General features: G+C 40.9%; 1 non-coding gene across 1 annotated transcript; it reads left to right on the top strand.

The window, feature by feature from the left end:
• The first annotated feature begins 125,161 nt into the window (after positions 1-125,161).
• LOC122117944 lies at positions 125,162-125,266 on the top strand. Its single transcript, XR_006149261.1, has one exon. It is a non-coding gene; the product is annotated as a U6 spliceosomal RNA (small nuclear RNA).
• Positions 125,267-144,179: the final 18,913 nt, after the last annotated feature.

Genomic DNA, 144,179 nt, shown 5'->3' with positions numbered 1-144,179 from the left:
AATCAATGATAAAATTAATAAGCTTTCATCTCAAGATTTACCTGGGAGCCAGAGCCAGAGGCATGAAGGAAAAGGGGACATTGTGGGAGAAGAAAATAAGGGAGTTTTAAGGAAATACCCCCCACAGTCTCCTGAAGTTTTTAAGCCTTAATTGAAAATCAAGGAGTCTAGTTACAGAATTGTCATTTGTATAAATTTTAGATTTAGCATGTCATATTCTCCATATTCACACTGAGCTTTTAAGTGGAATTGCATTAAATCTGTAGATTTAAAAAGAATGGACATTTTAGCAATATTGCATGGTATTATTTATACTTCTATTTAGGCCTTTGATTTCTCTCAGCAATATTTTGTGAATTTCTGTGTATAGAATGTGAACCTATTGTTTTGTGAAATGTCACCCTAAACTGTAGGGTTTATTGGTATTATAAATACTATTATTTTTAAGTGTTTCATTTTATTCTATTTCTACATTATAGAAGCACTACTGATGTTCTTATTTGCAACAATATTTGGTGACTTCATTAAAGCCGTGAGTTCAAATAACCAAGAGATTATTTTATTTTAATTTTATGACTTATGATTTTCTACATAATTGTGTTAGTTATGAATAAGGACAGTTTTACTTCTTGCCCAAACTATATGCTCTTTATTTCTTTCCTTGCCTATTTTAGTGGACAGGGCTTCCAGTACAATATTGAACAAAAGTGATAAAAGCTGATACCCTGTCTTAGGGGAGATATTATTGGCCATTAAGTCTTGTACAAGTATCTCCCTTTATTCAGTGTAACAAGTTTTGTTTTCTGGGAGAGAGTGAAGGAAGGGGTGACAGTTACTTAAGTAACTGTAACCCCTCTGTACATCATCTTTATAATAACGATAAGAAATTTAGAAGTTTTATTTTAGTTTTATCAGATTAAAAAATAGTATATTTAAACATGGAATTTTGTCAAATATTTTATGTATCTGTTGAGATTATCTTGCATTTTTCTTTTAATATCTCTTTGTGCAATAAATTATATTCATTGACTTCTTGAAAACTACGTTTACCTAGGGTTCCTGAGATAAACTCCACTTAGTCACAACTTAGTAGCCCATTTATGGAATTCAATTGGCTACTATTTGGTTAAAAATTATTGCCTCACAGGCCGAAATTTTCTTAATAGAGACCCAGAAACACAACAAATCAAAGAAAGGTTGGACAAATGGGATTGCATGAAATTGCAGAGCATCTACATGGCAAAGGACATAGCTAAGCAAGATCAATAGAAAGCCCACGGATTGGGAGATCTTCACTAGCCATACAACAGACAAGGGTCTCATATCTAAAATATACCTAGAACTCAAAAAATTAAATCCCCCAACAACAAATCTTCAAAGAAACAACTGCCCAATAAATAAGTGGGCTAAAGACTTAAAGAGAAACTTCTCTGAAGAGGAAAGAAGGATGGCCAATAGACACATGAAGAAATGCTCAACCTCCCTAACCATAAAAGAAATGTAAATCAAAACATTGAGATTCCACCTCACCCCAGTTAGAATGGCTATAATCAAGAACTCTAATAACAACAGATGCTGGAGGGGATGTGGACAGAAGGGAACCTTACTGCATTGTTGGTGGGAATGTAAACTTGTTCAACCACTTTGGAAAGCAGTATGGAGGTTCCTCAAAAGACTCCACATAGAGCTCCCCTATGACCCAGCAATCCCACTTTTGGGCATTTACCCTAATGTTTACAAACAAGACCACACTAAAGCTACCAGCACGACTATGTTTATTGCAGCACTATTTACCATAGCTAAGATATGGAACCAACCCAGATGCCCCTCAGTAGATGAATGGATGAAGAAAATGTGGTATATATACACAATGGAATTCTATGCCTCCATCAGAAAGAATGACATTTCCCCATTTGTTAGGAAATGGAAAGACTTGGAAAAAATTATATTAAGTGAAGTAAGCCAGGCCCAAAGAAACATAGGTCCCATGGTTTCCCTTATTTGCAATTACTAGTGTATGTCTGAGTCAAGCAGAAAAGTTAAGATAAGTTGATGTTAGGGAAATGAACCCTAAGATATGTATTCAAATGTTTTTTCTTTCATGCGGTTGTTTCTAACACATTTATAAGATGATTGTTTTGTTGCTTTGTATGTCCCTCCCCCACGGTATAACCCCTGCTTTCACTCTATTTGATGTTGGTATAATTAGTGGAAGGGAAGGGATAAAAACAAATTGTTTAAATAGGGATACAGGTGGACCTATTGCAACAATGAGCTGTACAAGTCCTTATGTCGAAAACCAACTTTACAACTTTGGTGTGGGGTAGGGGAGGAGGTCTGGGTGGGGAGTGTGGGGGGAGGATGAGAAGGGATGGGAAGGGGAAACAAAGGAGGAGGCTACAATGCTTGATAAGAAATGTACTCATTATCTTGCCCATGTAATTGTAACCCCTCTGTACAGTATTTTCACAATAAAAAAAAAGAATTGTTGCCTTCTCTCTTCCTAAGGGTTATTTTTCTACAAGTTTCTGTTTTTATAATATCTCTTATCATGTTTGCTATACAGCTTGATGTTGACCTCAAAAATGTGTCATGATATATACGATTTTATTACCTGAATGAACTAACCTTTTGGTTTTATTGACTTTCTGAGTGAATTGATATTCCTAATCTCCTTTATTAATTCTTTATTTTGCGCACTACTTTTACTAGCTTCTTCAGATTTGATACTTTGATTATTGATTTGAGAACTTTCTTGACTTCAAATACAAATATTGAATGCTACTTGTTTCTTCCTAGAAAGGGGTTGGCAAATACTTTTCTGAAAAGAGTTAGATAATAAGTACCTGGGCTTTGCAGGCCATAAATGGTCCCTGTAAAATAGTTGTTATTGTTTTCTCTTTTAACACTTCTCTCATTCCCATTCTTCTTCTCTTCCTCCTTGTCTACAACCTTTAGAACAGTTAAAAGTATATTTAGCTTGAGTACCATATCACCACAGTTTGTTGACCTCTGTACCACACAAATATTGAAATACTGTGTTTTTATTTGCATTTAATACAAAATAATCTCCCATTATTGGTGTGTGTGTGGGCGGGGGGACACTTGCCTGTGCATCAGAATTGGAGCTCAAACTCAGGGCCATGAGCTCTTGCTTGGCTTTTTCTAAGACTAGAATACCTTACCAATAGAGACACCCCTCCATTTCTAGCTTTCTGCTAGTTAATTGAAGTTAAGAGTCACACCGTGGGGTTGGAAAGGTGGCTCAGTGGTAGAGTGCTTGCCTTGCATGCATGAGGCCCTGGGTTTGATTCCTCAGTACCACATAAGCAGAAAAAGCCAGAAGTGGGGTTATGGCTCAAGTGGTAGAGTGCTAGCCTTGAGCTGAAGAGCTGAGGGATGGCGCCCAGGCTCAGAGTTCAGGCCCCACGACCAACAGCAACAACAACAAAAAATCATACAGAGTTACCTGTGCAGGTATCTTTGAATCTCCATCTCCTGAGTAGCTAGAATTACATGAGACACCAACCAGCACCCAGCTTCTTGTTATTCTTGGTAGTTCCTCTTTGGCTTATTAATTTCCAAATAGTTGAAAAGTAAGCAAACATTTTTATATTACTTAACTAGTTGAGTTTCATTTTGTGACAGAACATCCTTGGTATGATTTCACTTTTAAAAATTATATTAAGGTTTGTTTTACAGCCAAGAATGTGTTCTATCTTGTTTGTAATTGAAAAGAATGTACATTCTGCACTTTTTGGGAGGGATGTTCTATATAAAAATGTCAGTCTGATGAGGCCAGTTGCTACCATTGCTCAAATCTCTAGTTCCTTACAGATATTTTGCCTTCTATCCATTGCTGAGTGAAGGATATTGAAGTTCCTCACTATAATTGCAGGTTTGGATTTGTCCTTTTATCTTTTCAGTTCTATTACATTTTCTCCTATTTTAAAACTATAGTGATAGATACTAATTTAGAATCCTTAGGTCTTTTTCATGAATTGATATTTTAAATCACTATTTAGGATTTCTCTTTATTCTTGGCAATGTTCCCTGTTTGAACAACAATTTTTGTTGTTATAACCCTTCTGCTTTCTGCTGATGAGGCTCTGCATGCTCTACCATCCCCTGCTTTAGTTCCGTTCTTTCTGTGGTTCTGGGCTTCAAATGGGCATCATACACCAATTTCTTGATTTTTGTACATATTACAATTTCTGATTTTGACCAGAGCATTTCCATGACTTTTATTTTGCCAATGGAATACTTCATTCTTTTATTAAAAAATGTTTGTTATCATACAGGTGATGTACAGAGGGGCTCCAGTTATGTACGTCAGGTAAAGAGTACCTTTCTTTTGTACCTTTTCTCTCCCAGTTTTTTCCCTCCCATATAATGATATAATTCATTTTCAATATAGTATCCAGTGAGTACTACTGCTGCATTTGTTTACCTTTTGTCTATTTCTGTAATTTTCATTACAACCCCAAAGACATATAAATGAACAATCCAAACAAAAAGAAAAGATAACAGCAAAAATGAAAAAAACCCTCTTGTTTCCTTTTCCTAGAGTTCATTTGATAAATATTATTTTGTATAATCAGATGTACCTAAGCATCATGCTTTTCTATTCCTGTCCTAAGAGTATCCTTCTTTGGTCTCACTGGGTGTGAATACCTACAGACTTGTGAAATTTATTATGTCCTGGTATATTTTAGATCTAGCTTGTGCATATGAGAGAAAACATGTGCTGTTTGTTTCTCTGTGCTTGGTTTACCTCACTTAACATGATTTGTTCTAGCTCCAATGATATTCTTTCTAATGGCTGTGTAAATTCTCATTGTGTATAGGTACCACATTTTTTGGATCCACTCATCTATTGTAGGGCATCTGGGCTGTTTCTACAACTTGGCTATTGTGAGTAGTGCAGCAATGAATATGGATGTGCAAGTGTACTTCATTCTTTTTAAAATTATTTTTTCTCTTGTCTTTTTGTGGATTAGTTGAGATTTTAAATAAATATTTCTTTTATTTTACTGTCTAGTTCTTGGATATATTTGTCTGTGGTCGTTTCAGTATTTAAAATATGCATTTTTGAATTAGTATAATTTATCTTCAAATAATAAAGGAGTACATGTATTCTATAATCCATTTATAATGCTATATTTAGATTTTTCTCGGCTGTACCTTTTGTAGTTGTCACCAATTTTCAATTCTACATGTGTATAAACCTCATACTATATTATGAGTTTTGCTTTTAATAAAGTCAGTAATGTAATGAAACTAATATCCTTGAATTAAAATCAGTTATTTAAGCATACTAAAAATGAAAATAAAACCCACTTTTAAAAATATTTACCACTTCTCAATTATATTGTGGATATCTCAGTTTTCACTGGCCATTTGTTTTTTTCTGCTTAAAATACTCTTTCTTATAGAAATGTTGGCAATAAATTTTCTCTAGCTTTTTTACTTTTTTGTTTGTTTCCGTTTTGAAGGGTTTTTCTGCCTTGGCTGACAGGTCTTTCTTGTTTATTCACTTTCTTTTTTTTCAATACCTTAAATGTGTCTTCTTGTTTGTATAAGACAAGAAATCAATTGTTCTTATATTTGTTCTTTTATTTTTCTCTGACTACTTTTTAGTCTTTCTCATGACTGGTTTATAACTATTAGATTATCACATACTTTGGCTATTTTTCTGTTTCTTCTGCGTGGGTCCAAATGAGTATGCTGCATATGTGGATATACAGATTTTGTCAGATTTGGACAGTGGATGAAATTTGATGAATTTCTGCTTAATGTGGAAATTTCAACTGTGATTTCTTTAAATAGCTTTCCTTTTGTTCAGTTTTTGCCTTATCATCTGGTTTACAATCATATGTATTTATGCCACTTGATCATTTCTCATAATTTATTGATAATTCATTTCTCATAATTCAGTTAATTTCCTTCCTTTCTTTCTTTCTTCCTTCCTTCCTTCCTTCCTTCCTTCCTTCCTTCCTTCCTTCCTTCCTTCCTTCCTTCCTTCCTTCCTTCCTTCCTTCCTTCCTACCTTCTTTCCTTCCTTCCCTATTTGGTAGTACTAGGATTCAACTTCACACTTGCTAGACAAGTGAATCAGTTCCTTTGCTTATTTTTCGGATAATAGTCTTATGCTTGTCTCAGCCAGCTTCTGACTATAATTCCTTACCTTTGCCTCTAGAGTATCTGGGATTACAAGCATATGCCAACTTGCCCAGACTATCTTTTATGAGATGGGGTTTTACTAAAGTTTTTCTCAGGTTAATGTCAAACTGTAACCCTCCTATCTCTACTTTCTGCTATGTTCTTTTTTGATGAGAATTTGTAAAATCCACATTATGATAATCAAATATATAATATATTATTAACTATAGTCATCGTGATGTTCATTTGCCCTCTTGAAATTGTTTTTCTGTCTAACTGAAAATTTGACCTATTTTATTAATTTTTGAATTGGATTTTAAGTAGTACAGAGGAGTTTTAATTTAATAAGTCAGATTATGAGTACAATGTATCTTGATTAATGTCACCCCTTCCACCAATCTCCTCATCTTTCCCAATCCATCCAAATCCTAAAGTTACATAGTTCAACATTTACATAATGTACATTGAATGTAACAAGTGTATTTGTCCACCCTTCCTCTTTCTATTTATTTTCCTTATCCGTGTGGCCCCTCAAAATTTCGATCTTTGATTGCTGCATCTAGAGCAGCAGGGTGCTCAGAAACTTAGAAGGGGAATGGATAAAAAAGTAACAAAGACAATCTCAAGAAATCAAATCTGGGAAGCCAGAGGCTCTTTATTAGACAGGAAAAAGCCCCTAATTCTCTTCCCAAGCAGTTTTTTTTTCCGGTCCTGGGACTTGGACCCTGGGATGGGCACTGTCCCTGAGCTTCTTTGTTCTCAAGGCTAGAGCTCTACCACTTGAGCCACTACCAGCTTTTGCTGTGATTAATTTGGTGTGGGTGGGGTAGGGGGGTGGGGAGGGAATTGGGAAGGGATGGTAAGGGGAAACAAAGGAGGAGGCAATAATGCTTGATAAATGTACTCATTACCTTGCTCATGTAATTGTAACCCCTCTGTATGGCATTTTCACAATAAAAAACAAATTAAAAAGAAAAAAAGAGTTTCATGGGCTTTCTTGCATGGGCTGGCTTCAAACTTTGATTCTCAGATCTCAGCCTCCTGAGTAGCTAAGAATACAGGTGCGAGCCACTTGTGCCCCGCTCCCAGGCAGTTCTTATTATCCAACGTAATGTAAGTAGGAAAGGCAGTGAATCTTGAATACAACTCATGAGGCTGAAATAAAGTTCTTACTCTAAAACAAGGCAGACATTTCCCTAGTGAAAACAACCACAAGCTGAGCATAACATTTCTTGAGCAACATACTTAAGCATAGCTATTTCCCCATCTTGATCTTTGTGCTGGCATTCTTGGCAATGTGACTATGCACTATGTGCCCTCAGCCTTGCTTAAGGAGAATAGCGACATTTGACCAACATTTATTTCCTCAAGTTCCTCACCTACTTTCCAGTTCTGGTAACCATTCTTTTACTTCCTTTCTAAAACTTAAACTTTTAAAAGTTCAACATAAAAGAAAGATCCTGTGGTATATTTTTCTGTGCCGTGATGAGTATACCTGGACTACTTGCCTAATTGGTACTACAGGATGGGATCTTGGATCCCTCATATTCAATTAGTGACTGGCTAATTGTTTTTTGTATCCTTTGATAACAGTGATTTCTCTGATTCACGGAGATGAGTGTGTGCCCAAAGATAGGCTAGGGTAGTTAGGAAGGGAGCCGGAGCTTGGGTGTCTGGAGGTTTCCTCATCCCTAGATGGTCTTTTTCTTTTTATTTAAGGAGGTCAATGAGTTTCCCTTCTCAGGACCTGTCTTTCATCTCATTTCCTGAAGACACATTGGCTGCTCATCTATCATCCTAACCACCTTGCTCTGCTCTGTTAATGTTTACAGCTTCTTAGGTGATATTTGTGTAGCCTCTACCTGTTCACCATGCTAACACCAGCATAACTGAGACAGAAATGATTTTACAAAGTCACCTGCTTGTCTGAAGCACCACTAGCTGTGTGGTCTGCCTACTACTTCTTGCTCCTCTAAGGTAATTTCATGGCAGCTCCCAAGTCCTTCTGTTTTCTTGTTGGCCACAGGTGTGTGTATGAAAGCATCACTTTTCTATATAGCCAGGGATGATACATGTTGAAACTCAGAGGAAGGAACTGAGGTCTTGAAAGGACCTCAGAAGAAGGACCTCAGGTGTAGAAATTAGCTGGGTGCTCGTGGCTCATACCTGTAATCCTAGCTACTCAGGAGGCTGAGATCTGAGGATTGTGGTTCAAAGCCAGCCCATGGAGGAAAGTCATGAGACTTTTAGCTCCACTGAAGCATCAGAAAACTGGAAGTGGTGCTGTGGCTCAAGTGGTAAAGTGCTTGCCTTGAGCTGAAGAGCTGAGGGACAGTGCCTAGGCCCAGAGTTCAAGCCCTGGGACTAAAAATAAATAAATGGAAAATAATTAAAGGAACTAGTACCAAAGTGGGCAAGGGAAGATGCTGTAAAACTGCAAACATGATAGCCAAAGAAAGGAGAAGCAGGAATGATGGGTAAAATATAGAAGATAAGCCAATGGGATGATGGGTGATTGCAAGGGACATGAGGAAGATGAATGAGGACCAAAGTCTGAGGTGAATCTCAGTTGCCTAGATCACTAAGGAAGCACAAATAACCCACATACAAAGTGCACCTTGTCCCCAAGTAACCATTATTCTGACCCTTCAGCCAATCCTTTCAGTCTTATTGATGTTTAACATCATTTCTGCCCAGTATTTGTTCCTTTCCCCAATCTATAGTCTCTTGCCTAACACTGAATAACCAAATATCCCCTATGTAGTTTTGTATGATATTTCCTAACTTCTAACACCCATGTCATTCAAGGTAAATGTCCTATTTTAAGTAAGGAAGGTTCCCCCATCTCTCACTCACTTGCTAAGATGATTCCCCATCCAAACCCTTTGAACAAAAAAGTCCAAACACCCACTAATAACCATCATCTAGGATTTTACCATACATAGTAGTGAGATTTTTCCTAAGAGACGTGGCTCTATTATGAGTCCAAATTATAGAAAAATGGAAAGATTGAAGTGAAACTCATCTTCCCAATCTGAAATTCGTTTTTTCTCCATATATAAAATATAATATTCTATTTTTATACAGCATTATATCATGACCATTCTGTCTTGTGTTACAACTTCGATGAAAAGTTTCATGAACGCAGAATATCTTGCCACAGCAGCTATTTAACTATTATTTTCTGTCAAAGTTTTGGTTCTAGCAAATACTTTCACGGGCATCTTTTACAACAAATTCTTACAAGACAAAAGGAAGATGGTCAAGTCTGGGCCTTTGAGTATAGCACTAAAACCTTCTGTAATTTTTGCCTGGGTTATCTCCAGAACGTTAAGAACATAACTTCTTCATGAATTGTGGTGCCACTATCTGAGTCTCCAAGGGAGAGTTGAGCTCATCTGATGAGTGGTAAATCAGTTTCTAATAAGAGGGGTTTGCGACATGAACATGCCTGGGGCAGAAATATGATATGAGGCTAGTTCATAAATTGGAGCCAGCCCTAAATATTCCTTGGTTTCAATCTAGCATGGAGGAGGTAGCTTGCTTTAAAATATGTTGACTATATTTTCTAATTAAACACTGAAAACTACTTTTTAATATATATTCAAAATGATAAAATAATTGCTAAATTATGCAGATTTTTATGGTGGGCCTGAAACAAGATGATTTTTTTAAATTGGCACCTTTGGCTGATTCGAAGATGTTAATCACAGGGACCCTAATAAGCCTATCAGACTTCTCTAATGTATTCAAATAAAATGAGCGAAATCATTAAATGTCCAAATATTGATTTAAAGTGCTCCAATTGGTAATGAAATTTGGCTCTCCACTTGAGACAGGGCATAGTGGCTATGCACTTTAATTTCAAGGAAACTGCTCAAGTGTGTGGAGAGATGAGAGAAAGGAGGAGAGAACGAGAGTGTGGTGACTTAAAGAGGCATCAGACATCAAGTGCTGGACTACAATGCACCGTTGTTTTGGAATTGATGGACATAGTTGAAAGGGGATTTTTTTTTAACCCAATAGAAAAGCATAAGGACCTTGGCTAAGACAGAGGACTGTATTGCTTTTCCAAAGAAACAAGGAGGATTGAGGATGTATCTCAGTGGTAGAATGCTTCCTTAGCATGATTGAGGCCCTGAGCTCATTCCAACATTACAAGAAACTGAACTTCAAAAGAAGACACAAAACAGAAAAGGCTGAAGAGAGGGGAACATGTTACATGAGCTCTAGTTACTTCTCCTTAAAAGTCAACATCATATGAAAGTCAGAAAGCATTTTGAGACAGGCAACTGTGGCTCACAGCTGTAATTCTAGCTGAAATCCTTGATACTCAGGAGGCTGAGATCTGAGGATTGAGGTTGGAAGCTATCTGGGGAAAGGAAGTTCATGAGACTCTTATCTGCATACATATACACATAAATACATAGATACATACATATATACACACACACACACACACACACACACACACACACACACACACACACACACACACACACACACAATCACCACCACCACCACCACCACCACAGAAGTGGAGCTGTGACTGGATTTGTAAAATACTAGCCTTAAGTGAAATAGGCAAGGGATAGTACCCCTCAAATGAAGTTCAAGCCCAGTGAATTCAAGGTCCAGTATTGACACAAGGCACAAAAGGGAAAGGGTGGGGGTGGGAGGGAGGGAGGGAGGGAAGGAAGGAAGGAACTTTTCCCACAGGGAAAGTTCCTGCAGACCTCTTGCCAAAACACCTGGATATTAATTTCTTAAGACTCTGACAACAATAACCTTCAAAGTCTGTAGCTTATAATATCCAGAATGTATTCTTTCATTGTTTTGGATAAGAGAAGTATAATGTCACAGGACATGCTCCCTCCAGGGCTTTATGAGAGAGAGAGAGAGAGAGAGAGAGAGAGAGAGCGCCCTTTCCTTGACCAGCATCTGATGGCTGCTGTCTTCTTAGGCTCCTGGATCATCACTCCAGTGTCAGCCTCTGCTTCTCCTCCATGTCTATGTCTACTCTACCATATATCTTGTAAACATGCTTATCACTGGATTTAGCATCCCCTTGGATAATCCAGAGTAATCTCAAGATCACTAATTATACCTACGGAGTCCATTTCCCCAAATGAGGCGATGTTCAGAGGTTCTGGGGAGCAGGATGAAGGCATATATTTTTAAGGGTCATCAGCCAAGTCACTGGAATGTGTTAGTTCTTCCTTTCACCTTATACGAACCCTTCAGGAACACTGCCGAGGGGATAAACTTGAGTCATCAAATATGTTTTAAAAATGACCAGGCACTGGTGGCTCATGCCTGGAATCCTAACTACTCAGGAGGTTGAGATCTGAGGTTTGTGGTTGGAAGCCAGCCAGAGCAGGAAAGTCTGTGAGACTTGTATCTGCAATTAACCACCAAAAGGTGGGAGTGAGACTGTAAGTGTAAGGCTCCAGTACAATCATTTTCTCTGCGCCTCTCTCTCTTTCTCTCTCATACAACACACACACACACACACACACACACACACACACACACACACACCCCTGCTAAGATAGGGAACAAACCCAAGTCAGTATCAAGTTCACATTCAGAGACAAGCAAGGGAGAGTTTCCTGCAGGTCTGGTGTGAAAGATGTGTCTGTGTAGCAGAAGAGAGTAAAGGGGGATACCTATAATGTGGGGTGTGGCGGAGGTTGTAGGTGTCATATACAGCTGATCCTAGCATGCTGTTACTGACTTGGGGCAAATCCTGAGGAGAAGGAGAAGGCATAAAAATGTCTCATCTGCAAAGGAATATAGTTTTAGATGCAGGAAGGAGCCTTCAAGAGAAGTAGAGAGACCAGATGTGAGAACCAGCTGTCTAGGATACCTGGACTAGAATGGTGGCACTGGGCCCTGACGAGATGGAAATGAGCTTTGTCACCACATAGAAGAACGTGGAATCAAGAGGACCAAGTAACAAATTGAATACATAGGATTCAAAATAGTCCCCAGGGTACCATCTATGCAAGTGTTCCTGGTACACACAGTGTGGCTGCAGGGCTCTGTGCAGGGCCAGGCATAGTTCCATCTTAATTTCTGTCCCTTTGGTTCTGTTCCAAATGTCACAGACCCTGACCTCAGGTCCTCTCACAGGCTGTCTCCCTCCTACGTGGACTATCTCTGGAACTGGACCTGGCCTGCCTCTGCTATGAACTTATCCCTGTCTTTGCCTCCTTGGAACAAGCCTTTCACCCAAATTAGTTCTGGGCTGTGTTAGCTCCTTGTCAACATTTATAGCCACATGGAATCCTCTTTCTACCTTACTTCTGTCTTAAGCTTGACAGCTGTTATCCAGAAATAGGATATAGAAATTAGAGGGCATATCAAAGCCAAATGAAGCTGGATCATGAGTAGAATGCTCTTCTGCCTTTTTTCTTAATCAAATGTTCAACAGGAACACTAAGAATAAGGAGAAGCCAGCCTCTGGACAGGCAGTTAGGGAAGGGTCACAGATACCTTGTGTGTGTGTGAATAGAAGATAGAAATTGGAGTAATGTCAGGAGGAGAGATCTGAGTACACAGAAGAGAGAAAGAAATAATTATGATGGAAAGCAAAGAGTCCAGAGAGTAGAAAGGTGCATTGTGTACTAGGTGAATGTAATGAAAACAAACAGCTGGGTTTTTATTCTAGTGACTTTGTTTATGCATTCAGAGATAAACAAAACACAACAGGAAAACAGTCATCTGCAAAGGAAAAAAAACAAACAATCTAATCTTGACATTTTCACTGAGAAAGGAAAAAGGGATAAAACTATTAAAATTTATTTTTAAAGTACTTCTACAGAGTGTAAGTGGGAGGAATAGAAGATTATAATATGCGCTAGAGATCTTCCACATAGCAATGCAAGCAAACATATTCTTGCATCTGAGGGGTAGATGACCCTAGGATGGGAGGGTTTGGGACTTTGTCAGTGCACTGGAGCGTCTAACTGGAAGAAGTATTTCAGACAGGGTATGGATCTTGATATGAAAAATGTGAGAATTAGAATGTCATAGAATAAGGTGACTAATTGTGAAATTAATCAACTAGGTAGGCATGGGTGTATTATGCAGAATACATTATACACCCGCATATGTAAGAGCTTACTTTTAGAAATATCCATAATAACAGTGACATCCAATGGTAGCCATATTGAAAGCAAGGTCATGTCCACCAAAGGAATGAGTGGGAAAATTGTATCATGTACTCAGTTCTCTATCTAACATAGGAAGGAAGCAAAGACTCTAGGATTTGTTTGTGTTTTCTCATCTTTTATTTCGTCATTTGTTAGCATCAGCGAGTTTACGAGAGAGTTTCATTTGGCCGTGTCCCTTTTGCATTCACTGTTCCATGACCAGACACACTCTCTTGTTCTCTCATGCCCTCTTTTATCCTCCAAAATGGATTTCAACAAGCCTCATTGTTCCCTTTTCACACATGTACATGAAGTTTTCTGTCTGTATTTACCCTCCTTCACCTTCTCCCCTCCCACTGGTGCCCACACCCCAACAGAACATGTTTTATCTTCCTAACCTCCACTTAAAAATATTGTTTATTATAAAGATGATGTACTGAGGAGTTACAATTCTTATGTCAGGTAATGAGTGCATTTCTTTTGGACAATGTCACCCCTTCCCTTGGGCTCCCCCCGCCCCGGCTTTTCCCTCCCATCTCTACCCATTTTCAACACAGTGTCCAGTGAGTAGCACTGCTGCATTTGTTCACCCTTCGTCCCTGCATGTCTGTGCTCTCCTTACTAACCTTTCTGGTAAAGAATGTGCTCATTGTTCAAAAGGGTTTCACCATACTCTCTCACACATCAAAGACAGTGCTTAATTCTCAATGCTGATGAAGTATTACACAGCTGTAACTAGGAGAAAGTTTTTTTCTTTCTTTTCTTTTCCTTTCTTCGCTCTCTCCCTCCCTCCCTCCCTTCCTCCCTTCCTCCCTCCCTCCCTCCCTCCCTCCCTCCCTCCCTCCCTTCCTCCCTTCCTCCCTTCCTCCCTTCCTCCCTTCCTCCCTCCCTCCCTCCCTCCCTCCCTTCCTTCCTCCCTTCCTCCCTCCCTTCCTTCCTTCCTTCCTTCCTTCCTTCCTTCCTTCCTTCCTTCCTTCCTTCCTTCCTTCCTTCCTTCCTTCCTTCCTTCCTTCCTTCCTTCCTTCCTTCCTTCTTTTTTGTGGTACTAGTGCTCTTCCACTTGAGCCATATATATATCCCATTTTTGCATTGGATATTTTTGAGATAGGGTCTCACTTTAAGCCTGGGTTGTGATCCTCCTGCTAATGCTTCCTTGTCTAACTAGGGATGCCTGGCTCCCCTTGAACCACCCACCATACCCACATACCCATTTCCCAAGTAGCTGTGAGTACGGGCTTGAAGATAGTTCAAAATCAAATAAAAGTAATATCTTTCTTTCAAATCAGTTAAGAATAAAAAGACATTTCTAGAAACACCATCATTGCTTCTCCAGACTGTGCCTTTATAGTGTGTTGTTCCTCTGCCTGGAGCCCCAGCAGCTACAATGTGCTCTGAGATGAATAACAAACCCAAGGATACAGGTTACAGGTGTATCATGCTCTGACAGAAACTTGAACTAGAAAAATGTGAAGACTGGCTGGCCTTCTTCCTACCTTGAGAAAAGCAATGACTATGTGCTTCTGACCATATAAAATCATATTTATTCAGATGAACTACAGGAAATGGAAACCAGAGGGTTTATTTTCTTCTTTGTTGCTATATTTTTCTTTTCATTTCCTTTTGTCTTGTTTGTTCAGTCTTTGGGAGGGTAAGGAGTAGGCACTGAAATGGAGGGACACGGGGTGAACAAATGCAGCAGTGGGACTCACTAGACACTATGCTGAAAATGAATTATACAACTCGTGGGTAGGGATGGGAGGGAACATCTGGGGGAGAGCAAGGGAAGGAGTGATGTTGTTCAAAAAGAAATTACAATTTATCTGACTTATGTAACTATAACTCTGCTGTACATCACCTTTACAATAAATAAACAATTAATAAGAAACTATTGGGTTATGGTACATTAGTGAGGCCAGCCCAAAGAAGGAAGAGATGGGCTTATACAGACGTGCAAAAATGGAGTTCTTTCTTTCTGAGAGAATGTAGAGGTTTCTTTTCCTTATGAAGATGATTAGTATACTACTACTAATGTTAATGTCCTTAAGCAAAAGATAAAAATAGCAGAGAAGCAAGAGAAATCAATATTATCACACTGGCAAAATGAAACACAATAGTTTTATTACCAGATAGAAATGGGAGTTGAAAATTTCTACTTTAAAAAAATAACAAGATAAACTAGGCATGGCGGCTCAAGTCTGTAATCCCAGGAGGTAGAAATTGGAGGGATCACAGTCAGCTGGTCAACTGGGCAACAAGTTGGTGAGGTGTATCCTCAAAATCATAAACTGGGAGTGGTAGTTCACTTCTGTAAACCCAGCTATACCAGTGGCAAAGGTGGAGGATCACAGTCAAAATCCCACCCCAGACAATAAGCAAGACCTTTTTGACAAATTACTAAAAGAAATAAAATAAAAATAACAAAAAGTTAAAAAAAAAGAATTTGAAGGGCATGACAAGTTGTACCGGATTCCAGTTTAATAAAGAACTGACATTTGAAACTAAACGATTCATAACTGATAAAACTGAAGAATGGGAGAATATGAGTGTGCGTAATGTTAAATATAAAACAAAACAATAGTGTTATCATGAATATTGGGAAAATATAATTCTTTCCAAACTGGCATTCAAAAGTTAAGAGCTGATGATTATACTGATGAAAGTTGCTCCTGTAGGCAACAAATATTAGAATGTTAAAATATTTTGAAATCTGAAAGTAAAGAGTAATGTTTGATAGCATGAACAAAAAAAAATCTCAGTGTTTTCCAGAATAAATATATAAGACATAATGAAGGAAGCAATTACAATAACTAATCAAGCTGAATCAATGCATATTAAATACATGTTTCTAACTTTGAAAACCCTAGACTGTGGGCCTTGGTGGCTCTCTCCTGTAATACTAACTACCCAGTAGGCTGAAATCTGGAGGATTGTAATTTGAGAGAATCTAGGCAGAAAAATGTGCTAGCCTCCATTTCCTGCATAAATAGTAGCAAGCATTGCTAGAGATACTCTACTGGTGCTCAAGTGGTAGAATGCTAGCTTAGGAAATGCAAGGCCCTGAGTTCAAACCCCAATACTGACAAAAATGCACATCTTTTTTTGAAGTGTCTATGGATAATTGGCAAAACACATTGTCTACTGAATATGAAATTAGACAATAGTACCTTCTATACCAAAAGTCCTCATGACATAATACAAAGGCAAGACCATAGTAAGTAAATCAGAATTATTGGGAAATTAGTAAAAGTAGAAATTACACAGGATAAAATCTCCAACAGTGTTGCAGTGGATCCTGGCTACTCAGGAGGCTGAGATCTGAGGATCATGGTTTGAAGCCAGCTTGGGCAGCAAAGTCCCCATGAGACTCTTATCTCCATTTAACTACTCAAAACCCAGACGTGGCACTGTGGCCAAGCAGTAGAGCTTTAGCCTTGAGTACAAGGCGACTCTTCTGTTCTTCTGAAAATGGAAAGCAATGACAAAAATAAAATCTTAATTCACAGATTAAAAAACAAACCACATATCAACTCTGCTTTAATTCTCTGGCCAGTCCTTTGTGTGTTCTTTCTCCTTCTCTAACATAGATGTTCTTTGTGGTATTTAGAAAAGCAATAACTTTGTGTAAGAACTCTATCTCTCAGACTGCCTAAAATTATGCTTATTACTAATAGAGTTGCAATAACTCAAAGAGATAATGGACCACAGCCCTTGGCACAAGGCCTGGTACACAGTAGGTCAGCACACTGCTGTGAAGGCCCTCATGTCTGCCCCTCTTTCCTTCACAGCCCAGTGGATCCACAGATGTCAACCCTGCTAGTGGCCCTTCATCTGCCATTTTGCTTTGTCTTCTCCAATCCTGTCATCAGCAGCAGCCACATCTCCTAACTGTCCTCCTTTCAGGGGCACTTCTCCTGCGGTCCTAAGGTCCCAACCACCTTCCTTAGTCTATCTTACTGGCAAGATGAAGATATAACTACTATGATTTCCATGTTGCTTTCATAAGGAGGGCAGGGATCAGAGTTGCCCTCTTGGTCTTGATTTTTCTTCTCACTTGCTTCTCCCTGAGGGGCTGAATTTTCTTTGGCACACGGAGAAGCAGGGCCCGTCATGTGTAGCAGAGTCTCCTTCACTTTCACTGTGTTTTCCCGGAACACAGAGATCACATTTTCTTTCCTCTGTTCATTAAGGTTAATTGCAAAACAGCCCTGGGATGTGTACATGGATGGAGCTGGGATAGGGTGAGGGGAAGAGTACACATGGGTTCTAACACTGCTTGTTAGACAAGGCAGTGGGATTCAGGACATACTGCTGGCCTCTATCTAACCACTTTCACCAAAAGCTGTGCCGGAAATGAAGTTGCCATGTTGATCTGCCACTGTATGATACCCACTCTCCCTTTATTTCAGATGCTGCCCTTCACTTGCTAGCCATGCACTCTACCCCTTGAGTTATGCTTTCAGCCCCTTTGTTTTTATTTTGTTTTGGAGATAGGATCTGGCTGCTCTCTGTTCCAGATCATCTTGTCTCTGCCTCCTGAGTAGCTGGGATTGTAGACATAGAGCACCCCACCTGGCACTGTTTAACTTTTGGATTATCAATTGGCTCAGAGCTAGATTTGAGGGAAGAAGCATCATTTCATAGGTCTCCTATGATCTCCAATTGACTCAAACAAGAGAACCCTTTTCTGTGAGCCTCCCTGTAAGGTTTTTCTAAGTATGAGTAGGCCATCCTGAATTCAAAGATGGAGACCATTGCTTCCTGGGGTTGTCACCCCCATTCTTTTGCTGTGGCTTATCAAGTTAGACCCAGGACCTCACTAGACTATTACTCTTTCCTCATATTCCCCCTAATTACCAAGTCTGATTAAATATTTTTTCCAAACATCTTTCATATTCTTTCTCCTTTCTCTGTCCCACTACAGTCCCTATACCTTCTCACTCCCCCAACAGGACCAGCTGCCCCATCTTTATTGCCTGCCCACCAATGAATTACACGAGTTTAGGAGAATACAGATTTTTAAAAATAAGTGTGATCATTGGTTTTGCATAGTAGCAATCCTCACAGGTGAGGACTGATCTCATTGTGGCTTTGGTTGGCATTGCAATCAAACAAGTTTTTATACATGGTGCTATTTGAATGCATATTTGAATCCTTTGTCCTATCCTCTTGAGTTGGGTTATGAGTATTTTGTGAGGTTTTTGTTGTTGTTGTTTGTTTTTTTTGTTTTGGTGATGGGCTTGAACTCTGGGCCTGGGCACTGTCCCTGAGCTCGTCAGCTCAAGGCAAGTGATCTACCACTTGAGTTAAGTGCCGCTTCCAGTTTTCTGGTGGTTAATTGGAGATAAGAGTCTCATGGCCTTTCCTGCCTGACTGGCTTTGAAACTTGATCCTCAGATCTCAGCCTCCTGAGTAGCTAGGATTACAGGCTTGAGCCACCAGCACCCAGCCAGCAGTTTTGGTCTTTGACTTGTAGGAATTCCTAATATGTTTTGGAAATGAAATCCTTCTAAAATGTATGTTTCAAATGTTTTCTCTCCCGTATTTAACTAACCTAGGATATCTTTCCTTTTTTTTTTGGTCTATTGTAGGATTTGAACTTGAGGCCTGGGTGCTGTCCCTAAGCTTTTTCACTCAAGGCTAGCACTCTACCACTTTGAGCCACAGCTCAACTTCAGGTTTTCTGGTGGTTCCTTGGAGATAAGAGTCTCATAGACTTTTTTTTTGGGGGGGGGTCTGGTTTTGGGGCCTGAACTCTGGGCTTGGGTGCTGTCCCTCAGCTCTTCAGCTCAAGGCTAGCTCTCTACCACTTGAGCCACAGCACCACTCCGGCTTTTTTCTTTTTGCTTATGTGGTGCTGAGGAATTGAACCCAGGGCCTCAGGCATGCAAAGCAAGCGCTCTACCACTGAGCCACCTTCCCAGCCCCTCTCATAGACTTTTCTGCCTAGATCAAACTGAAGTCATCAGATCTCAGCCTCCTGAGTATCTAGGATTACAGGTTGAGCCACCAGTGCCTGGTTGATAAATTTCCTTTCTGTTCACTAATGTCTATGTTATATAAAAATCAGTAAAGGGAAAAAGAGTAAACAAAACTAGACAGGCATTGGTGAAGATAGAGAGAGATGGGAGGCTTTGTAATTGCTGGTGATGGTGGGCGGTGCAGCTGCTGGGCAGGGCAGCAGGGGGCCTTGGGCTACTGGTGACCTAGCCACTCTGCCACTTGTCCTACACCCAAAAGACTTCACATCCGGGACTTGAATAGGAAGTTACATACCTATTGTATACAATACCATTACTTATAATACCCCCAAGAGATAGAAACAAATGTCCATCAGCAGATGAGTGAGTGAACAAAATGGAGATGGTACTTACGTCTTAGTCCATTTGGTCTTCTATGACAAAATACTCCAACTGGCTAATTACTGGACAAGAGAAATGCATTGCTTACAGCCCTAGAAGCAGGAAGCCAAAAATCAAGGAGGTAGTAGATATGGTATCTAGTGAGCACTTGCTCTGCTTCAAAAATAAAGTCTTTTTATTGAATCCTCACAGGATGAAAGGGTGAAATCCTCCTGCCACATTCTTGTCATCTTATCTTACCTTGCTATGTATGCCAGGATGACCCAGAACTTCCTGTGTAGCTCAGATTGATCCCAAACTCACCAATGTCCTGCCTCAGCTTCCTGAGTGCTGGGCTTACAGATGTGCACCACCCCTACTGTCTAATACAGTGCTATTTTCTATAAGCAAAATGCTATATATCACATGTCTAGAACTTACTCATCTTACATAACTGGGGTTTTACTCAGGTTTATTAAGACTCTGTTTTCCTGTCCCTCTAGCTCATGGAAATCACCATTCTACTCTCTTTTGTAAGTGAATTGGACTCATTTAGATGACTTACGTCCCTGAAATCATGAAACATTCTTCTTTACTATTTTATTGTACTCAGCATGACATACTCAAGGTTAATTCCTATCATCTTGTATTGTAGGCTTTTCTTCTCTAAGGCTGAATAATATTCCAGTGGGTATATATACACACCCTTACCAATTTGCTTATCAACTCATCCATTAGCCAAGATGAAGATTGTTTCCACCTTTTATCTATTTTGCATTATACCACTGTGACCAAGTGGGTCCAAATGTTTGTTAGCTTCCTGCTTTCATTTCTTTGGGACAAACACTTGAAATAGGAATTGGTGGATCATATATAGTTTTCACTACTTCTATTTTTATGGAAGCCACAGATTGCTTTCTACAGTAGTCTCATCTAAATAAATTTTTAATAATAGCCATGTTTAACAATTTGCTTACAGAATTCCTAAGGATGTTACAATGAGTTCCTCAGTCTAGGCAAGTCAGCCCTAGTACACAAGGATTCTGGGGTCTACTTCTTATCCTACAACTATCTGCTGGTACACTCGGACAGATTTTTCCTAAATCTTGACCACTGCCACTTCTTCTGAGACACCTTCATGACTCATTTCTAGTCCCCAAGGCTATCCATCCCCAGGATTCTAGGCTGGGGAAACTATTAGGGAAGAGCTGGGAAGAATTAAATCCTAAATGATCACCCAGTCCCAACTCTGAAAATTTGTTAGAGAAGCAAGACTTGAGGCTGAGATTCCAGACTTCAGGTCTTGACTGAGATTTGATGCTCATGTAGGGAAGCATTTAGGCCCTTCCTGGAGATGGAAGGTACTCTAGAAGTAATCTAGAGATTCCTTGACCTATGGTGGTCACATGGAAGATTTTCCAGCTATAGTGGAAAATTCCAGCTATCCTTGGGCACTGGGTGGAAGCGGAAGCTGGTCCTATCTTAGATCTCTCTCTGCCAATCAGTGGGGGCTCATGCTTTCATTAAGGAATGACAAAATGGAATGTGAGTTTGGGGCTTTCTCATTGGATAAACAGAATGGCTTACTGGAGGGCATCCCCATGGACTGGTAAAACATTTCACATGTGGTCATTAGTTTTCATCCTTCCAAATTTCTGCATGTTACACCTTTGTTAGAAGTCAACTGAACACATTGTGGGCCCAAATCTATCCAGATGTGAGAGGCCACCTCTGGAGATTTAGCTCCTTCTCTCTGTGGTCCTACTGGATTTTGTCCTCTTTCTGCACACTGCAGGGAGGTAACTTGCTTCTACCCTTTGTTCTACCTTCCCTCCACTGTCTGGTGCTTCCGCTACTGTCATTGTTAAGTGATGATGCTTATAGTTTTAAAATAAGTATTTTTCTGCTGCATTTTTCTGTTCCCTGCTTTATTTTCTAGTAAACTTTATTCTGTTCTCTATATTCTAATCAACAAAATTTTCTTTGGCACTACAGGAGTTTTGAACTCTGGGTCTAGTGCTTATTGGGCAAGAGCCCTACTACCTACCTCTTGAGTCATGACATCTGCCTTTTCTGATTTAGTTCTTGTTCAGATCAGACCTGTGCTTTTGCCTGGACAAGCCTCAGACCATAATTCTCCTCCCTATACTTATCACCTATCTAGGATTGCAGGCGAGAACCACCAAGCTCAGCTTGTTTGTTGAGATTGGGTCCAATTAACATTTCCCTCAGGTTGACCTCAATCCTTATCTCCAATCTCCAATCTTCTACCTCCCCTAGTAAACAGAGCCTTAAGTGTAAAGAGATGAGTATCCTTGTAAAGAGAAAAAGATAGGGGCAAATATATGTGTTGTCTTGCAGACTTAGAGATATCTTTTAAACTTGAGTATCTCAAGTCAGCTTATAGGTTTCCCAGTGACCTTGTGCAATGTTGTAAGCTGTGACAATGCCCTACTTAGTGTAGCTTGCTTCCTTCACCTTTGATATGATTTGCTTATCCTATATCAGTAGTTTTTTGTTTGTTTTTGGAATCTCTTAAAAAAAGTTACTATAGTCATCTAGACTTTGGTTTGAGAATTTCTAGCAGTCATTTTCTTATGTTGCTTTGAGGCTCTTTGTGTCTTCTCTTCATTTCTGCTGGGCTTCCTTCGATAACCAGCTTCTCTCCTTTCTCCCTCTCTTTTTCTACACACACACACACACACACACACACACACACACACACACCTCTTTTTGAGACTCATGAACTTACTTAAGAGTAAATGCCATAAATCCAATCAAACAATGCTCACTGAATAGCTACTGGGCCCTAGAAAGCATTGGCACACCAATGTCTCAGCAAAGCTTTCACGTGCAGATAAGGGCTCTGCGTTTATATCTCACCCCAATCTTTGCTCACCCTACCACTACTACCAAGGCCCACCCAGATCCCTGCTTGTTAGAACATCTAGATATTGGGTTAAATAGCTTAGACTTTCATGCTTTCAACAGTTAACGTTTAAAGTTAATTTTTTCCCACATAATAATTTAATATGTTCCAGCTAAACAATTCAATTATTCTTTATTCAATTCAATTAAAACATACCTGCCAGGTATATTATATAACATTCATTATATACATATGATCTAGGCAATGTGAAAAGGTAAGTCTAGGTCTGTTGACTAGTAGACTACAGGTAAAATATGAATGGTGTCAGTGATGTCCAGCAAGTGTTCCATTTCACATTGCATGCCTACATTTCCATAGTGTGGTTAGAGGGACATCCACGAACCAGGACATGTTTTACCAGTAAATCTTTGTGGGAAAAGGGGTGAGGGTGAAAATCTAGGTTAATATAGGTTAACAGTCACCCAAATGTAAATAGTATACTTTATGAAGTGGTCTTTATTGTTAGAGGGATGGGAACATAGTCTAGTGTCCAGCAGCCCACATCATGACAGTTTTTATAATTCAAAATATTAAGCACTTACAAAAAAATGCTTAAGTAGGGATTTTACTATCCTCCTTTGTTTTTCTTTGCTTTACTCTCCTACTTTAGAGTATTTTCATAAAAATCATACAAAGGACTATGAGGAAAGGCTGTGGTACCTGACCTTGTTGATATCAAAGCCCAGCAATGCACAGCCATCCCGTTTACAGATTATTACAGTGAATTGAGGGGGTAGTGAGGCTTCACCAAAGAGGTACATTTTGTTGTTGTTGTTGTTTTAAAAATAATTATACCAATTTTAAGAACATTCCCCATCTATCCCCTGACACAAACAAAACGTGGTGACACAATGGAAGAACTTTTTAAAGGAAAGTTAATGTTTTTATCTCCAGTTTACCAAGGAGGAAAATATGACCCAGATATATAAATAAATTGCTTATAGTTACAATATTATAAAATAGTAAATTCAAACCCAAGTTTGCCTAATTTTAAGGTGTACACTCTTGCAGGGCACTGGTGGCTCATACCTGTAATTCTAGCTGCTGAGAAACTGAGATCTGAGGGTTGAGGTTCAAAGCTAGCCCAGACAGACAAATCCAAGAGACGTTTTTTCTCTAATTAACCAGCAAAAAATTGGATGTGGAACTGTGGCTTAATGGTAGAGTGCCAGCCTTGAGGAAAAATGCCAAGGAAGAGTGTCAGGCCCTGAGTACAAGCCCTAGTACTGGCACACACACACACACACACACACACACACACACACACACACACACACACACACACACAAGAAAGTATGCACTCTTCATGCTTTTTCACAAGAAAAAAAAAATCACTTAGTGGAGAAGCCATGTAAGAGCATCAGCTGAAACAAACAGAAAATATTGTTCCTCCTTGCTAAAAGCCCTGCCAGAGGATGGCTCGGCACTGAACAGTTATCATCTGAGTTGAAGTTCACTGTTCTTAAGTTTGTATCACTGGAAAGTGGTAGCAGAAAGCACAGCCACACATTCAGCATTCAGCAAATATTCATTGATTTCCTATTGGCACACCAGGACGTGAAACCCAGTGAGAATTAAAAGCAGCCACTAGCACTGAGGTGCTGACCTGTGTCCTCTTCCATGGTAGGTCATGATCTACCCCTGCTAGGCGGCTCACATTCTCCAGGAGATGAATTATCATGATAAATGCCTCATCCTCCAGTCTTCCTCTAGCCATTGGCCATAGTTTTAAATTATAATGCATAGCTAATTGAAAGTGACCTTACACCAAGCTGTTTATCTCCTGGGTCAGGACCAACCACAAAGCTGATCATGGGCACATCTGAACATTTCCAAACCACCAGCTCCTCTCTTTCATGTTGTTTTTTTTTTTCCCTCTCTCTGTGTGTGTGTGTGTGTGTGTGTGTGTGAGTGTGTGTGGTGTGTGTTAATTTCAAATCCTTTCCCTGCATCAGTGAGCAGATGAGATCTTCAGCCAGCTTTCATCTTTCAAAAAAATGAATAGTGCAGAGAGAACATTATCAAATGAGCTGTTGAAGAAGTCAGTGAATATGTCATTGAGTGTGACTGCTCCCTGAATGAATTTAGATTTATCTCTGTTATCTTCCCACTCCCAATGCCCATGGCTCCCTTTCCCCCACCCCCCACCAGGCAGGCCCTCAGAACAGGCACTCACTGTCATGAATCTTGACCGACAGCTGTCTCTCTTGGCTTACAAGTCCAACAGGGGCCTCTGAGCATGTTCAGGAATTTGGTTTGTTAATATTATAAATGAGCTCATTGGACAGCCCTGTTAAACACCCCATGTGTCTTGCCTCTACAATGTCTTAGAAAATTCTATTTCTATTAGACAGACCTATGGTAGAGACAGGACTTCACTCTGGTCCTGACATTTTTCTGTCACATCTCATGGCTATCATAACACAACAACTAAAAGAATATCTATTTTTCCTATTTTGTTAAAATCAATGAATGCTAGTTCTTGCATCATCCATTCATTCATTTACCATATATTTATAGAACACATGTGTTTAGCACAGAGTACATATTGGTAATTAATAGAACATACAGTCCTTGCCCTTATGTTGCCTGTGCTTTAGCTTATGACTTATACCCAGAAGCAATTTCAATTGATTCCATCTTCTCAAAGGAATGGATTATAGAAACTAAGAATAAAGGGTTGGCTGAGCAGAATGTTATAACCAGATCTTTGAGGTCAGGCACACGATTTTTGCATCTGGAACAAGAACAGGATGATATAAACAGAAAAATCACAAAAACAAAGACTAGATTTTGGATTTAATAAGCTAAGAGCAATACAAAAATATCCAGTAAAGGCATTAGAAGGCAAAGGTGAGAAAAAAAGGAAAAGAAAAAGATGGAAAATAGGAGTGAAAGATAAAAGATTGAAGTGGGAGCCTAACACTGGATTACTATGAGTTTCAGAGAAAACAAAACAGAGGAAGAGAGAACTGATCAGTAAAACCATGTTGAAAGGGGTGACATTGATCAAGGTGCATTGTATTCATAAACTTCTTCAATGGCAGCTCCTTTGTACAACTACTTAGATATAATAAAAATATTAAAAAAAGAAAAATAGTATTAGGAAAGTTTCACAATGGGAAAATATTTTTCCAGAGTGCATAGAGTTGGAAAAAAGGTTGAAGAAAAGACTCACCTAGAGACATCTCATTGCAAAGTCTTGGGTTGAAGAATGGCAACCATTCTAAAAGCTACAGGGTGATGAGCGAAGAAGAGGAAGCCATGCAGTAGACGGGAAAACAGAAGGACAACAGGATTCTCACAGTAACACTGTTAGTTGCAGCAATTGCTTTGAGCTATCTGAAGAGAGATGATTTCCAACCTTGAATTCTTGCCTAGCAATCATGATCACATGAGACTTGAATGAAGATATTTTCAGACAAACAAGATCTCAAAAAAGTGTCTTGTGTCCTGTGTATTGTTTTTCAAGATGTTACAGCAAAAATTGTTTTGGTTGTTGTTTTGTTATTTGTTGTTGTATTTGTTATTTATGAAATGCAGACTAGAACAAGAAGAGATGATCTAAGACACAAAAGTTCCTACAGGAATTCTAGTATGCTGGCAATGATATGCCCCGGAAAGAGAGCTTGGAGAGCAGTGGACACAGATGGAAAAAGACCTGGAAGACTGAGTTGGGGGAGGAAGGAACACTAGGTGGGAAGTCTCCAAAATACAGATAAAACAGTACCTTTCATAACGTATAAGAGTCACTCCAAGAAGAGTTTGAGAATTTTATAAGGAGTCTGTGGAGAACGAGGACATTCAACAAATTATGGAAGTGTTTGCTAAGGAAGGAACTTCAGGTTAGTTCCAGGTTAGTGGCTCATCCCAGCTTATAATTTTATAAGGGAGGATGGGAGTTCTCTTTCATCCCCAGCCCTTATACATTTCAGAGTATTATTCTCAAATATAGATCTTTCAGGGAAATAGCAGGTCTTAGCAAGGTGTCAGGAAACAGTGGGGACAAAGTAACAGGGGGCCTCATTTATTTGCCAATTATTATATGCTAAGCGTTCCAGGCAATTTGGTAACCTCAGCTCCAAAGTTTCAATGTCCTGACAGGAAATGGAGCACACGGGACAAGATGACAATAATGACTTCAAAAGTGGGGTAGGAAGGAGAATGGCGTTCACATGGAGACCATTGCATTTTAATTAAGGTCTATGAGGTCAAGGAGAGATCCCAATGGAGATATAGAGGGAAAGAATAAGGGAGAGACAGAGACACAGGGATACAAAGACAGTAAGAGAGGTGGCAAAGAGATATATTATTGAGCAAGAGAAAACAAGGATTTCGTTAGCAATGCATTCAGTAGTATAAGAGATAAAAAGGAATATCCAATTAACACACCATATAATTGCTTGCAGACATTCTTTTTTATTTAAAGATGAAATAGCTAAGAGTTCTAATCAAAACTAGGGTCACAGCCTACATATTAAATGAAAGAAATTGATTGGGTTTTTATTATGCCCTGACTACTGCCAATGCGCCTGGATCACAGATTGCCATAAATTTATACTTATAAACTACTAATTGCCCAAGTCATAATGGTAACAATGGGATAATGAAATCATTCTGATCAAGCTGAAGCCAAATTCTGCTTGACAACACGGGGGGTTTGTGAAGGATTCAGGCAATAAGGAACCACACAGACAAATCTACAGTGCCCCTGCAAAATAAACACCAGCAGGAATATACCAAGACCTCGGAAGGTCCTGAGTTCTGCTCTAGAGGGCTTCCTTTCTAACAAATCATTCAAGGGGGGGGGGGCAGTTACATTTGTGATACAAGCACTTGTATCCTTTATTTGTCTTGAAAAACTAATGACTGACTTAATCACATTTGATTAAAGGAGATGCGTTGATGTAGTCATGTGTCTCTGATTGCATTAGGCTTGATTGAAAGTGGCAGAGAAAGTATGTAATAGTCTAACTGCCCCTATATCTTGTCACTGGGACTTGGCAGGGAGGACGTGGCAGAATCCTGGGGGAATCACTGTGGTGAACAATGTCATCTTTCAACTTGGGGAGGGGAGGAAAGGATCCCAGGAAGTAATCTTCAAAATAAAATCAGGGCTCTCACAACAGAGCTGATGCAGGACCCCAAACAAACCCTCAAACACTTCCAGTCTTAGATTAAAAAAAATCAATAAAAGGAAAGACAGAATGTACACACATAAAAATATTCCACAACTGTGTATATTGACATGCTGGGAAGGTTTTTTTTTTTTTTTTTTTTTAAGATTCTTTGGCATTTAATGTACAGAAGAAAACAAGTGGTTAGTTTTAGGAAGGAAACTGGGTGCTGGTGGCTCACATCTGTAATTCTAACTACTCAGGAAGCTGAGATCTGAGGAATGAAGTTCAAAAGCAATCCAGGCAGGGAAGTCTGTGATACTCTTATCTCCAACTAACTACCAAAAGAGTTGAAAGTAGAGCTGTGGCTCAAGTGATAAAGCACTAGCTTTGAGTAAAAGAAGCTCAGGGACCATGCTCAGGCCCTATGTTTAAGCCCATGACCAGCCCCAAAAGAAAAACAACTGGAAAAAAAAAGATTCAGGAATGAACGGGCAAACCCAATTTTAACAATATAACTTATTGAACAAGTATGCCTTTTTGTGAGAAAGATTTGCTTTGAGGAAAGAAGGAAGTGGATCCCTGGGTTTGCCAGGCAGTGCATATTGTGGATGGCAATTATTTCAAATTTGGACACAAGCACAACGAGCTTGTCCTCTGCCAATCATTCTTTGGCTATGTCCTTCCATCGCTTCGAGGTGTCCTTCACCCCCCATAGGATGAGCTATAAAGGTTCCTATGCTCTAGAAAGCAGTAGAAGCACCGGAAGGCTCATTAAAAATTGGATTTGGGGGTTTCCACTCCTAGTATCTTAGAGTCAGCAAGTGTGGTGTGGAGACTAAAATTTTACATTTCTAGCAAGTTCCTCCTGCTGGAGGTCCAAAGATTACGTTTTGAGAATGCTGTGCAATAGGAATTTCTCATTTGTTAATTAGATAATATTTCATACCTGCTCCAAATGTGTCAGGTTTTTTCTGATTGTTTACTAAGTAATATGTAAATGTCTCATTTCCAATCAATTTTTGTAAAGGCAGCAAGCAATAGAGATGGACAAGATAGACAGATGTGCTAGATAGATAACCCAATCTCTAAGCTTCCTAGTATTAATTCTTCATTCCCTGAATAACTTCTCTATATGTATATAATAAAATGAATGCACGTAATATATAGAAAAAATCAAGGTGTATAAGAAAGAACAAAGAAAACACAGTAATATTTCCTAGCCAATAAGAAAGTCTGGAAACATCTACATCCATGATTCATCATGTATGTATTATTTCCCCCATTCATTTGAGCTTTTCTGTATTGCTTGATTTTTTATGAAAAGATTTCAGCTATTTTCTCTGTGAGAAAAGTTGAAGAAATCATCCAGAACTTACTTGTGAACAGCAAACCTTTACTTTTCCTGATGTATGTGCAACTCACTAAGGTGAGCTTAGGTTTCTCTGTCTCTGCATCTTGCTTTCAGCTCTGTTCTGGCCCTGAATATCAGCACCAGTATGAACTCTGATGTCCCTTGGTTAGGCCATACCAGCCCTCTGGAATTACTTCCTGAGAAACTCTAGGTTTTCTGAGTTAGGAAAGAAGACCTATCTTGGATTCCCATATAGGCCATTGTAATACCCGTGTACCTGTATGCCTGGCCACACACCAGGGAAAAGGGGCTTTTGACAGTGTCATTGTCCAGTTTCACAGCCATTTAAGGTTTTTATACTTTTCAGCATCCTGATCTGTTGAACATCCATATAAATACTTAATGGCTGGGCTGACTAAAATTTAATTTGTGCAAAGCTGTGTTAAATAACTTTCTATTGCCATAGCAAAGACCTGAGAAAATCAGCTTACAAAGAGAAAAATTTGTTCTGTGGAGCTTTCATTCTTTGACAGGTTGGTCCTGCTGTTTGGGGCCTGTGGCAGCACAGTACATCACGGCTGGGGTGTATTGACAGAGCCAGCCTTTCAACTCGTGGCCAGAAAGCCAAGAGAGGAAAAGGAAAGGCTAGGGCCTCCATCCCACCATCCCATCCTGACACATGTCCTCTGTAGCCAAAAATCTTCCAATAAATCCCACGCTTCAAGGTTCTATCACTTCCCAATAAAGTCACTCAAAATTAAGTCTTTAGCACATAAGTCTTGGAGGTGGAGGTTGGAATCTAAGAGTGGAAGTATTCAGTAAGCTTCATTTCCCTGTACCACCCATTTTTCTCTTCTATATAATACAAACGTAACTTGTCAGTGCTACTGCTGTGTCCTGATATATTATTATTAAGTCTTCTTGAAGTGTGACTATTATGCTTGATTACAGTAACTTCACTACAGTAACTATTTGATTTTAGATTATATTCTTTTTCTCTTTTCTTTCCTTTGTTTTTCCTTTTGGTGCAGGCTTTGGGGCATGAACCCAGGGCCTGTGTGCTGTCCCTGAACTTTTTCTCTTTTTTCACTCTAAGCTAGTGCTCTACCTCTTGAGCCATGGCTCTATTTCCAGCTTTTTCATGGCTAATTGGAGATTAGAGTCTCACACATTTGCCTTGCCTGGACTGTCTTTGAACTGTGATCCTCAGTTCTCAGGTTCCGGAGTAGCTAGGATTATAGGTGTAAGCCACCAGTGTCCAACGGGATTCTCTTCTAATCAATTTCCCTTTCCTTGTGTTTCCATTACCCACTTGCTGAGCAGAAATTGTTGCATGGCCCTGACTAGTTCCTGTCCTCTGACAAACCCTCAATACTTCTCCCTCTTCACCCACTCAACCTTCCATGAGGAGATTTCCTTGACTTTCTCCCCACATTTTAATTTATTTATTCATTTATTTATTTTTGTTCAGCGTCCTCTTGAGTTCTAGCTGTCTCTGACTATATGAGTTTATGAAGCTGATAGGGGATGAATTAACATAAAAAGGAACTAAAAGAAAGTTGAGAATAAAATGTATGGAAGAAAGGAGGAGAGGTGGTCAGTGAGGAAAAAAAAATTGAGTGCGAGGAAAAAATGAGCGAAAAGAGACACAAAAAATCAGAACAACACACAGAAAGAAAGAAGAAAAAAGGGATGCTTTCACACCAGCAGAAGAGGCTCCAGGCAGCTGATCCACAGAGGAGATAGACATATATTTTTTTCTGAACAGCTATTTTTCACCCTCACTTACAATAAAGGCAGAGCCATAGTTAGAATTTTTAGTAGCTTCAAGCTAATTTAAACTTCATCGTTCTGTTTGACTAGCATTAAAATATCATATGGATTTTTCTCCAGCGGGTTTCTACATCACCACATAATTGGCACCTTCGATACCTGCTATTACTCTCTCTTGCACAATAGAGGTGGTCAGAAAGTTCAGAGCGAAAAAAATCCCCCTCTGCATCTACTTGATTTCACAACACAGAATGAATGTGAGACATGGATCTGGTTTTAAATAAATTATTAGCACCATATAATTTCTTGTCATATAATCGAGGGTACATTTCATGTGGGAAAAAAAGTGAGAAAATAATTTGCAAATAGATTTCAGCATGAAAACATGCAAGAAGAATACCTAAAACAGAACTTTTGGTGATGAAAAATGGTTTATAAAATATGTGTTTGCTTCCTCTTGTCATTTCTGCTTTTTCCTCTCCTTTTATCTTTAAGAAAAAAAAGTCACTTATGTTGTAAATAACTATGCGTTTACTCTAGTTATTATTACCACTCCTTTGAATTTAGGGACTCCATTGTATGTTTATCTCAGTACCACTTTGTTATTTGAGAACTGGAGATAATTCAGATTTAGGAAGATGGTTCAAGTTCACTTGGGCTAATGCTATGTCCAAAGCCAAATCCTCCTCCAGCTTCTCAGTGTTTGGTTATTCTGCAGTGTTTGGTTATCTAGTTCCAGTGACAGTCCACCAGACACTTAGTAAGAAAGCATCACTTGTAGTTTGTGGGCTGAGACATGGCCTAAAATTCTAGACCTACCACTTTGCTGGTGTGTAGTCATGAACAAGTCATTGGATCTCTGAGAGTACTGGATGCTTCATCTGTCCAGTGGAGATAACATCCTTGACCCATAGAAGAAGGATGATATTTCAAAGAACAAATGGCTTTGGGAGACATTGTATAACTTCTAGAATGCTTGACAAGAATGCCTTGCTTGTTTGACAAGATCCCTTGATCCCTAATCTGTCTGATAAGGGAGCAGAAATTTGTTCCCAGGCGACTTCTCTCCCTTGATTGTTGCTCTGTGCTTGGCAACTACACAGAACAAGGCTGGCCCTTCACTTAGTCCATGTGATAAACACTCTCCGGCAAGTATCAGTGTTTCTACAACTTTTCTCTGCCCTCACTGAGCAGCCCTAATGATAAATGCAGGAAGACCCTGGATAGTACAGATATGGTCAGGAACCAGCCAGAAAGGCATCATCTATAGATGTGTCTGGATTCAGAGCCTGATCTAAGGATTTGTTAGAACTTCTAGCCACACAAATATCTGCTTCTTTATCCTAAAATATTTCTCTTGAGTCCTCCAAGCATTTACTTATAATGAATTATGTAGCATACCTAAAAACAAACAACGAAGTTATACAGTGACTTTTTAAATGGTTTAATAAATACAGTATTAACCAATGTAGATAAATAAAACACTCATTCTTGTTCCTATCTCAAGAAAGAAAGAATTATCTGGAGGGAATGATCTAGAGAATGATTACCAACCCTTCAGAAGTTTTGTGGGAGGTCATGGCCTTCCAGCCATGACCCCTCTGAAGATGAAGCTTTTCCCCCAGCAGTGCACCCAGTGAGCAAACTTCACGTAGCTCTTCCCTCTGTGGATTGCTTTTCAAGATAGTTTTTCAGTTCTCCTTTGCTGGAGCTCATCTTCCTGTATCCAGCTCAACTAACTCCAATCCATAGGCTTCAGGTGCACTTTCTTTTTTTTTTCATATATATTTTTATTGTAAAACTACTGTACAGGGGAGTTATAGTTACATGAGTAGGGTAATGAGTACATTTCCTATCGAACATTGTTACCGCCTCCTTTGTTTTTCCCCTACCATCCCTTCCCTTCTTACCTCCCCAACTCCTCCCTCCCCACCCCCTACCCAAAATTGTAAAGTTCATTTTCAACATAGTGTCTTGTACATCTCACTGTTGCAATGAGTCAACCTGTGTCCTTATTTAAACATTTTATTATATCCCTTCCCCTCCCCAAGCCAGAGAAGTGTATATACAAGATACAGGGCACCGACATCAAATACAGTGAAAACAGGGGTTATAGCATGGAGGAGGAGCATACACAGAAACAAAAGAATCACATAGTACATTAAAAACAATAGCAAGCAAAAAAAAACACTTGTGTTTCTGTCTTGGGGTTCATTTCACTTAACATCATCTTATATGGTCATATGAACATAGCTTTTGACCTTTTCTGTTTGTTCTAGACATGTACTAGTAATTGAAAATAAGGAAAACCATGGGACCTATGTTTCTTTGGGCCTGGTTCACTTCACTTAGTAAAATTTTTTCCAAGAACGACATCGCCTCATTTGTTAGGAAATGGAAAGACTTGGCAAAAATTCAGGCACACTTTCTACATTTAGCAAGTTCAAGCATGTAGCTTTTCTACTTGAAATTCTTCCTGGGTCCTGATGACTTCCCAAATAAAGCAGAACATCACAATAGACATTTGATAGCCTTCAAGTGGCTATCTGATATCTGCTGAGATCCTCTCCCATTTTTTTTCCCACCTTGTTGGTTCCTGTCTGTTTTTCCTTGCCACTCGCTATATCAGAAAACTCTTCTTTCTTCTTTTCCCTTTGGAAAACTTCTTTCTTCTCATCACCTTATTTCAAGTGTCCCTTCAGCTGAATGATCTTCATGACTTCTGTAGATGTATCCGAATCTCCATGTCCTTGCTCCCACAGCCTTGACACAGACTGCTTTAGAACTCATTAATCCATTGCATGTAGTTTCTTCCTTACTGGACTTAAGTTCTCTGAGTACAAAGTATAATTTGTGCATTTTTCTTCCTGGGCCTGTTCCTTGTCTTGTCAGCTTGATTTCTGATTCCTAGACACCAGAAGCTTATATAATAGACTCGAACATTGAGACAATACGGCAAATGGGATTTTTATTTCTAGAATATGTGTCATGGTAGGCCCTGAGTTTGATGTGTTAGGTTCACATTGTCATTTGATTTTCTTCCAGTTTTTGAGGTAGGTATCTTTGGCTTTTACCTAAAAGACCACAGGTGTGGGAAAGTGACCTGATAAATGCCACAGAGTGAGTTGCTAGGAAACTTCGATGGACAATCCACAAAGTCTTATATTTCTGTCCTAGTGTCCCCTGGATTTTCTCCCTCTCTCTTGATTCCAGATTCTCCCTTTCTCCATTCTGCCTCTCCTCTAGACTTCTGTCAACTCTCCTTTTCTCTCATGCTTGCCCTCCCTTGTCTTCTCAATCTCTCTGCTAGTGTCCCTCCACCTCATTTCTTACCAGAGTCCTATTTCCCCTCTTCCTTTCTTTACCTTTAATTTTCTGGTTTACTTTTCATAGCCCAGTAGTATTTCCCCTAGGAAAATGCACTTTATCTTCTGCTAGGACTTCCTTGTTCCATGTTCAGTCTCCACAGCCTTCCTTCCATTTCTTTGGCTGTGGAGGAATTTCTAATCATCTGATGTTGCCCTTCAGCCTGATACCTATTCACAACATTCCTGAGGTCTTGATAGGTGGGCAGCTGTTTCACAAGGGTGAAAAATAGAACATGACTCATAAGTGCCTGTCACTATCTCCGCCCCCAGGTGCAGTATAAAGCAAAGGTTTCCACAGAACGCATGCTTGCCAACTTCCGAACATGAAAGAAAGTAACAGCTCCTTTTGGAACTCCTTTGCTTAAAAATACTTTTCTGAGAAAAGCTCAAAGTCCTACAGATAAAACATACCTGTTTCTTGATATTTGACATAAATGTTTGAGACCCATAAAATGACTATTTTTTGGGTGATGTGTTGATTATTTGATTGCAAACAATTTTGTTCATTTACCTGTTCATTAACATAAAATGATGAAAACTCTTGGAACATATTTTGCATAGATTTAAAACTTAAAGAATTTAATCAAAAGTAAATATAACCTTGGGAAATTAAGCAATTAAATATTAGGGAACTAAATACTAGACTAGATGTGATTAATAATTGAGGGATATATTTTTTTTCTTGTATCTCTTGTAGGAGAAGTCCTTAGTGATCAGAACCCAGTAATCAGAGGGAGGGACAGAAAGGGAAGAGCTGAGGCTATGGCTGAGAGACAGATGGTGGGGACAGTTGAACATCTCACAGAAGTGAGGCAAAACTCAGTTGCCTTGCAGTAAGCAAAGGGAACTTCAGAACTCTAGGAAAAGCAGAAATGGTTTTAACTCCAGACCTTGTTGCTCTGCTCCATGGGACTTTTGAGTTTCTTGTGGGCTAGCCTGGGTCAAATTTATATTTGTTACTTGCAAAATGTGTGCTGAGTGGATATTACCCAACATTTCTTGAATACTTCCTACATATTAGGCTAGTCTGATTGCTTTATTTATATTGCCTCTAAATTCCATGGCAGACCCATGAAATAGATACTTTTTATTTTTTATTAGCCAGTTCTGGGGCTTGAACTCAGGGCCTGGGCCCTGTCCCTGAGTGTCTTTGTGTCTAAGGCTAGTGCTCTACACTTGAGTCACAGTGCCACTTCCAGCTTCTTCTAAGTCGTTCTTTGGAGACAAGAGTCTCATAGATTTTCCTGTCCCAGCTGGCTTACAGCCACAATCCTCCTAAGTAGCAAGGAGTTCAGGCATGTGCCACTGGCACCCAGCTCAAATAGATACTTTAGTTATTGCCATTTTAAAAAGATGAAAGGGGCTGGGAAGGTGGCTCAGTGGTAGAGCGCTTGCCTTGCATGCATGAGGCCCTGGGTTCGATTCCTCAGCACCACATAAGCAAAAAGAAAAAAGCCGGAAGTGGGGCTGTGGCTCAAGTGGTAGAGGGCTGGCCTTGAGCTGAAGAGCTGAGGGACAGCGCCCAGGCCCAGAGTTCAGGCCCCATGACCAGACCCCCCCCCCAAAAAAAAAAAACCATAATAAAATAAAATAAAATAAAAAGATGAAAGGAAGGCAAGGAGAGTTCAAGTGATTTGTTCAAACCTACACAAGTAGTGGCCCAGATAGGATTTAAACCTTGGGAATTATTTAAATTCTCAGGTTTTGGAAAATACCAGGCCTCAGTTACCTAAATATAGAGTGTTCATGAACCATGAACTCTTTCTAGGTTTCTTGCTAGGAGAAAGCAAATAGATACTAGTATTAATGCTTTGGGGAAGGTACTCCTCTAGAGGCAATAACGTGTTTTGAGTAAGAAAAAAACACACTCAAGTTAACCTCATTTAATCCTTGCTATATGGCAAGCGATATCACTCCCAGTAAGATTTAAGAACTTTTTCTGGTCATAGAACTAGTAAACTGCTCTGTTGAATGACAACTCCTTTGTACAACTACCTAAAGAAAATAAGAATTTTTTTTTAAGCTAGAACAAAAAAGCTAGTAAACAAGAGTCAGAGGGTTTTTTTTTCCCTTAGTTACTCAAGTAACCCATAAGTGTTTGCAAACCTATAAACATACATGGATTTGCACAATCTCTCTTTCTTTCATATATTTACACGTATCTTTCTGTCTTTGTGTCTCTGCTCTCTTTTCTGTCTTTCTCTTTCTCTCTCTCTCTCTCTCTCTCACACACACACACACAAAAACACATTTGTATGACAGAATATTGCCAAATTGTGACATTTCCAGGCAAGTTTAAGGAGGAATTTATTGCATTTCCAACATGTATCAGTGGTAGTTTAACTGCATGAACTATGCCACATCACTAAATTTCCTTAATATTACCAGCATGAGGTTGCCTTACTATCTCCATTTTCCAGATGTAGAAAATGAGACTAGGAAACATATGACTTGTTTCCAATAACACAGCATTAAGATTCACACCTATGACAGAGTCTCCAAAAACCTCTGGGCTTTCTGCCATGATTTTGTTCATCTGTGTCATAAGATTCACAATATAGGGTTAAAATAAACATTCCAGGGCTCTACTCCTAAGAATTTTGGTCCATTAGTTCTGGACCAAGTCTTCAAAGCTCTATAGTTAACAAATATCCCAGGTAATTGTGAAGGGCAGTCAGGTTTTGCATCATGCTATTTTGCTAAGACCTATATGCCATGTAAGAAAAGGTCAAAAGTAGTGGAAACCTCTGGAAAGAAGTTGCTGAGTGCATCTGAGAAATCATGAAGAACATATGCATATCTTTTCCTTATTCAATAATGCAAAAATAATCAAGGTGAGTTTATTTTCAGTATTGGGGATTGAAGCAATGGCTTCGTGAAGGAAACGTAAACTATCTACTCCAGAAACCCACCCCAGATCACATGCATCTTAATCTCATGCAAGGGAAAGTATTTTTGTTTGTATTATTTTCTCATGTGTATGAGAGCCTAGAATGGTGTTGACTACAAAACCCAGTTGCTGGGAGTATATTTTACTTTTATTTTGTTCGGTTGATCATGAGGGCAAACTCTGGGCCTGGGTGCTGTCCTTCAGCTCTTCAGCTCAAGGCTAGTGCCCTACCACTTGAGCCACAGTGCCACTTCTGGCTTTTTTCTGCTTATGTGGTGCTGAGGAATTGAACCCAGGGCCTCATGCATGTGAGGCAAGCACACTACCACTGAGCCAACCTCCCAGCCCTGGGAGTATTTTTTAATGGATGAATAAAATTTATTTTGTTTTCTTGGCACAGAGATGAACATGAAAATAGATTGGGAAAAATAGATATATGTCTCTGATTCCATCTTTCCTCATTTCTGTGCTATATTTTTTAATGGTTAACGCCTGGTGCAGATGTTTCAATTCCACAATGTGCTGATCATTTTCACAGCTCTGTAAACTTTCCTCTGAAATCTTTAATGAAAGTTGGAGACATACCACAGTTCTGTTCAAATTTGGACTCCTCTGTTCCTTTGGTTCATTTCCTCCCAAATTCATGAATTCAGAAAGAGCTTGTCAACTCTCTGAATGAGACAACTGTGGCAAAACAAATTTATGAATCCAATCAGAAATGAACAGAAGTGATTCCACTGGCTTGATGGATGAGCCTCAACAAATCCCCGTCTCCCTCTGAAGCTGGGGTCTGGAGAAAGTTTGAAGAGAAGACATGAGAAATCTATTTGTGATGCAAGATGGATCCCGAGTGAATGGACCCAGCCGTAAGGAAAGCAGTAGTCTGTGTCCATTAACATTCCCAACATCTGCCCACTTTTTCAGCCACCTCCACCGCAGCCCGCTGACCACGATCTGTCACTAGATCCAGCGTTCAGATGCTCCACAGTTGAGTAGAGCACTGGCCACATGAGAGTCAGCGCAAGCTTATGCTTTAGAAAGGAAATGGAATTGGGCTGAGCAAAGATAGAGGGTGAGGCCATTGGTGGCTACTAGGTCACTAAAAGAATCTGCATTCCAGAGGATTGGATTCTATACTGTTAATACCTTATTCCCACACCCAGCATCCTTGAGATCAGAAATTGTATCGATGTGTGCCTGAGTTCATTTTACTCCATTCAAGCCTGTAGATTTTCCCATTCCTCACCTATGCCATTCAGCCCCAACAAGCATGAGGTCTAAATCCTCAGTATGAGAAGAGATCCCGAATACTACATTCCACACAAGGAAGTTCAGTTGCTCCAGGAAGTTAAATACATAAGGTATCTATTGGCAGTGGGTATGATGTGAAGCTAGAATTTTGCTTCCTTCAGAGCCTATTTCTCATTGTTCCTTGAAACTGTACAATGGTGGGTCCTTCCTTTCAGCTCCCCTTCCCAATTCTGTGTCTCCCTTACCTTAATTCAGATGCTCACATGACCCTTCCTGGTTAGTGTTGGAATCTTTGTTCTGCAATTACATGGAATCCTAGTGTTTGGTATTTCTTTTACCCTAATTATCTACCTTACAAATCCTATGTTCTCTCAAGCATCTAGCCTAACACTGCTCATGAGTTACATCTTTTCCCACCGTTGTACATTGTACATCTTTTCATGAGACTCCTGGAAGAAGAAAGGCGGAGACCCATTGAATCAGGATATAAGGGATAGTTATAGCACCCTTTGCAGATGTAGAAAGATTAATGAGGCATTTGCCTCAGGACTGCAGGGTTGCAGTCCCAGAAGGAAAGGCTCATAGCCATATTCCCTATATACCCAGTTCCTAGGGTAAACCTCACAAATCACTGCTGGCCCCTATCTTGGCCTGCTGGTATGATCTAGAGATAATGGAATCTCCTGGATTCTTGGTTCACAGCATGGATACTGAGGAAGTTTCCACAGAAGGAGAACTTCATCCAAGAAAGGAAGGAGAAGGTAGCTGCCTCTGACTTGGGTCTGCTCTGTGCTGACTCTATGCTCTCGCTACCTATGTTATTCCTAAGATCCCTGACAACATTTTCTGAGGTAGAAATGCAGACAGAGACTTAAGTGTCTTGCTTAAGGTCACACAGATTGTGAATCTTGACCTGTCAGACAGTAAGACTTCGTTTTTAACACAATCGGTCATATGCTGCTCTATATGGGAAGGGATCGTAGGAAAGAAAAGGAACAATGGAGAATTCTGAATTCTGAGTTCAAGGTCAATAAGTATATAGTTTCACGAGATCTGAGTCTCTGAATGTCAGGCAAAGGTCTTAAGCATCTCCTTGTATCTTGTCCTGAGTCTTTGTTTCTGGAAGACAATTGTCACATAAGCCTGCCTGGAACCACAGAAGGACACCTTATAATTACCTTTGGGACATTCATTGGAATGAGAAGGGTATTCTTCAATTGTTTTGTGGTGCAGAACAAATGCCTCATTAATCAGAAATACATCAACCTGAACCCAAGCACTAATAAGTGTGTGTGTGTGTGTGTGTGTGTGTGTGTGTGGACAGAGAAAGATGAGTTGGTGTCACCCAGGGTACAACAGCAAATAGCAACCATGTACTCGTTTTTCAAAGGAGCCGAGGAACTTGGACCTAAAAGATGGCCCTTCATTGTAGGGATGCAAAGCAAGACTAGACAAGATGGGGAAAGAGAGATGCAGATTGAGAGAAGGAAGGGGAGGAGGGAGAGGAGAAGGCTTCTGCAATCCTCCTCCCAGAATGTTGGGAAGGAAGAGAAAGACAGAATTTTGTCAATCACAATCCTGAAATGAATAAATGGAAACAACAGACATATGGCCTGGGGATTAGAGTTTCCTCCCAGAAGCAAAAATCCTGAATCCTAAATCCTAAATGTTGAGGCTCTTTGCTCCCAGCATGGGAGCAAACCCATTTAGATAGGAATACAGAAATGGACTAGAGTCCTCCTTCATGCAGTCATCAGTGAGAGTCTTATCTTTGAGCTAAAAAAGCAGGGGCGAAATGTGAACAGTAAGTTATCTCAAACTTGAATTGGAAATGCTGTCACTTGAAGTTAGTGGAAGAGAACCTTCAGCTGAGTGGAGACCAGTGCAGAGAAGCGGACAGGGTTTAGCACCATTAAGGTCATGACTTTTTTTTTTTTTTTTGAGAGACAGTACTTTCATCAGAATAGCCTTGGAAGGGAATCAAATATAGTTTGTCCTTGTTTCTCTGCAGTTCTTCTTTTTATCATTTTAAAATTATTATTATAAAGGTGATGGACAGAGAAGGTCACAGTTACTTAAGTCAGGTAATGAATACATTTCTTTTTGGACAATATCACCCCTTCCCTTGCTCTCTCCCAGTGTTTCCCTCCCATTCCCACCTACAAATTGTATGGTTCATTTCCAACATAGTGTCTACTATGTACCACTGCTGCATTTGTTTCTCTGCACTTTTTGACTGAAAGAAAATATATGTATTTAAGGTGTACAACATGGTGGTTTGATACACATACACAGAGTGAAATGACTACCACAGTTAGGAAAATCTACAGTTAAGCAGTTATTGATTCTAGAACATTTTTTCCTTCTTGTTTTCTTTCTAAATAAAATGCTGCATATGTTCCTGATACATTTCTCCCCTTTGCTTCTTTGAAGCTATTCCATAATGTCCTTCCTCAACACCCATGGAAACACTCCAATATCTTCTTAGAAAAGTAGCTCTTTCCTTTCATGGTCTGTCTCCCCCATTTGATCTCATCTTTCCTATTGTTTTCTCAAAATCTGTATCAGTCCCACAAACACACTCCGCTATTTCTTGTTCCTAAGTTATGTAAACAGACTTATAGACAAGGAAAGCAAGGCTCTGAGATGGTATTTCTCCAAGATTACAAGATGGCTAACAGGAAGGTAGAATGAGTTAGGGTTCCCTGATTTTCTATATCCTGGTTTCTTTCCCAGGAAGTCTTGGACGATTAGGTAGGATGAGGGGAAAGAAATGTCCATAACCGAGCTTTCTAATATGGTCATAAACTCTCCCATTGTTTCTTGTGCCTGTGATTTGTTCCCCTGCTAGCACAGGAAATGAAATGAACTCCTGAAATCAGCCCTTGCTCTAGACTTTGTGCCCCCATGTGATAGTTGTGCCCTGCCCCACTATATCTGCTCTGGCCCAGTGTATGGTGAAGTGCCTGTCTTGTGTAATGTGACTCTGACTGCATCTCAGACATTCTTTTTTGCCCAGCCCCTCCTTCAGCATGTTCTACTACACTGGTCCCTATTCCATGCTTCACACTTACCAATTACACCCCTGCCTTGGAGCCTTTGTACTTGTTTCCTCTCTCTGGAATGATTTAACTCACACGGATTGCTCCCTTCCTCCTTGAGGCCCGCACTCATAGGTGCCATCTTACCAGCCCACTGCTCTAGGAACCCTGGTAGAAATTGCTGTTTCTTACCATTCCTGTTTCTCCCAGGTCTGATCTGTTTCCCCTTTTCCCTCTATGGAAATTAAGTGTGTGTGATAGATTTCTTTTTTTATTGTCACTATTTGCTAGAACCTAAGTTCTTTCTTTAATTATTTATTGGTGTTAGAAAGGTGATGTACTGAAGGGTTACAGTTACTCATATCAGGCAGAGTACATTTCTTTTTTTAAGAGTACATTTCTTTTTAGACAATGTTACCCCTTCCCTTGTTCTCTTCCAGTTTTCCCTACCATCCCCACCCACAAGTTGTATAGCTCATTTTCAACATAGGCACATTAGAGTTAGACACCTAACACGTGACATATAGCCAAGAGTAAATATGGAAAGACTAGATGAATGAATGGGAATCATTTTTGCCATGTCACCAATAAGGAAATTGAGGCTGAAAGACATGAAGTCTTGAGACCTGTAGCCATCTATCAAGAGAACGCTGAGCCTGGATCAGAGCCCCACCTGCCAACTACAGAGCAGGTGCAGCCCTTCTACCTGCCAAGTTTAGAGCAATACCAGGGGAAGACAGGGCAAAGAATTGGGTCAGGCTGAAGTGAAGTGAGAAAGCAAGTTGAGAAGCTCCCATGAGACAAAGCTGAAGAGCCACTGTAACCGGTACCTAAAAGCTGGTTTTGTTTAAAAGCCATGGTCTCCTTATTGAGCCCATGAATTAACTAAGGGCAGGATAAAAGTTTGCCATCACAAACTCTATTTTGTCTCTATCTTCTTTACTCTGAGCCATTCACGTCTGGAGTTACTTTTTAGCCATCTTGGAATTCAGGGAAGACATGTGATGTTTAAACATCAGTGACAGGAGACAAAGCTACCCACTGGCAGCTAGAAGTGAGCCAAGACTAATCCAGACAATGAGCTATTGGACCACCAGAGGCCCCTAGCTATGACCACTGGAATACACCTGTGACTGGGATGTACATCTCCTGTCCCCAATTCTTCCTCCTCTATCTAAGCCTAAAGCAAATATCTATATGGGGAGAGATGGTTAAAATCCTCTGTGTCTCATCCTGTGTTATATCTATGCCATTGGATTAAATTTCCTTTCTCTGATATCCACCATGACTCTTCTCTTTATTTGATGTATTGAAGATATCATGTCTGAACTTGACATATGAAATCCAAGAATTTGGGCCTAGGACTCCAAACTTCTGTAACACTAAGAAGCAAGTCTTGCAACACATTCCTATCAATCATGCAGAGAGACAAATCTCAGGCAGCTTAGAAACACACAGTTTTCATACACAAGACCCAAATGACCAGCTAGGAGGTTATTAGGTATGTGAATTATATAATATCATCTACTTTGATTATTTAAATGTTAAGGTAAACGGGCTCACAGTGGCCTGTGTCCCTTTTTTATTCTCATCTTTTCCCAGTACCTGGATCCCTTTGAATAATTGAGAAAGCCAGCATCAAGCTGCTGGCCACCTCAACTGGGGGACCCATAGCCAGCATCCCCAAATCACCCTGGCAGGCCAAGGCTTAGGCTGCCAACTTGGTTTTGAGCATGCTGCCTGCCTCTGCCAGCCTCTGTCCCTGCCAAGACAATCAATGTGTCTTCCCCCCTCCCCCCCAGATGTGGGAAAATACAGGGAATTGGGAATCCTCATGAAGGAAATTGAGGTGTTTCTTCTGTGGTCAATCACAGAAGGTCTTTATTTGAATTCCTTACTTTTCACAAGTGCACGGAGTTGCTAGGATCATTTGTGTTTCTGGGGCATGTGGAGTGGGACAGCTGATGAGAAGAGCAGCGTTAGCTTTGACCCTGGAGAGCTGTGGAGGGCCTCCGCCATCTATGGTGAAAAGCCACCATGGTCAGGCCCTTGGCAAAAGAAAGATTGTGGTCATTTGGGTAGGGGTTGATGGAAGTGTGTTTGCTCTGACTGTGAAGGAAGTGTTTATGAAACTGACAAGAAATATAAACAAGAACTGAAGGGAAATGCAACTGCCGCTAAGTATGTTTCATATGCTAATTATACATGATGCCTATTTTCTTGTATTAAAGCATGTCCCCTCAGGAATTTATGCTAGCTGTTTGCCATGAGGACTTGAGAACTACTAGATGATATTTCTTTATAAAATAGGTTACAGGTTATGGAAGCATCCCTATATATTTACTCCTTCCTCCATTTATTTAATAAATATTTTCATGTATCCCTTTCCTGTGTTAGGCACTGTGAGAGATACTTGGGAGACAATCAGAATGGACCAGAGGAGGTCCCTGTCCCTGAAGGCTTCTCTTCTACTCTGGGGGAGCTCTGTTCTGGTTGGGCAGAGATGGTGAGAGTGCTAGTTTCAGAAACAGAGAAAGGGCACCTGAGAAAGCATGTTAAACACCAATTGCTATTTTCAATTTATGAGTGGGCAAGAATTTTATGCCCATTACCTGGTTTAATCCATAAAATCCCATGGGATTCAAATTAGTACTCGTGTTTTACAGCTAAGTCCTCTAAGGTACATTGGAGTTGTGTGACTTAGCCACATCACAGAGCTATTGAACCACAGCATGGATGTGGGCCCCAGCTGTGAAAGGCAGTGCCCTGTATCACACACTCCCCGATGCCTTTTTTGCAGCCCCTTTTTGCATTGTCTATTTTTGAAGTGAGGGTCTTGCTTTATACCAGGGCTGGTCCTAGACTGTGATCCCTCTACTTGTATTTCCTCATGTCACTGTGGATGACAGGTGTTTGCTCCTGCACCCACCCAACCATTGTGCTTCCCCGGCAGCTGTGATAACGGTGCCTAGCCATTGGTTGAGATGGAGTTGCTTGAAGTTCTTTTTACCTGAGTTGGAACCAAACCACAATCTACTGATCTCTGCCTCCCAAGTAACTAGGATTGCAGGCTTGAGCCAACACACCTGGCTTAGATGATAATTAAATAAACATATGGCTGACTGAACAAAGGTAGGTTAACAAATTTTTCTGTACTGGAGTTCTTCAGATCGGCGTCTCTGAGAACCGTGACAGAACAATTTGTGATGAACACATCAAACCTTGTTCGAAAGGCCTTGAACTACTTTGTCCTTGCTACAGCACAAGCAGCCAGCACAGGAGCTTGTGTACAGAGTGAAATTGCTTCCTTCATAGCAGAGATTAAGCACCTCCCACGTCCTGTTTCAAAGGCCTGAAATTCTGAATTAGGAGAGACATGAATTAATGAGTTCTTCCTATAACAAGAAAAACCTCTTTTAATAACTGGGAGTTAAACAGAGTTTGGATCCCTGCTGATCTTATTGGCAAAATTAAATAAAAGTGACATTCTGCTGGCCCAAGCAAATTAGCAGCCAGCCTGTGTAAAGGCTCAGTTAACCCGAGACATTGTGTGATGTATTACCCATTGTTTGACATACTTTCATAGGAGCAAGACGAAGTGTCCCATCCTTTAGACTCTGGTAATATGCCTCATTGTTAAATTCAATAGGAAAAGTGATTCATACTGTGGTATGATTGAAAAGAAAATTGAATCCTTTTGATGTTATAAATGTGTCTATTACTGCGTGTGCACACAAATTTTCCATGGAAATTATGGTGAAAGTAGTGATTCCCCTCGAAAAATGCATTAGTGTTGACACGTTCAATTTTATCTGCATCAGAATATAAATACCCTTTAACCATGGTCAAATTGTGCGGAATGTATATACCACATCTGCATAAGTCACTTGTCTATCTATCTATTGGGAGGAAGAAACACATTCAGTTCTGAGAGCTATCCTGGTTCCCCATTTGCTATTTTAGAAATATATACTATTAAAAGCATTGGGGCAGGATTTTTATGTGGGTCTTTCTCACTTAAAAACCGGTTTCATGAAGCAGAGGTCTGTAATTGCACATCCTGGTTACAGAAAGCAAGTTTGAAAGCTTGAGAGACCCAGTTGAGTTGTTTAAATGTCATGCTAGCATTGGTTACCATTATGCGCCAGGCACTGGCCAAGTGCCTTTCAATAAGAAAGTGGGTGATGTCAGGCATATGCTACTCAGCTCAGCGCTATGGCTTCAAATCTGTTTGCTTACAAGCTAGCCAGGAGAGTGAAATGCTTGTCATCTCTTGCTTACTTCCCATTAAGCCTGACCCTCTTTCTGCTCTGTTCCTCCCCGCCTCTACCTTTCCCTACATATGAAGTTGAGAGCACTTCTCATCTCTGGACTTCAGTCTTCCCTTCTGTAAGGCAGTGGCGATTCTCCATGTTCTTCAAAGTTTAACACTTGATACTGTGAATACGTGATGTTCACTTCTGCTCCTACCCCTACATCAGCCAGAATGTTAAAAAAACAAAAACAAAAACTGGCTTAGGAAAAAGAAAATGGAACTTTACCATCCCTCCAAACAACGATAGCCAGAGGGCAAAGCTGACCAGAGTCTTACCACCAAAGTGGGTCCCGCTCTGGCTCTTTCCCCTGAGTGCTGAGTCCATTTATAAATCTCTTGGTCTTCCCTTCTTTCAATGGCCGCGTGGCTGGAATTGTGCATATCCTTTGTACCGCAATGTTGGCACTCCACAAAACATATGATTGTGTTTATTATGAACAGTACTTTTCATTGGTCCACAAGTCAGTCCTTATCTTTGAACCAATTATGACAGCAGTCAGAGGCATTAGAGGCTTTGATTCACCACACCCACTCTGAGCATATGGGCTGACGGTAGAGGGTACATAATCACTCTATGAAAAGTTATGTTCCTATTATTAAAAGAAGACCATATGTATGCTATTAGGGATGGGGAGACCTTGCTGCTCTCATGTGTTTATGCAAGCAGACCTTATAGCCTGCAATAATTACTTTTTTTTCCAGTCAGAGGGGTGAGTGCTTGCTTATGCAAGGACTGGTTCTATGCATTCTTAGCATTGAAATAAACCTCTGCTATGAAACTGTCTTATTCTTTCTTTCCCTCTCCAACAAAGCCTTATTTCACAAATATTGGCAGAATTCACTTCTACTAAGGAGTCAGAGTGCGGAAAAGGAACCTGGGTCCAAGTAAGGGATCCAGAGGTCAGTAGAAGAGTTAGAGAGGGGAAAGCAGAAGCTAGCCGACAAAGATGGCAGACTAGCTGACTCTTCTAGGGGACATTGACCATTTCAAGCTGAGGCTATACTTGAGTCAGGCAAATTCTGTCCAGTTTCTGGAGAAACTAGAGAACCAAGATTTAGGACAGAGCATAGACTCCAAAGTGCAGGACCAAGTTGATGAGAGTCTAAGGAAGCAGTCTACCGCAACAAGATGGAGAAAAAGCAGAGTGCAGAGCAGGGCTCCACCTGTGTAAGAGATTGGAGAGAGAATCCAAGAGCTGCTGGCCTGGTCTTCACTATCAGACATCAGCCAAAATAGTTTTTTAGTCAATGCTTCCTGGGACCCAATGCTTCCAGGGCATAGAGACATGAATGGCCTGTCCATAAACCTCTGTTCACTCTCATTCCTGTCTTTCGCTTTTTATCTTCCTAACCTATTCCGTATCTTATAGGAGATTCCATAGCATGCCTTTCATTTCTGGTCCATGTCATCCTTGTTCTCAAAGAATTTTCCCAAAGAATTTGTTCTTTTTTAATCCTTACTTATATGGTCTGGCTATGTACTGGTATAACTTACCCTCCAGCTCTCTGTTCTGTTTTGCTTTGAGTAACTGACAAACCTCATATGGCTCCATCCTGAGTCACATGTTGGTACTTGCTTCTTGACCTTACATCTCCTCCCCATTGATCATTTGTGTCATCTGTGTAGGACAGAGCAGCAGGTACTGTGTAGAAGCCTAGCTGAACAGCTGGGTGAGTGCCATTTGTAACAAGACAGTCTGAAGCTACCAGAAGGCAGAATATATTGAGTTAGGAGCACCAAATAAACTGGCATAGATTTAAATTCTGTATCTGCTATGGCCACATCCTTTGCTATTTAATAACTACCTATCTAACAATTTCTAATTGAATCTCTGCACTGTACCATCCCTTGCTGAGGGCATTGGAGACAGAATGATGAGTTAAATAGCTCCACATGCATCTTCCCTATCAGAGTCACCTCCTGGGGATAGGACTCATGATTATTAATTAACCTCAGAAATATTAACCATACACACAGGTGAGTTGTACCTGGTTTCATATAATGGCTCTGCATTTTTCTAGAGAGTGTCATCATTTTCTGTGTTAGGGCAGTGGCCTTCACAAAGCCCAGTCTGTGTTGTGGCCGGGGTCCAATGAACCCCTCATTCTGACTAATGTCCCTTCATAGCAGCTTCCAAATGATTTTCAACAAGTGCTCTGGTTAGGTCCGTAGTGGACTGCCAGAGTAGAACAGTTGATAGAGTCACAAGCTCTCTGAGCTAGATAGAACACTCATTAAAGTTTACTTTAGCTGACTCCTGGTTCCATCTAAGCATTGTTGGCCGGGCTCTGCTCATGTACCTCCGACGTCAGAGAAATGATTCTACTTCAAAACACCTCACTCTGTGCTTGCAAACTGAACAGAGATTTGCTTCTCTCACGTTTCTAAGCATTGACCTTGGAAGGTCTTACTAGTGTCTTTCACTGATTCACTCAACAGAAAGCTATTGAGGGTCTATGTATCATGTGTCTGGGGAAAATTCCTGGTGAAACTACCCCCCCACACACTCACTCATACACAGGAGAAAGTGAAGAGAAATACCTATCATTATAGAAGGAATCTGGAGGATAAAGTTCCTAGCAGAAGAAAAAGAGCCAGTGTAAAGGTGCTGGGGTAGAACTCTGACTTACTACCACTGTATTAATAGCCTGGCCAAGGGGAAGAACAGACAAACATCTTCACAAAGATGCCAGGACCAGATTATAGAGGACTTCACACACTGTTCTAAGAACTTTGGCATTTACTGTTCAATATACCTCCTAAGTCTTGAAGGATCCTAATGTAGATACTCCTTCCCCCCTTCCCCCCCCCACCAAAAATAATTCTGGGTGCCCAATAAATTTCCATCTTCTTTTAAAGTATTGGTCTCAGGCCATAAGAGTGGATTTCTGCTTCCCCTTTCTAGTAATAGTTCTTATTTATCAGCCAGCACTGCGGGAACAATGACATCCTTGCCTGAGCTTGTAGCTCCTGGCTGAGGCTGGAATGGTAAGATGAAGGAGGCTAGGTAGAGTTTAGTGCTCAAGGTAACAGTTCTTTGGGTCCAAGTGTCAAATTTAAACCACGGCTCTGCCACTTACAATCTATCTATGTAGCACCCAGCAGCTATTTGTTTTCAAAGATTATCTGATTTACAGTGTGCCATAGGCTAGTGTATGCACATGTCCTGCACTACATCTTATTGTATGTAAACTTCCTTACTATATGCTACTGTATATAGCATACCTAGTTGTGTACTACCATCCTTAATAGTCACTGTTGCTGTACTGGTCATTTCTTGAAAGTTCTCTCCATCTGTGGTTGTAACACCATTCTCTATTGTTCCAAGAGTTTGTGGGATTTGTTTTCTGAGTCATGATACTACTTCACACTTGGACTACTAGCATTATTGGTCTGCTGGTGTTAGTCACCCCTTACCACTCTTGTTACATGATTCCCAAGAGCTGAGTTGGACCCTATTGATATTCAGTGTCACCCTGAGAGATGGCCAGTGTCATGGCATTTATGTGCGCATGAGGATTTACTTACCAGCCATTCTTTTGCGATGGAAACGACCAGAGAGTTTTCATTATGCTCATACACACAGCTCTCATCATCATGTTTTGCCTCTCATCACCATTGGCTCTCATCACCATTTCAACCCTTTGGACTTGGCTGGACCTAATGGGGCTGGTAGCCAGGCTTATACCAGAACCAGAGCACATTCCATCTTACTTAGAAAACAGTTTCCTTAGGCACATGCAAGTAGCAAAACTGTTCCCTGGACTTCCCCACACATATGTTGTCTTCAATCTACCTCCAAGAAATAAAAAAAATAAAACAACAGATCAGGATAGAAGACCTTCCCTAGGAAAAATTTCTTCATGGTGTTTCTCTGGCTCTCGTTCCTTTCTGTCTCTGCTTCTCTCCCCAGTGTATCATGTGAACATCGCCTTGTAAATTGTTCAGGATCCAAGTCTGGGTGGGATATTTACCCAAAGCGAATTATGGCTGGATGCATTCCTATGTCAACATGTGCCACACTCATTTCTTATAAAGTAGTTCATTATTCTGTGGGGCATAAATAGTATTACCAGATTGATATGATTAAAGCTAGTGAGTCATTAATTAGCATCTAATTAAAAGAGATGAGTTACATACCCATGTACAGTAGCTAATGTGATGTTTTCCTTGAAAAAGAAATGATTAAGTGTACAGCAATTGTGTTTTCAAAGAAACCACACCAACCATATGTGCGGTTCTCTGGGAATGCAGGAACCACGGCTGCCTTCGGGCATCAACAAGGGGAATTTATTCCCTCCCAAGGAAGTGGGTGCCAGCACCAGCTTGCTAGTCACAGGAAGCTGGCTTGCGCTTCGTGTGATTTCTAGAAATATCAACAGGGTAGCTATCAAGACAGTTTTCTGGGGCTTATGCTCAGTCTTCAATACGTCTTTTCCTGCTCAACATTCTTCTGTGATACCAACGCACATTGTCAATCATTCTTGCATACCTTACCTAATTTATTTTTCAAACAACTCATATATCTGCAGTTTGTAAGCCAGAAAACTAATCACCAAGAGAGGATTCAGTTAGAGCTAGCTTGATGGGTAAAGAATTTCTGAAGAAACAACAGGACACATTCCAGCCACCCAAGCCAGCCAGTGAAAACTGCTGCATCCTGACCTGGGTGTGTATAGGCTGCCTCCTCACTGTCTCTCTTCTTTGCCTTCACCTTTACTTTATCTTCAGCTTATTAGCTTGCCACAGTATTTACATTCGTGTGGGAACTCAGCTCACATCCAGCGGTGGAGGCTCCTCCCTCCCATCTTCTACCCATCTGCATCCTACGAAAACTTCTGTGTACAGGATGAGCTTGGGCTAAGTGGAAGTCCAACTGGAAGCAGTCACCTGCACCTAGCTCACCTCCCCTGTGCAGCCCATCTGGGAACTAGTACCCATCCATGTAGTCCTTGAGCTGCGTTTTACTGTTTGCATTTTTATGAGGTATCACTTCCCATTGTCCTACATGAAAATGACCGGGGAGGCAGCAAAGAGGTAACAATGGTTGTTTGTGCAAAGAAAAGGTGGAAATATTCAGGAAAATATCTTTATGTACAAAATATTCTTTATTCATGGATATACTTACATTTAGCTTATAATTTATTTTTAAATCCAGAGACTGCCAGACACAAGTAGCTCACGCCTGTAATCCTAGCTACTCAAGAGGCTGAGATCTGAGGATCATGATTCAAAGTCAGCTAGGTCAGGGAAGTCCATGAGACTCTTATCTCCAGTTAGTCACCTAAAAAAGCCAGTAGTGGAGCTTTAGCTTCAAGTGATAGAGTGCTAGACTTGAGCATAAAGTGCTCAGGGACAGTGCCCAGGCCCAGAGTTCAAATCCCAGCATCAGCAAAAATAAAAAATAACAATAAATAATAATGCAGAAACCAAAGAAACTTATTCTCAGTTAAGAAATCTAGAATATTTGCATAAAAAGTAAATACCAAATAGAATAAAAAATTAATCTCTTTTGTCTGTAGATAGCCTATTAATATCTTATACTTTTCTTGTACTCTGTTTTATCCAATTCTATGTTTATTTTATTAATTTAATTTTATTGCCAAGGTGATGTACAGAGGGGTTACAGTTACATACATAAGGTAGTGAGTACATTTCTTCTCAAATATTGTTACCCCTCCTCCATTTTTCTCCCACTTTCCCTCATTAGAAATCATGATATCATAAATAGTTTTTTTTGCTTAATATTTAGAAATACATGTCTCACATAGCACTGAAAGTTCTAACTGATGTCAGTTATAATTATGTCAGTATTTTGGCTGTAGGGAATAGTGCTACAATGAACATGGTTGTGCTGATGGTTTTACTATAGCCTTAGCCCACATGTCCCTTAAGGTAGCATTGGATTAAGAAAATATGATATATGTCCTGAATGGAATTTTACTCATCCATTAGAAAGAATAATATTATATCATTCATAAGGAAATGGAAAGATTTAGGAAAGTATTATGTTAAGTGAAGTAAGCCAGACCCAGAGAAACAAAGGTTGCATGGTTTCTTTCCTTACTGGTAGGTAGAATGTATCTCCACTGTAAGTAAACACGCTGGGTAGTATGCAAGCAGTTCCAAATGAATTAGCTGAATTATAATAGAGAGCTCAAATAGTACAACTTATTAGAATAAGTCAAAGCCCCCCAAAATAAGCAACAAGAAATGGGTACTTGCAAGAGAAGGGACAAAGGGAGATGGCTAGACAAGGAAGGGGGGTGGTGGCAGAATGTAGTCAGGAATTCATTGTATATACCACAAAAATAAGAAATGTAAGGGAAGGAAAGGGCACAAGGGGGTGAAATTGTTGAAAGAGGTGAAAGAGATCAAGACATATTACATTTATAAACTGCTTTGTTAAATGGTCACTCCCTTGTACAACTACTTAAAATAATTATTTAAAAAAATATGTCATAAAAATTATGTCATGAAATTCCACTGAAGGCATAGATATCTCATTCTCTATGGATGAATGGCATGTTTCTAATACTTCTGCACTCAGAGTATGGCTAAGATAAACATCTGCTTTGAATTTGGAAGTTTAAATTATTTAAATATTTTTTGTCACAACTGATACATTCATTCGTTTTTGTCCTGTTATGTTTATTATATGTGATCCTTCCTTTCTGTTTTCTTGATACCTTTCCCACTAATTTTTCTCTATGGTCATTTGAAGGTGTATCTCATGCTTTTGCTTTTTAGTTTTTGAATATTTTTATATCTCTAAGTACAAAAGAGTTTCCCTTCCACAAAGCAGTTTATGAATATAGTGTATCTGGATCAATGTCACCCATATAAACATTCTCACCCATCTCTCCAAACCCATCCCTTCTCTCACTTTTCTTGATCTTTTAGGTTATAAATCCAATGTATTTTAGGCTCTGTATTGAATTTTAGCCATTTAATAAAGCAGTTTATGTATACTGAAATTAAGAACTCAGCAAATGGATTCAATAGATAGAGAGTTGACATTGTACTGGACAATAAGATTAGAAGTTTTAATACAGAACATTTAAAACTTCACCATTAAGAGCTAACTTAAAAGGAAAACATTTCCCTTTTTTAGTATTTTGAGACAGTCTTGTTATGTAGTTGAAGCTGGCTTCAAACTTTGCTACTCCTTGTTTCAGCTGCTGGAGTAGTGGAGTTACAGGAGTGAATTATCACGCCCAGATGCATTATGAGTTTTGATTCTATATTTCAATTTGCCTTTATAAATACATTCCATTTCTCTAGACTAATTGTTATAGATTCTCAAAAGATATTCTTGGGCTGGGAAGGTGGCTCAGTGGTAGAGTGCTTGCCCTTGCATGCTTGAGGTACTGGGTTAGATTCCTGAAGTGGTGCTGTGGCTCAAGTGTTACAGCACTAGCCTTGAGCTAAAGAGCTGAGGGACAGCACACAGGCCCAGAGTTCAGGTCCCATGACCGACATACACACACACACACACACACACACACACACACACACACACACACACACACACACACACACACAAGGTATTCTTCACATGATTAAAAGAAATACCTTACTTTATGAATTTTGAAGCTAAATTTTTGTATCTTCATGGAGGAACTAGGTATTTTTGTATCTTCATGGAGGAACTAGGTATTTGTCATTAATTTTTTTCAAGTATATACTATCTTAAATTTTTCTTTAACTGATATTACTTGTTTTTAGAAGTATAAATGATATAGAATAAATGTATAGTTTACAAGTATTGCACTTCAATGAACTTTAACAAATTAATAACCATATGTAATCCATAACCTGCCAATATGACAAATAGTTTCATTCATTCATGGACCACCAGGGTCACATACAAAGTCAGCATTGCTTAAATTCTTTTACTCTGTTTGAGCAGTTTTATCTCTTTTAAAATTATATAAATGCATATTTATGTTTTTATACGTTGATTTACTTTTTTTTGACTTGCAGACATTTTATATACACTTTTGTGTCCTGCTTATATCATTTAGAGCAGTGTCTGTAAAAGTCATTTAAGTTGTTCCATGTATCAGAGATTAAATATACCTAATTTAAGCATTTACTGGTTGGTAGATAGTCTTTTCACATTTAATCTTATTATAAACAATAACAACCACTCCATGAATATTCTTGTACAAACATTTGTGTGAAGCAATTTCCCTTTTTTACTTTTGAGTAAATACCCAGGAGAAGAGCTATCTTCTAATAGATGCTTGTTCAATTTTATAAAAAACTGACAAACTGTTTTCCAGAAATATGTTAGTATGCTGGCTGGTCCCTATTCTCAAATTAAAAATATTTTATCTTGATTGAATATTTTTATTTTTTCTACAGCTGTTTAACTTACTATATAATTTTTCTTCTTTAATGATTCATGAATTTCCTTTAGTCTGTTATTATTTTGATGTCAAATGAACCTTACATTTCTAAAACAGATCCCACTTGGTTATATGTTATATTACTAATTTTATACATATTTTTCCTGGACTTTACTTACTAACATTTCATTCTGGGCTCTCTTTTCCTAATATTTTATTAAGTATCTTTGTTCATGAAATATTGTTTTATAATGTCCTTTCACTGATTTTGTTATTTGTTAAACTTATTCTGGCCTCATAAAATAATTAAGATTTTAACTTTCATTTATTTTCTGGAGAGGTGTAGAAGGGCTGGCATTATAGCTTAAATGTTTATTAGACTTTACTAGTGAAGTCGCTGGAGTCTGACTAATGTTCTCAATAACAAATTCAACTTATTCAACAGATATATAGCTATTCAGATAGTTTTGATTATTTGTATCATTTAAGGAACTTGTCTAATTCATCTGAAATGTCTAATACATCTAAGGCATTTGCAGTGCCTAACTGAGTGGTTTTATTTTTTTGTTTTGTTTTTTTGTTTTTTGATTTTGTCGGTCATGGGGCTCGAACTCTGGGCCTGGGAGCTGTCCCTCAGCTCTTCAGCTCAAGGCTAGCGCTCTACCACTTGAGCCACAGCACCACTTCCAGTTTTCTGAGTGGTTTATTGGAGATAAGAGTCTCACAGACTTTCCTGTCCCAGCTGGCTTTGAACTGTGATTCTCATATCTCAGCTTCCTGAGTAGCTAAGATTACAGGCGTGAGCCACCGCCACCCAGCTCAAATTGAGTTTTTTACATTCCATTTTTATTTCTTCTTTTTGTTTTAAAATATAACTGTTTTATTATTTGTTTGTTTTACTGGTTATGTTAGGTATTATTATTATAATCTACCATGAGTCAATATGTTGCTTGTCACATAATATACTTACCTGACAAGTATACCTTTCCCATTTATCCCTATCTTTTGTGCTATGATGATCATAATTTTATTATTATATGTTTTATTATTGCATAAATATAATTGCTTTTGCTTAAAACAGTTGATTCCCTTTTGGAAAAAAATTACAAAGAAAATCTCATGTTAACCTATGTCCTTACCATTTCTAGCATCCATTATTGCTTCATAGATTTGATTTTCCATCTGTTGCCATGTTCCTTCTATCTCAAAATAATATTTCTTGAAGAGCAGGACTCCTGGGGATGAATTCCCTCAGATTTTTGATCACTAGAAAGTATTCATTTTACCTTTATATAATTCTAGGCTAAGTTTTCCTATCAGCATTTTTGAGATGCATTTGTGTGTCTTTGCAGTTTACGTTGCAGTGAGCCAGTGCTCACACTTACGGTGTCACTGTATGCATTGTAAATTCGTGCATATTGCAAGCCATAGGCTGTCTTGAAACTTTGGTTGCTTTCATCGGCTTTGAAAGTTTTTAACCACTTCGTGGTCAAACATTTGATTCTTCCAAATTCTCTTTTCCCTCCTTAGAAGCTACCAATTCTATCACACCAGACCTTTTTAAAATTTCTCAACTTGAGCTGTTTCATTAATTTCCATTCCCATCTCCCTTTCTCTCTTGGCCTTTTACCATATATTCTATAGAACTCTTTTCCAATTCATGAATCCACTTGTGAAAGCAGTATATGAACAAACCACATTCAACCAATCACACTAAATTATTGGAGGGGGCTTACAAAGGCTGGAATCAAGGTTCCCTTGTTATATCTCAACTCCAATATTTTTATTTTCAGGGCCATAATCCTGATGGAATTTTCTTGGTATATCAATCTCAGCATTTACTTCCTTGTTTCGGGCACCCTTTGTGGGAGCAAAATTTCAGTAAATGCTCTGAAGTGAGTTAGACTTACTTCTCTGAGGCTGCTTCTGCTACTTTGGTAGTTTAGCCTACAAACTTGGTTCCTCTGAAAAGCTGGGGCTTTAATTTTTGCCACCCAGGTAAAAGAAACTGCTCTAGGCTTAGGCTACCACTTTCTGCTCAATGACTTTGTCCCACAACCTGACCTGGAAAATAGTCAAAGTAGAGAGAAGTACTGGGAACTATGAGGCCTCAGTGTGTTTCTATTCTCCCAGAGTCCTGTGCTCCTGGCTGCTTTGGTTGTTCTCTGCTGCCTTCAGGTGATTGAGTTCATTATTTTATTTCTATTCATGTTTTATAGTTATTCTTTGTAGCAAAGACTAATAGAAGGTGTTCTGTCATAGCCAAAGTCAAGAGTCCTTACTTTCATTTTTTAGAAAATAGATACTCGAGTTTATATTCTGAATGCATCCGTAATTAGTTACCATCCTGAATGACCATGGGCAAGGCATCTTTTCTTATCCTTATTTTTACCTGCTATCCCCAGTTTTAATTGGTATAATATGATAATTTTACCAGTTCATTATTACTAATTTTATAAATTAAGAATCTTCTCTTTCAAGAATTATTTATGATACTTTCATTTTGTTTTGTAACCATATTTACCACAGTTACTTAGAATAAATTATGTGCTTAAATGCTTTCAGTTGCTCATTACCAGTTCTTCCACACCATGACTTGGCTATTTATGAGTTTTAAATTTTGATTCATATTTTTTTTCAGCTAGCTGAAGTAGATCTGGAAGTTATTTTTCAGGAAGAATGCATGAGTCAGACACTTTGTGAGTCTTTGCAAAACTGATGGTATTAGTCTGTTGACTTCATATATGAACCATGCATTTGAAGTATTAAATTATTTACTTAGAAAAATTGAAGACGCTGGCCAAAGAAGTATGCTAGAAATGTAGCAATAGGCAAAATGTAAGCAAATATACAATTCTTGACACTCTGGTCAGAAACAAACATGAATAGATGTTTTCATAATTAATTGCCAATGATCATCATGACAAAAGAGAAAAGTGGAGCTCTGTTCTAACCAGTCAGGGGAATAAACAGATATTTTTTTTAATTATTGTGAAAATACTGTACAGAGGGGTTACAATTATATGGGCAAGATAATGAGTTCATTTCTTATCAAGCATTGTAGCCTCCTCCTTTGTTTCCCCTTCCCATCCCTTCCCAGCCACCCCCCCCCCGCCCACCCACCCAATCCTCCTCCCCCCTCTCCCCCCCCACCGAATCCTCCTCCCCCTGTCCTCCCCACCATAGTTGAAAAGTTTGTTTTCGACATAATGACTTGTACATCTCATTGTTGCAATGGGTCCACCTGTATCCCTATTTAAATGATTTGTTTTTTCCCTTCCCCTCCACAAATTATACCAACATCAAATACAGTGAAAGCAGGGTTATACCGTGGGGGAGGGATATACAAAGCAGCAAAGAAATAATTTTATAAATGTGTTAGAAACAATCGCATGAAAGAAAAAAAAACACTTGAATACATATCTTAGGGTTCATTTCCCTAACATCAACTTATCTAACCTTTTCTGCTTGACTCAGACATATACTAGTTATTGCAAATAAGGGAAACCATGGGACCTATGTTTCTTTGGGCCTGGCTTACTTCACTTAACAGAATTTTTTCCAAGTCTTTCTATTTCCTAACAAATGGGGAAATGTCATTCTTTCTGATGGAGGCATAGAATTCCATTGTGTATATATACCACATTTTCTTGATCCATTCATCTACTGAGGGGCATCTGGGTTGGTTCCATATCTTAGCTATGGTAAATAATGTTGCAATAAACATAGTCATGCTGGTAGCTTTAGTGTGGTCTTGTTTGTGAGCATTTGGGTAAATGCCCAAAAGTGGGATTGCTGGGTCATAGGGGAGCTCTATGTGGGTCTTTTGAGGAAACTCCATACTACTTTCCAAAATGGTTGAACAAGTTTACACTCCCACCAACAATGAAGTAAGGTTCCCTTCTGTCCACATCCCCTCCAGCATCGGTTGTTGTTAGAATTCTTGATTATAGCCATTCTAACTGGAGTTAGGTGGTATTTCAATATTATTTTGATTTGCATTTCTTTTATAGCTAAGGAGGTTGAGCATTTCTTCATGTGTCTATTGGCCATCCTTCTTTCCTCTTCAGAGAAGTTTCTCTTTAAGTCTTTAGCCCACTTATTTATTGGGCAGTTTTCTTTGAAGATTTGTTGTTGGGGGATTTAATTTTTTGAGTTCCAGGTATGTTTTAGATATGAGACCCTTGTCCGTTGTATGGCTAGTGAAGATCTTCTCCCAATCCATGGGCTTTCTATTGATCTTGCTAGCTATGTCTTTTGCCATGCAGATACTCTGCAATTTCATGCAATCCAATTTGTCCAATCTTTCTTTGATTTGTTGAGTTTCTGGGTCTCTATTAAGAAAATTTCGGCCTGTGCCAAGGAGACCTAGAGTTTCTCCTATTCCATCTTGTAATGTTTTCAAAATGTCTGCTTTGACTCTGAGGTCTTTGATCTATTTGGAGTTGATTCTGGTGCAGGGTGATATATAAGGATCTAGCTTTAGTTTTCTACAAGTAGTTAACCAGTTTTGCCAGCACTATTTACTGAAGAAGCTGTCTTTCTTCCATTCTATTTTTTTAGCTTCTTTATTGAAGATTATATGGCTATAGATCTGTAGGTCATGCCTGGGTTTTCAATTCTATTCCATTGGTCCTGAGGTCTGTTTTTGTGCCAGTACCAAGCTATTTTGATTACTATGGCTTTTTAGTAGAGTTTGAAATTTGGTATTGATATTCCTCCTGCACTATTCTTTCTGTTAAGGATTGTTTTTGCTATTCTGGGTCTGTTATTGTTCCATATGAATTTTTGGATTGCCTTTTCTATTTCCTTGAAGAATGAGCTTGGAATATTGGTAGGTATCGCATTGAATTTGTAGATAGCCTTGGGAAGAATTGCCAATTTCACAATGTTGATCCTTCCAATCCAAGAGCACGGGAGGTTTTTCCACTTTCTAAGTTCTGCTTTGATTTCCTTTTTCAGGTTTTTAAAGTTTTCATCATAGAGGTCCTTCACTTCTTTGGTTAAGTTAATTCCTAGGTATTTTATTTTTTGTGGGGCTATTGCAAATGGAGTTACTTTCCTAATTCAGCCACACTTTTCTCATTGTTGGCATATAGAAAAGCCATTGATTTTTGAGGGTTAATTTTTTTTTAATTTAATTTTATTTTATTTGAGAACATACTGTACAGAGGGGTTACAATTACATGGGCAGGATAATGCATACATTTCTTACCAAGCATTGCAGCCTCCTCCTTTGTTTACCCTTCACCTCCCTTCCCAGCCTCCCCCCTCCCCTCCCACCCAATCATACCCCCCCTCCCCCCCACACACCGACATTGTAAAGCTGGTTTTGACATGACATTTTGTACTTCTCATTGTTGCAACAGGTCCACCTGAATCCTTAAACGACTTGTTTGTCCCCGTCTCCTCCACATGTTATACTGACATCAAATATAGTGAAAGCGGGGGTTACACTGTGGGGGAGGGACATACAAAGCAACAAAGAAAAAATCTAATAAATGCGTTAGAAACACATGCATGAAAGAAACAAAAACATTAAAATACATATTTGAGGGTTCGTTTTCCTAACATCACATTATCTGACTTTTTCCGCTTGACTCATACCTATACTAGATATTGCAAATAAGGGAAACCATGGGACCTATGTTTCTTTGGGCCTGGCTTACTTCACTTAATATAATTTTTTCCAAGCCTTTCCATTTCCTAACAAATGGGGCAATGTCATTCTTTCTGATGGAGGCATAGAATTCCATTGTGTATATATACCACATTTTCTTGATCCATTCATCTACTGAGGGGCATCTGGGTTGGTTCCATATCTTAGCTATGGTAAATAATGCTGCAATAAACATAGTTGTGCTGGTAGCTTTAGTGTGGTCTTTTTTGTAAACATTAGGGTAAATGCCCAAAAGTGGGATTGCTGGGTCATAGGGGAGTTCTATGTGAAGTCTTTTGAGGAACCTCCATACTGCTTTCCAAAGTGGTTGAACAAGTTTACATTCCCACCAACAATGAAGTAAGGTTCCTTTCTGTCCACATCCTTGAGGGTTAATTTTATACCCTGATACTTTGCCAAAGTTTTGAATCAGCTTGAGTAATTTGGGAGTAGAGTCTATGGGATTCTTTAAATACAAGATCATGTCATCTGTAAAGAGGGAGAGTTTTACTTCTTTTCCTATTTGGTTCCCCTTTATGTTTGCATCTTATCTTATTGCTGTAGCTAGACATTCTAATACTAGATTGAAGAGAAATGGAGAGAGTGGACATCCTTGTCTCGTTCCTGAGTTAAGAGGTTATTCTCCAAATTTGACTTCACATGCCTCTTACTCAAAGGCATCTAAACCATAGGCAAATTTCCCTAGATAATTTCTCTTCCTTTCCTCACCTTAACCAGACCCTGTACATTGTGTTGTGCAATTAGAAGACTTACTAAGATCTGAAATAGCCTGTTTATTTGGTGTACTATAGGTCTCCTTCACGAGGTGTACTTTGTTGTCAGTCTTCTTTTTTATGTTTGTCCAATTGAATTGATTTTTATTCACAAATGGCCATATCTGAACACTGTGACTTACCCAGTGTTAGGAACATGTAAGAGATTAGGCATATACATATACATGCATACACACACACACACACACATCCTAAACCTTTTGAGAAAAAACAATTAACATCTTTTAAAATGCACCTATGTTGTAAGAGAGAGCTATAGACAACTGATGTATGGAACTACTCCAAATATTCTCCCACTTCAATCAGTGCCTTTTTCATGCTTTCCTGTGACTTCAGAGAGCACTACAGAAATTGACCCCACTTTCGTTGTGCTAAGTATAAAGTTTAAAGAAGAAAATGACATTCTTTACCAAGTGTGATGGTCATATCTCTAGACCTAGCACTGAGGAAACTGGTAGAAGGAATATCTGGAGTTTCAGACCAGTTTGGGTCACATAGCAAAAGACTGCCTCAAACAAAGCAATCAGAAGGCATTCTAGTCATTCTTGTTGGCTGAGAAGCAAAGAATGAAAAGCTGGTGCTTCAAGAATGTCTGGAAACTGAGGAAGGAAATCATTGTTGGTGTTCTGCATCATTGCAGGGTGCTTAAGGCCTAGAACAGTGTTTGGTACATTGAAAGTAGTCAAGGAGCATTTGAATATTGGTGAATAGAGTTTGCTTTTGTTGTTGTTGTTTATATAGTATTAGTTCAGATATCTCCTAGAAACCAGATTTTCTTCTCCTTTCTAACTTTGAGAGATATTAGACAACAGCAATCCTTTATTTCTAGAATGTTCCCTTGGTACAGTTAAATTTCTTTAGTTACTTCTGCTTGGTATATCTTATCTCTGACCTAGCTGTTCCATTTATTATATGATTAGCTTGTCCTACCACAAGTCTATCATGACTGGCCAAGGCTGGCGATAGCAAAGAGCTCTCTAGAAATATGTGCTGACTGAAATGCTGGATGAAAGTGGTACAAATGAAGAACCCTGCCTTCTCTGGACTTGGAGGTGAAGGGGTCAAGCATAGCTTCCTTGGTGGATTTATTGCTCTCCTTTTCACTGCGTTCCGTCACTGCGCACTCCCAGAGCCTTTGTAAATCACTGGGTGTTATTTCTTCACTCACACATTTTTTTTATGGCTGTCCTTTTAGAGCCACATAAATCAGATGTCAAATCAAGTTATTAGCAGGGGCTATTTTTTTCTCTTCTGTCAACAACCTGATATTTTAATTCACTTTGGACTCTTCTATTTCTATATGGAACCCTTCGCTGGGATGTTAGATTAGTAAAACATGTTTCTTGCAAGAGGTTGATGGGGGGAGTTTGTCAAAACAAAAAAAAATGTGTAGACTAGAGATGATGAAGGGAAGAGGCCACCAATCCTCTTTTCACTAAAGGATGACCTTTGCCCCTGACATGATCAGGCTAAAAGAGAAATAGAAGTTTCAACCCAGGCTCATCGAATTGAAGAAATCTCAACTTTAGGGCAGAGATTAAAAACCCATTCCATCATTCAAAACACAAATGTGTGACATAGGGAAGTAAGGTGGAGAAGGAGGCAGCTACTGCTTTGTTATTGCAGATGTAGTGCAAGGCATGAGCGACCAACCCACATCTCTTAAGTAGTTTAGATTTGTACGTTTTTTGTGATTAATTTTTTTATTTAAAAATGTTGTACAGAGGAGTTACAGTTACATGAGTAGGGTAATGAGTACCTTTCATAGCGAGCATTGTTACCTCCTCCTTTATTTTCCCCTTACCGACACTTCCCTCCTCACCTCCCGAACTCCTCCTCGTTTTCAGCATCGTGTCCTGTACATCTTATCGTCACAATGGGTCAGTCTGAATCCTCATTTAAGGGTTCTGCTATATCCCTTCCTAGATTTGTACACTTTTTTGGTGGTGGGGGGGAGGGTCCGGTCATGGGGCTTGAACTCTGGGCCTGGGCGCTGTCTCTCAGCTCTTCAGCTCAAGGCTAGCACTCTACCACTTGAGCCACAGCGCCACTCCCTGCTTTTTTCTTTTTGCTTGTGTGGTGCTGAGGAATTGAACCCAGGGCTTCATGCATGCAAGGCAAGCATTCTACCACTGAGCCACCTTCCCAGCTCCTAGATTTGTACATTTTAATGATAAAGAAATAAGTAAAATACCAACATGAACACTTTCTTCATATTCTTACCATCAACAATTAAGAGTGGCAATATTTCGGCATACACTTTTATTCTTTTTCTTTCTAGAGATCTTTCATTTTTACACTTTTTTACTTGAGACTTTTAAAAATTCTGAGCCGCTCTCCTCATCCACAGATAGAATACAGCAATCTCTTCTTTCTCATGGGGGGAAAGAATGGATTCCAGAAGCCATTTGTGAAAATGAATTTCTACATACTTGTTTTTTCCCCCTGATGTACATACCTGTATTATGACATTTACCTATGATAACTTAAAATTAGGCATAGTAAGAGATTAGTGAATAAAACAGAACAATGAATCTACTAATCAAGATGCTTACTGAGCAATAAAAAGGTGGCAGACAAAGATGAGTCATGTCCAAAGTAGGCACACTAGGATGGCTTGAGACTTCCTTCTGATACTCAGAAGGACCCCAATTTAAAACCTTGTGAGTTGTTTATTTCTAGAATCTTCCATTCAGTATTTTTGGACCATGATGGACAATGGGAAACTGAAATAATAAAATATAATACTGTGGATAAAGTGGGATTATTGTATGAAATTTTCATAATTTTTCGCCTTTTAAAAAATAGAATCTTTTTAAGATCATGAGGGAAAGAGTGACATTGTCCAAAAGGAAATGCACTCTATGTGGCTTATATAACTGTAACCTCTCTGTACATAACCTTTATGATAACAACTAAGTATTTTTAAAATAGATACTGTTAGCCAGGTGATAGTGGCTTATACCTGTAATCCTAACTATTCAGGAGGCTGAGATCTGAGGATTGCTATTGGAAGCCAGCCTGGGCAGAAAAGTCATGAGACTCTTACCAGCTATTAACCATATAAAGCCAGAAGTGCAGCTTTGGCTCAAGTGGCAGAGTGCTAGCTTTCAGCACAAAAGCTTAGGGACAGTGCCTAGGTCCAGAACTGCCCCAGAACTGACCAAGGAATGAAAAAGTTTTATATTTTTATGTGTAACTATAGAACTCCATAGCATGATGCATGTTTTTTGAACATGTGCTCCAATACACTAATGAACCAATGTACTATCCATAAAAATCTACAACAGCAAATGGTCTACCATTTGAGCTATGTCCAGGCCATTTTCCAACCAGTAGTCCTAGGACCTATTCCTCCTAGGTCAATAATATATTCTCTGTGTGATCCTGGCTTACTGAAACAGAAAAGAGGGGCTATCCCTATAATTCCTATTACTTGGGTGGTGGAGATAAGTGGAAGCCAATTATAAGAGGGATTGGTGTGATTCTGTCTCAACAAACACTGAATGTAGGGGTTAATGACTTTGGTCTCAGGTACTCAAGAGTTGTAGGTGGGAGAATCAAGGCCCGTGGCCAGCCATAGAAAAAGCACAAGGCCTATCTAAAAACAAACTAAAAAAAATAAAAGTGGGGATTGTAGCTCAAGTGGTAGACTCCTTGACTAGCAAGTATGAGGCTTGAGTTCAAATTCAGTATTGTCAAGTAAAGTGAAACAATGAGAGAATGCAACAAACGTTGGTGAGGATGTGAAAAATGTGAGCCCTTTTATAATGTTGCTGTTACGGGACTATTAATTAACACAGATTAAAAAAAAATTTTTTTGGGGGGTCCAGTCATGGGGCCTGAACTCTGGGCCTGGATGTTGTCCAGCTCTTCAGCTCAAGGCAAGCACTCTACCACTTGAGCCACAGCACCACTTCCGGCTTTTTTCTTTTTGTTTATGTGGTGCTGAGGAATTGAACCCAGGGCCTCAGGCATGCAAGGCAAGCACTCTACCACTGAGCCACCTCCCCAGCCCATAACACAGATTTTTTTTTTTAAAGCATGATAGCTTCTCAAAAGATTAAAAGTAAAATTATCATATGATCCAGCAATCTTATTTTGGAGTTATTTCTAAATGAAATCAGTATCTTGAAGAGATATTTGTTCTTTTGAATTAATTATAGTATTTTTCACAATAACTAAGATATGGAAAACCCCTCTGTGTTTATTGAGAGAGGAATGCATAAGAAAATGTGATAAATAGATACATGAATATATAGATGATAGCTTAGGAAGATATATATAGATATAGATATACATAGATACATACATACATACATACATATGTACATACTTATATAGGTGGGTAGATAGATACTAGATAGTAGATTTATTATTTAGACAGGGTTTTACTGGTTTTACTATGTAGTATTGGCAGGCCTTTAACTTGTAATCCCCCTGCCTCAGCCTCCCAAATAACTTCTTCAATCTTAGAAGAAGGAAGTCCTATCTGAGGACATGGAAGACATTATGCTTAATGAAATAAGCCAGGGACCTACAAAGGCAATTTCTTCATGATCTCACTGACATGTGGAATCTCAGAGTTGAATTCATTCTACCCTCCAAGGGTAGAATGACGGATGCTGGATTGTAGGCTGGGGAAATATGAAGAGGTTGTATAACAGAAAAGAAAATAATGAAAAGAAAAAAAAAAGTTAACCCAAGCCACCTTAGGAACAGACCTCAAATAATATGCATATATTTAGAAAAATAACTCATGACTTGGGAAGTAATCACATTAAGAATTAGAAAAATATTTAGAAGTAAATGTGTGGCCACAGAAGCTATTATTGAGATCTGTGAGATGTTGTTAAAAAATAAGCAAAACCCAAATCTAAAACTTAGTCATTAAAAATAAGCAAAACCCAAATCTAAAACTTAGTCATTAAAGTAAATGTGTGGCCAAAGAAACTATTATTGAGATCTGTGGGATGCTGTTAAAAAATAAGCAAAACCCAAATCTAAAACTTAGTCATTAAAACTGACCTGACGGAGCAGAACAGGTCAAAGAAAAATAACTGAAAAAGAAGACACAAGAGTGAAATGCATAAGAAATAAAGAGGCTTACAATAGAGATTGTAGAAATGTAATACCTGTAAGTATAAATAAACAAAACACAGCATAGACTCTTTTGACTGTCTCAGTCAGTGGTTATCAAAACCACTACTTTAGGCTTACTAGAGTCTCCTCTCAGAGGAAACAAAGCAGAATCTCCGAAGACAGGGCAGGACATCAGCTTCAGCAGGAAACTCCAATGGGAAGTCAGGGTGTTGAAGCCCTGACCTTGGCAGTGACAGGCAGCCTCATTGGACAAGCTTCCCACTGTGGAGGCCTTGGCCCTCTGAGCCATCCTCTTCCCCGCTCCTAGATGAGATGTGAGGTGGGCCTCACAGATGTCCTGCCCCCATCTCCACTGTGGTGTTTCTTAATGCTACAATGGGCCTGAGCATCATCTTCCAACCAGTAGTTCTAAGACCTTTTCTCCCTGGGTCAATATTATATTCTTTGTGTGATCCTGGCTTAGTTTTGCAACCAGAGTTAAGCAATTTTCAGTTATTCCTTGGAAAATAAATGTTACATGTAGAGCGTTGAATCTGTGCTATAGGAATTTAAAATAGGCAAGTTCCAAAGAGTTTAAAAGAGGTAAGTTCCAAAGACCTTATGGTTTAGTTGAGTATAAAAGATGGGCCTTATGCACACACACACGTGTGTACACACACACACACACACACATGCACACATGCCAAATTTATTGTGTTCTGTGAGAGTCTTTACCCAAATATGCCTTTGAGTGGTAATACTAGTCAGGATAAGGAGTAGAAGGCAAGTCTTTCTAGTTAGTTTACAAAGAGAAGGACCTAATAGGAGGATCTGGGTATTCACAGAACTGTTGATAGGGCTAGAGGAGTAGGATCTAGCTGACCTGAGATGATTCTAGAGTGATCATTCCAATTTGGTCTACTGTGAACTTCTGTCTCTGCTGCCTAGTTGAACAAGATAGGTCATAGGGACATGGGATCATAGCCATAATCTGTTTTAATGGGCCTGGGCTCAAAAGTCATACTGTAGTTTCTATGTCCACTTAAGAACAAGTGAGTGCTTGCCACAATTCTCCTACCCACCTGAGTTCCAACCCTCACCTTGGAATAATTCATTTCATTGTTGTAGCTAAGTCACAGTCTTGGGTGTGCAGTGGTTAACTTTCTACCCTCCACTGTGCAAGGAGACATGTGTAAAGATACTGAACCAGACAGTGTCCCCAAGGCTACACAGGGTCTTAGAGAAGAGAATACATGAACTAAAACCCTTCCGCAGCCTTTCACCCTCCTCTTGTCATCCCAGGGGAAAACACACATGGAACTGGTCATCTAGGCCTGCCGGTGCCCCTTCACACGTCTCTCTTCTAAATTTGCTGCTTCTGCCTTGCCTTAGCTCAAATCTTCATCATATTTGGATCTTCATCTTACTAGGCCACCGCAGGAGCCTGTGGAAAATCTTTTTACCTTCAGTTTTACTACTTACAAGAATCCTCACAGCACTGCTATACAAATCTTTTTTTTTAAATGTAGTACATTTATCAGTACATTCCTCTTACTATTACAATGTCTTTAATACTACTATTTTTTCATTTCTTGGAATAAAATAGATAACTCAAAATTGTTGATTGTTGAATGATCAGACGAATGGACAAATGAATGGACAGTAAGTACATTTCCCAAGTATTACACACACAAAACACACACACACATACACAAAGTAAATTAATGCTAAAGTGGTATGTGAATTGTTTTTAATAGCTGTATTGTGTTATTAAATATATAGGAAAACTATAGTATATAAAGCCTATTATACATTATTTAGGATGAAACTAAAATGTACATTGCCATGCGGGCATGGCAGTGCATGATTGCAATCCCAGCTACCCAAGAGGTTAATGGTCTGAAACTGACACAAGGCAAAAAAACATGAGACTTGACCTAAACTAAAGCAAACAAAAGAGCCTGCAAGCTCAAATGATAGAACATTTGTCCAGCCAAGTGTGAGGACCTGAGTTCAAACCATGGTATCACACACACACACAGAAGAAATTGATATAAAGATGAAGTACAAATATAGAAGTTCACATAAATAATTTGTAAATGACTTCTACTGTTATTTTTCTGCTGACCCCTGTAACATCCAAGCTGTTGAGTGGAACTTTCCTGTCCTCTCTTCCCTACATACTCACTTTTACCTATGGCCACTCCCACTCAATCCACCAAACTGTATAGCTGATATTTTCACACATCAGACACTCCTAGTTCTGTTCCAAGGCCCTTTTCATTCTCCTTCCTACCTGGAGGTGTAGTTCTCTGCCTGAAATGCCTGTTCTCCTTGCTTCCTTATTGACTAGGTAAACTCCTAGTCGCTCTTTGAAACCCAATTCATGTTGTAACCCTAATGAGCTAGCATAGATGCCATAGATGAATGCATCTCTCTGGTGTTCCAGAGAGATGTACCACAATAAGCAACATTTAGGTCAGTCACCATGACCCACTGAGACGGTTTCTCCTGTCAGAGATCAACTCAATTGCTGTGGATCTCTGAGCTGATTCATTCAGAAAGATTCCTTTTGTAAATGGAACAGAATTTGATGACAATTAGAACTAGACTCCGTATACCTATCCTATGTTATGATCAGGGCTTTCTGCTTCCTTCTCAGTGATGGTGCTGCCCTTCCTGAGGATGATGCCTGGGATTCTTGGATAGACACAAACCTACACTGCCTCTCACAGTGTGGCCTCTAATACACCCTGGCCAGCAAATGCTCTGGGGCTCCCAGGGGCATCAGAACTCAGAATCTACACTTCACAGCTAAAACAATACTTTTTTTCTTTTTGCTAATTTTTTTGTTCTTATGGATGGTCATTGGGCTTGAACTCTGGGCCTGGGCGCTGTCCCTGAGCTCTTCAGCCCAAGATGAGTGCTCTACCACTTGAGCCACAGTGCCACTTCCAGTTTTCTGGTGGTTAATTGGAGATAAGAGTCCCACAGGCTTTCCTGCCTGGGCTGGCTTTGAACCATGATCCTCAGATCCCAGCCTCCTGAGTAGCTAAGATTACAGCTGTGAGCCACGGGTGCCTGGCTTTTGGCTAAATGTTTTTAGAATGTGAAATGTATCCATAGGAATTTTTTAAATTACAAGATGTTTTAAGAAAAATGTACAATCATACCACTCCGTGGCTACAAACACCTTTGTTGCTTTGCCCTTAGCCTCTTTCCACTCTTTGCCACCCCCCTCTTCTATACTCACCTTTGCTCCTTTACTGTGACTCTTATGAACCATTCTTTCAACCATTCTTTTCAAACATTAATTGTATTATTTAACCACATCTTTAACACCAGCTACTTCAGCTGTTACCAAGATTTTTATTACACAGAGTCATGCAATAAACATTTTTGTCCATAAATCCCTGTCTGCATTTCAGATTCTTGCCTTGAACACTGATACTTAGCTATGAAATCTCTGGCTCACAAGTTATGAATATTTTTCAGGCCAAACTAGAAATACTCCTGTCTTGACTTCTATTGCAGGGCTCTTTCCACTTCAACAAATTATTACTCTCTTTTGTCAAAACCCATGTGAGGAAAAAAAAAGATGTGGGATATTTCTCTCCCTGATCTGGCACAATAGTCTCTGCAGTGCAAGGCTAAAGCCACTAACACTCCATAAAGCTCTCTATAATGTGGCTCTTGAGACGTTCTTATTCTTGATCTGGGAAATCCAGCTGCCCATGCTATTGGTTTGTACCTACCTCGCCCCTTAGATTCAGAAGTTGGCAGGAATCTCATTTGGGGAAGTGTGTGTGTGTGTGTGTTGGATAAAATTTTGCAGAAAATCTTGCAGTCATAGTAGAGCCTGTGATGTCTTAATGGCTGGGTAAATATTCTACAACTTTCATTCTCTTTTTTCCACTGACCTCACTGGTAAGAGCTCATTGCTCATGGACACAATTACCATAATTACCTGAGGCGTAAGGTGGTATAGTCATGCAGCTAATTAATACAGAACAGTTGCAAAGTACAACAAATACTTCCTGTGAACACATGTATGATGAGCAGATAGTACCTTTGGGAGAAAAAAATAATATGCATTCTCCTCTTGGTGGATTGAACAGTAATACATTGAAGTGGAAGTCATGGAACATGCCAGCAATCTCAGCATTCAGCAAAGAAAGGTAAAGGACCATGAGTTCAAGGCTAGCCTGGGCTAATATAGAAGTCCTTGTCTCAAAACAAGAGCAACAACCAAGGCAACCCCATCTCACATTGGAGCTCCATACTCACTGGCCTCTCAGCTGGGTGCCTGTGAACTGAGTCCATCTGCACAGGTAGATGGTAACTTTCACATCATCTTCCCAGCCAGGAACTCTTCCTGGGTTGTCAATGTGATTCTCCACGTAAGACCTTCCTCTCAATATTCCTTTGATGCAAGTGACAGACACTATGCTTCTCCAAGGCTGTCCCTGGAAAACAAAGGAAAACTGGATAAGAAGAGGGAAACCAAATGGCCGATATGAAAGAATCTGGTTCTTCCTCATTCTCTGCCAATGGGATTCCAATGGGATTATGGCAGCAATGTAGCAGTGTTCCTCTTTCCCTTGGGTTCTTTCCCTCCTCCACTGTATGCTTTGGCAAGCCACCAGCAGCTGTATCTCTGAGTGTGGTTTCTTTGGTAAAGGAACTACACTATGTTCCTGTGTACCCTCAGTCTGAAGTGCTAGAGAACTAAAACTTCACCCTCCTCCCCCCCACCCCCCCCAAGAAGCTCTTTAATGAGACTTGATGCACAAATATCTTCCACGTGGACAACTCTGAGCAGATATCCTACGCTGACTCCCAGAACTCTCCAGCAGGACCAACTGTAGTTATCCTCCCTGGTAATGGACTTCATAACACAGCCCTTACTGGCTGCTTCCTTGACTTACTTTCTTGGTCTTTTGGTGTTTTCTGAGATTATCTCCCCAAAGGTACTACTTGTTCTCAGATTCTTTTCCCAAAATATGAGAGTCAATGACATTGTCATTCCAAACCAATGATTATGGAAGAGCATCTGTGGTCATCACTTTTTGTAAAGATAAGAAAGGAGGCCTATGTTAAAAACTGGATTTAGTGAATAATTGACCAGCTTCATTTTATATTATCTAATATAAAATGTGTATTTTACAAATCTTTCTTTCTAATATAATTTCATTGTAGTAGCTATTACAGGATGTTTTCTGGGGGAATATTTGAGAATTTTATATATATATATATATATATATACACACACATATATATTTCCAGATTAAAATTATACCTTCCAAGCTGGGCACCAGTGGCTCACACCTGTAATCCTAGTTACCTAAAAGGCTGAAATCTGAAAAACACAGTTCAAAGACAGCCCCAGCAGACAAATCCAAGAGATTATTATCTCCAATTAAAAAGCAAAAAGCCAGACATTTAGCTGTGGCACACATAGTAGAGTGCTATCCTTGAGCAAAAGCTAAGGGACAGCACCCAGTCCCTGAATTCAAGCCCCAGTATAAGCACAAAAATAAATAAATAAATACATAAATAAAACCTTCCACAAAGCTGGCTAATTCAAAGTTGTTTTCTTTAAAATCTGAGTAATTTAGAGATAAGCAACCAATGACACAGACAGTAGTAGTCAATATCTTTGTAACTGATTAATGATGTTTAATATGACAATGGATTAAAGAATGCATTAAGTTGGACTCTTCTGGAAGATCCAAGACTTGCTGTTCTGCTAATTAGTAAGAATGCAACAGAACCTAGGCAAAAGGCAGAAATAAGCAAAAGCCAAGACGGGCTCAGAATTCTGCATCCATGGGTCTGTGTTGCAGCAACAGGTCCCTATGTTTGGAGCTGGGTTTGTGTCTGGTCAGATGCCCCCCTGTGGTGGCTGTTGATCCCTGTGTGTGATGGCTTCCCCAGGCCTGGGGGTCAGGCTGAGGTGCCATCCTTGCAATCAGTGAGCTCATTTCCCTGGGAAATGGTGTCTTCCCTCTTCAGCTCCTTTGCAGATTTCATTTGCATTTCTCCAGACTTGTTTTCATTTCTATCGGTTTGGGCCACCAGCCGGCAGGCGTGGGCTGAGGCAGGAGCCAGTGCATAGTCGAGTTTCCCTTCTTTAATATTGCTTCTGCTTGGGCCTGTTTGGACTTGCTTTGGCAGCACAATCCCGAGTGTCATTCAGGCAATTAAATAAGGTATTTTATTTTAGTTAAGGGGGCTATATCATGCCTATTTCAGGAGCTCTTTGATAGGAACTAGGGCAAAAACATAAATCCCCTTGAAAATGGCATATCATCTGTAGCCTGATGCCAAAGGATCACAGAATTAGCTTTTCTTTAACACTATTATATTCTTTCAATAGGGTGTAAAGTTTTAGGAGATGAACTTTCATGCTCCATGTCACAGAGAGCAGATTGGTTTTGCATGTGTGACAGAGCAGGCCCTAAGTCTCCAGTTGTGGGGGTAGCGCAGAAACACTGAATACTTAAGTGAGTGGGATCTCTTTCCAAGGCCTGTTCTGGCTTCAAAACTAGTGCTTCCTTGTGCTTGCTTTCCACAACTTGCTCATTTTCTTTTAACTTAAACTTGCAATGTAACTTTGGGCAACCCTTCCTTGTGCTTGTCTGAAAGTGCACTTTTCATTTAAATGGGGGTATTGTGAGTCTGTGCCTACGGGCGACTACCTACACTTGGGGGTCCCTGCAAGGACTATGTCTTATCATACCTTTAGATTCCTTGGAAATTATCATTGTGCATGCTCAGCCCTATCTACCAGGAGACTAAGGTCCTAGGCCTCCTGGATGAACATGTATGCAGGGCAATCTGTGAGTTCACCACCCAGGCAACTGTGAAGTCATGCTTGGAACAAAGGAGTCATTTCCTGGAATCCTAAGTTGTAGATGAATACTGAAGGAATTTTGATCTAAAAGGGTAGCTGGCTCATAGAAAAGCCAGATCACAATGTTTAGAATTGCATGGGCTCAACATTCTAGAAAGAACAACATGGATTTCTCCATAAAGAAAAAAGTTGTTAAAAATGTCTCTCTAAAACAAATTATCAGGGGCTGAGGATATAGATCAATTGTAGAGTACTGGCCTAGCAAGTTCTAGGTTCTGGCTTCTGGGTTCTAGTTTCTGGGTTCTATCCTTAGCACCAAAAACCCAACCAAAAGATGACCAGATAAATAGTTCAGCAGCAAAAAGTTGTTCAATGTGAAGCCATCAAGGGAGGTATCAGGAAAAACAAAGAAGGATCCTGTGCACTGGTAGCTCTCACCTATAATCCTACTCAGGAAGCTGAGATCTAAGGACTAGAGTTTGAAGCCAACGTAAAGCAGAAAAGTGATTAAGACTCCATCTCTAAAATAATCAGAAATATGGCCCATATTTTGTTTCCAATAGCCTTATACTTATATGAAGCATATCTATCAAACAATGTTTTATGGTAAGGGACCCTGTAGCAGTGAGTGTAACTTTAGTACTGCTCATGCATTTACTATTAAAAAAAACACCACTGAAGAACTAGGCACCCAGAATCCTGCTGGGGAAATGGGAGAAGAAACTTCAGATGGGTTTTGAAAGAGATTTTTAAAATAGAAAATGGCAAAAAACCCAAACAAGCAAAAAACCCCAAACCCTAAGGTAGCAGCTCTCCTTCCTTTATGTTAATTCTCCCATATTCCTTAGTGTGGCAGGAATATAATTGGGTTCTTTGACATTCAATGTGTGTGTGTGTTGAATTAACTCCACTATTGTGGGTTAGATGTTCTCTGCAGATGTATGTTCCCTTCCCCTGATGCCCTGGTGTGACACTCAAACTGTTAACCATCAATAAGAAACCCTGTTGGCACCTCATTGAAGGGAAAGCATTGCTAGACAAGGAAGGAGTTTTAAAGATGATGTCATTTCCAAGTACTGGTGGCTCCTGCCAGTTAATCCTAGCTACTTAGGAGGCTAGGATCTGTGGATTCAGCCAATCTCGGCAGACAAATTCACGAGACTCTTATCTCCAATTAGCCAGAAAAAAAAAGCTGTAAGTAGAGGTATGACTCCAGTGGTAGACTTCCAGCCTCAAGCAGAAAAAGCTAAGAGAGGAAGGAGGTCCTGAGTTCAAGCCCTAGTACTAGCACACATGCAACATACACAAAAAGAGGAGGCTGCCATGTTTTAGATTATAATCAACTTGGAGAAATAATATGTAACTATGTGGAAAATTAAATATGAAGAAAAATCAATTTATATGGAATACTAGAATTAAAAAAGTACCAGATAAGTATATACTCCCCTACTCCTGACCAGAGTGACCAACCACAGGAATCAATGTTGTAACATCAAGTTTGTGAAAGCCAGTCTGTATCCTTCAGGAAACCTGCCTGGGTGCCCAAGTTTGGCCCCACTCATTGTGTATTGGCCTCTAGCTAGTTGCTTATTCATTCTATGGTGAATTTCTTAATTTTTAAATTAATTTTATTGTCAAGGTGATGTACAGAGTGAGTACATTTCTGGAAAACATTGTTAACCCCTCCATTGTTTTTCTCCCACTTTCCCTCCCCCCAACCTTCCCCCAAGTTGTAAAGTTCAGTGTAGCATTATTTTCCATAGCTAAGATATGAAACCAACCCAGCAGATGCCCCTCAGTAGATGAATAGATGTGGTATATATATATATATATATATATAGAGAGAGAGAGAGAGAGAGAGAGAGAAAATGTGGTATATATATGTATATATATGTATATGTGTATGTATATATATATAAGTGTGTATATATATATATATATAGATATATATATATACACACACACTTCCATCAGAAAGAATGATATCACCCCATTTGTAAGGAAATGGAAAGGCTTGGAAAAAAATCAAGTGAAAAAAGCTAGACCCAAAGAAACAGACTCCTTGGTTTCCCTCATGTATAATAAGTAGTATATGTCTAGGATAGTCCTAGAATATGATCATACTAGCTCAATAACTATGTACATATGACCATATAAGATGATGCTAAGCAAAATGAACTCTAAGATATGGAAACAAGAGGTTTTTCTTTGTTGTTGTTTTCAACATGAAGCTATTTCTTAATGTTGTTCAGCTTGTATTTCTCTAGACACAAAATAAGCTCATGTTACCTATCTTACAAGATTATTGAGGGTTATTAAAATAGTGTAAGTTAAAACATCTATTTTTAATGATGACACATTAATACATATTCAAAATGTTATTTTTATTTTTCTGTTCCTATGCTGTTTCAAAAGATATTGACCACAAAAGTGTTATGCAGAATTAAAAGTGTTGAGAAAAAATAGACGAGCTGTTTATTGATGTTTCACTTACAAGAATTGAGTGTGTGTGTGTGTGAGTGTGTGTGTATGATGTGTGTGTGTGTGTGTGCATACTGGGGCTTGAATTCAGAGCCTTGAGCTCTTGCTTGGCATTTTCACTCAAGGCTGGCTGTGGACCGCTTGAGTCACACCTTCACTTCTGTCTGTATGTTGATTAATTGGAGATAAAAAAGAATCTCAGATTTGTCTGCTCAGGCTGGCTTTGAATCTCCATCATCAGCTCTGCCATGGAGAAGCCTATTTACAAGAAAAGGCAGGTTTGTCTGAGAATAACTAACAACGAATACCAAAGTGCAAGTTTCTAGGTCAGATGGTTAGTGGCCATGGTTTGGAGAGGGTGAGCAATCTGTCTTGTCACAGGAAACAGAGAGGGACACAATTCATAACTTCTTCATGGGGGATTCAAGAGCAATATGGGGTGTGAGAGATCAGTCACTTACAGCAGGAAGAGGACAGACAGAGCCACAGAGAGCTGGGAGCTGCCAGCTTCTCCCAGAAGCCAGCTGTGGCAAGAGTTAATCAGCTCATGGTGCCTGGCGGCAGTGAAAGATGAATAGCATGGGCTATGATTACTCCTCCTTCTAAACTGCTCTGTGTCTCCACATTACAGGCAACACTTTCTGGAGTAAGTAAATCATGCCCAGCATTCATCTCACACATACAGACAAATATGGAATCAACATTTCTCCATTGTAAACAAGATCCTGCTGTTTGTCTGTTGCTGGGAAGTGGGGAGGGGATGTCTCCAATGTTGCTCCTTGTTGCTAAGGCAGAGCAGGCTCAGGACTGGCTTCCTCAGAATGGGCACAGTTTAGGCATCCTGAGGGCTAACTTCTTAAAGTTGAAATAGACCATATGAAATTAGACCAGGGATGCCAGTTCTGGAGAGTTTGGGATCATTCAGGTGAAGACTTCTCCTTTGTAGTACCTGTAGAGAATCTTTTTTTTTTAAGCCTTTGTAGAGTGGTGCAGGTAGAGTTCTGTTGTATTAAAGATTATTTGTAGTTCCCTAGAGATGTGTAAGCACACACAATGTTCATGTGCTCTGGAGGACCTTATTTTTATTTTATTTACTTGTTTATTTGTGTGTATGTTGTTGTTGTTACTGGGGCTTGAACTCAGAGCCTGGGTGCTATTCCTGAGCTTTTTCTATCAAGCCTGGTGCTCTACCACCAGGGCTGCCCAGTTTGAGTGAGAAGAATGCTATATTCTTCTTTTCTCTTAGACAATGTTGGCAATCATGATAATGGTGATGATAACAAACGTGGAAAAATTATTGGACACAGGTTTATGTTCTAAACACAGGTGTTGTTCTATGTATTATTTTTTTGTTTTTGTAATTCACTTCATTCTTACCACAGCCTATAAAGCAAATGTTACTTTGCTGATGGGTAACATTGAGGTAAGTGAACTTCTAAGATTGCCTGTGACATGGTATTCACAGGGCTTAGTGAAATAACTGGATTTTCTAACACTTGTATGTGTATGTACATATGTGTACACACACACACACACACACACACACACACACACGAAAGAGAGAGATACTGTCAGAAATATTTATAAGCGCACAGTTACATACCAATACACACATACATACCAAAACATGCCATTAGACCCTTGGTATCCTTGGGTTCCGCTCAAGATGCATGAATCTTCAAATTTACCTCTACTTCAAGTCCTGAGGGGATGGGAGTTTGCATACCAGAAGCCACATGGAGAAAACTATATGGATGTTACAAGGTAACTGGTATACAGGGCATACACTGCTCACCAACAACAAAATCTTAGTTCATGCTCTATCTCTAGTATTGCAGAAGCTTCATTCATTTTTTTTCCCCACACCATCACCCAACTTTTGCTAAAGACATTCTGCCTTTCAACAAGCTTAAATTTTCACTTTGTTACTTAAATCAAACATATTGACTTTGACCTAGCTTGTTGGACACCATTTGCTCTTGAAGAGGGACAGTTTCACAGGAGCAAGGGCTGATCACACGATGATTTAAATACAAATGACAACACAGAACTTAGTTCTCTGCACAGAGTTGTGTAATATGCACACGGAAATTTTAAAATTTTTGTGAATGGATTTTTTATTTTATTGAATTATCTGTTACTTATTTTTAATCTCATGTGGTCACAACTAGGTGTAATAAATCCATGAATCAGGCAAGCTTACTATATGTAGAGAATACATATTATACAAAAGTATTTTAGTGCAATTTTCTCACAGTGTTTTTGGATATGATATTATATAATGAACATAGATCTTCCATTATCTATAATGAATATAGATCTTCCATTATCTTTTTTTTTTGCTTTTTTTCTTTCTCTTGTGCCTGCCCTGGGACTTGAACTACGGGCCTGGACTCTGTCCCTGAGCTTTTATGCTTAAGGGATAGCACTCCACCCCTTGAGCCACAGTTCCACTTCCAGGTTTTTGGTAGTTTAATGGAGATAAGAGTCTCATAGACTTTCTTGCTCATGCTGGCTTTAAATGTGATCCTCAGATCTCAGCCTCCTGAGTAGCTAGGCTTATAGGCATATGAGCCACCAGCACCCAGCTTTTTTTTTTTTCAGTTTTTTGGGCTGAATGTTTAATTCATGCATAAAATCTATAAAATCTACAGAATATACAGTGTATATTCTGTTAATTCTCCATGGGCTGATATCTTATGTACATATTTCATGAATTGCTTGGTTGGACCTTATACTGCTTTCTGTCGGAATATTCTTTTCATTTTAATGATTTGTATCAACTCTTAAAGGATAAAGGAAGCTAAACCTTTGTTTATAGTATTTCTAACAAATGTGTGTTCACAGTCTGCATTGTAATGTTTTAATGGCATTAACAACAGTAATTAACTTTAAGCTGCATGAGTAGACCAAAGTTTGATTTTGTTATTTATGTTATGAATTTTTAGTTAAAAGAATTATTAATCTTTTCATTACTTAGTTTATACATTTTAAGCCACTTACCACCACAAGATTATATAAATACTTATTTATACATTCTGGTATTTTAATGCTATTTTTCTATGCTTCAGTTTTAGTATAAAACATGTTTTATTTTAAAGCATCCAGAACTTGTTTTTATATATTATAATATAAGCCTTTATCAGTTATTTCATTTCTCATCTACTTATCTCTGATCATATTCTGTTGTAATCCACTTAATAAATAGTTGATTCTTTCCCTAATATTTTATACTGCCACTATTAATATATACCCAATTGTTATTTGTACTTAACTCAATTTCTGGATTTTCTTTTTAGTTTTATGGGTTTATCTAACTACTTTGCTACTCCACTAAAGTGATAATTTAATTTCAAATAGGGCAAGTCAAGCTCTTTACTCATTTTTCCTGGTCTGTTCATGACTATTCTGACACAATTATTCTTCTAAATGAACTTTAGTATCATTTGGTCAAGTTCCAAACAAAATCTCATCAAATTTTAATTGGGATTGCATTAAATATATAAATTAATTTGGGGAAAATGGCATCTTTAAAATATTGAAGCTTCTAATCCAGAAACAGAGGACATCTTCTGATTTATTAATATCTTTTATATCCCTGAGTTAACACTGTAATACTTCTAGGACAGATCTGCTATGCTTGTGAGGATTCATCCTTGTTATTTTGTATTTTTGTTGCTATTGCTAATGTGATCATTTTTCTTTATGTGTGTCTAAATAGCTATATCTACTATTCAGAGAAAGTATAGATCTTATGTTTATTTGGGACTGCATGTTTTTGTGAGTATGCAGGTTGTAGGACTTTTACTCAGGGCCCGGATGCTGTCCCTGAGATTTTGGGCTCAAGGCTCATGCTCTATCGCTTCTGGCTTTTTAGTGACTAACTAGATCTAAAAGTCTTTTGCTGGCCAGGCTGGCTTCAAGCTTGTTATCCTCAGATCTCAACCTCGAGTAGATAGGATTATATGCGTGAACCACTGGCACCCATCTGGGACTGAACATTTTATTAAATGCTTGTATTCGTATTTTTAAAATATGAATCTCATGCTTTTTCTGGGTAGGCAAATGCTAACAAATTATGCTAATTTTATATAATATTTATGGATTTGTTTTCATTCAATGGCTGTTTTTACACATGTATTATCATAGGGAACATTCCAGATCAGGGGAATTTTTGAAGAATCATAGAAAGTGACTCTGTTCCTTTATAAAATTAAATATTGTCTGTAACAGACTCAGCTACTAATTAGACTTTCTTTAATCTCCCCTCTAATTATGAGGGGTTTACTTCATGATATATTTCATTCTTAACTTATTCAAATTCTTTCAGAATGAAAAGGAGAGAGAGAGAGAGAAGATAGAAGAGATGGAGAATGAAGTGGTCTAAATTGTAGACTGTGTGTGTGTGTGTGTGTGTGTGTGTGTGTGTGTGTGTGTGTGTGTGTGTGTGTGTGTGCTGATACTGAGGCTTAACTCAAGGTCTTGCACATCAAAACTGGCACTCTACCACTTGAGCTACAACTCTACCTTCAGATTTTTGCTGCTTAATTGGAATTAAAGACTCTCATGGACTCTTGCCTGGGTTGGCTTTGAACCAGGATCCTCAGATCTCCACCTCCTGAGTAGCTAAGATTATAGACAGGTGTGAGCCACCAGGCAGCCTAGGATCAGATCTTGTTTCTATTACCACTTATTCATTGTTATTTTGAGCTAATTATTCTATCTAATTGTGGTTCACAAATCTATAAAATGGGAGACAAAAATAGTATCTTTCTTTCTTAATCTGCTAAAAAAAAAACCATCATAAGCCATAAAAATGACACACTTTCTCAAGGATGGGAAGTTCAGGGTCTAGTTGATGGTAGATTCTGATCCTGGTGAGGGGTCTCTTTGTGGCTGGCATGTAGCAGCCTTTTCCATGTGTATTGTATGGCCCTTCCTAGGTGTGGGCACATGGAGAGAAAGATCTCAGAATTGTCTGGGCAAAGTTTTAACCCTTTTCTCTTCAATGAAGTTGTTTCATACATTTGTAAAGCATATTTTTTGCACATCCTGTATTCCATCTTGGGATTCTGAATTTCCCCAATGATTATTGACTTTGCATGCATTAAGATTCACTCACATCTGACACTATGCAAAAGGAAAGGAATGTACATATCACCCCATGTGGAAGAAATAACTGTATTGTCAAAGCTCATAGAACTCATCAACTTTATAGACCACGATGGACAATTTGCCCCATAAAAGTTAGAATGTGTTTGTGAATTTAACTAAACATCATTATCCCACAACACTGTAAAATTTGTGAAATTATGTAATCACTTAATTACAATAAAGAATTTGCAAAAAAAAAAAAAGATTCATTCTTTGCACTGTACATTTTTTTTTTTGGGGGGGGGGGGTCCGGTCGTGGGGCCTGAACTCTGGGCCTGGGCGCTGTTCCTCAGCTCTTCAGCTCAAGGTTAGCGCTCTACCACTTGAGCCACAGCGCCACCTCCGGCTTTTTTCTTTTTGCTTATGTGGTGCTGAGGAATCGAACCCAGGGCCTCTGGCTTGCAAGGCAAGCGCTCTACCACTGAGCCACCTTCCCAGCCACAGTTCTGTACATTTTGACAAGTTCATAATGTCATCTATTCATAAGTGCAGTAGCATACAGGTTAGGTTCACCACTTTAATATACCTTCTGTACTACTTCCATTCAACCTTATGCCTTTACCCCTCCTCCTGGCAAATACTGATATTTTAAACCTTATAATTGGAAGTAATAACACCACATACTCTTTTTAGACATGACTTCTTTTCTTAGCATTAGGCATTTAGAATTTACCCATGTCTTTTTTACCTCGTAGTAACTTACTCTTTATTAAAATTAGTTTACTTTTTTGTTATTATAGAGGTGATGTACAGAGGGATTACAATTCCATGTGTCAGGTAGTGAGTACATTTATCCATGTCTAGGTCTTTTTTAAAAATCCCATCGGCCCACAGGCTGGCTTCACGGTTTCAGTCTTTCTCCCTCAGCCTTCTATGTGCTGGGGCTGTGGGAATATCTGTCATACCTGACACCATTGCCTACATTCTTTTTTTAAATAATTTTTTATTGAGATTAAGTGATTACATAAATTTCACAATTTTCACAATATTGTGGGGTAGGGATACTTAAGTTAAAGTCACCAACACATTTAACCTTCACAAGGCAAATTGTCATTAACATGGTTTATAAAGTTTGTGAATTCTATAAGCTTTGACAGTATAACTATTTCTTCCCAATAGGGTGATATGTACATTTCTTTCCTATTGCTTAATGTCAGCTGTTCCCTCTTTCCCACTCATTCCCTCCCTCCCATCGCTGCCCTTGAGTTGTTTAGTTCATTTTCATCAATGTCCAGTGCAGCTGATGGGCCTCTCTGTTGTAATTTTCCCGTTTCCCTCTGATTTGGTGTCCTCCTCCTATCTTCCCTAAGATATGTGCGCACACGCACACATGCGTGCACACATACACACACACATTATATATAAGGTCAAGAACATGGAGTCATTTAGAAATGATATGACAAATTAAGTAAAGGTCCTTTAAGGTCCTCTTTTATTGCCAAATAATACTCCACCATGTGGACATACCACAGTTTGTTTATCCAAAAGTCATCTTGGTTTGGTTTCTTTCAATTTGGGGAGATTATGAAACACACTGCTAGAAACATTTGTGTGCTGATATTCTGGCAGTTTTCAAACCAGTTAACTAAGAGTATAGTTATTGGATGGTATTATAAAGCTAAGTTTAGCTTTGTAAGAAATTGCCAAACTGCCTTCTTCTGGATTGACCCATTTCCTTTGTATTTTCATAAACAATTAGAGTTCCTGTCATTCTGTATCCCAGCCAGCAATTAATATTGTCAATGTTTTCGATTTTTTAGTCATTCTAATACGATTAGAGTACTACCCCATTACTGTTTTTATTTGCAATTCCCTGATGACAAATATTGAACAAATGTTGGCCATCTGTATGTCTCTTTTTGTGAGGTGGCTGCTGGCAGTGAATTCTCTTCTTTCTGTTTCTCTCAGAACATCTTTGTTTCCCCTTCTCTTTTGAAAGATAATTTTGCTGCCATAGAATTCTAGATTGATGGGGATGTTTTTCTTTCTTTCAACACAGTAAACATTTTACTGCCTTCTCTTCTTGATTGACTATTTTCTGATTAAAGAAAACTTTATTGTAGTTCTCTCCTTCTACAGGTGAGTTTCTCTCTGTAGCTTCTTTTGGGACTTTCTTTGAGGCTGTGTGGGTTAGTGATGGCATGATTTGTTGTCAGTGCTTTGGAATTCATCCTATTCAGTGTTCTCTGAGTTTTCTGTGACTGGGTTTTTTCATATTTATTGGCTTTTGAAACATTATTCATTATTGCTTCCAATAGTGCTTCCATAATTGCTTTCATGATTGCTTCTTTCTGGTAGTGCCATTATATGTGTGGTATACCTTTTGGTATACCGTCTGGCATACCATCATGGAATTATCTCTTCCTATTTCCTTCTTCTTTTGTCTGCCCTTCAGTTTAACAAGTTTTTAACTGAGTACCTTTAAGTTCACAAATGCGGAGGTTTGAACTCAAGGCCTTGTGCTTGTCTTGTGCTCTACCATTTGAGTCACATTTCCATCTTTTTCTGCTTTAGTTATTTCTCAGATTGAGTCTTGTTGGTTGTTGGTTGGTTTTTCTTTTTTTGCCCAAGTGGGCTTGGACCATAATCCTCCTACCTTTGCCTCCTGCATAGCTGAGATTATAGGCATGCTCCACTTTATCCTGTTTTAGGATCTTGGTAATATTTTGCTACACCTGGCCTCACACTGCTGTTCTCATTGCCTCCTGGCTAGCTAGACTTACAGCCATGTGCTAGTGTCTGGCCTTCCAACTATTTATTTATGTATTTATTTACTTTTGTGGAGCTGTGTTTCTTAGGTATTTATCCTCTCCACTTGTGAGAGCCAGGGAGTGGGGAGGCTCTGGAAGTAGGAGGAACACTCCCTGGCTCTGGTAAGGTGTTTTCCCTGGAGAGCTGGCATTTGCAATGAAGAAGAGAATGCTTTGGGGTTTCAGAGTGAATCATCTTCCAATCCTGAGCCAGCGCTAGAGCCAGAGCCAGATCTTTTTGTCTGACACTAAGAATCAAGTGGTGTTTCTTAAGATAACAGCCGGGAGCTGAAAGCAGAGGCCTCTAGGAGTTCCTCACTCTCCACTACAAGTTCACACTCAGCCTCCCGAAATGCCTCAAAATTACCATGCTGCTGTTGTTGGCTCAGGCAGCTTCTTTCTCAGCTAAGTTCATTTTGGTTGGACACTGGATTCACCCACAGCTCCTCATTGTCAACCAGGAACTTTCTGTGATGCAGCTAAGAAAAAGTTGTTTGCTTTTTGTTTGTACAGCATTATGTGTATGTAGTGCTGTGTGTGTGCACACCATGGTGTGTGTGTGTGTGTGTGTGTGTGTGTGTGTGTGTGTGTGTGTGTGTGTGTGTGTGTAAGGATGGGAGTAGCTATATCCCAAGTAGCTATGTCTACTGGCCTCTGTGTTTTAAAATGCTTAATGGGGCAAGTTTTTAATCAAGATGTCTAAATATCTTAGCATAGAGATGTTAAGCATGCTATCAGTTATTTAAACCTGAAATCTCTATATAGTTTTATCCCCATTTCTCATTCCTTTTCCCCCCTAGTACCAGGATTTGAACTCATGGCCTCTTACTAGCTTGACACGCTTGCTCACAGCTGGTACTCTATCACTTGAGCTATGCCTCCAACTTTTTGCTGGACTTTGTTTGGAGATGAAGACTTGAAGATTTTTCTGCCCTGGATGCTTTCAAACTGTGATCCACCAGATCTCAGCCTCTAGGTAGTTAGCATTATAGATATGAGTCACCTGGTACCCTTTCTCATTTGGGGGGGGGGTGTCATGTGGCCTGAACTCTGGGTCTGGGCACTCTTCCTCACCTCTTCAACTCAAGGCTAGCGCTTTACCACATGAGCCACAGTGCCACTTCTGGCTTTTTCTGCTTATGTGGTGCTGAGAATTGAACCCAGGGCCTCATGCATGCAAGGCAAGCACTCTACCATTGAGCCACCTTCCTAGCCCCCTTTCTCATTCATAATGTCAATTTTTTTTCTATATTTTCTCCCAGGACATTGCCAGTGCTGATGATGAATGCAAAAGAAAATAATGTTGAATTGTTTCTTAGCTGTTTCCTTCTTTCTTGTTTGAACTTTAACTTTTTTAATCTTGCTTCTATCTTTCCTAACTCTTATTTGCTATTTGCATTTTTTCTCTCCTCAGTTAGCCCAGAGGGCTAAGCTGTATTTCTTTGTCATTATTTACTAATATATAAAAGCACTTTTACCCCCTTTCTATTAACCACTCCTTAAAGTTTTATAGTTTTTGCTTCACTAGCATTAATTTTAAGATGGTTTCTGATTTCTGTTTTAATGTCCTCTTTGACACAGAAGTTATTTTGGAGAGGGGATTTTTGGCTTCTCAGTTCTAAGCAAATTTAAGTTCTTCCTATCTTTTACGTTAGTGTTAAATTTTATTGCATTGAATTGTTAAGAAGCTATGGTTTCAAATGTGGAAATATCTCATGGTCTGAGATATTTTTCTGAAAAATGGCATAACTTTTAGTATATAAATGATATTGTTTTATAAAGCTCTCTGTCTAGATCAGTTAGAGCAATGCCTTTATGTTTATCTTTTACTTCATTGACCTGGCAACTATTTGAGCTGTGAAAATTGAGTTGCATCTTTGCATCTTTTATCAACTCTTCTTCATAAGTCCTAATAATGCTTTTAACAAATTTCTGGTAGATTAACATTAGTAATTCTCATAATTTAATTTTAGATTGTATTTCCTAACTAGTAGTAAGTCACATTCTACTTCCCTTTCCCTTTGTGGGTTACTTGACTCTGAATTTGAGTTGTAACAGTATTATAGGCATTTCTGCCTTCCTTTATCCCATACTAGTGTATCTTTGCCCCCTGAACCTTGCTAGCTTAATTTAGGTTTAGAATACTTTATAGAATCCATCAAACATCAGAGAATTGCCTACCACTTTTCTTCAGAAAGGTACATGATGGCTTTACTTTTTAAGTCATTTTTCCTTTTCTTATATGTTGATAGTTTTGTGAAATGGAAATTTTAACCACAACAATTTCCTTTCAAAGTTCTATACACATTGCTCCACTGTCTTCTGGCACTATAGGTTGCCGAGTAAGAGCCTGGCTATCCAAATTAATTGGTTTTTATTTTATCTTATTTATGTATTAATGCTGGTCCTAGGGCTTGAGCTCAGGGTCTAAGTGTTGTCCCTAAGCTATTTTATGCAAGGCCAATACTCTACCACTTGAGCCACAGCTCCATTTCCAGCTTTTTGTTGGTTAATTGGAAGTAAGACCTTCATAGTCTTTCCTGCCCAGTCTGGCTTTAAAACAATCCTCAGATCTCAGCCTCATGAGTAACTATGAATACAAACATGAACCACCGGCACCTGGCCTGTTTGTTTTTGTTTTTAAGGTAAAATTTTTATATTTTTTCTCCCCTTTATTATTTATGGGATCTTTTTAAGTTGGGTTTTTATTTTCCCATATTTCCTGTTTAAAGAGTAAGATAGTTCTACAACACTGATAACCTAAAACCAAACAAAAATAACATAATCCCCTATGCTTTCCCATTTGCAGCTGCACAAAGAAAACCATCTTCAAGGTTTTAGCTGGTTCTCCAAAATCTCCTCCCCTAATCCTAAATAACATGCTTATATGCTAGTTGGATCCCAAGTAGTTCCCTAGGTTCTGAGCAGAATTTAATCAACCCTTACTTTAGCTTCTTGTAAGCACAGAGTTCTGCCCAAAGCTGGAGAGCTCTACAGTGGAAATCAGGTCCTTGGCTTACTCTATTCACAGTGTAAGTTCCTGCTATCCTATTACCTGTAACAGGCTTACCTGTAAATGCTGTCATTCACAGTGTTATTCACTGTCATTTTCCTTTTCTTCCCCCGCCTGAACCAGGGGAGTTTGTACTGGGCTAGAACTCAGAGCTTCAAGCTCTTGTTTGGCTTTTCCTCTCAAAGCATCGGCTCTACCACTTGAGCCACATCTCTTCTGGCTTTTTGCTGGCTAATTGGAGATAAGAGTTTCATGAGCTTTTCTCCTTAGTTGGATTCAAGCCACATTCCTCAAGTCTCTGCTGGTGTCCTGAGTAGGTAGGATTACAGGCATAAGCCTGGCTCATTTTCCATTTGCAACTCCCAAACATTATTTAAGTCCCATTTTCATGAGATTTTAAGAGGAACTAAAGCTAACAGCATTTGTTTCAGTGTCAATAAGAAATCTTCAGATTTTTTAACCCTTGAAATTTAGACATGGTCCCAAATTATGTCTAGTGTTTTATCTTTTCTTATCAGTTCTATTCAGGTGTTCAGTCTGGGATTTTTTTGTTTCACTTTCTAATATTTCCTTTGGACAGGGAAGTTATCTACCACTGCTTTCCTTTTACATATTTTTTTTTTGGTCACTCTCTAGAATCTTTCCATAAGTTCATTATATCCCCTGGTTCTATACTTTATGACTATCACCTTTTTACTCATCACTTAATTGGAGTATGTGTAAGCCAGGTCAACTATTTTGGTTTTAGAAGAACAAGTAATTTACCAAGTAAGAATTATTTTGTCATCTAAAATAAATGGCTATTAAATTTCTTATTAAATCAATTATTTAAAAACAAAAATGGGGGTAGAGCGTAACTCAAGTGGATAGAGCATTTGTCAAGCAGACATGATGCTATAAGTTCAAATCTCTTGATCAACAAATAAACACATAAATTAACAAAAATGAGATAGATAAATAAAGGAATATTAAAGATAAATAAAAAGCAGCTTGACTCTAATATCTTACATCTACAATCCTAGATACTTGGAGGAAGATGTCCAGAGGACACAGTTCTAAACCAGCCTGGACAAGAAAGTTATGACTTCATCTCAACAGAAAAATTTAGTATGATAGTGTGTACCTGCTATCCTAGCTACATGAGCATCATACCAGCTTGAGCAAAAAGCAAGACGCTACCTCAAAAATGATTATAGCAAATGGGGCTTGAAATGTAGCTCAAACACATGGATACCTACCTAACTAGTAAAAAGTCTTGAGTTCAAGCCCCATCCTGGCACAAAAAAGTCTGAAAGACCTTGTCTCCAATTAACTAGCAAAAAGTGATATGGTTCAAATGGTCGAAGACCCATAAGCATGAAAAGTTGAGCAAGAGTGCAAAGCCTTGAGTTCAAGCCTCAGTACTGACACAGACATACAAAAATGAGCTGTGAAACCATGCAAAGACATGAAATAAACTGAAATGCACACTACTCGGAGAAAGAAATCAATCTGAGAAAATTACATTTTCACAAATCCACCCTTTGCTATCCCATCTAGAAAAGGCAAAACTATGAGAGAAAGTAAAAGGATGAGTTGTTGCCAGAAGTTACAGTGAAGGAGGGATTTAATGGATGGAAGTTAGCAGACTTTTTTAAGCTTGTAAAACTATTCCATATAATACTATAATGGCAGATATGTGTCACTATAGATTGTTCAAAATCCCTGCAATGTACAGCAGCCAAATATAAACTATCAACTTTGGGGAATAATGACGTGCTAATGGATGCTCACAAATACCTCTCTGGTTGGGGCATACTACGCCTGCATAGAAGCAGGGGATCTATGGGAAATTTTCATGCTTTCTGCTTGATGTCATTATGTACCTGCAAACTCCTCTTCACAGTAAAGTCTATAGTATAATGTCCTGCACGTGAAAGAGAATCTTTGTTTGTCCTGCTTATTTAAACTATTTCCAGAAGCAAAGCTTGGAATAACATTTTTAGCATTATTATAATCTTTTGGATCAACAAATTTGTTGCCAAGTGAGATAGTGCACACAAGAGGAGATGGTTCTGAGTCTGCAGAGATTTCTCTCCTGAGATTCACTTTGTCTTCTTCACTTCCAAAAGAATCCCGATTGTTCACAGTTCTAACTCGTAGGCTTACACAAGACTGTGGTTCCCTGTGTATTGTAATGTATTGCTATCTCTGCGAACATTTTTCAACAATTCTCAGTGGAATTGTTATTTATAGGTCAGATGGTGGAGAAATGATTACACACAGTAAAGAACCCCAAGATGCAGGTTGTCACATTATCATCTCTGCAACTGGGGGCCCAGGGCAGGGAGGAGGAAAGTTGGAAAGGAAAGGAAAGAAAGAAGAAAGAAAGAGAAGAAAGAAGAAAGGAATTTGGGGAAAAAGGAAGACCTCTCATGTATTATTTTGCATAAATAAGTAAACAGGGCCTCTAGAAATTTGCAGATGAGGTTCTGTGGCTTGAGTTGCAAGCTTGGGTACCAATGAGTTCTGCTTCTCCAGTATTGCCTATTATTCTTGCTTTATATTCCTCCATGGCCTTTCCTTCTGTTTCTCTTCAGAGCTGGCAGAGCTAGATCAGGGGAAAACCTTGTCTTTGTACATCTTAGTGGCTCCTGTTGGAATGCATTTTCAATGGCTCTTAGCTTCAGCCTACAGAAGCCAGGTGTCCACATCTTGCCTCCTATCTGCCCAGATTGTCAACAGTTTCTTCTGTCTCCATACCAACATTCTCAAACAAGGCAGGAGTCCTGAGAAACCACTTCATCTTGCAGGAAGAAGCAAGAAGGAGTAAACTGGAAATCAAAGAACAAGGCAGGCAGGAAACCCTACAATGTCCCACAATGTTCCATGCTGCCAGCAGTTCTCTCTCTCTCTCTCTCAACTTTCTTATTTTTATTACAATCTTCTTTTTCTAGTCTTAAGTTCTACCAACTTCAAAATCCATCCCCAGATACGTGGATATGGTGGTCTGTAGTATTTTTATCTCAGCTCTTTCTTGTGGACTCTGCCTTAGACCAGCTGACTCTTCCCACCCCAGTTCTGCCTATAGGAGCCAGATACATTGCCAGCAGGGGGCAGTAAAGGTAAATGCTCCCTTTAACTCTCCAAAGGCAGAAACTTGTCAGACTATGGTCTAGAGGAAAGGTAGAAAGAGGCTGTGACACCCTCTCCAGCTTTCCTATCCAGATGGGTGAAATGGGTTGTGATTTTACCTGGAACCTAGAGATCCTGCAACCTGCCTCTGTCCGTCACAGAGAAATCCAGACCCTTTCCTCCAAGACACACCTGCTCTCTGAAGAAGGAGAAGAGGATACAGAATGCTCTTTTCCAGCTATGGCTATAAAACAGAGGCCTATGCCATCCCCTCCCCCAGGGAGAGCGCTGCTCTAAGAGGCACCCTCACACCTGCCTGCATTTTAATTAATATCATCCCACCATCTATCAACAGCGAGTCAACATGCTTCACACCAGGGGAGAAAAAACAATCCTCGCCTTGTCAGCCCTGCCTCTCCAGGAGCAGCTGAGGGTCTCAACCCTCCCCCCTCTCTGCCACTTCCTTTTCCCTGGGGGCTGTTGACAGGGTGCAGTTCAGCCGCATGCTACAGAGATGGCTTTGGCATCAGAAGGTGGCAGCATGGGGACATGGAAAATGGGCTGGGATCAACTAGAGGGCAGGCACAGGTACTGCATGCCCATGGGATTCTTGGATCCTCAGAGAAATGCTGTATGATGGGAATTTCTGTTCCCATCTTAACATCTTAACTAAGGGACTCCAGGGATTGGAGGGGTGCAGGGACTCCTAAAGTCACACTACCAATACAGAGCAGTGCAGGGCATACGGATGCCAGCCTGGTCCAGGGATTCCTCTGGTGTTTCTATCTCGCTTCCACACATGCATGCCCTTAGGAAGATGCTCTGGCCCCTGGACTTGAGTGCTATTCCAGGTGATCCTTGCATTTCCATGGAACTTGAGCACCAGGATAAAAAGTTCTCTGGCCATTACATGGTGAAAGGAGGTCGAAATAGGCAAGACCTCTCATAGGAAGCTTTACAAAAATGTTTGTACTTCAAGCATCATGTGTGCTCAGAGCACTGTGTGTTTGTGACTAGAAGCATACTAATGCACAATAGCATATAGAGCATGCTCCATTAGAGCTTAGAGGCAAATGCACAGATCCTTTTAGGCTACCCTGTGTTCAATTGTACCAAGCCTCTCTGAGACCCACTATCTTCATATGTAAATAGGCAATAAGGTAATTCAACGACACAAATGGGAATTCCAGTATGGAGCTTGACACCGGATAGAAATGCTCAATAATTTGCAGGTACTGCTGGGTGCCAATGGTTCATGCCCGTTATCTTAACTACTCAGGCAGCTGAGATCTGAGGATCACCGTTCGAAGTCAGCCCAGGCAGGAAAGTCCATGAGACTCTTACCTGCAATTAACCACCAAAAAGTCAGAAGTGGCGCTATGGCTTAAGTGGTAGAGCACCAGACTTGAGCAAGAATGCTCAGGGACAATGTCCAGGCCCTGAATTCAGGACCCAGGACTAGCACGCACACACACACACACACACACACACACACACACACACACACACACACACACACACACAACCTTTGGGCGCTAACTAGTTCTAACTTCATTTAACTGTCTTGTTACCTATCTTTATCATAATATAAGGATTTTGTTAATATCTATTTGCTCTCCAGCCTACAAAGAAAGAAAGAAGTGTTTAGACACTAGTGCAACTTTTCAAGGAACCCTCCCTAGATCTTAGGAATTATATTCCTTTCCTGTTACACCTAAAAGCTGTGCTTTTAATCAGGAGCTAAACGTGATACATGTGAAATGTTTTCAAAATCCAGAAGCACGAACTCTATCCATTCCTCTGGGCTCTGCTCTTCACCAGGATGTGAAGACATGTCCCTTCCTGAGCCAGCTCCCTCCCGTTTTTCTCTACAAACACCCAGGTTCTGGAAAATCTCCATCTGCCTTTAAAGCTGGCTTCTATTATCCTTATTAAAGAAAACCCCACTCAGCTGGGTCCTCAGCTACTTAGTAACAATTGTCCAATTTCCAGTCTCACTTCCTTTTATCACAGAATTGCCTGAGCAGGTGGTCCTGTGCAACTCCTCTCCTCCTCGCAGGATAATGCCTTCCTTTGTACTCAGCCTGGCAGGAGAAGCCCTTGTGGGGATGCTGCTGCCTGAGCACTCCACGGATTGAGTCTTTGCCAGCCCTGGGATTGCTCTCCTGGTGATTCCAATGGAAGCACGGAGCCCTTCTCAAAGGACATACACTAGGGAAGTAGGTCCAAATGGCTCTCCCCAAATAGGGCAGAGACCAGAGATAGCAACAAAAGACAAGCAACAGGATGTAAACCAAGACATCAAGAATCAGGGTCCCAGTGCTGGTGCTGGATGCAAGCACTTTCTCTTCTCCAGTAATCCAAGAGGGCTCAAAGTTGTGATAATCATAGATGGGTGAGTGGTTGCAGGAGGGGCCTGCATCAGAGGCTGTTGGGAAGCAGTGATCATGGTTTAGGGAGGTGGTGACTATGGTGGCCCTGGGGAGTGGAGTGGTGGCTAGTAAGAGGAGTTAGCTGTCCTGGCTAAGGAATTAGGGAAAGATAAATGTCAACAGGACAGGAAACTACTGCCCCTCTTGTTCTCATCAATTCACAGTCTAAAGGGTCCTTGGCACTTGCGCCTTGTGTGGGCTGTAGTGGAATGCATGTCCCCTCCCCTTCCATGCTCATGAGCCAGAGCAGGGGACCCAATAAAAAAAAAGCAACAACAACAAAAACACTCAACTTCTGTGATCATTCTCCCATGTGAGGATACCAATCATGAGACTGAGATCCCAGTGGTGAATGGTGGTCACTGGACCAATTTTTAAAAAAAAGTATATTATCATATATACATATATTTACGTCTGTGGGGTGGGGTGGGACAGAAAGGGGTAGGGGGGGGTAGTGTATCTGCTGGTCCAAAAGGATTAATGTCTGCTATATTTGATGCCCCTCTCCTAGGTGAGTCTGCTCCACTGTGTTGCTTTTGCTCTCAAATAAGCTTACTCTGTTGTTGTTTTTTTTTTTTTTTTTTAACAATTCCTGTCTCTTAATTTTTTACTGGGCAAAGAAACTGAACACAACTTGAGACAGTGTCAGCAGGATTGGTGGCACTGAAGTTACAGTGGCTGGTAAGGGTGATGTGAGCTATTATCTGCAATAATCTCCTAACCCATACTCAGCCAAGCCCTACCCATCTTACTGGGGAATGGTAAGAAATAGAGATTTGGGAGTCAGAATTCCTGCTACTTCTGTAGCCTTGTGAATCTCAGTTCTTTGTTTCTTTGTGCTCATCTCTAAAACTGTGGTTTTAGAGTAGGTGAGTTTGCAGGGTGCTGCCACTTGTGAAATTGTAGGATTTCATGGTCTCAGTTTAGTTCTAGCCATGTTTCTCCTAAACACTACTAGGCCACAAATGTCCTATTTCTCTATGTAAAGGAACACATTTTAAAACATTCTTTAAAATATTCTTTTATCTTGCCCATGTAATTATAACCCCTCTGTACAGTATTTTCACAATAAAAAAAACATTCTTCTATACTGGCATCCATGACTGAATTTACAGTAGTGTCCTGATTTTAGGATTGATTCTCATATGAATTATTTTTGGTTCAGGACCTATCTATAATAGACATCCATTACATAGTTGATATTTCTCAGGGGTAAAGATTTGCTCAATTGTTTGGCACATCCTACATTCTAAACCTATGGGAATAAAATGGTTTCAAGGCACTCTCTCTCTGAGGTCCTCCCAGTGGACATGAAAACCATGAAGTAAAGCAGACTGTGGTTAATTTTTCATAATGCACACATGAGCAGAGTGAAGTGGCCTTATTGACAAGGAGACCCAGGTAAAGTATAAGATGAGAGGCAATGTTGAAAGGGGCACTTAGAGAATGACTCTTGCTTCCCACTGACAAGAAGGCATTTAGGCAAACAGAATTGGAACACCCCATGTGAAGCTGTAAGTATGAAGAGTGGGATGATACGAGGGCTGGAACCAAACTTGGAAAGAGTTGAGCTTTATCCTGTGAGTACTATTGATGGTTTAGACAAAAGTACAGTGCTTCCCAGCACTTCCAACGCCTTCTAATGGTAGAGAATGGACTATAACTCAGGAACACAGAGTCCAATGATACTACAAGAAAATCTCACGAGTCCAGGCTTTCTGATGACACCTTACAGAAGGTCTTTAGAGAACCAAATTAATGAAGAGACTCAGTGGGGGATTGGGAAGAGGAATTTACAACACACAATGCCTTACTGGACCTAGAGGGTAAAGTGTGATGAGGGAGAGATCTGGAACAACAATAGATGTCTTGTTTGGGTGGCAGGTTCTATTAGAAAGGACACAGAAGGGGAAGGTGATGATGGTACATGCTTGGAGATGACACTATATATCTTTGGTCTTCATATGATGCAGAAATATAGTGGACATTTGGTAGGGAGAGAGACACTGTGTCTCCTCCCTGTTCCCTTGGCCCCATCTCAGCAACTTACAAGTTTCTACTGATTGGATCTCCACAGAATCAATCTGGGAAGACAAAGAGGACCAGGACCTCTTAGGTTCAACAAATATAGGTTTTATTTCTCAATGATCCAATGCTTCTCTCTTAATAAGACCCCTAAACTCTTTTCCCTTAGAATTACCCCTATAGAGGTCTGAGCTGGATAGAGTTGAGTAGTGGGCTTAAAAAAAAAAAAACCAAAGCAATTTCCATTTTATGTCTTTTGTCTCCTCATCTAAGCAAATGGCGGTGAGATCTGGCAACCTGAGTTCAATCGCCAGTCCTTTCGGTCTTTCAAAGGCTATGAATGTAATAAGAGCACTCAACCCTTCTGAAGATATGCAAATCCGTGCATTTAAAAGATTTACATTCATCCTTCACAGGCCCTGAAATATAAATATGAAATACCCAGAACCTTGTCACTTCAGTAATAATTAAGCTGATGGCCTATTATGTTCGATTGCAAATCAATATAGTATCTTTTGGTGGCACTTGAGTTCTTGAGGGTTGGCGCGGGGCCAGCTCCAGTTATACAATTGAATTGCTGCAGCTGCCTGGGAAACTTCGCTGCCGTTCCCATTCAGGAAGAATAGGCGGGTAACAATGGTGACCAGCCTCCCTGCAGTAATTGTGTACGAGGACACATTTCCAATGGGGTTTTTGTTCAGCAGGTGCTGTTATTTTAGTTTAATTTGAATTCTGAAATATGGAGGAGAGAAGGAGACCAATCTTAACAGCATCTAACCTACAGCTGTTCGAAAGAGGCCAGCAAACAGCATATGTTGCTTAGATGGAAATCATAATTGCTCATTCTCCCTGGGATGTTGGCCCACCAATGTGGAGCTTCTGAAATTAGCCAGCATTTTTGCCGGCATTTTCCCTGGGTGGTGGGGCCTCTGCCGAGCTCAGGAAGAACTATTCTAGAGTGACTCATTCCCCAGGAGGCTCTTTTTCCTGGCTCCTTCTCTTCCTCCTTCTTCCTTCTTTCTCTATGGTCAGCCAGATACCTTCCAGATGCTGCACAAAGTGCACCCTGGGTCAGCTTCCTCCTTTGAGACCACAATGGGGCAACATGAAGAAGTAGGTAGAAAACTGGATACTCTAGAGAAGATTATCTCCTATCCCTTGATCAGGGGCAGGGCTGCTAAGTGCCAGAACAAAACTCAAGTAGTATGAATAATAGCATCAGGGGAGACATGTTGATCTGGGTATGAAATAACATCCACAGAACACATTCAGCTGCTTTGTGTCATTAGTACCACCCTTGCAGCACTCCCTGAGGTGGGAAGAGAGGAAAGCTGGGGAGCAGGGAGGTCCATAGAGGACCCAGAGCTGAAACCTGCTGGAGCAAGAAGAAATGTCCTTGAGCTTACATTTTATGCCCTTTTCCTACAATTGCCTCCTTTTCCTTCTTTCAACTTTCTGATTGGTAAGTGGTGTTCAGAAATCTGTTTCCAGGTGACAATGATCAAGATGCATTGTGCTTATAAATTGACATTTTAAATTGAAACCACTTTGTACAGCTTAATGATAACTCTTCTTCTTCTTCTTCTTCTTCTTCTTCTTCTTCTTCTTCTTCTTCTTCTTCTTCTTCTTCTTCTTCTTCTTCTTCTTCTTCTTCTTCTTCTTCTTCTTCTTCTTCTTCTTCTTCTTCTTCTTCTTCTTCTTCTTCTTCTTCTTCTTCTTCTTCTTCTTCTTCTTCTTCTTCTTCTTCTTCTTCTTCTTCTTCTTTCTTCTTCTGCCTATAGGCTGGTATCAATCAACCTGAGCCTGTGACAATGGCCTAGCCATAGTAAAGACTCATTCTTCCCTTCTCTGGAGGTAGAAGCTGATGGCTTCATGACTTGAAGGCTGGATTTAGAAAGCATCAGAGATATAGCTCCTAAACACCCATGCCTCCTTTCCTCTGCCTCTTTTACTCAACTTCTTTTTTCTCAGATTTTCTGAGACACTCCTATAAGGTAGGCAGGAGCAGTTCTGCAGCAGATACTGAGATGTACAAAATAAGCTTTAGTTCCTCAATGAGCCTACTCTAGAAAATATGGGGGCCTACAGAATAGTAGAAACAGCTTGATTAGTGCCACATGAGTGGCATGTGCAACATAGTCATGTCACAGCTCTGGAGGGCTAGTACTGAGGGAGATCATGAAGGATGATAAAGGTCTCAAGAAAAGAGAAAGGGACAGGGTCCAGAGTTGGCATGAGCCAGTTGGCTCTCCCTATCAGAGGCTGAGGGAAGTTTTAGACTCTGGGAGGACTGCATTACCTAGGGCTCTGAAGAGGCTACATGTTCTGGGAGGATGAACATCTGGGTGATAAGCCAGCTTGTCCCTTGTGTCTAGGGCAGCACTTCAGTTCACACCTTTGCCACCAGAACTGTAGGCAGTCCCTAGAACTCAGTGATCTGACGTCACGGGGACCTCTGTCTGGGTGGCTGTGGCTCCCTGCTTATGCCACAGGCTCTCACTTCCTCTGTATCATTTTCAAGCCCACTTCATTTCTGTTCAAGAAAGTGCTCACTGAAAGACACAAACAGATTTCCAGGGCCGTTGTAGGGACAAGCTTAGCTTCCCAAATCTGCATATCTCTTATAATGGTTAAGACCCCAAGATTAGGAGCATGGCTTTGAACTGGGGTGTATTGTATCTTAGAAACAGATCTAGAGAGGAAGAAATACAGGATGTGTTTAGGGACAGAGACTGGGAATTCAGACCACCTGAGGTTAGAGCTTGATTTTTCATCACTCCTAGCTGTGTAATTATTACTTAATTGTCTCATCTGTAAATGGGAGATGACAATCTCTACTTGTCAGGATTATTGCAATGCTAAGTCAATGGTTAAATATTAGCATGGTGCTGGGCACACAAGGCCCAATACTCTCCCAGTGCTTATAGGGATTGGTTTGGAGGAGAAGCAGTTGTGGTCATAGGGCAGTCAGTAGTAGAGGCCATGATGGTGGTGTGGTAATGGCCGTGGTACTTGGTGGAAATGGCTGTGTTGTAGGGTGTGGGGCGAGTGGCGGTACTGGTAGTGGCACGCCGCAGTAATAGGCGTAGGAAGAAGTTGTAACTCTAGGAGGGTTCGCTACTTAGCATCTCAGAAAAGTTTCTACACCTCATCTCAACTGAAAACTGGGGCAAATGATATCTCTCTCACAGCTGTGATGATGTGAACAAATAATCCAATTCTGCAGACATCCACGGAGCACTCTGAACATATGTGAAATTGCCTAGGCCCCAGAGGCTGTCGTATGGAATTTCAAAAGACAGTTATGGAAGTTTACATTCAAAACCTCTCTTGGGTCCAGGAGCCAGGTGTTTTCCTCTATGATGCCTCACAGACAATGCAGTGACCTGGGAGTGGAAGAAAGCTGGGCTGCCAAAGTGCATACAGTATGGTACAAACCATGGGTGAGGGCCACATTGTTTCCTTCCCATCCAATCCCCAGCACCATTGTTGGCACAGCACGTATTTAATTAGGTGATGTATGGGAATTTGTCGAATACAAGGAAGGACAATGCTGACTGCCTGAGTCTGAAGAAAATGGGAAGTGGTGGTTCATTGACTTTTGCCTCCAACCCAGGAAGACCATGGACACTTGGGCTGTCAGTCTTTGGTTAACACGGGAAGGAAAAAAAAAAATTCCCCCTGTAGAGGGGCAAGTGAGGGGTCTATGGCTGCTTTGGCTGGAGGAGCTTTGGGGCTCTTTGTGAATATGGGAGAATCTTCTGTGTAACAGCTCCTGTGTCTCCATGTTTTTACTCTAAGCAAGCCAGACAGGCCCAGGATATCCGTGGGTGGGAATTTATTTTGGCAGCTCCAGCAAGGAAGGGAAGCCAAAAGCCGGGGGCTATTCAGTTAAACACCACGTGTTAATCTCAATCTATTTTGTGTAATCCCAGCAAACATTTTTGATCTCAGGAAAGGGTAATCCAAGAATAAGCAGCTTCTGTGCAAGGCTTGTTCTTGGCGTGGCTCCCTCTCATAAAGGAGGACTGGTAAGGTCTGGAGGAGTCTGTTTGTGGCAGGCAGACCAGACCTAGAAGCCCATTCTACACAATAAGTTATGAGATTGTGCTTGATGGCACACTCAACGATGCCTAAGGTAGAGGTGACTGCTTTGCCTCTGTTACTCTAAGAGCATGGGTGCCATGGGCTGAATGTATTGCAGACTTAATCCCCAATGCAAAGGAGTTGGAAGGTGGGTCCTAAGAGATGTGTTTTGTTGATGCAAACACGTCAATGCCTCTATGCCAATGGCTTGCTTTGCTGTGCTAAAGCTTGCCAATCCTGCCATCATATTCTGAAACGATCAAGGAGTCAAAATCTGTCTCTGGAAACACCCTCTCAAATATGTACAGAGGTGTGCTTGACTGATCTCCTAAGTGTTTCTTAATCCAATCAGGTGACAAGATTACTCATCAGAGTATCTATAAGGGATTGCATGTAACATAAATATAGCATCTAAAATCTAATATACCTCGAATATTAACTTCTTGTTTGGTATGGATTCATGAGTGCAAAGTGAAAAGCTGGAAATTAAATCCTGATTCTACTGCATACAAGATGAATAACTTGTAGTCACCTTCCAAATTAATTTTCTCACTTTAAAAGAGGGCTAGTTTTACCTAATTCCCAAAGTTATGGCAAAGGTCATAGCTGCTTCTGATTTTAAGTGAAAGAAGACTTAAACATCTGGATTTAACTTCCTAACACAAAAAAAGATCCAGAGACAAACTATTGATGGTGTTAGCTCATCAGCAGTTCAACACTATGTAGGCTGGTGTTTTTCCAGTTCTCTTCTCCTTTCCTTCATGGCTGCTACAACTCCTCCTATCACATTTGCATTTATTAGGAAGTGGTAAAGTTTCTATTCATCATGTCTAGAGCTGTGTTATATGGACAGATGTGGGAAAGGGAGTAGTTAGCAGAAAAGAAAAGTTGGGATATAGTCCATGTACTATGTTTGCCAGCATACTGTCTCCACATTATAATACAATTACATTGGTGCTGAATTGAAGACTCCTATGCTTGTCTGAAAGAGAGGAAAAATGAGATGGCACAGACTGGACTGTGCGTCTCGGAGAAACTGAGTTGTTTGTTATTAGACTGTCTCATGTACACAGTTTCATCAGTCTAGAAATTAGTGCTACCTGGTGGGTCCTGCCCCTAACCACCCAACAGGCTGTTGGACACTTGGCCTTCAGCCTATCACATTCAATCCCTTTCCTAGGATTTTATTGGTCACCAGAAGGAAAAAAAAAAAAACCTTCAACTTCCTCCTTGCCAAAGCTCCAAGTTAAGAGCTCTCTTCTGTGTAAGGACTGCTTCTTACCCTTATCGTCAGTGCTGATGAAAGACACAGGCCAGGAGGCAGGCCAAGCTGAGGGGAGTACTCTCGGTTTGGAGTGGAATGCAGAATTCTCTGTCAAAGGAAGGAGTGTTCCCAGCCTTGATGTCTCAGGGTGGAAGCACCCTCCATTCTGTCTCTGCTCTGGTTAAAGTGCCCCCCCATATGAATATATATTCCTATCTATAGTATTTATACATGTATATATTTACACAGACTACATATATATTATATACTATATACCATATGTGCATGTTGATTGTTGTTGTTTGTTTTGGTGAGATTGGGGTTTGAACTTAGTGCCTCAAACTTGCTAGGCAAGAGCTCTACCACTTAAGTCACTCTCCCAGCCCTTTCTGGTTTGCTAGTTTTTCAGCTTTTTGTCCTTGGCTGTCAGGCTTCATAGTCCTTCTGATTAGGCCGCCCTGGACATGACCACCATTCCCAGTTGGTTTGTTGAGATAGTGTCTCACTAATTTTTAGCCCAAATTGGCCCCAAACTATGGTCCTCTCAGTATGTGCCTCCCCAAGTAGTTGGAATTACAGGTGTGAGCCATCTAGTCCAGCCAATCTTTCTCTCCCTGAGGATTGCAAGGGCAGCTCAGCCTATGCTCCATGATCGCAGCCCAATGGTGTGGAAGAAATTCTTGGGTCTGCTGAGGCCAGGCGATTGCTAAGACATTTCTCTACTTCCTAGCCATGTGACCATATCTCTTTGAGTCTCACTTAACACAGGTGTAAAATAGGAAAATAATACATAATTATAGAGTTATAATGAGGATCCACATGTTTAGTATTTCTGAAGAAGCTTCACAGACTTTAAGGCTAATTTGGTAGAGGGTTGAAGGAGGAAAGGGCAAAGGGAATGCTGAGCTTCAGGTCTTTTACTGAAGCTTAAATAAGAGCATCTCTTCTATAGTCTGTTTTCAAAGTTGGGCTTAGGGGGCACTAATTATCAAAAATATGTTTCTGCGATAAATAAATAAGAGTGTTATTGGCCAAGTGCTGTAATCCTAGCTATTCAGGAGTTTGAGACCTGAAAATCCCAGTTTGAAGCCAGCCTTGTGCAGAAAATGCTGTGAGACTCTTATCTCCAAGTAGCCAGCAAAAAAACTAGAAGTGGAGTGTGGTTCAAGTGGTAAAGTGGCACCCTTGAGCAAAAAAACCAAGTGAGAGTGTTCAAGCCTCAATAGTAGCAGAAAGAAATAGAGAAAGAGAGAGAAAGAAAAGAGGAAGGAAGAAGGAAGGAAAGAAGAAAGGAAGGAAAGGAAAGAAGGAAGGAAGGGAAGAAGAAGGAGGGAGGGAGGAAACGAAAGAGCTGTCAATTTATCTATTAGCTTTTTAACTTGTTTACTTCTTTTTCCAAATCTCTTTTTCAAAAAACATGGTAATTGTCATTTCTAGTGGCTTTTGCTTCATGTACTTTTAAAGGCTGGAAAATAAAAATACACTGAATGTCTACCACTTGCATCTAATTACAAGAACTGTTGGTCCAGCACTCTGTGTGTTGAGATCACAGCTCTGGTGTTTCTCTCTTAATCCATCATTTCCAGATGACCATCCAAGGATTCATTTTTCTTCAGTGAGATTCCTTTCTGCAGCCAAAATTTCCTGTAGTCCAAATTGCCTCAGCCCCTGAACCTGTGCCACCTCCTTTCACCTAGCTGACCTTATAAATGACCAACAAGATCTGGTGTCACCAATGAGCACGTTTTGCTAGAAAACAATTATAGTGACCAAAACCCACTGAGATCTAATAACGATTCACTCATCTGCCTGAACAGATGCCAGTTACAGCAGAAGAAAAATATAGCACCTAGCAGCAGGGAATTCTCTCTGGTCTAGAGCTCCTAGCACAGGTGTCCAAAGAAATGTAATGAAATGAAGCTAATCTTGCCTTTAGGTACCAGGGAACAGAGAAAGATGGAGTCTAGGCATGCTGGTTTCAGAGTCCATGGGACCAGGGTACCCAGGGAGGCCCAGGCAAGTTTGTCTCCACTTTAGCAATGCTGATTATGACTCCTTGTTAAGGCTTGCATAGTATATCATTGGGTTCCTCTGTATCACTCACAACAAGGGTGCTTGTTCAGAAAGACTGGGAGTATTAGCACTACAGGAGACCTGAAGGTGCATGGCTCCCAGCCAAGTCTATGATTAGAGACTTGGGCTCAGGTGGGAGGAATGGCCAATCGAGAAGAAAGTCCAGAAGGATCTATATGATATAGTTGATAAAAAAACCAAGGATTCTGCTATACATGGCAGGGGAAGTGGTATTTGAAATGGATGCTGAGATATAAAGGTGAGGGGAAGAGTATTTGAGGAGAATACGCAAACACAGGCTGGCAGGGAAGAGAGTAGGTATGATCTGTGCACCAGGGCAGCCTGAGACCGGAATATCCTGTGGTTTGGAGGGAAAAGACCAAGTTCTGGTTCAAACTTCCATCAATTCATACTTCTTCCACTCCCTCCCTTTGAGGTAGGAAAGCCCAAGGAGACTGAATGAAGAATGCGACTGAAGTTCAAAAAAGGACGGCTGTATGTCCAAATGAAGGCTTTTAATGAACTTCAGTGATCAGTAAGCAACAAATAAAGCATCAGAGGATAAACCAGTAAAGCTTGCAGCCGAAAGAAACTTCAGGCAGGAAGATGATACATGCAGCTCTATAGGTGCCAGGAGAAGTCTCTTAGAGGAAGTATAAAGAAAGTTCATCAGGGGCTGGGAAGGTGGCTCAGTGGTAGAGCACTTGCCTTGCATGCCTGAGTGCCTGGGTTCGATTCCTCAGCACCACATAAGAAAAAAGCCGGAAGTGGTGCTGTGGCTCAAGTGGTAGAGCGCTAGCCTTGAGCTGAAGAGCTGAGGGACAGCACCCAGGCCCAGAGTTCAGGTCCCACAACTGGACCCCCCCCCCCCAAAAAAAAGAAAGAAAGTTCATCAGAGAAGAGGGCAGAGGAGAGAAGGGAACAGGAGAGCCCAATGTGAGAACCCAGATGCTTGGGTCGAGCCCTATATATTCCTGATTGATGAGAATGTTAACTAACGCTCCTATTTTTATGACTGATTATGTGCTGGCTGTTTCTATCATTTCTAATTTTAAAAAATGATCCTTCCAGGTAGAATTATTCCATTTTTGAAGACTAGAAAACAGAGTCAAAGGGGTTCAATATCTAACCAAATCTACCCTTCAGTCAGGAACTCAGCGCCAGAAAAAGCCAATACCTCCTACATGCATTAATAACTGGTTAGTTTTAGTTGCTTATTTACCTTAGAATAATAAAATAACTACTGTGACATTTTGCAACTGAGAAGACAGATTCAGAGTAGTTTATTAATTGGCCCAAGGTCACATAGCAGGGCTGTGGCAGGTTCTGCTTGTGGGTTTTTCACCAGATCACAAGTTCTTTCACTATGATTTTGAGGGATCCTGTGGGAAGGGACAAAACAAGAGTATGGCTGACATGATCGCATCCACCTGATGGTGGTCCTGAGGCCACCTGCCTCCTAGCCTTTGGACTCTGTGAATCTCATGTGCATAGTGCTTTAATCTTGGGTCCCTCCTTTTCCTAAGCACAGCTATCCTTCCTGCTCTAGTCCCGACTCTCCCTATATTGCGTTCTGAGGGAATGATTATTGGAGTTTTGAAAGTCAGAGAATTTAGCTTCACTTTCTGCTGTCTTTGGGACATAATGTTTACAAACCTCTGGCCCTCTGATTTCTTTGAGCCTCGTTTCTTCCTCTGTAAAATGGAAATGTCATCCACCAGCTCAAGGACTGCAACAGCAGGAACACACTAGTTCAGAAGTTAGAATGATGGATGTGTAGCCCGAATTTGGCATGCCACACCCACACATCACAGCAGTAATTCTGGCAGTAGATGGCGTGACTGGTCATGTGACTAGTCTCGTTTCTCCTGGCACTCAGTCCCCACGCTGGAGAAACTAGACCTGAACACACTGCCCAGCATCTTTGTAGCTCACTCCCTGCGGATACCAGTATCTAATACGATGCCTCTTTGCTCTGTGGCAGGAAGGACTAAGCTAGAAAGATGCAATGGGCAGGATACACGTGGACGAAGCAGCCAGGAAAGTCACCAGTTATTCCTGGGCCTTAGCAGTGAGACCTGAGGTGGTGAACAGCAGATGAAGCAAGTGCTACTCCAGGGTTAACCAAGACTCCCCAGGGGAACCAGTTTTTGAGAAGAAATGAGTCCTTTTCTTCTCTGGACTCTTCATTCTTCTCTCTCCTCCTTTGCTAACTCTGGGCTCCAGCTGGTCTGGGAGGCAGCTCACCTCTGTCTGGTCATTAACAGTTCATTTGCTTAAATACCCATCATCATTACTGCCAATGGCTCCTCAGGGCACCATTGTGTCCCAGGAACTGTGGCAGCCATTCTCCTCTGACGGATGGCCCAGCACTCGGCCCTGCCACCTGCTAATGATTCCTGGGCTGGCAGCCCAGCTTGGGGGGCAGCAGCAGGATATAGAATGTGCTGCTCCTTGTAGGCTCCTCTGACCCTCACAGCCTCACGAAGGACTTGGCCCTGAGAATGACAGTGTCTCACCAATCCTAAAGAAGGGATACAAGCATCCTTAATGTCTTTTAGGTCAGATCTCACTTCCTGGAAGCTCAGATGAATTTCTATCTTCTCTTTATGTGATTCTTCTTCCGTCTGTGGGTAGACTAAGCTCCAGGAGAAAGCAGTCCACACTTGATCTCAATACTATGTCAGGCTGTTTAGAAAGGCTCTCCTTTCTTACCTGCCATTCCAGGTAAGTGGGATTGTGTCTGCTTTTCAGATGAGCAATCCAAGGCTCACAAAACTGAAATGAGGTTCCCAAGGTGAGAGAATCAGTTGCAAACTCTGTTGGGTCTGAATCCATGGTCTGATCATACTTCTTCCACTCCTTATGTTTTTTACTCCCTCCCTTTGAGCGAGGAAAACCCAAGGATCTGGGAAAATGGAGAGGCCAGCATTGATGGGCCAATTCAACAGCCTGTCTATGTTAGGGAACATTTTCTGTGAAAACATTTTCCTAAATTCTGGAGACATTTTGAGGTATGTTTATATGTGAGGAAGTCCACCATACTTATTATTATTTTCTTTTCCTGGCTTTCTGAGACCTGCCATCTTCCTTCTGCTTACTGCATTATTTGGTTAGATGCTGTTCCACTTCATTACAGGATGAGGCAGAGGGAGGATTCTTCTTAGTAATAATATTGTCTAACTTTCTTGAGTGCCAGACACTTTTTAAAGCTTTATGCACATTACAATATTGGATATTTAGAATAAGCCTCCACTGTGGGTCTTGTTATTTTATCCATTTACAAATGATGCAAACAAATTCTAGGCCCAGTAAATGCTCAAGGTCAAGTGCTGTGGCACTTGAACTCCTGGTAGGACACAGCAAGAGGATTACTTCTTCATGCATAATCCTTCCTGTGTCCCTGTTACGGTCTAGCCTTCTTTAATCAGATCTAAAGTAGGCTGTGATTACCGAAATCAGGGATCTGGTGGCTGTAGAAAGAATGGGGTTTGGAAGAGCCTGACATCTGGATGTGCTCTATGGCAGGCTATAGAGAGGGCATCTCATTGGACAGGTGAGAAAATATCGAGTGAGCCAAATGCCAGCAGCAGAGGTGCAGGCTGTATAAAATATGAAAGCTATCAGAAGTTCAGTCAACAGGGCCAAGGCTCTAGGGAGGCCTTGCTTCTAGGCCCAGGATCAGGAATGCATGTATTCACAAGAGGGTATTGTTGTTCCCAGGATGAATTTGTAGTCTGGTCCTCAAATCATGAAGCAAGAACCACTTCCTCCTCTGCTTCCTAGATATGTTGTATTTTCATATTTACTTGTTGGTCTAAGTTACAAAGTTAACCATGTCATGCCTCAGCTTAAAAACTTCAGTGGCATCCTAAGGCTACAGAATACCTCTCAGACTCCCTGAAGTGATTTGCAAAAACCTGCACAATCCAGTCCTGGATTGTACCCTCAGCTTCTTTAGTCTCCTGTCTCTTGCAAATCTTTGTTTTGTTAAGGTAACATCTAGCCCATATCACAACCAGTTTCTTCTCATCCCCTTCTATCAGTTGCTCGTGCTGCTGCTTGAAAATTATCCCCGCCCTTCCCCTTCACAATCCTACCACACGTATTCACACTTAGTCTGTTGCCTGGAGAAGTATTTATTTTTTAGCCCAAACACTACTGCTTACTGGGAGCCCATTCATAACCAGCCCCACCCCAACCCTGAAGACCAGGCCAAGTTTAACCATCCCTGCTATGTTTCCTCTTAGCAACTGGTTTTTCCCCAATCATGCATTGGAGGCCCATTGGATAATAGTTGCTTGTTTATCTGTGATGGACCTACTTGCTTAGTCCCATGAAGTGAGGAACTCTGTCTTCTTCATTGTTGTGATACCAGTGTCTGACATTGGTGGTGGTAAGTGGTCAAGCTACATTGTTGAATGATTGCATGGCCTCCACCGTTTTATTGGTGGCACTGTTTATTCCATAGTGTGATCCAAGAGTCTCTCTCTGACTCATCATTAATGCTCAAAGGCTGCCCACAGGGTAGGCCCAGAGCAGAAATAAATATACTTTAACCCAATTGAAGGCAGCACAGGAAATGGGATACTAGGACCACACCCACTTATAGGCTTGAGTGAAGTGGTCAGGAAATCAGACCCAGACAACAGGAATGGGAGCTGCTTGGTGCTGACATCAGCTTTGGGTTGTAGCCAGGGCCACTGGGGTAAGTCATCTCACATCCTTAACAATGGCTACTTAAAGTATCACAGGCTAAGGGAAGCTGATTCTTGGGCCTTGTATAGAGTTAACAAATATTTGCATCTAGTTGCCCTTTGGTGGAAAAATTAGGACTAAGAAAATGAGGCAGACTGGAAAAAGGAGTACACAGGGAGTCCACGATCAGAAGATGGCAACTTGAAGGAGAGAGATCATCTAGTTGCAGACTGAGATAATGAGTGACCAAGAGTCACAATGAAGCCAAGCATTGGTGGCTCATGTAATCCTAGATACTCAAGAGGTTGAGATCTGTGGATAGAATTTCAAAGCCCAGCTCGGGCAGAAAAGTCCCCATGAAACTTTTATCACCAATTAACCACTCAAAAGCTGAAAGGGGAGCTGTGACTCAAAATGGTAGAGCACTAGCCTTGAGCAAATGAGTTCAGGGACAGAAGCCAGGCCCTGAAGTGCAAGCCCCACAATTGACCAAAAGAAAGAGTCACAATGACTGTCTCCGTTTTGGTTTTCCAAGGATGTGGCTGGTGGGAAGGACCTCAGCACAAGTCCCCGAAGAAGCTCAGTACTAAGGGCAGTTCATGGAATAGTGAAGATCCCAAAGAAGCAGATTCTCTAAGGCAAGTTACAGAGCTGATGCAGCTGAAATAAGATCTAAGGTGAGCCTCTGTCTCAATCATTGACCTGGGTGAACTTGCTTTTGCATCTCTCAAGTTCAGTTTCCTTCTCAACAAAATAAGGTAGTTGGGCTTAAGATCTGCAGTTCCCTAATGCATTCAGCCTGGCATGTAAGACCATCTGTGTGTGCACGCCAATTTTATCAGCTCTATCAATTCACCCTTAACAAATACTAATCTGTATATTGTGATTAAGAGTCCAGGCTGTGGACTCAGATTACTGAAATCCGGACATTGATCTTGCTATGTTTGCTAGATGCAGGACTTTGGAAAATGTCCTTGATTTCCCTATGATTGGATTTCTCCATCTGCAAATGTGAATAGCATTTTTGTTTCTGTTTCTGTTTTTTTCCCAGTGGGGTTACTAGTTTGGATCATGAACTTCCACCAAAGAGCTGTGGGTCAAAGGATTGGTCTTCAAGGTGATAGTATGAGGAGGTGGCAAAACCTTAAAGAGATTGGGGTTTAGTGAGATGTCTGAAGACCTTTGGGTGTGAGACTCTACATCCTGGTTCTCTTTCGCTTCCCAGCCATGAGGTGAGTGGTTTTGTTCTATCACATGCTCTCGCCGTGATATGCTACCCATCAGTCATAGACTAGACACTCCAAGACTGTGAACCAAAAGAAAATTAAACTCTTTGTAAGTTGTCTCAGACATTTTGTTTTAGTAGCAGAAAACTAAAAACAAAAGAGTACTTGTTTACACTGTATGAACATTGCATGACATAATATAAGCAAAGCAGAGGCTAGACTTGATATGCACTTGGGACATGTTGCTGCTATCAGTAAGAATCCTCCAGGTTTTGTACATATGTTCAATGGATTTTCAGTTTCTCTTGTCTTTTCCCTTTCTCTCTTCCTTTCCACTTCTATCCAAACCTAATCTAAGTCTGGTTCAATTTCTCTGCTTCCAGAGAAATAGAGCCAGTAGTTTTGGTTAATCAATTATTTACAATGAATTGGCTCACATGATTATGGGGCTGACAAGTATCAAGCTCTTCATGGTGAGTCAGAGAAGCTGAAATCACAAGGGAGCGAATCTGAAGGCTAGCAGATGTGAATTCAGGAAGAGCTGGTAACTCCATGCGAATATATTGTGGGAAAAGCCAATGTCCAGCTCAAAGGCAGTCAAGCACAAGGATCTCTTTCACTTTTGAAAGGGCCAGCTTGGTTGTTCTGTTAAAACCTTCAACTGATTGGATGATATCTACTGAAAATTGGGAGGGCTATCTGTTTTACTCAATCTATTGATTCAAATATTAGTCTCTTCCAGAAATCTCTTTGGAGAAGCACCAAGAACAGTGTTTAACCAAATGTCTGGCATACTGTGGCCCATTCCATTTGACACATAGCATTAACTATCACAAATGGCTCAAGGCTCACTTGCTTCTCTGAGAAGCTAGCACAGTTTTTCATCACCCTAGGACTTTCCTTCTGTAAACTACTTGAGTATTTCTTTGATTAATTTTCTGATTTGTTTTAGTACTATGTCATATCATATAAAAAGAGTCAATATTTACTAAAACCTATTACCTTTAGCCACAGGGTACTAGGCCCCTGTGTACTAATTCCCATCTTTAAGATGTGGAATTCAGGGGAAAGAGGGCTTAAGAAATGCAGCTAAGGTATATTGGTAGGTGGGGCAACTGAGATCCAAGTATAGGCCCAGTTGCTCTTTCTGGTATGTCAAACTCTCTTCTTAACCACTTGAACAACCACCTGCATGTGTTTTCCATTTCTTATCAGTTTGTAAGCTGCTGAAAGAGGGGATTGACACTTCTTTGGGTTCTCCACTGACTTTCATATGATGGTTAACCTTTAGCAAAATGACTACCTATTTGGTAGCAATTGCTTTTTCAAATGTGTATCTGATTAATGACCATGTGCCATTTGAGCTTGAGGTGGGAGTTTTGAGTGAGTTTCAAGGCTGTGTTAGTAGCTTTGTCCAGTTGCCACACCACAGGCCTTTAGTTTTGAGCTGGAGTAAACCCTCAGAATGAGAAGCCACCAGCCCAACCAGTTCTCACTGTCATTTACTCACTTCTCCTGATCCCAGTTTCTCCAGCTCCTTACCTCCCTGGTCTCTTCCTTTCAGGCCTCATTGTTCTCTATTCTGAAGCCATCTAAAATCAAGCAATAAGTACCTAGGCTGCAATTTACCTGTTCATCTTAAGGGTAAATGAGGATGACTTTGTAGTTACTGAGTATTTTACATTGTGTTTTTAATCTTAACTTTGATAAAAGATATTTATTCTTTATTCTGATTAAAATGGAAAAGTCCTCGGGGAGATTTGAGCAGAACGACATATCTAGGTACAGCTTTAACAAAATCTAGCTGCTGTACTAAGAATAAATTGTTGGGGACAAGGCGGGAGCCAGGAGTGTGGAGTCTATTGTAGTAATCTAAGTACCAGATGTTGGAAGCCAGCTGGTTGGAATGGGTGTAGGGAAAGCACCTGGCTGTGGCAGTGATGGTAGAGGCTGATGGACTGAACAAGGTCAGCCTTATTAAAGGCAGAAGAGCTATGGAGATCCTATGGACCCATCCCAATCAGAAAGCACTTCTCTTTTATAAACTGGCAGTTTATAACAGCAAGGTCTGTTGAAGATTGGATGCATATGTATGTAAAGGGTTAAAAAATCTTTATGAGGATCCTAGACACCTTCTTGGGGGAAAAAGGAGGGAGTTCATGCCGAGCAGGCGCCAGCGGCTCACATCTGTAATCCTGGCTACTTAGAAGACTGTGATCTGGGGATCACAATTGGAAGCCAGCCTAGGCAACAAAACTCTTGAGACTCTTATCTCCAATTAAACACCAACAAAGCTGGAAATGGAGCTGCAGCTCCAGTAGTAAAGGACTAGCTTTGAGCCAAAGAAGCTCAGAGATAGTGACCAGGCCCCTCAGCTCAAGCCCCAGGACCCACACCAAAACAAACAAAAACCCCCACAAAAACAAATAAATTAGATGCCATATGCTGTGATTGTGGAATTAAAACAAACACATGAATGTGTGGCTGGAAACTAGACTTGGGACTGGTAGGGCTTGTTTCTTAGGGATAGGGCTGAGTGATTTTTTAAAAAATAATTTTTTGGTTGTCATTCTAGTAATGGTGCTCGAACTCAGAACCTTGGCACTCTCCCTTAACTTTTCTACACAAGACTGACACTACCACTTGAGCCACAGCTTCACTTCTGGCTTTTTAGTGATTAATTGGAGATAAGAGTATCACACTTTCTTACCCAGGTTGGCTTTGAATAATGATCTTCAGCTATCAGCCTCTTGAGTGGCTAGGAATATCGGCATATAGGTGTGAGCCGCCAGTGTCTACCTGAGTGAACTAACTTAAAAAGATAGTCTCAGGCCAGAGGAATGAGATGAACAAATCTTAGATCCTGGAGAGTCATGTTCCTTGGTTTCTGGAAAAACCCAGGCCTTGGAAGGGTCTCCCTAGCTCCCACGTCACCTCCTGCATCAGGATGCTCCAAGTACAATTGGCACGAGAATTCATGTTTGCAGGAGAGGAAATGATCCAGCAGTGGAGCACAACATCTGCCTGGATTGCCTCCAAATCTTCCAAGAGAGCAGGCCTCCGAGTCTCCACACCTCTGATACTGAAAAGCTAACACGGATCATGAAACAAATCTCACACTCCATCCCACCGAGCATGATGCGATGGCAGAGCTGTCAGAAAAGACGCTTGGCGGGATACATCCTTCTACTTGGCACGATAGAATTTGCACCACCGTTGCAAACTTTTTACTAACTCTTTCCTAAAAATAGTGCTTCAATTAGAAACTGACACAACTTCTGTTGGGGAAGGTGTGAACAGCCGTGAAATGTTCCATAAGGAAAGGAGCAGGTGAGACCCCAGTAGATCATCAAATGCCAAATGATGCCAAATGATATACTATAATGTATGGTAATTGGTTATTATTAAAATAGTCTATTGCTTATCACACAGTAGCTAAATGGCCTTTCAGTTGCTCTGTAATTACCCAGTGATGGGTGATCTGTTTTCTTCTTTGGGAGCTGGGTACCAAGGGGATCAAAGCAGTATCTGTCACAACATAGGAAGAGAGCACGGAGAGGGGAGGGTTTCTGTCAAGGTGGAGCCTAGCTGGGTTCTTTCAAAATTCTGCTGGAGGGTTGACTGCTGTGTGGGGTCTCCAAGGGACCAGGGAGCAGAGGATGAAGTTCAATCTCTGTAGGTCTTCTCTGTCCTGTATTGATTCTTACCTGTTCTCAAAGCCATATCTCTTTTAAAGTTTTCTAAAGGTTTTTGCTGCTAATGAAAAAAGACATTTATGTGGGGTGAGGTGCCACTTCTGCTCCATCATAGAAGCCAAGATGGATCTTCAAGATATGAGTAATGCTGAATCTGTGGGGGTAAGGAGTAAGATCTGGTGATTTCAGAGGGAGACAGGCATGGATCAGGTCCTCAGGGAAGTAGAAAGGGCTGGGGCATTTGAGATGGAGACTCAGCCCAGATCACATGGAAAAAGGGAAGAAGACAAGACCAAAATCATTCAAGAAATGCAAGGTTGACAACAATTGTGCATCTTACTTCTCACTTCTCAAAGGGTAACCTGGGATGCCCAGAAAGAAAAGACCTTTTACAGAATCCCTCTGTAGTAATTCTGCTGTTCTGAATCCACCTGGAAAAGTCCAAACTGAAGAACGTGGTCAAGGGAGCAGTATTATGGCCAGGAGAAATGGAGACAGGAGAAACACAGGGTCTTGGTTCTCATCTGCCTGCCTCTCAGTGCTCCCAGACTTGGGACACAATGAGAGGAAGAAATAGATTTAGGAAAGGATAAAAAATCTTGCTGCTGGGGGGCCGGGCGGGGTAGGAATCATAGGGAGTTCCCATGACTGCTGGGCTGGTTCATCTCTTCTATGTGGGTCATCAGAGCTGTGAGGAAGTAGAGTCTGATCTTCACAAATGAGATGCACTTAATCAGAGGGAAAATCCTCATGGGGAGCCTCTGTCACCTCAAACTCACAGCTGCCCTTCCCATCCCTTCAACACAACTAAATTCAAATCTTACACATTGTAGGTGGCTGGTGAGTGCTTACTGGGTGGGTTTAGGAATTTATGAAAAACAAATAGAAGGGCCCATTCTCAGCATCATAAGAAACCCATTTCTGTCTTCATTGTCTGGAGTCTAAGGATCTGGGTTGCGTCACCTGCTCCATCAAGTCTTCCTGTGTGTCAAGCATGTCCGTATATACCTAACACACTGGTGGTTCTCTATGTGTTCATTCTTCGTTCCTGGGAGAGCTTTGCAAAGAAGCTAGGTATCAGCCTTGCTTTGGATGAGAAACTGAGGTACAGAGAGATCCAATATCTTGGACAGGGTCTTAACTGATTGAGTGTCAGCCCAACCCTAGAGCTTGAGACATGAGTCTGAACTGTGTAGACAAGCTAGGAAGTGAAAGAATATGAGCCTGAGCCCAAGTCCTATCACTTCCTAGATGGATGGCTTCTTTTCATCTCACTTTCTCCATCAGCATCATGCGAGGGTTGTAAGAGACAACTAAAAAAAACTCCAATCCAACCCGGACAGAGGTATGAGGCCAGCTTCCATTCTTTCTCTTGTCTTTAAATGATGTTCTTTTGCAGGAATCTTTGAGTTTCAAGTTCCCTTTCCTGGCAGGAGACATCTTTCTTGCTGAGATTGTTGATATGGAGCTGTGGAAGCCTTTCAGCCTGTTATCGCTTCTCCGTGGGAGCCTGACTGACACCTTCTCTTCTCATTCTCAGTGGGGTTCAGAGCCCTGAGCAAATATCCGGGTACTTCTCATGTTGCTGTGCCTTTTGAATAACATCCCTCAAAATGTTCTAGACTCATATGCTTGAAACAGGCCTGGTGAGTTGAATTGGTCTCCACCTCTATTAGAATAGCATCTTGGAGAAAAGTAGCTTTAATCATGTGATGTTTAAAAATTATATATTCATTGCTTTGAAAGTTTCACTTTTATTCAAGAAAGTAACCTTCTGATAATCAAATTGGAAAGGATGGAGAAGAGAAAGACTAAAGGACTTTTTTTTCTTCCCCCTATACCAACTACATGCCAAGCATAGTCTCTTCCCTCACAGAGCATGGGGAGGGGGGGAAATCTCATATCATCCTTACTTTGTAGAGAACTAAAGCTACTACACATACACAACTGTGCAATGGAGCCAAATGATGTTTAAGCTACTCTAGCTCAGCTTGTTCCCATTTGACAGATGAGGAAATTGAGGCTGAGGAAATCAGGCTGCACATTGGCTTCTGCTGACCGTTAAAACTTGAGCTTGTGTTTAAGGGACATGAGTTTGCATTTGGCTCAAAGCTCTGCTGGATGGTCATATCAGTGGACACCTTGGGCCCCTCTGGAAAAATGTCCCTGTGTCACCCTGACTTCTCCCCATCTGTTTCTAGTGTATATGACATCCTGTTTCACCAGCTCCTCTGCAGCGTGTTCACAGACATCTGGCCACCTCTGCGGTCCACAGTTAGACATGTGGGTGCCAGATGTGTGCAGCACTGCAGGCAGCTGTGTTTGGGGGCAGCTGCAGAAGGAACCATATGCCACTTTCTACCCATGCAGCACCTGGAGATCAGAGCCCATGAGTGAAGAAACCTTAGACAAGGGGTCTCTCTGGGTGATTGTCTCAATACCCTCAACTCTATCCAGGAAGGACAGAATTACAGCTGATATATTCTGGAAGTAGTTATCCAGTGCCTGCTCTTTAAGGAGTGTGGGAAATGTGTGAGATAAGACAGAAGGAAAGGTGCTGAGGAGTATAGGAGAGCCTCGGATCCCCAAAGCAGCCACCATGATCCTCTAAGGAAGCTGGTCAGGTTATGTTCAAAGTCAAAACACTCAACATAAAAGCCACAATCTTTACAGCAGCCCCACATGAATTTGGCTCCTTCTACCTTCCTAACCTCTACTTTTCCAGTTCTCTTTGACAGCATTGTTTTCTTTGAGTTTGTAGAACCTTCTGAGTATGGTCCTACCATGCATGCTAGTCTCTTGTATTACATATAGAGCAAGGACTCTTAGTTCTTTTCTTTTGCCTTTTGTTCCCTTTCCTTCCCAACTTTCTCAAACATCTAAATTTTTAGGAGTTAGCCACCACAGGCAATCAAACAAGTGATCTCACCCTGCTCCATTCTTTCCTCGATGCTGTATCTTACACTCAGCGAAAACCCCAGATTTAAAGCCAGTCGTACCAACCACGGCTGGCCCAGAATGCCCCATCAGAATCAGTGACTAACTCATCTCCCCTTCACTGCAGGAATGGGCCACTTTCCAGACACATCCCAGACAGCAGGCCTGCTCTGTGACACTGTCAAGAAGTGAAGAGCCTCAGGGAAGTCACAGAAATAAACAAACTAAAGCCTGTGACCTTTCAGGGCACTTGGGCTTGAGGATCAGAGATTGTTAATGGCCCAGTCCTGGTGCTGATAAGGGAGGGTGGAAGCATTCCAAGAGTTGAGCTCCTCTTGGAACACTCAGAGAGGGCAGAGGCTGAGCATCCTGGAGTATCTAGTGGGGAAAGAGGAGAGGATTCTGGGAAAACCTCTCTCTAGAGCATGGTACCAGCTTCGCCTCCCTTGCTATCTCTTCAGCGCAGACATGAGACAAGGAACTTGAACCAACCGGAAAGACTCTTGTTTGTCCTGTCCTGCCTGTCTGGCAGAGGTACTGGAAGAGATGGGAGAGCCGAGGTCCCTGATTATGGGGGCTCCCACAGGCTAAGGGTCATAGCTATCAATAGCATGCCTGACAAATAAACAGGGGACTAGGGGAGAGGATTTTGGGGTTCTGAGATTGTGGGAATTCAGGAATATCTCATGGAGAGGGAGATTTCTACAAATAGGGTGTTGGTTCTGGTTTGGCTTTCACAGGTAGCAGAGTTGAAAAGAACATTGTAGGGACTGGTGTATTTGAAGGGATAGAGGAAGGCAGTTTTACAACACTGCTCTTGAAGGGTGGCAGGAGAAGATGAAGCTGGAAAACCTGAGCCAGGGTGGAATAGGAGGGTCCTCACCCCCTAGGAAGTTGCGGATGGTTCTGAGGAAAACAGGAGTTAGGGCTGGCTCACTAGCAGGGCTGTTGCAGGATCGTCAGTGCTGATGGAGGAAAGGAGAATGGACAAGGGACATTCAGACTGGAAACAGACAACTTTGTTGTATTCCAAATAAGAGCCAGTGAGGTCTGGGTTCTGGCAGCCTGGGATGCTGAGGAAAGATGATCTCATTTCTCTTTTGAGGCAAGCATTAACAGTTGTGGGATCACAACCCATCTGGAAATGGGCTCTGAGCCAGAAAGAATGTCAGGTTTGAGTCTGTGTCTCACAGGCGGAGATAGCCCTACTCTCTAGCCCCATAAAGGCCTGACTTATGGAATATCTTGGAGCTATTTTTTTGTGTGTGGGGGGCTGGAACTCAGAGCCTGGGTCCTATGCCTGAGATTTTTGTGCTCAAGGCTAGTGTTCTACCACTTTAAGCTACAGCTCCACTTCTGGTTTTCTGGTGGTTACTTGAAGATAAGAGTCTCACAGTCTTTCTTGCCTGGGCTGGCTTCCAACCATGATCCTCAGATCTCAGCCTCCTGAGTAACAAGGATTACAGGCTTGAGTCACCAGCACTCAGCTGACATTCTTTTAAAATACGAATATAAATGTGATCTTGCTCTCCTTAAAATCTTTCATTGGCTCCATATCACGTTCAGAATAAAGCCTAAGTTCTTTGACTTGGCTCTTAGAAGTTTACTGAAGCTGAGCTTTCTTTTCACATATCTTCTCATACCCTTCTAGTAGTTAATAGCCGTAGTCTTGACAGGTATCTACACACCCAACTCACCTGAGCATCCTGTAGAACTTCTCAGGCCCAGGCCATAAATAAGATGGATTCAGTCCACATCTCTGAGATGTTATGCCTTTCCTCTAGTGACCCCAGACAAACCTATACACCCAGACAAAGAGTCCTCACCCCAAACTTCCGTCAACCCTGGAAATTTGCCCACAGTTTCTATCGCAGGCCACTTTGAAAGCTCACTAGCTTACAACAAACACTAGCTATCGCCCTCACTTGATAGCGAGACTGCGCTTTGCTGCTCCATGGTGTTGGCCCTGCTGCCTACCTTGCCTTGCATTCAGTGGCTGAGATTTCAAGGAGATGGGGGTTAGTCCAATTGCCTTTTTAGATCTTGGCTTCTAGCTGGCACCCTTCTCTTCTACTCACATTCTATTGGTCTTAATCCCAAGGGCAAGGACAATGGCAGTGGGGCAGGGAAGTAGACTGGAGCCACTCTTTCCTGCTCTGCAAGTCACATGGCAGGTGGGAGCGATGAGTTAAGAATAATCTCTTCTGTCTCCCAGATCATCTTGCATCCTTAGACTATGAACTCTAGTCTTCTAACCTGCAGAAGGGAGGGTTGCTCTGAATGCCTTTCCCGTGCTATCAGAGACCTTCCCTGGTGATGGTCATTCACACAGACCTAGGTACTCACCTGTACAGTTATCTGTTTATGTCCATATAACACCCTTTAAAAACGGCACCAAGGTTTGAATTCAGAGCTTTGTGCTTGCTTAGCATGTTTGTTTGGCTTAATGTCACTCTACCTCTTAAGCTACATGCCCAGCCCTGCTTTTTGCTGGTTAATTAGAGATGGAGTCTCAGAGACATTTTTGCCTTCGGCTTAGCTTAGAACTGCAATCAATCCACCAGACCCTAAGATTGTGCTGCATAGCTGGGATTTTTTGTGTGAACCACGGGTGCTGCACTCTTCATATGTTTAAATCATGACGATTACTTTTAAATGCTATGTAACTTTCAAAACATTTCACACATTCAGGCCATATGTTCATCTGTAGATACATATACTTGCACTCCCAGTCCTACACGTTCACCTACTAAAATTACCCTTCAAACACGTTTCCATGGAGACATATTCCACGTACATTATACAAGTGCACACAGAGACACCTGCGTGCCAGTGTGTACTCCCTCAGCCATGCTTACATCTCCACTTCCCATATATTCTCAGCCATGCTTAGTTACAAATACACTTTCCCCCACTTGCTCATGCTCATATGTCTTCTATACCTCTGCGCACACAGCTGTTTAATCAGGATCCCAGCCTGGTGATGAGGCTGTTGTCTGTCTGGTGCCCTGGGAGCTGCGTTAACTCTTTGTTTACCCCCAAAGCCTGGCTATCCTAAGTGTTTCTTCATCTGTGAGCTGCAGAGAACAAAGGGATCTAGGAGCATGACCTTAGAGGCTGCAGTTGCTTAATCTGCAAGTCTGGGACTTATCCAGGGAGACAGGGTCAAAGAGTACAGAAGACAGGGGACAACACTTGGGAGTCCCTGACCTTACTCCATGCTTTCTCCTCTCACCACACCCTCTCTCCCCACTCCTCATGTCCAACATGCCTCAAATAGGATCACTAAACAATTTGTCACCCAAAGCAAGACAGCTCTGAGGGTGAAAGTATTGTTAGCTGAACCTTGAGACAACAGAATTACCTATGACAGTCAGAGGCAAAGGGGAGTGTAAGGTCTCCTTTTCAGGACAGAACAAATGTCATGTGATTGCCCTGAGTTCATCTCTCACCCCAGCCCAAGAATAGTCAAAGCTGGGTGCCAGTGGTTCAAGCCAAGACTCCTAGCTACTCAGAAGGTGAGATCTGAGAATTGTAGTTCAAGGCCAGCCTGGGCAGGAAAGTCTGTGAGACACTTATTTCTAATATATTACTTAGATAAAACTGGAAGTGGTGCTCTGGCTCAAGTGGTAGAGTGCTCTCCTTGAGCACAAAGAGGCTCAGGGACAGTACCCAGGCCCTAAATTCAAGCCCCAGGACTAGCAAAGGGAAAAAAAAAAGAATACTCAAGCCAGGTATGGTGTTCTTTCCCTGCAATCCCAGTATTTGGGAGGCTGAGGCAAGAGGATCATGAGTTTGAGACCAGCCTGAACTATAGAGTGAGACTATCCTTAAAACTAAAACAAACAAAAGACAGTCCAGACTAACGGCAGCTCTATGGTTGAATCTGCACATTTTGCCTCTGATGGTCAGGCAAGAAGCAGGGACTTGTGTGTGGCCACAGTTGTAACCAGACAAGATGTCGAAGTAAGCTCTTCAATCTTATGGAGTTGAAGTCTCCCTAGTCTTAGGCATAGCAGAGTTCCTGGAAAGTCAGTTTTGAGACGGATACAGTAGGGTGTAAGTAGTTACAGAGGATTAAACAGAGGGATGGATGGTGACCTTGGCTGACTCCAGAGGGAGATGTGGGGCTGGGAGGGTCCTTCAGAGTTGTCTTCCATGAGGACAATGGGGCCCTGAAGGAGCTCTGACTTGGTTGGCAGTGCCCTGATGCCAAGAAACCCCCTCCCCAACTATGACAGTAGATGCCTTGGTCATGAAGGGCCCCTGTGGCCCCAGCTCTCCTGAACCTGTGGCTCCTGAACAGCAGCCAGCACCGAGCACTCATGCCCTGGGTTCCACAGAGGTTTGCAGAAGAAAGGGCTGAGGATGAGGTGGCCCAGCTTGCTTCCTGAAGCTTGAACTCCCCCAGAGGAGCTCACCACCAGCCCTGCACTGGCTGTTGCGTATTTCACATTCATCTGAACCAGCAGAGTTGCTTATTATTTTTTTTCTTCCCTTGATCCTTCTGCATTGCATGATGAGGAAAAAGGCGGTGATGGGAGACCCTGGCTTCTGTAGCAAGCAAATGTATTTCTTTTAGCAAAATAGCACCTGGTTCTCTCTTCTGACCCAAGGGATTCTCCTGGTGAACTTAATCAGGGAGGAGGGCCCATGAGCACCAGGCCAAAAGGGGTCAGATTTGCCTATGGCAAATTTGTGATCTAGTTAAAGAAAAAAAAAAGGGGGGGGGGATTTCTGCTTCCTTATGAAGGAGGGACTTACTCAAAATCCTAACAGTTCTAACTTCCTACCTATAGACTCTTTGCACACATACTTGCAAGTGTGAAAAGAAAAATCTGTGTGTATGAGAGAGAGACAGAGAGGCAGAGACAGAAACAGAGACAGAGACATAGATGAGAGAGTGTGTACTGGGGTTTGAACTCAGGACCTGGGTGCTGTCCCTAAACTTTTTGGCCAAAGGCTAGAAGTCTACCACTTGAGCCACAGCTCCATTTCTGGCCTTTTCTGTTAACTTGGAAGTAAGAGTCCCATGATTTTTTTTTTTTTTTTTTTTTTTGTCGGTCGTGGGGCTTGACCTCTGGGCCTGGGCGCTGTCCCTCAGCTCTTCAGCTCAAGGCGAGCGCTCTACCACTTGAGCTACAGCGCCACTTCCGAGTCCCATGATTTTTTCTGCCAGAGCTGGTATTGAGCCACAATGCTTAGATCTCAGCCTCCTGAGCAGCTAGAATTATAGGTACCCGTACCCAACTTTTGGTGAAATAAATTTATCAGAATCTAACTGAGCAGAGAACGATTCATAAGAGCTCCTTGGCCTCATTTGGACATGATCTAATCAATTGGTAGCTTAGGTTTCCAGTCTGTTTACATAATACATTACCTTGCAGTTTGTTACCTAGGGACACAATGCACAGAGAGCCAAATTTAGTTTCGTTTAAACACAAGTCACCTGAAAACTATGAATGAGTGCATAATGGTAGTACTGTGAAGATTAAATGAGATATCCTGGGAACTGGAAACGGGGTTGTAAGCGTGCCCACACTACCAAGCCTCCTGAATACCCTACTCTAAGACTACAAGGGAGACACCCACAATCCCATTTTATCTGGTTACAAGCTTGCCTCAGGGCACAGCACAGAACTCAACCTGGATCAGGATTGTTACATCCTGCTCTTTTTGTAACAGGGGGGCAGTTCCTTACTCTAGTAGGACTGGAATTTTTTCTAAAACTCTGGCTTAGAACTGGACTTGACCTTTGACATCTTTTTATTGGACTGAATGTAGTTATCAAAAAGAGAGGAATCTTTCTTCTTAGAAGCTCAATTCCAATGGCCAAAACAAACAAAGCCTCTCTAAGGATTTTACACACACACACACACACACACACACACACACATACACACTCTCTCTCTCTCTCTCTCTCTCTCTCTCTCTCTCTCTCTCACACACACACACACACACACACACACAGGATTTTTTTTCTTTTTCTTAATTGTTCCTATCACAAGAGATGGCTGATGGTGCAGGCCTTTTGTGGAGGTCAGGCAGTTAGGGTTAGGGTTAGGGTTGATAGAGTACATAGCCAGATGCTGAGTAGGATCCTCTCACTTTCCCAGTCCCCTGTGAAATGCTGGCTGGGCTGATAGTAGAGACTATTTGGAGTGGTGATGGCTATAGATGAGATTTCCTAAATATGCACAGCAAACTCAGCTCCTATGTGCCAGGCTTCAACAGGGGGTTCATAGTTTACTGGGGAAGACGATGTTTCAAACAAGAAATTACAACATGTAATTGATGTTGTAAGGCCAAGGAACAGAAGCAAGTGCAGAGTCCCCAGATCATGTGCTGAAAAAATGATTAATTTGCTAACTAATGCATGTTTTGAAGAGTGAATAGGAGTTTTTTTTAGGCACTATCATTTCCTCTGAAATGATTTCATTTTGTCCATAGGCAGGGAGGAGAAAGCAAAAGAAGGAGACTTTTGTGTTTATGAGTTACCCCAGAAGTTGAAGTAGACAAAAGCAGTCTCTGAGATAAAGTTTACATAGGGTGAAAATAGGATCAGTAGAGGTAAGTTGAGCAATTTGCACAAGAACACACAACTAGCAAGCGCCAGTCAGAAATCCATTCTTTCGGCTTTGGTCCCCTGACTGCTTCCTAGCTTCTGGCTTCTGTGGCCAACAAGAGATGTTCATTAATGGAGTATTTGTGGCACACTAGGTACTTTGTGAGACAGAATGATGCTGGCTCATTAGGAACTCATTTAGCAACTGGTGTTATTCAGTTATCCTGTCATCTGTTCACAGAAACCTCAGATCTCCAAAGCATAGTCCTATCTGTCTACCCATCCCTGAGCCTTGGAGAAAAAGGCCTCTGGGCTGAGTAGATGAGGGATAAAATCAGGACTAGAATCTGAGCCTCAGGCTTCCACACTAGTGCCCTCTTTGTGACACCTTGATGCACAGATCTCACCTCTTCAGCATCTCTGGATCTGCGAGGAAAAACCTGAAGATCCCAGGTGCCTCTTTCATCCTCCTCTTATAAGTCAAAATGCCACTTGCACAGGATGAGCTCAAGTGTAGTCCTTTCTTGTGCTGAGCACTGCTTGGATGGCCATAGGTCTTGTCACCTAACCCCTTAGATTTTAAGTCATGTGTGTGTGTGTGTGTGTGTGTGTGTGTGTGTGTGTGTGTGTGTGTGCTTTTTTGCTTGTGGCTGGCACTTTACCACTTGAGCTATGCCTGCATTTTTTTTCTTTGTACTTTTCTAGTTAGAGATACATGCTTATTATGTCTGTCTGAGCTGACTTTGAACTGTGATCATCAGAGCTCAGCCTCTTTAGTAGCATGGATTACAGGTATGAGCCACCGGCACCCAGCTGGAGTTTAAGTTATTTGGACAATGAAGCATCAGGAATGAGAACATCCAATATTACAGGAATTTTGTATAAAATAACTAGGGTGATGTCTGTGTACACAAAGTTCTTGATACTTACTGGGTTCTCAGCAGTAGGAGTTCATACTTCTGTCCTTTGTCTATTGAAGAGTCATGACCCATGTCCACGGTCCAGGGTTAACCTCCCTTTCCAGTGACCTGCTAGCATGCTGACAAAATTAGGGCACATATTTTGGGGTCAGTACTGGGACTTGACCTCAAAGCAACCCATATTCTCCCTTGGATTTTTTACTCCAGGCTAACATACTGCTTGAGCCAAACCTCCACTTCAACCTTTCTGGTAGTTAATTAGGCATAAGAGTCTCAAGGATTTTCCTTCAAACTTCTCCTCAGATCTCAGCCTCCTAATTAGCCAGGATTATAGGTGTGAGTCACCAGCATCCAACTGGGCTTTTATTTCTATAGAGTGGCCAATCTGAATCAAGAATCACAGAGCAGGTCTGTGGGTTTCAATCTAGATTCAAAGTAGCTTTGAGGTCCCAGCTGTGGTTCAAGGGCAGGGACATCGGTGGTCAGGGCTTCAGGCCACTATCATCCACTTCAACAAAAGTGGCATTGCTTAGATGTTATTTATAAGCTGAGCTTTAGAGTACAGTTTCATTTAAGAATGAGATAGAAAATTGGAAACTTCTGTAGCAAAATAATAGAGTTTAATATTTGAGCCTTGCATCTCAAATAAGGATGAGGTCATATTCTTCCCTCCTGCTCCCTTTCCTTTTTGGGGGGCATTAACTGGGGATCAAACCCAAGATGCACTTGCTAGGCAAGCACTTTGCCATTAAGCTACATCCCAGCCCCCTCCTGCTCTTCTTCATGGCTAAAGCTCAGCTTGTAGCCAGCTCCCTGCCTCCATCTCAACATAGAGACGAGTCACAGAGTGAGCTGTTGTTTTCCCTGCTTACCAGGGCCTGGAGTTCTCTCAGCATCTTGCAGAAAAAGGAAGAAGCTACTGCTGGCTCAAGTGTGGTGTTGGCCAATACCAGTTAGAGGCAGAGGAGGGAAGTGACTTGGGCCTGAGGTGACCGGATGGGGACAGAGAAAAGGGCTGAAGACAAGTCAGTCACTGTAGGAAGGAAAAAAGAAAACTTCAAGTTTCTCTCTTCTGCTTTTCTGACACTACCAAAATGGAAAATACTGACTTTGGAATCACAAGGGTTAAATCAGCCTTTAACTCCTCAAGCCTTTGCTTTCTCTCCTGAGAACAATAGTGCTCTCTCAGAATTAGTATGAGGGTGTATCACATGTGTGTTGTATATATGTGTAGGTGTGTGTCTAAACAAGACTCTGGAGATATTGTATGGGAAACTATCGGTGCCTACTAGCTACTCAACATCATTCCTTCCCCATCCAGCTATCCTATTTTCCAGATCATACATTGGAATATTGGGTTGTAGTAAGAATTGAACACAATGATAGATTCCTAGTGCAACTCCTGCTGTACAGTAGGTTTTTAATAAATGCCATTTTTGGCACACATTTCCCTCCTTTCTGCATATCACGTTTGTATCCGTTGCTATCCTGATTGTTTTGTGCCTGGGTTACTGAGTCAGCTTCCATAGTGCAGTGACCTGTCTCAGACCCCTAAGTATCTCTAGGCACAAGCCTTTTCTCTACCCATAATCTAAATGAACAGAACAAGACAACATGGAAAAGTAAAACTAACAAAAAGTTACCCAGTTCCAACATGGTCTGACTTAATTTTCCACACCAACCCATGAGGTCCATATTAATTATCCTCTTTCCCCTTATAATGATGATCTCAAGGCTTGGAGTAACAAGCAGCTAGTTCCCGAAGACCCCTCAGCCTTCTCATATGGCAACAGAAGTTCGAGAATGTATCAAGCCTATCTTCATTCAAAGAATCTTCCCCAGCATCACCTTGCTTCTTGGAGTGGTCAGACAAGTCACCAAGTGCCCTGGATTCTAACTGCAGCTCATCCAGTGATGAGTCAATATTCATAGCATATAAGCCTGCTTTCTCCTTTGAAAATGAAAGGAGTCCCTTCCCAAACTCTCCCACATAGCAGCACCTAGGATTCAGGGCAAGTCCCAAGTGGGCCAAATGCTCTAAGAGTCCTCTCAACCTTGGCCCAAGTTGCAACCTTTACCTCAACCTCCTTCCTTATTCTTCCTATCTTCTTTGTTAAAAAAAAAAAGAGTTCTAAGAGTCTATTCACTGATCACACAAATACTTCAGAAAGCCTTCCTAGATGATCCCAGGCAGGATTAACACTTCCTAGCTTCCATCACACTGTACAAAAACTGTACTACCTATATTCTCCTTCTGTGGGGTGCATTTGGTTATAGGACTGTCTTCTAGGAGACAGGGGGGTAGCTCTCATCTGCTTCATGTATTCTGGATGATCACAAGAGTTGCTCAGGTAATATTTATGGAATAAATGCATTAGTGATTGACTGAAAAGAGAGACAGCTGGGGAAGGGAGGAGGGAGTAAGTAAGATCATTAGTGAATGAGTTCAGAGTTTCCTGAGGTTCCAACTTCACAGTCTATGACGTAGGTCCAAGCCATCCTCACGTAGCTTCCATTGCTGACTTTATTCTTCCATGAGGATCACTGGCCCTGTGTGCATTAATTTAGTTTTTCTGGCTATGACCCAAATGCTTGAGAAAACAATTGAAGGGAGGAAAGATTTATTTTGGCTCAGTTTTAGAGGGTTCAATTCATGATCACTTGGTTCCATGTTTCTGGGCCCATTTGTGATGGAGAACATGACAGTGGCAAAGAATGTGAAAGAAGAGGAGGAGGAGGCAATGGTGGCTGCTTACCTTATGACAGATAGGAAGCAGACATCAAGGAGAGGATGGACAGGGAACCAAATACAACCTTCAACGTCATACCCCCAGTGGCCAACTTCCTTCAACTAGGCTCCATGTTTCCAGAACTTCCCCCCAAATAACACCACCAGCTAAAGATCATGCATTTAGTTCATGAGCAAGTGTAGGACATTTCATATGCAAGCTATAATAGGGCCCATATTTAAAGGATTCCATCCATACCCCCATGTGAGCCTCACCTCACCCTGGGATTTAGCCTTGGGATTTGGTCTCAATCTCTGCCGACATGGGACCTTTATTGCTTTGCCATCCTTCTCCAGGGTAACAGATTTTACTCCTTTCCCCAACTCCTGGCCTCCTCCTCCTCCTCCCACTTCTGTCCTAGCTGATGTCTGGGTTGCTTGCTGCCCATTGATGGGCCTCTCACATTGGAATTACCAACTCAGCTTCCCATCTCTGCATCCTACCCCGCTGCTGTCAAAGCTGCATCCTCTCACACCTGGCTTCACCTGACATCAGGATCCCCTACTGTCAGCTCCAACCTCAGAGCAGACACACTATCACATACCCAGCACTCAGGGCAGTCCCAGACTAGTGTCATCCCTTCTGCCTATCAGTGAGAATCTGGTCACCCCTAGGCAACTTCTGACGTAAGAAAGCAGAAAGGAGCAGGACTTGAGGTCCCATAGGCAAACACAAATTGTGGGAGTCCCAGGGGGACCAGACCATGGAAAATTAAAGATTACATCAGGTATATCCCGTACAATTCCTGGGACCTGGTGATACCCTCCATAAACACGAACCCTTTTCCGCAACGCTGTGACTGTGGTCACTAATGCTGCCATGAATGCGATTGCCATGAAGAAGAGGTGGATTGTATCCCAGGTACCTCTCCTGTTTTGCTTCTTATTCTCCAACTCCCCATTAATATTCTGAAGACCAACTCAGGGAGGCTGTGGCAACACACCAGGCTTAAAATTAATCAAGTTTCCTGTCAGTCCAAATGAACTTTTCTCACTGATTCTCAGATCTTCTGCATCTTCCTCTGGATGTATTTTTCCCACATAATGAAGTTTGGATAGCACTGGCTGGCCACTGCTGCCGACTCCTGCCTGGTCCCCGGGTGTGACCTCTGCACAGTCACAGCTCTTCTCAGGCACTGTGTGCGATTACCCTCCCCCCGCCGCATCTAGCGGCCTTCTCATCCAGGGGCATACAGCCCAGCAGATTAACATGATGCCCTTGTAATTCTGTCTCCAAGACACATGTCATTTTCCTTCAACACATTTGGAAGTAGGGCAAGTTCTACTTTGTAAGGACCGTCACTTATTTTGAACTGGAAGAAAATAATTTATTTGGTTCCAAGTTGTTGTGTGTTTCCATTAAGGGCACATATTTCTCTTTCATAATGGGATCTCCACACAGCCCAGTCTCCAAGGTCATGCCAGTAGAGAGCTTCCTTCATCAGTTTGTTTCAATGAGTAAATTCAGCAACTAAAACACTGGGTTCCAAAGGCCACAACGCTGTGTTTGCTTCTGCAGTGTATTTACATTAACTATACAGAGAAGATTAGCAGGGCATCATTGCAAGGATGTTTTGAAAATGCACAAAAGGTTCCATATTTTTAGCCATCTTCTCATTACAAGAGATCAGAATATCAAGCTCAATACAAAAAAAACTAGCCACACTATTGTTTGAGGCTGAAGAAGGTGGATTAACAGGCGTTTCCCATCTTGGTGTTTCTGTCAGAACCATAGAATGTGCCTTGACTGAGCAGAAATCCGTTTGTAATCTTCCTCCTCTGAAGAGACATGTCTCAGAAGCTCCTTCTGAGTTCTGGTGCTCTATGCAGAAGCTCTGCTGGAGTTGGCATTGCCATCTGCTATCCCACTGGGAGGGTTTTACAGCATTGTGTTCTAGTTGGGCTGCCAAGGCCTGGGATTCCCCAACTCAAGAATCCCTCATAGAGGTTGAGATAGGATCGAGGGTAAACTAGAAATGTTACCACTTGAGTGGAAGTGCAGAATCTCAGGTCCTGGGTGCTGTTGTCTCCAGGGCTACCTAAAATGTTCCAGCTGCCTTCCACTTCTCAGTGACCATCTGTAATAGATGCTAAATTCTTGGGTGACCGTCTGATTACATCACCAGGCTGTATACACGGTGGTCCTGGGCCCCCACAAAAGGCTGCTTCAGATGTTCAGGCATTGTTGATAGAACTCAAAGAAAAGAGGTTGCTCAGAGTCACACCAGTTATTGACAAGAAAACCTGGATGGGAATCTATGACTTTCTACTCTGCCTTTCTGCAATATTATTGCCTGGAAGACAAACTCAGTGGGGACTAAAGTATCTGCTTTCCCCAAAGTAGAGAACACTGCAGGCTACTGCCAAATCCCTGCCATCTGCTCACAAAGCACTTCTCCAGATGCCAAGCATCCCACCAGGTGGCCTCAGATCTCAAAGTATTCCTGATCTCACTTGCACTTAAATAAATAAATTTATTTATATAATATATAATATTATAGATAGTATATTAAATATATTATCTAATATATATATATATATATTTCTAGCCCCCCCCCCCACCAATTCCCATACTAGACAGACTCTTCAGGAAGTTCACTCAAAAGTCTAGTAAGCAGGGATGAAAAGGGAAGTCACTAAGATAATAGGAGGCTTACATCTGAGAGAGAGAGAGAGAGAGAGAGAAAGAGAGAAAGAGAGAGAGAGAGAGAGAGAGAGAGAGAGAGAATCATGATGCACACCTCCTGGCTGGCCTGGGGTTTGCATTTGTATTTAATAACAACTTTGATCTCTCTGCCAGCAGCAGCGGTCATTGAGAAATCCTGACATAAAGAAGGTATCTGCGAGATAAAGTTCTGCAAGCGATGATTACTAGCACTTAAGTTCTCTTTTTGTTGAAAGGAAGAATCCCAGATTGAACAGTGCATTGAATGATATGACAAGCAAGTACTTGATCCCTGTCCAGCTGGAGGGGGGATTGTACCCATCAGCAGCTTTTTAGCTAAGGACGTCTTTATATTTCCCTCCTTTGTCTGGGCCTCTCTAGTTCCTCCTTTTACTTCATGTCAGCACTATATAGTAGGTATGCCAAGTGGTTTTGAAATTTAAATTACAGTCTCTTTTTCAGATGTTATTGGAAAGAACATGTAATTTATAACCACGTGTTAGGCGTACAGGATGTTCGTGGTCCACTGCCAATTTTTCTTTTGTAAAGTTAATAAAACTTTCATAAAACACTTATACACTTGTATATTTCATGGTAAAGATTTTTTTTATCTCATAGGCTAATGTAAAGATTTATTAAAACCATTTTTTTGTTAAGAGGAGTGTCAATAGTTTGCAGCTGAGTGTAATTTTGAATCCGTGGAAGATGACGGTCTGATGGGAAATGACAGTAACAGCTTTGTTGATTTAGCACTAAAAATAAAGGAGCCTTTCAAAGGAGAGAATGCTCTAATATCCAGAGTGGGTAGGACGCACTCAGGCCAATGGAGGCGAGCTGGAGGAGCCGGCCACCAGCACTCCAGCCCCTGGCAAGAGCAGAGCTGGACTGGATGGAGCCCAGGTGGGAGGGACTGGGAGCCTCAGGGGGCCAGCAGGAAGGAAGGCTCTACTAGTGGAAAGGGAGGAGCCAGGAGGATTGTCAGAGGCCTGCAATTACTCCTGGTGGCAGAAAAATCCCAGCTCAGCCTGCTGCTAACCTGCTCTTTCTGTACCCAGTTTTTCCTGCATGTGTTGAACTCCTACCTTGCAAGCTTCCCTTGCCCCAGCCCTCTTCCTGTTGCCCCAACCAATCCACAGCTACCTCAAAGGGATCCCTACGGAAAGTACTGAAAGATCATGTCAAGGAACCACACTTCATTTTTCTTTCACTTGACTCTTATGCATTTGTAACCCTGGCATCATCCTTCTATAGTCTCTAGCTTTCTCCTTCCTTCTTTCCTTCCTCCTCCCTTTCTTTCTTTCCTACTTTCCATCTTTCTTTCTTTCTTTCTTTCTTTCCTTCTTTCTTTCTTTCTTTCTTTCTTTCTTTCTTTCTTTCTTTCTTTCTTTCTTTCTTTCTTTCTTTCTTTCTTTCTTTCTTTCTTTCTTTCTTTCTTTCTCTTTCTTTCTGTAACTGTTTCTTCTACTAGACCCTTTTGCAACCTCTTCCTTCACTGCTTTCTCTGGCTAACTCTTTCTCAGAGTTGCAAATGTCTCTTCAGAGTTTGCCTAGCCCTCTGGCCAGGTCAAACCATCTATCTATGTGGGTTCAAATCATCCTCTGCTTTCCCATACTTCTCACATTTATGATCCATTGTTGGTAAAATTGTCCATTCAGTCTCCATGTTTCCTACTAGACTATAAGCTTAGAAAGGAGGAGTCACATCTGTCTCTATCATCGCTGTATCTTTCATGCTCAGCATGGCACAGGATTGATCCAGCAGCTTCAACTATGTATATCTCACACCTTCCAGACAAAATCCCCAAATTTCACTCCTTCCAGACAAAATCCCAAATATGTAACCTCCTGACTTCACACACTGATCCAATTTGTAATTATGTCCTGTCACCTTACAAGTATCACTGAAGCCAGCTAATGGAGATTTTGGTGACAGCTGTTCCCTTTGGAGTTCTGAAGGTGATGGAATCTGGAGGTGGGATCTGGAGGGGAAGGTGGCTTACAGCCTTCCCTGCTTCCACATCTCAATGACTTTGAAGACAGTGCACCTCCCCAGCAGCACTCATAGTACAGCTAGGTTGCTGTCCTGAAAGGAGGATCAGCCAACAACTCCTGGGGCATGCTTCTGTCACAGAGACATGCTCCCAGGGCTAGAAGATCTATCCCCATCCATCCACCTAGCGTGTGTCAGTTTAACACAAGGGTTGAGCTCCAGTTCTGCAGTCAGCTGGAGAGGCTCAGCTTATCAACTTTGTCATCTTGGGAAAATTACTCAGCATCTCCACGTCTCCATTATTGTTATAAGCAGGCCAGGTTTTCAGACCCATGCAGCTGGCATAGCTTCATGGTTAGAGGCCCCTGTGCTTGGTTTACCACTCTCCTCTTACTGTCTCTAAATTCTCAGTGATTATTCATAACAAGCAGTCCTATATTCTCATTTTGCACTGACCTTTGCAAATGATGTCACTGATCTTTATTTTAAAAGAATAGTATTGATTATAAGAGTACATACTCAAGGTGAAGAACAGTGAGATAAGGCAGGTCTATAGCTGCCTTAAGAGCCTGTATTAAGAGAACTTATTATTGTGTCCTGGGTTACCTACTGTGTACTCACTGTCTCTCCAGCTTTCTGGCAGGTTTTTGAATTATTTTCTTTATTCACAACAGCTGGCAGAATAGCACAGAAATCACATGATTTTCTGGACCTAACCTTTCTTGCATAATCTCATATATCCTTTAATGGAAGGAGGGGCCAAGAAAAGCAAGGGGGTCTTTTTAATCATGGGAAATTTGAGGAACCAAAGAGGTCTAGCAAGTATCCACAGAGCCAGACTTTGATAGAGGGTCTCTGAAATGCAGCCCAGTGCTCATTTTTTCCTGCCACAATATGTTGTCTCTATTGAACGATTCTCCTTCCCCAAACACAGAGTACAACAATCCCATTGAATACATTGCCAATGATAAACTATGTATGGACAAATAACAACAGTGACAAAACGGCGCACAGAGACAAGGCAGTCTGTGTCTGAGAAGAAAGAGAAAAATAAATGAAATTAACAGTGGGAGACAAAAACAGAGGAAAACCCAGCAATTAGATTAATCATAGACTTCCAGGAAATTGGCCCAAATTTCTTTAAAATCTTGTTGATTGTTATTCAGATTGAAGGGTTCCCTGCAAGATTAGCCAGAGCCCACCACGCTTGCATACCAATCTATATCACTCACACACACACACACACACACACACACACACACACACACACACACACACACACTCACACACACACATACATGCGGGGAGGGGCAGGGGGGGACTGCTCTGATCATGGGGCTGTGTTCACCTGTGTAGGCATGAGGTCTAGTAGTCAGAGTCCAGGCATGAGGGTCAGAAGTTAGAATTTCTAGTCTAGGCTTTCTGGTTCATTCACTTTGGGAATCGGAACAAATCACCTAATTTGCTAGGCCTCAGTTTGCTCATCTGAGGGATAGGCAATTCTGTCTGCCTTTATTAAACCAATGTGTTTTGAGAGACTGAAGAGAGAATGTGTATGTGGAAATCCTTGGACCGGCTGAAAGTGCTATCTAAACATAGCATAGCTTTGGAGTCTTTTCAGAAAGAAGATAAGATTTTGCCCCAGGTGTAAATATGAGTCCTCCAAGCACTGGTGTGGGAAAAATAATGCAGTTTGGTACTAGACCTAGTCTGTTGTTACAAAAAAAAATGTTCCAAAGCCTTTAGATTTGTAAAATCTTCAGTACATCTTGACCCAAATATTTCTCCCTCTTTTATGATCTGCTTTTAAAGTAAAATTGAATGACCTATCTCTGGATTTATTAATGCTTTAATCATTAGTGTATTGGCTCCAGAATACTCTGGAGTTGCCAGGGCAATGTCAGAGCGCGCAAATGCCTGGAAGTAGCTCTTCACCAAGGGTGAAATAATCTTTTAGGTTTGTTCTGGAAGATTGAATTCCTGAGATCTTCTTAGTATTGACCTCTTCAAAATGGCTGTTTTGGCTCAATCTTTTTTTTAAAATGTTATTGGCTGTCTACTAGGTGCTAGGCCCTATGCTAAGTGCTTTGTATGTGTCATTTAACTTAATGCTGATAACAATCCAATGTGGTAAGTTCTATTAATGTCTTATTTTAAGAAAATGTAGCCAAGCACTGGTGGCTTATGTTGTAATCCTAGCTACTCAGAAGACTGAGATCTGAGGAATACAGTTCCTTCACTGAAGCCTGTGAAGGAAAGTCTCGGAGACTCTTATTTCCAATTAACTACTAAAAGGCCAGAAATGGAACTGTGATTCAAGTGGCAGAGTATCAGACTGGAGTGAAGAAGCAAAAGGACAGTATCCAGGTCATGAGGTCAAGCCTAATTACTGGCAGAAAAAAAAAGTATAAAGGCAGAATAGCCTTCAAGTATCATGAAAAAGATTTGGATGGAACTTTCAGTTTTTAATTCTTTATATTGTATCCAAAGAATAAATATTCTCAGTATTGAAACTGGACCATAACAACTATCTTATATTACTGGACCACAACAACTATCCTATATTACATTTCCCAAAGTGTGCCTCTGCTAGATTTACTAGATGTTAAAGAACTGACTCATGTCATTGTGGGGAAAGGATAGGCCCATAGGTCAAACTTCTAAGGGAGAGTTGATGTTCAAGTTTGGAATTGCAGCCCCTGTGACACAATTCTTTCTTAGGGGTCTTCAGTGTGTTTTCTCTTAGAGGCTTCAATTGATTGAGTGTGAGGCTCACCTGCAAAAGGAATAAAATCTTCATGCTTAACACATTGTAAATGTAAATGTTATTGTAAATGTAAATGTTAATCTCATCTTAAAAAATTGTTTTCACAGGAACATCAAGACTGCTGCTCAGTCAACTATCTGAGTTTCATGGCTTAGCCAAATAGATACACAAAACTAACCATTCCAGGGGTCATATTCCTTCTTTCCCTTAAAACATAGGTGATATCTACCTGCATATACTTCGCTAATATCTATGAAACAAGAATGTGAGAGGCATGCCCAGAGATCACACATTGCTGCAAGCCATACCTGCTGTGGTTTTAGTGGCACCATTGTGGTGGCGTGTGATTTTCTCATCAGTGAATGAGGAACGAGAGGGAGCAAAAGAAGAGTGTCCTGACTATATTCAAGGCTTTTAAGCCTCTCCTTCTTCAACTAGAATCATTCCATTTCCACCTACCTTGCTGGAAACCTGCATTTCAATGAATACTGAACTCTACTGGACATTCTTTTGGTCTATGCAAGAGAATTTTCTTAGTCCCCCAGAGCTTCTGAGTCAAAGTACACCATTCTCAGGGCCAGTAGCATCAGTACCACATTCCTGATTAGAAGTACATAATCTCAGGCCCCTCTGAGACTAACTTAATTAGCTTGTACTTTGTTTTAACCAAGGTCCACAGATGACTTATAAACATTATTTTAGGACTGAAGAGTAGAGATTTAGGTCTTGAGTGTCTGAAGGACACACTGTCCTAGTGCCAGACACATAGTAGGAAGTTACCAATTTTCTTTTCCTGAATGATGTTCTATCTTAGGAAACAGGCCCAGAGCAATTAATTAGTAGAGGATTAATTCATGAATAGAAAATAAGGCTTTCTGATCAGGTACATGTTGTTTGTAGAGGAACACAAGAACTTGTCATTTCTGAAATGACTCTGATCCAGTCACTGCAGAAGCCAAGGTGTTCCAGTGGAAGCCCCCATGTTCTTTGGGTTTATGGACAACTCCCTACAAGGAATTTGGTCCAGCAAACAAAATCAGCAGGCTCCACCAGGAGATGCCCTTGGTATGGATGAAAACTGAGCTCTGTCTTTGCCTGCAGGTACATTCACACTGAAATAAAAGTCTCCTCCTAGGAAATCTTGAATCTACTTCGGCCGCATACTTCCTGCAAAAATATGAGAAATTCTGAGCAGATGATCAGCTGAGGAGTTAATTTGCTGCAGTGTTAAACTGCTAGCACTGAGGCTGTCATAGGGGAGAAGAGGAAGCAAGTGAAGAAATCTTTGATCCTCAGTTCAGCCAACTTCTTCCGGAAGGTTGAACGAGAGATCAAACGTAAACAGCAGTGTGGGCTCTGGGCTCCATCCAGGGCTATCGGAATCCAATACTGCAATAATCATCCAACTTTGACAGAAGTCAACCCAGGAAGTTTGCCAAGGAAAAGGTTGGACTAAGAGGGCTGAAGCGGTGACAAATGGGAGAGGGGAAGAGAGGACTGTAAATGTCCTTGGGTTGTCTGTGTTGGAATCCTCCTCCTGTGAATAACCTTTCTCCTAAGCCAGCCTTTCTTACCAAACCCAGAAGAAACAAAGATGAAACTCAATGTCTGGGTGAATCTGCGTGTCTAGATTCAGCTAAAAGTTCAAGGCCCTGGCCTTGCTTTTGCTGTGTTAAGGATTCACATAATTCCCGCCCAGTGAGTAGAGTTACTGTCTAAACAACACTGGATAAAATAGGTTAGTCTAGTACTTCTGCTCAGATGATGAGATAATCACCATAAGAACCTTATCTTATTAGGTAACCTGCACTTTTCTATTCACTATTTCATGTGTTCTGAGGTAGGGTCTTTGTGCTTAGGGATTCAGGATTGATCACTCCCTGTCTCCTCTTTCTGTGTGCACACCCAAAATTCCTGATCCTAAGTGATACCCAGGATAATTTGATCAAAGTCCAGAAAATCCTACAGTGTGGTCACTTACAGCCACTAAAGATATAAAATCTCATGATAGTCCCTAGAATATTGCTAACCACACTGATACTTACAAGGGGGCAAGCAGATAGGCAGAGTAGCACCTCTCATATGACACTGTCTGAAGGTTTCAACTGAAACCAACTTATTTGGGTCTAACTCATTGCATAGAACAGATACTAAATAAAAGCAGTACCTTGGTGCATATTTTCTACTCATATGCTTAGTTCTGATCCACATCTATAGCTTATGAGTTCTCAAACACTCTAGCTACCTGATGCCACACTAATTCTCCCTCTCTTTTCTCTTCCTAAAACTCATCCCTTCCCTCTGTCAAAATGTACCTTTGTGATATGCATATCCTATCTGTATCAACCATGATCATCCGAGGCCTAGACACTCTGCTCCTTTAGCATCATTTTTTTCTCTGTTATCCTGGCCTAAAGAACATCATGCACCAAAGAATGGGTTTGTCCATCTGGGGTGTGGGAGGGGAGGGGAGGAAGAAACAACATTCTGAGCTATCTAAATGCACAGCTTGTTATAATCCTCTGCAGAGCTACCCAGTAAAGAGCCCCCACAACCTGGAGAGAAGAAATTAGCAGAACCCAGCCAATTAGGCAGTCTATCATCATCAATTCAGTTGATACAACTAATGATTATGGATAACAACACATTGCTACTTCCTTCAAGAGGTTTAGACTGACTCCATCAGGGGAGATAATATCCAACAGGAAGTTGTGTTCCTGGGGTAGTTTTTGTGAGTGTAACCTTGGAGAATGTAGCAGATAGCTGTAGTACACTTGAACATTACAGGAAGTTCACAAAGTCCTCTGGTCTGGAGAAGTCCCTGGCATTAGTTCTGCAGAACCTGACCACTCCATGTGAGTCTGCAACATATGATTGCCTCTGACAAAGGTCAAGATATTATCCTTCAATGATGTTTCTTAGCTCACTGAGGGCACCCAAGTCACTCAACACAGTATGGCCACCAGGAGCATAGTGGATAAACAAGATGGATACTTTGAGTACAGGAACTATTGAATGGGCAGTCTGGCTTTAAGATAAAGTATGGGTTCTGTGGTGTCCTAAAACAAGATTTGAACTCAAGATCTGCTGACTACAAGCCTCATAGTCTCTTTTTTGTTGTCCATCCTGGGGCTTGAACGTTGGGCCTGGGCATTGTCTCTGGGCTTTTGTGCTCAAGGCTAGCACTCTGCCTCTTGAGCTACAGTTCCACTTCTGGCTTTTTGTGGTAAATTGGAGGTAAGAGTCTCATCATAGACTTCCCTGCCCAGGTTGGCTTCAAACTGCAATCCTTAGATCTCAGCATCTTGAGTAGCTATGATTACAGGTGTGAATCACCACCTGCAAGCAGCTCCAACTTTTTGATCTTCATGGCCTCTTTGGGTCAGTGGGTATGCTGATAACTTCTCACAGGTTTTTGGTGGAGATGAAGTGGAAACACTGCCTGGTATACAAATGAGCCTTTAGTTCTTTCAGCACAACTGAAAGAAAGTGATTCTTTTTCCCTTTTCTTTCTTCTCTTTATTTGGACTCCAGTTTGCAGAACTTGGAGACTCCAGAAGGCAAAAATTGGAAAAGAAATTGAGATCATCTAACTCACCTTTTGTCATTTTACATATCTGGAAGCTGAAACACAGTGGGAATAAATCTGATTATTAACCTTTGAACCATTCCAAAACTAATATTGAGCAAGCTTTATTATCTGCTTTGATTAAATCACTGGAGAAATGTGAATGAGGTTCACTCATTCAACAGCTTTCTCACTCATGAAACAAGGATAATTATCCTAACCTTACAAAAACCCTAACTCTACCTTCTGTGAGGTTTGAATTAGATAATATAGTAGAGTGTCAGTATTCCTATTAAGCCTTAATAGGTTTAAAGGTCAGAGCTTACCTTGAGCCTGACAGATGTAGGAACTTGTCTTTGCTCTAGTTTGCTCTAGCTAGTATTTTTATTAAAAATAAATTATCCTTAAGTAGTTGCACAAAATAGTTTCAGTTAAACACATCAGTTTGTGAGTACAATGCATCTTGATCAATGTCCCCCCTTTCATCGTTCTCTATCTCTCCCAACCTTACCCCTCCCCTCAATTTTCCTAGTTCCATTTTCACATATGTACATTGAAAATTATGACTATTTGCTCATGCTTTCTTTCTCCTAGCTAGTTTTTTTAAGTATAGATTATTCAGTAATTTGTCCTTTAAAGGTTTAGAGGACTCATCATAACCTTTTTGGAATAGGAAAAGAAGTTAGGAACAGGAATCCTTTCTTTTCACTCCTGGTAAATAAAAGCTTTCTCCCAAATAGGGTGGAGGCTGACAAGCTTTGTCCTTTTCCCCATGGCCACCCAATTAAAGAGAAGGTGACTCTGCGGGTGTTCTCAGAGGGAGATGGAACTATGGGGAAGGGCCAGAACATTCAGTTTGTAGAATCTTTACCTGACGAATTAAGGTTAAACTGGAACTTAGTCTCTGAGTCTCATGGCAGGAGCCTCTTGAGGTTGTTAACAGCTCACATTTAATTTTTAACTTCCTTCTGAGAAGGAAAACTGTAAGTACAGGATTCCTGTAGGGTAGCCTCAAGTTATGACCATTAATATTATTGGCAGGGTTGATCATTTCATGACAGCAAGACATCCGTTCTTCACTAAGCTCCTAGTGTATATAGGAACTTTGAGAAGCATGTTATATATCCATATACACACTCATAGTTTTAATGCTGCCATCTATCTGCAAAAGAGCTCTTGTTTTCCCATTTCCCAAATGAAAATCAAATAATCTCCTTACTTATAGCCATATTTCCCAGGAAGAGTTAGATCTGTGATACCAAAACAATCTGGCCCAGGTCTGTTTCCACCTGAATCCCCAGCCTTGAGTTTGCTCCTATAACTGATTCTTTCTGGATTCATAGTTCCTGCTCTCAGAAGAGAGACAGAGAAATCTTTAACTTCAACCGGTATATGTTATGATTATTTTGTAACACATCCAGTGTTACAAAAGATCCAAACAACAAAGATCCAAAATAGGGATCCCTTAACAAAGATCCAAAATAGGGATAGGAATCACAGGGAAAGAAAGAGCAGAATCAGAATCTGCTAGCTGTCACTCACAATCCACATGACATTGGCCAATTTGTTTGGGTTTCTGTTTTCTTATCTATTAAATAGAAAGCAAAATCTCAGAAGGATCTTCAAACGTTTGAATGAGAAAGAGATATTGTCTCTGGCATAAACAGAAGAGCCACATTTTAAGAGGCCGAATTGGGAGTCTTTATTAGAAAGCCAGCAACTGCAGGCAGACATGTGTCCCCAGAAAACTAGCCCTGAGAGTAGAAGAGGAAAGAAAAAGCAGAAAAACCATGCCAACAAGCCAGATCAACTCCAATGCAGAGCTGAAGTGGGACAGAGGGAGAGCTGAGGAGAGTCAGCAGACAAGAGGCATGGTGCAAAATGGCGCCTGAGCTGGTGGAGGTGGAGGGCTAAATAGGGTCCTGGAGGGTCACAGGGAGCTCAAGAATCTTGCAAATTCATGGCACAGGATTGGCAGGTCCAGTAACCTACTGTCCTAGTTCCTGCCCCTGCCTCTAATTAGGCATGCCCGTCACCTGGGGTGAGACTTTACCTTCCTCCATCATGAAGACAAGATGGCTCCATTTAAACCCAATCAATTCCCTGTCATCCACCACATGACCAAGAGGGTGCCTGTTAGACCCAGTGTTCTTATTTCAGCTATAATACTAGAAATAAGACTTCCTTGCCTCTTGCAAAAGCAGGTGTTCTGGAGTAGGTCTGGTTACATTTTGACTTCTTCACTTTCTGAATATAGAACCTTCGCTGCCTCCTCTTTATAAAATGTGGTCACAATAGTGTTTTTCTTGTGGAGTTGGTTAACCTTGGGATAAATAATAGTGCATTACTGGTATATGTAAGGCACTTAGGATAGCATCCAGCAGGCAAGAATTCTATAAAAGAGTGAGAAACATTTGCATTTTCCTTTCTCTTCCCTCACTGTAGCTTCTTCTCAGCCACAATCGTGATAAGACAGATCTCTTCCTAACAACACAATCCATTTGGAGTCATCCATTCCCAGACCACTGATCTCCTCTCAGCATCCAAACAGTTAAGATCCTTTCAAAACCTAATGCTTGTGCCACATGCTGCTCTCTCTCCTTTATCCAGGCTAAGGCCTTGATCATTTCTTAATGTAACTACTTCAGGAAATTTGTCGTGCTAATAATGTTAATATGCCTTATTTCTACACTGCTCACGCCCTAAGCTCTCAATCACTTCAAAACACAGTGATTGAAATTTTTCAAAAGTCTTTGATTTGGAAGTTGTTATGTAGAACACTAGTCAAGTATAAATATGGCAGAGTGATTTAAGGCAGTTGGAGCAATCCAAGTGTTTAAGCTTGTTTCAAATAATTATCAATCTTTCTGCTCTGCATTTTCAACACCCCGCTTCATTTGAAAGAGTGGCCCTCGGTGAGGCCTGGAGCACGCTGTTGAGGCAGCCGAGTGCCTCTCTGTTCCCCACACTGTGTCGCCTTGTTATAATTACGTTATTAAATCCTTAATGGTTCGTGCTGTTCCCAGAGTTAGGCTTGAGTCTTAGAGAGAACTGGTCACCTGGAATCAAGAGCTCCTTCTACATCTGCATCAATTCACACTGGCTTCTCCCCAAGCCATAGCTGTGAGAATGTGCAGCCAAAGGGACAGTGTTCTCTGATGGTCTCCCATCAGCCAATTCGGATGGCTAACAATAAGGCCCCACCTGCCCTGAAATCAGAGTCTCCAGAGGACCACGTGATGCTTTTTTACCCTCTTGGCTACGTGGGCTTTAGCACAGCTTCTCCCACCTCTACCAACTTTGCTTTGATTCTCACAAGGGCTACTCAACCATGCTTTCTTCGCTAAAGTGTATGTTTCTCCTCCTGCTCTGCGGCTTCTCCAACTTGCAGGTGAGACACATTTGTGTGTGCATCTGGAAATGCAGGAAGGAAGCAACCAGAGGACAGCCCTTCATCAATAGGAGAGAGAAGGTTTTCAGTTCCAACACACTTTATGAGGCTTCTTGTTTCACAAAGCTTGGCCTAAAAGGACCAGCATCTGTTCCTCACAGCAGTGCCCAGGGCCAGTTCCTTAACTTATATTTTTAGCTCACCTTCCCATGCTATTTTGATTTTTCGACCCTCATTCAACTCTTCTCCCTTCTTAAGTAAGCTACCTGCACACACACACCTGTCTTTAGGTAAAATCTGTTTCCAAGGGAACTTGGGAATTGGTTACATGCTAGAGGATTAGCTTTTAAAAAAATATCCCAGGCCCCATAAATTGACTTGGAAAGACCAGAGCCCATAGATTCCAGAGAACAAAGGGAATGAAGCCAGGACACCTTCACATAGAAGGACAAGGTGACCTAGTTGCCTGAGCACAGAATGACCAGAGGGAAGAGCTATCTTAGCACAAAGAGTCTGCTTGACACATTTGTTTTCAATGCTAAAGGATTACCTCGGCAAAGTGAATGTAGATGGCACACTAACCACACAGCACAGAGGATGAGGGAGCTGAACACAGCAAGACCAATGAACACCATGTTATCAGAAGCTTCAGTTCTAGGCAGCAGTTGCCTCCATGTAAATAGATCAAGGCCTAGAATGGAGGAATAGAAGCCCAGGTGTCTAAGGTAGGATGTGCCAGTCTTATTCCTATCACCTGCTCCTGGATGTGACACCAACCATGGTTTCCACTCATACTTGTGGAGCATACAAGGAGGTGTGGGGTTTGGCTTCAGAGGATCTCTGCTTCTCTGTTGCCTGTGTGACTTGGACAATTCACCAGCATTTTCCCCTAACCGCTTCTCTCCTTTATGGATGGGAAATAATAAAACATTCATGAGTGAATATTGACATTCTCTGCAAAACTGTAAAGTATCACATACTTAAGGTTGATAATACCGCTTCATAGAAAATAGATGTTTCACCCAGACTAACAGGAATGCCAATTTGTTGTCATTATCTTTATTTTTATAATTATTACTTAAAAAATGATTGGCTTAGCTCTAGTTGATATAATAGTTTCACTTGAGCCTTTCAAAACTTGCCTAGTAAGTTATGACCTCTTCTTCCACAGAGGAGAAAACTGGAACTCAGCAAGCGTGTCTCTCCCAAGCCACTCAGGCAGTGAGTGTGGGCCTAGCACAGAGAGCAGGACTTCTGGCTTCATACCTTTTTTGTATCCTTATCCCCAACATGTCAGAGAAAGAGAGAGAGAGAGAGAGAGAGAGAGAGAGAGAGAGAGAATTGAGCACCATGAGTTGTATTCTCCAGCTATAATTGGAATAATAAGGAACGATAATAACTCTGCTTAACAAAGATAGGGCAATGGTAGTCTGTCTCCCTCTTCCCTAGGGCTATGCTTGTGACATACTCACATTGTATTGTCATATACAGATTCATCTCAGGCCTATATTTAAGTAATAATAGTTGACAGGCCATGTATTTCTGGAACATTATTGCATGTCTGGGGTAGTGGTGAATGGCTGAGACTGGGGACATTTCTTTGAGCATTGACTTGTGTAGGATAAAATATTATGTATAAATCAAAAGGGATGGAGGCTGGTCTAGGAGACAGACAGACACTTAGAAGGAGGAGCTGTCACTTCCATGGCATCACCATTAGCCAACCCATGGCTCCTCTTTCTTACCAAATCCTCCAGTGATTCCTTTGGGATCTAAGAAGCATTTAGTTTCATAATCATCCATGAGACTGTGAAAATCTCAGGGTGTGTGAAGCTGGAAGGTGAATTACCCCATAGACCTCTTCTGCCAGAACAGTGTGTGCTAAAAGACATGGGCTTAAAGGGGGTGTAAGAAAGGCCTCCCTGCAAACCATATTCGCCATTGAGTGATCACTAGAATTGCACGTCTTGCGGTTTTGTGGGATGCGGTGTGGTTTTACACTCTATTTGGAGGCTAGGCCTTTCCTCTTTGCTAGGTTAAATGACAAGCAGGCATTGAAGATGGCTGCAAGGATGATCAGAAACAGACCTCTGGGCTGATCTGCATCTGGATCTTTGAGCTCTGATGTTTCTGCCATGGTTAGGTAAATCTAGGCTGCATGCCTGGTCTCTTGTGTGTGGTAACCAGGCTGCGATTAGGAACAGTAATACTTTCCAGAGACTTCACCCTCAGGGACCTGACAATCCGGAAGTATGTATAAAACAAATATGCTGAGATAAATCTGCTATGGGACAATAAAAAGAAACAACTAAGACCTAGTCCTATATAGCTCTATCCTCAGTGCATGCATGGCACTAAGAGCTGAAAGATTGAAAGAACCAAAGTGCTGAGGGAGATCAGGGGCTCTCAACCTCAATTTCTTAGAGTGTAAAGAAAGAAAAATGTGATTTCCTTTCCCTGTCATTTCTTGCAGGGTTATAGTTAGAGTTAAAATGTGAGAATGTTATTATCTAGGCAGTCTCTAGTTGTAAGTGACTGGTGATGGAGGAGAGGGTCACACCTCTGACCAGCAATATCAGGGACAGCTCACACAGGACCTCTTGATGATTTGTGGGTTCATGAATATTACCAGCCTCTTTCTCCTGTTCCCTATCTCTATTATGAGAGACTTGGACTAAAACCAGGCTGCCAAGAGCTTTTGTTTACTGATCTTGTGTTCCTGTCTGCCTTGTTTACTAAGCTGAGTAGGATTACAAAATTTCATCTGGACTCAATGGGAGAATGCCATGATCAATTGATGATGTCTTCTCAGACTTGGAATAGTAGCATGTGTGCATTTATTTTGCCATTCATTGCCTGTGCCCTCATTTTCCCACTCAGTGGGACAACTTCCTAATTGGTCTCCATTGTCCATTGTTATCCAACTCCCATCCATTCTTAACATCTGCCGCCAGTGTTGTCTCTTTCCCAGACATAAATCTGACCATGATTGTCTCCCCGTAAGTCATTTAAGGATTTTCTCCCTCTTTCAGAAAATGTAACCAAACCACTCAGCAAGGCCTGCAAAGCTCTTTGTGATCAGATTTCCACCCTGCTACCCCCACCCTAACCCTCCTTTAGTCACACTAGAGTGCACCAGAGCCAGCCTCATCCCCAAACATGTCCCCAGCAATTTACCAGCCAAAAACCTTCTAGCTGTTCATACATAGCCCCTAACGCATTTATTTTCACCTCTGTGAAGTCTTCCTTCATCCTCCTCAGGTAGAATTGATGGCTTCTTTCCTCCTCACAGCATACCGTACAGATATCTATTATGGCCTCTATCCTGCATAAAAAGTATTTATTTGTTTGTTTGCCTCCCTCAATAGAAGGTGAACTTGGTAATACAGGAGACTATGTCATGTGTGTACATCTTTGTATTCATCCCCAGAACTGTGTCTTATGTGAATATGTGCTCAATAAATATTTGAAGAAGAAATAAATGAGAATATACTGAATCAGCCTACCACACATGCAGCCCTTCCATAAGGATTCTGCTTTACAACCACTGTCCTTGGATCTGATTATATTTAGAGAGAGTGCCGATTTAAAGTAGTCATTGTGTACATTGGGTGGCACTTCAGGAGAAGTACGCTGATAAGTAGTGCTAAGCTCTATGCTAGTCATGAACTATTTTGCTTTTAAAAATCTGAACTTGAGAAAGGCAGTCCATAGTAGAAGAAAGTGAAAGATATAGGAAAAGCCCAACTTGGTCAACCTAGGAAGTCAGATGCAGCCCCATCAGAGTTGACACAAGGAACAGCGATTAGGTAAAGCAATTGGTAGCTACCAGGGTAGGTGCAGTTAACTGTGGTGCCTGAAGCATGGTTTCTGGAACCATGTTGGGTCCTGAACAACTTTCTATTTTCCATATTTCTTTTCTTTCCCATTTCAGTGTTCATTAACTAGACAACTGAATGTGTTTGCTAAATCTGGAAGTTCTAATGTGTTTATTTACATATTAGAGGCAGATTCTATATTATATATGGATATTATGTACAGCTTGTGATATTTTTATAGTTTCTGATTAAGTTATAGTTTGCTTACATATCCTAGCCATATTTAAAAAAATCTGGAAGGTCTATTTGGGAGGGTCTATTTAAAAATGTAAAATATATGATTTAATAAATACTGCAAGTAGGATTCAAAGACCAGAACTCTTTTTATTCACCCATTGGTGTAGCTATTTGAAGAGCTTAAAAGCTATTCTTTATGAGATAGACATACATACACTATGTGAGCATCTATCTGACTTAAATGGCCACACAAATCATCTGTAACTCTTGTTGAAACTCAATTTCTAATTCGGGAGGAAGGTGATAGGGTCTGGGCAGCCTCATCTCTTCCTAGCCCACAGGTGGTGCTAATGGTGCTGTCTGAGCACTACACTTTGAATGGCAAGCTTCTCTCAGGGGTCTGGAGATATTTTTTTTTCTCCCAGGAGCCATTCAGATATTTTGGGCCAGACAAAATTATCCATACACACAGATGGCTTCAGGCAGCCAATGCGAGGTACCATGTGTCTTTCTGTCTCATACCAAATTGTTTCTTGTGCCTGACACTGCCTCAGGACCTGGCATTCCCCTCCTTGCACATAATCCCAGAGGCAGAATAGGAGCCTACAAGAAGAAGGTAAAAGACATGAGTTCTAACTAAAGCATTTTCTGCCTGTTCTGAGCATGTGGAAAGAAATTTGATGCTTCAGGAATTTCTGTTCTGCATAGTGGGTAGACTACCACAGTCTATTTCCAACTTTTTTGTTTATGTATTTCCCAAACTATTTTGACAATTATGTTTGGCTGTTTCTGAGATTTGACATCTGAAATTCAGATCATTTATCTAAATATATTTATCTCTTGGTAGAAGATAGAAAATGTTCAGCAATTCATTGTAAAATGAGAATGAACTAGTCAAAGTAAGTACTTCATTAAGCTTCGTTCCAAGGGTAAAAAAATCTGCCTGTTTGATTTATTTTTGTGTATCTGACAAATAGTAGGTGCTTATTCAATGTTTGCTGAATGAATGAAGGTACATCAAATCTGAAAGCAGACACACAAAACACTATGGCACTTATCTATTGTATCTCGAAAAAATCCCACAAAATATTTCGCATAGATACATGTATATATACATATATATATAATATATATATATATATATATATATAATAATTAGTCTGCTTAGACTACTCTAAATCTAGTATATTCCAATGTTGGTCAAAATGCACCATAATCTTAATGCTAAGTTTTACACTTAGTACTATATTTGAGACAGGAAAGGAAAAGCAACTACAAAATATAATGCAGAACCTGGTGGCTTCTCCTATAATCCTAGCTACCTAAGAGCCCGAGACTCAGAAGGATCACAGTTCAAAGCCTGCCCAGGCAGAATAGTTTATGAAACTCTATCTCCAACATAACCAACAAAATGTTAGGAGGAGGAGGAGGAGGAGGAGAAGGAGGAGGAGGAAGAAAAGGAGGAGGAATAAGAGGAGGAGGACAAAGAGGAGGAGGAGGAGGAAATGTATCTTGTTTAATTAAAATTATATAAATAAAGACCTATATAGATAAAGACATCCTGAAATACCCCATGGCTGCCTGTCTGATCAAGATCTCTGCTTTGTCATTCTGCCTCACCCACAAGTTAGAAACTTTGCAGGATCTGGGTTAGAACCTAACATCCTACTCCATCTCTAAATGAACATAGAACAGCCATATTCAACCAGCATTTCTCCTGGTGCCCTTCCACCTCCAGCAAGCAGACATATCACAGTGCTCCTAACAACTCTTTGCTTCTTTCTACTAGGATCCTAGCATGTGAGTGGTGGCTGATGTCAATGCAGGGCAGTGCTGGCCAGCCCTTCATCACCAGCAGCAAATTCTCACTGTCCTCTGACATAACTCTAAAAACTCCCTTTTGTTCCACTTTTCTCTTGTTCTTGGCATTCACTCTCCCTTTCATATTGCTCTTTGGACCTTGATCCTTTGGCCAATGATCCTATAGGTAGAACCTGCCTCCCCCTAGAGTTATTTTCAGCTTCTGTTACATTCAGAAATAAGATTAGGAGGGCTCTGGCACCAACCTTTTCCCAGCTCAG

Source organism: Dipodomys spectabilis, unplaced genomic scaffold (assembly GCF_019054845.1).
Source record: "Dipodomys spectabilis isolate Male_0828 unplaced genomic scaffold, ASM1905484v1 ptg000145l, whole genome shotgun sequence".
NCBI lineage: Eukaryota > Metazoa > Chordata > Mammalia > Rodentia > Heteromyidae > Dipodomys > Dipodomys spectabilis.
This window is presented reverse-complemented; position numbering and strand designations above follow the sequence as displayed.